General features: G+C 41.5%; 1 protein-coding gene across 3 annotated transcripts; it reads left to right on the forward strand.

Moving 5' to 3' along the window:
* The first annotated feature begins 37,942 nt into the window (after positions 1–37,942).
* GCNT2 (glucosaminyl (N-acetyl) transferase 2 (I blood group)) lies at positions 37,943–120,070 on the forward strand. Of its 3 annotated transcripts, none has more exons than XM_049883568.1 (3): positions 37,943–39,072; positions 106,908–107,000; positions 116,705–120,070. In XM_049883568.1, exons 1-3 carry the CDS (start codon positions 38,154–38,156, stop codon positions 116,893–116,895), a joined length of 1,203 nt encoding a protein of 400 aa, XP_049739525.1. In that variant the 5' UTR covers positions 37,943–38,153; the 3' UTR covers positions 116,896–120,070. The 3 variants fall into 3 exon arrangements, with proteins under 3 accessions (XP_049739525.1, XP_049739514.1, XP_049739534.1); XM_049883557.1 differs by lacking the exon at positions 37,943–39,072 and adding an exon at positions 67,804–69,056; XM_049883577.1 differs by lacking the exons at positions 37,943–39,072; positions 116,705–120,070 and adding exons at positions 67,804–69,056; positions 108,186–108,845.
* Positions 120,071–144,179: the final 24,109 nt, after the last annotated feature.

The raw sequence follows: 144,179 nt of genomic DNA on the forward strand, positions 1-144,179 counted from the left end.
TTGCTTTAGTCCCAGTACATGTAAAAAGGGAATGTGTTGAGTTGCCAGGTGATGAGATCTTGAGAGATGTGACTGTGGGAGGCGGGTGTCTTAGTTTTCTAGTGCTGCTACAACAGAAACACCACAAGTGGGTGGCTTTAACAAACAGAAATTTATCCTCTCACAGCCTAGTAGTCTGGAAGTCCAAATTCAGGGTGCCAACTCCAGGGAAAGGCTTTCTATCTCTGTTGGCTCTAGGGGAAGGCCCTTGTCATCAGTCTTCCTGGTCGAGGATCTTCTCCGCACAAGGACCCTGGGTCCAAAGGATGTGCTATTCTCCTGGCTCTTGTTTCTTGGTGGTATGAGGTCCCCCGTCTCTCTGCTCGCTTCTTTTATATCTCAAAAGAGATTGGCTTTAAACAAAAGCTAATCTTATAGATTGAGTCCTGCATCATTAATATAACTACCGCTAATCCCACCTCATTAACATCATAGGTGTAGGATTTACAACACATAGGAAAATCACATCAGATGGCAAGAATGATGGACAATCATACAATACTGGGAATCATGGACTAGCCAAGTTGATACACATTTTTAGGGGACATATAACAGTGAGGAAGAGCAGATCAGAATGAAGGTGGTCTTGGGAGCTCAGAGTCATATCCTGAGGTCCCTAGGTGGTGCAGAGTTTACACTTGACCACGAAAGGAAGGTTGGCAGGTCAAACTACCCAGCGGGACAGCAGAAGAAAGGCCTATGGAGCAGTTTTGCTCTGTAACACATAGGGTCACCATGAGTCAAAACTGGCTCAACAGCAATAGGCTTGGCTTTTTTTTGCTCATGTCCTGATGATTTGGCTGGGATCTTACTATGTTTGGGGCAGGGAGTTATGTTTCTGTCATGCTCACAGAAGTTCTGAGGTCACTGGGTCTAGGTGCAAACTTGTAGGAGAGGAAGTTTTCAGCTTGAATAATCTCTATTTTCATGTCTGCTAGGAATAACCCACTTTTGTCAACTCATATGAAAAAAAAATAGTGAGTTGGGTCACCTCTGAGTTCATTTCAAGGTGACACATCACTTAGGAAGGTGATAAATGGCCTGACAGTTTTCACCTTTCATATAAATAGATGATCAAGGAAACGTGGCCTTAGTATGGAGGTACGGAGAGTTTTTAACCTAAGAGTGAGTTATCTCTTTGCTATACCTTTGTCTTCCCTCCTTTACGGGTCTCTGGGTTTGTTCTTTGGGCATTCTGTGGTTCGCACCCCATCCTCACTTTCTTCTGCTCCTTCCCCAGCAAAGCTGGACTATCCTTTCCAACTCTCGAGAAGAAAATTCATACCTGTGTCACCTTGGAATTAAATCCGACTTGGGGCACCTAGAAATTTAGTGTCTTCTATGTTTAAGTTACAGAGTAACAGGCTTAGTTGCTGAAAGTTATACAATAACTCAGCGTGACCAAGGACTACTAGAAGATGTTGGCATTTTATTGAGTTTTTGAAAAGATTTTAATTTCTTTACATCAGAAATTTCCTTCATGTGCAGTTTATTGATTTATAAAAATTTTACACAGCCACATAGATTAACTTCAAAAATGATTTGCATGATGATGGTGATGTATATGAACACGTTTGCTTTGTTAATTCGCCACCGGTCTGTCAGTTTGTCATACTGTGGTGGCTTGCATGTTGCTATGATGCTGGAAGCTATGCTGCTGGTTATCTCAAATTTCAGTAGGGTCACCAATGGAGGACAGACAGGTTTTAGTGGTGCTTCTAGACTAAAACAGTCTAAAAAGAAAGGTCTGGAGATCTACTTCCGAAAATGAGCAAATGAAAACCCTATGGATCACAATAGAACATTGTCCAGTAACTATACTGGAAGATGAGCTACTTAGGGCAGAAGTCACTGAAAATACAATGAATGATGCAGTGGCTACAACAGTGGGCCCAAACATAGCAACAATTGTGAGGATAGCACAGAGCCGGGCAACATTTCATTCTGTTATACATAAAGTCCCAATGAGTTGGAGCCAACTCGATGGCACCTAACAACAGCTTTGATAATTATTACACTATCTTCTGGGACCTCTGAGGAATACCCAAGACATGACCCTGTTTTAATATTCAGTTGCCCCTCTCACCAGCAATTCCTTTTTGAAAACCAAAAGGCAGTGTTTCTTCCTGTGGTGACCTACCTTAATTTCATACCGAGGAAGCTGAAAGTGGACTAACGAGAAAAATAAATAAATAAAAGTTAGGCCAAATTGAACTAGAGTCAGTTGTGATTGATTGGAATGCATTTTTGACTTCAGCTGACTACTGTTGAAAAAGAAACAAACCCACTGCTATAGAGTCGATTCTAACTCACAGAAACCCCATAGGGCAGAATGGAACTGCCCCATAGGGCCTGCAAGGAGTGGCTGGTAGATTCAAACTGCCAACCTCTTGGTTAGCAGCTGATCTCTTAACCATTGAGCCACAAGGGTTCCCAGTTGAATGTGGAGCAGGTTACTGAGGAGAGGGTTAAAGGAGTGGTCCAAGGATCTGTTTACAGAGTCAAAGGGAAGGGGCGAGGCTCACAACAGTGGTGGGATTTAGAAGCAGGCCGACCTGGGTTTAATAAAGCCAGGCTGTACCACCTACAGTCTGTGTAAATTTGGACAAGATGAGTAATTTCTCTGAGCTGGGTTCTTCAAATATATACAAGGGATGAAAATATCTCCTTCAATGCTGTTGGGAGGATTAGAGAGGATATGAGTGGTACCTGGCACGTTGTGGTACTTGTGAAATGTCAGAAGAGAGGAGGAACAGATGAGCATCTCAGATGTTGGTTTTTGAAGGTTTAGTGTTACTGTTCTAAAATTCCCATGTGCAACAACAACAGAAAAGAACACTTGGTTTTGAGGACATAAAATATGATTTTCTGCTAAGAGTCCCGGTATGTGGCTAACAGAGTTACCTCAGCCTTAGATCTTCTTAATGACATCATGTGTGGAGCCGCGAGTAACTGGCTTCTCTCTCCTCTTATTAGGAAGTAGCGTTCTGTGACTCGTTTGAAAGCCTCTCACCCTGCCAAGCTTCTGTCACTTTACACTGGTCTGAAGACAGATGGCCTCCATGCCCTTGTTCCGCTCCCTGTCCTGGAATGCCCTTTACCCTTGCTGCTCGTTCTTGTCAGTTTATCTCAGGATCCAGTTAAAATGTCACTCTCTTCTCCCACAAAACGAGTCCCAACAGCCATTTTACTCATATTTCAGTTATAGTGCTTCCCCCCATTGCATCTTAATTATTTGCGTGGGTCCCAGCCCCCCTCTCCCCGGTGCTTATCTCCTCCAACACACCCACCACACACACAGCAATGTGAGAACATGAACTGAATGATTGCTCTGAAGACCTTGAGTTTTCCCTAGCCTCATCCTTTAGGGGGGTTACGGTATAATGTTGAAGGAAGGGGTGAATGAATCGAAGAAAGAATAATGTTCTGCTTGTCTAATAAGATATTTTCAACAAATGAAGGAAATGCTCCTTCAGCTTTGCAGAAAGTTTATCTTGTTATTTTTCAATTTGGATTCAAATTTTAAGCCTTCCAGAAGGGTGGGTGCTCTGCCCCCCCAGCCTGTTTTTCCAAAGGGCAGACGTCTTTTGCCCCCTTGACTAAATCTCTTAGGAACGCTCTTGGGATTGTAGTTAACCTGTGGGAGTGATTAGTTATCTGATTGCTAAAGTCAGCATAAATTACTGTCTTTACGCATTTAGGGACTGGAGTTACACGTTTCAGTTCAGGTTTAGAAAGGTGAAATCAAGGATTAAGGGAATTTGTTTATTAGTAGTTAACGGGGTGGGAGGGAAAGGAAAAGGAAGAGTCGTTGCTTAGTGGGACACTGAGCTTCTGTTAAGGGCAATGGAAAGATTTGGAGAAGGGTAATGGTGATGATTACACAATGTGATAAAGGTAATTAATATCACAGAAGTGTCCATGTAAAAGTGTTAAAATGGCAAATGTTTTGTTATATATATATTTACCACTATAAAAAAAAAAGTGAGGAGGGGAGAGGGAAGAATTGAGGGAATTGCCTAGAGTAATTCTGACCCTGAGAGGCTTTGATTTAAAATATCCAGAAAATGTAGTCCAAGTGACTTTTCTGGCTCCAACTTGAATTCCCTGTGTAATTGCTGTTCCCCAAATAGACCTCTTTGCCTTTATGCCAGTTTTCCCTCTAGGCCTTTTTTTGTCGAGAAATTCTAGTTATCTTAGAGGACCCATCTGAGATATCCTGTGCTCTGTGAAACCTTTGACCCTCCCATGCCCCAGGCAGAGCTAACCTTTCATCCCCTGTGTCCCCAGTATGCTTTACTTATGCCTCACTGATAGCAGTTATCTTCTTGTGTTAGATGTTGTCATTCAAGCATCAATTTGTACCGAGAGAAAGCTGAGTCCTTGAGGGTACAGGACTGCTTTCATCTTTGTGAGCCTCAACCATTCTCTGGTTGGTGTTCAGTTGAATTTGTTGTTATTAGGTGCCACTGAGTCGGCTCCCAACTCATAGCGACCCCATGTACAACAGAATGAAACATTGCCCAGTCCTACACCATCCTCACAATCCTTGCTCTGTTTGAACCTGTTGTTGCAGCCACTGTGTCAATCCATCTTGTTGAGGGTCTTCCTCTTTTTTGCTGACCCTTTACTTTACTAAGCATGATGTCCTTCTCCAGGGACTGATCCCTCCTGATAACATGTCCAAAGTATGCAAGACAAAGTCTCACCACCCCCACTTCCAAGGAGTATTCTGGTTGTACTACTTCCAAAACAAAAAATTGAATTTAATTCATCTTATATTGCTAGTGTGAAGGTCCCTGTGTGGCACAAAGGGTTTATATTTAGCTGCTAACCTAAAAGGTTGGTGATTCAAGCCCACCCAGAGGTTCCTTGAAAGAAAGACCTGGCAATCTGCTTCTGTAAAGATAACAGCCAAGAAAGACTTATACAAAGAAAACTACAAAACACTTCTGCAAGAACCAAAAGAGACCTACATAAGTGGAAAAACATACCTTGCTCATGGATAGGAAAACTTAACATTATTAAAATGTCTATTCTACCAAAAGCAATTCCGATCCAAATTCCAATGATGTTTTTTAATGAGGTGGAGAAACAAATCACCAACTTCATATGGAAGGGTAAGAAGCGCCAGATAAATAAAACATTACTGAAAGAGAAGAGCTCTACCTGATTTTAGAACCTATTGTACCACCACAGTAGTAGCCAAAACAGCCTGGTATTGGTACAACAACAGATACATGGACCAATGGAACAGAATTGAGAATCCAGACATAAATCCATCCACATATGAGCAGTTGATATTTGACAAAGGTCCCAAAGCAGTTAAATGGGGGAAAAGACAGTCTTTTTAACAAATGGTGCTGGCATAGCTGGATATCCATCTGCAAAAAAATGAAACAAGACCCATACCTCACACCATGCACAAAAGCGAGCTCAAAATGGATCAAAGACCTAAACGTAAAATCTAAAACGATAAAGATCATAGAAGAAAAAATAGGGACAATGTTGGGAGCCCTAACACATGGCATAAACAGTATACAAAATATTACTAACAATGCAGAAGAAAAACTAGATAACTCGGAGCTCCTAAAAATCAAACACCTATGCTCATCCAAAGACTTCACCAAAAGAGTGAGAAGATTACCTACACACTGGGAAAAAGTTTTTAGCTATGGCATTTCCAATCAGCGCCTGATCTCTAAAATCTACATGATACTGCAAAAACTCAACTGCAAAAAGACAAATAACCCAATTAAAAAATGGGCAAAAGGTATGAACAAACAGTTCACTAAAGAAGACATTCAGGTAGCTAACAGATACATGAGGAAATACGATCATTAGCCATTAGAGAAATGCAAATCAAAACTACAATGAGATTCCATCTCACTCCAACAAGGCTGACATTAATCCAAAAAACACAAAATAATAAATGTTGGAGAGGCTGTGGAGAGATTGGAACACTTAAGCACTGCTGGTGGGAATGTAAAATGGTGCAACCACTTTGGAAATTGATTTGGTGCTTCCTTAAAAAGCTAAAAATAGAACTACCATACAATCCCGCAATCCCACTCCTTGGAATATACCCTAGAGAAATAAGAGCCTGTACATGAACAGATATATGCACACCCATGTTCACTGCAGCACTGTTTACAATAACAAAAAGATGGAAGCAACCAAGGTGCCCATCAGTGGATGAATAGATAAATAAATTATGGTATAGTCACACAATGGAATACTACACATCGATAAAGAACAGGGATGAATCTGTGAAACATTTCATAACATGGAGGAATCTGGAAGGCATTATGCTGAGTGAAGTTAGTCAGTTGCAAAAGGACAAATATTGTATAAGACCACTATTACAAGAACTCGAGAAATAGTTTAAACAGTGAAGAAAATATTCTTTGATGGTTACAAGGCAAGGAGGGAGAGGGGTATTCACTAATTAGATAGCAGATAAGAACTACTTTAGGTTAAGGGAAAGACAACACACAATACAGGCGAGGTCAGCACAACTGGACTAAATCAAAAACAAAGAAGTTTCCTGAATAAACTGAATGCTTCGAAGGCCAGCATAGCAGGGGGAGGGGTTTGGGGACCATAGTTTCAGGGGACATCTAAGTCAATTGGCATAATAAAATCTGTTAAGAAAACATCCCGCCTTCCACTTTGGAGAGTGGCATCTGGGGTCTTAAAGGCAAGCAAGCGGCCATCTAAGATGCATCAATTGGTCTCAACCCACCTGGACCAAAGGAGAATGAAGAATACCAAGGACACAAGGTAATTATGAGCCCAAGAGACAGAAAGGGCCACATAAACCAGAAACTACATCAGCCTGAGACCAGAAGAACTAGATGGTGCCTGGCTGCAACCGATGACTGCCCCAACAGGCAACACAACAGAGAACCCCTGAGGGAGCAGGAGAACAGTGGAATGCAGACCCCAAATTCTCATAAAAAGACCAGACTTAATGGTCTGATTGAGACTGGAAGGACCCCGGTGGTCATGGCTCCCAGACCTTCTGTTGGCCCAGGACAGCAACCATTCCCAAAGCCAACTCTTCAGACATGGATTGGAGTGGACAATGGGATGGTGAAGGATGCTGGTGAGGAGTAAGCTTCTTGGATCAGGTGGACACTTGAGACTATGTTGGCATCTCCTGCCTGGAGGGGAGATAAGAGGGTAGAGGCAGTTAGAAGCTGGCAGAATGGACACGAATATAGAGAGTGGAGGGAGGGAACGGGCTGTCTCATTAGGGGGAGAGAAATTGGGAGTATGTAGCAAGGTGTATGTAAGTTTTTGTGTGAGAGACTGACTCGATTTATAAACTTTCACTTATAGCACAATAAAAATTAAAAAAAAAAAGATAACAGCCAAGAAAGCGCGATGGAGCTTAGTTCTACTCTGTAACGTGGGGGTTGCTGTGAGTCAGAATTGAATGGACGGCAACGTGTTTGGTTTGTTTTTGGTTTATGTTGCGAGTGTAAGATAAACATGGTGTTGCTTTCGTGCAAATACAGATGTTTTCTACTGTCCAAGTCACTGACAGAGCTTACAGTAGACTGACAGAGTTACAGCTGCCTTTTGAGCCCCAGTTTTAGGCACTGTAAGTCCTTTCCAGAAGGCGTGTAAAGTGCCACCATCACTACTTAATGAGTTTTTACAATGTCAGGCACTGAACTAAGTGCCATTTTTCCTTCTATATTAGCAGCTTCTAAACATATTAGCAGCTTCATGGAGGTATAATTTACGTACACAAAATTGAAGTATAATTTGCATACCATAAAATTCAACCATTTTATTGTGCAGTTCAGTGGTTTTTAGTATATTTGCAGGGTTGTGCAGCCATCGTCACAATGTAAATTGAGAACACTTCTGTCACCCCAAAAAGAAACCTCGCAGCCATTTAGAGTCATTTTCCATTTCTCCAGCCAAGCCCTATGTTGTGTCTCTATGGATTTACCTTTTCTGGATATCTCATATAAACTAAGTCATACAGTAGGTGGTCTTTCCTGTTTGGCTTCTTTCACTTAGCACGTTTTTGAGGTTCATCCATGTGGTAGCATCTATCGGAACTTCATTATTTTTCATTGCTCAATAGTATTCCATTATGTAGACATACCACCTTTTGATTATCTGTTCACCAATTGATGGACATTTGGATTGTTTCCACATTTTGGCTATTGGGAATAATGCTGTTATGAACATTCCTGAAAAAGTCTGTGTGTTTTCATTTCTCCTGGGTACGTACCTAGGAGTGCCATCACTGGGTCATATGGTAACTCTACGTTTAACCATTTGAGGAACTGCCAAACTGGTTTCAAAAGTGTCTGCACCTTTTTGCATCCTCACCAACAGTGTATTAGGGTTTCAGTTTTTCCACATCCTACTGTCTTTTTTTTTTTTTTTTTTTTAGCATTCTAGCAGATGTGAAGTGGTATCTCATTATGGTTTTGATTAACATGTCCCTGATGCCTAATTATGTTGAACATATTTTCAGGTGCTTATTGGCCTTTGTTACATCTTCTTTGGAGAGGATTAAGTACCTTTTTGGAGCACTGGTGGCACAGTCGTTAAGAGCTCAGCTGCTAACTTAAGATTGGCAATTCAAATCTACCAGCTGCTCCTTGGAAACTCTATGGGGCAGTTCTACTCTGTCCTATAGGGTTGCTATAAGTCGGAATCTACTCGACGGCAATGGATTTTTTTTTTTTTTTCCAGAGTGGCTTTTAAGGAGCCCTGGTGGTGCAATAGTTAAGCTCTCAGCTGCTAACTGATAGGCTGGCAGTTCAAACCCACCAGCTACTCCGCAGTAGAAAAGACCTGGCGATCTGCTGCAGTAAAGGTTACAGCCTGGGAAACCCTATGGGGCACCCTTGGCTGTGGTCTCCATTTCTGTGTCTGCATGTTTGTCTATGCTGAGACTTAGAAGGTGGCATGTGTTTTTTTTAACTGAGGCTTCCTTATTCGTCTCTGCTACTTTAAATACTAATCCTTGTGTTTCTGAGCTTGACAAATTTAGGGTAGTGTTTGACGAAGTTTTGCAACCATTTGTTTGTACATGGGGAATACATAAATGTGTTTCTCTCTAGTTTTCTCCTTATTAGGAATGAAAGGATTTCAGATTCCTTTAATCTTTGCAATCCTAGCTAACCTCCTTCTAGCCTTGGTGAAACATCATAACCGTTTTTGTGGATGATAAATCTACTACCCTAATAGAATTTTCCATTCAAATGCTAACCTGTATGTAGCTCTTTTTAGCCCCTCTTGCTATTTAACAGGGGTCAGTCCTGCTCTGTGAAACTCCACAGTGCCTTCAGCCCCATAAACCAGGCCAAAGCTAGGAGTGAGATGTGGTTTAAGGCTCTCCTTACTTTCTAGCTTTGAAGAAATAAAAGGGAAGTTTAAGACAGAAGGGGAAATAAAAAAATCAAGGAAAATGCAAAATAAAATTAATCTCAGCAATAGGTCGCTATTGACGAGGTGTGGGACCAGAGAACCTGGAGTTGTCCTGAAGGTTGCAGGGCCCGGGACAGCCCAATCCTGAGAGCAGCTGGATACAGTTCCATCTTTTTCCAAAGTGTGTGGAGCGACATACTGGAACTGGAACTGTCTCCCATAGTAGCAGTCCCTTCCTTTGCTGCACTTCCCACCCCATATCTGTGCACACTGGGAATGGGTTACAGAATGGCCACATATAGACCTCAGCAATGCATACAGCAGACGAGACCCAGACAGCTGGAGCTCCTCGCCCAGTCTGACCAGAGCAGCCTTGTCCATTTGTTCACCGGGACCAGACAAATAATTGTTTTCAAGATGTGTGAGGGTGTGTACGATTTGTTGAAAAACACATCCTTAATATACCGTCCCACATTTAAAAACTAGATTTCAGACTCTCAAAGGGCAAAGCTTCCATTTGATTCCATAAGGTAGGAAAGAGCTGGAACTGGTAATAGAGCATAGAATCATATTTTAACGCCCTGTGTTAATTCTATGTTTTGTTAGTTGCCGTTGAGTCAGCTCTGACTCATGGAGACCTTATGTGTAACAGAGCAAAACATTGTCCAGTCCTGCACCATTGTCCCGATCACAGAATGGAGCCATTCCCACAGCCTAGGAGATTGTAGCATTAGCACTGTCTTGTTGATGCAGGAAATATAAATTTCCTCTGAAGAAGAAATTCTGTGGAGCGATTGTTTTTTCACGGGGAGAGGGAAAAGGCTGACAGCGATGTTTTATTTGATTAAGTCACTTAAACTGTGTGGAAATGATTATCTCCAATTTGCAGATGAGGCAGCTGACGCTCAAGAAGGACAATTACTCTAGATTTGTTTGACTCCAAATTCAGGATCATTCTAATTCAATATACTACCTTTCAGAAGTTTCTGCCGTTTAAGCAATTTCTTTAATGAAAATAAAGCCAAAAAAAACAAACTTGTTGCCGTCGAGTTGATTCTGACTCATAGCAACCCTCTTCAAAAAATGTTTAGAAGTCTTAATCAGTTTTTAACCTTTTATTTTAAACCATTTCAAACTTACTATACTTATAAGAACAGCATAAGTCACTCTGCTACATCCTTCACCCAGAGTCCCCAACTCATAACATTTTCCCACATCTGCCTTTTCATTTTCTCTCTCTCTCTGCCTCATTCTTTCTCTGTATGTATACTTGCTTATTTCTGCATTTTTCCTGAACTGTTTGTTAGTTGTAGACTGATGCCCTGTTAGCCTCTAGTGTTTCAGAGTGTATTTCCTAACAAAGACATTCTCCTGTGTAATGGCAGTACAACCATTGATACAGTGTTACTATTTAATTCATAGAGGCTATTTAGTAATAATGCTGTCCATAAATTTAGGATCTGATCAAGGACCACTAAGAATAATGCCCTCCATAAATCTGGGATCTGATCAAGGACCACTAAGAATAATGCCCTCCGTAAATCTAGGATCTGATCAAGGACCACTAAGAATAATGCCCTCCATAAATCTAGGATCTGATCAAGGACCACTAAGAATAATGCCCTCCATGAATCTAGGATCTGATCAAAGACCACTAAGAATAATGCCCTCCGTAAATCTAGGATCTGATCAAGGACCGCTAAGAATAATGCCCTCCATAAATCTAGGATCTGATCAAGGACCACTAAGAATAATGCCCTCCATGAATCTAGGATCTGATCAAAGACCACTAAGAATAATGCCCTCCATAAATCTAGGATCTTATCAGAGACCACGTGCTACACACAGTTGTCATATCTTGTTAGTCTCTTCCAATTTGAAACAACTCCTCAGTCTTTGTCTTTTAAGACCTTGTCCTTTTTGAAGAGTTTCCTTATGATTAGATTCAGGTTACTCTTACTTCCTTTACATGTTAACTTGCTTACTTTGGACATGTTATCAGGAGGGTCCAGTCCCTACAGAAGAACATCATACGTGATAAAGTAGAGGGTCAGCGAAAAAGAGGAAGACCCTCAGTGAGATAGACTGACACAGTGGCTGCAACAACAGGCTCAAACATACCTACAATTGTGAAGATGGTGCAGGACCACCAACGGTTTCGTTCTGTTATACATGGGGTTGCTATGAGTCAGAGACGGTTCAGCTGGACTGCACCTAACGACAGTGACAGCAACAAGATTCAGGTTATGCCTTTTGGGCAAAGATACCTCAGGAATAAGACTACGGACGCACGCAATATTGACATGTCCAGACAGTGATGACAACCCTTATCACTTGGTTAAGATAAAAAAAAAAAGTTTTTTTTTTTTTTTAGTGCCTGTCAAATTTCTCCACTGTAAAGTTAATTAACAAGTATTTTCTATTTGTTATTGAGAAATAAGTATTTTGTGGAAAGGCATTGAGACTATTTAGAGATCCTGTTCTTTGCTCCCCAGGATCTTGATGATTCTTGCCTGACTCAGTTTTCCCTGTGATGGTTCTTGCCTGACTCAGTTTTTCCTGTGAAGATTGGCAAATTGTGATTTTTCTAATACCATCTTTTTTCTGTGTTTATTAATTGACACCCCGCTATGAAATAGATCTTTCTCTTCTCGCCATTTGTTTGTCTGTCTGTTTATCTATCTTTATGTTCCTACGATCTTGAATCCCTATTTTACTCAACAGCTTAAAGTCCATTAATATTGTTATGTATTTTGCTTCTCAAATTGTCCCAAACATGACCAGTGGGAGTTTCTTTAAGCTCACTCCTCTTTTTATCAAGTCCCCAACATTGTTTGAGCTCTTCGTTACTCCCTGGCACAGGAGATGTTCCAAGCTATCTCATACTTAACTGGCTCCAATCTTGGAGTCAGTCATTTTCTCCAAAAAGCTGTGGCTCCATTTAATGAAAATGGCATTTAGAAGCCAAGACCTGGGCACTGGAAATCCTCATTGATGCAAGGGTGTAATGACGTACTTCTAGGCACTTTCAGAAGTCCCTGGGAGGTACAAGTGGCTAATGCGCTTGACTGATAACTCAAAGGTTGGAGGTTCAAGTCTACCCAGAGGTGCCTTGGAACAAAGGCCTGGTGATTTACTTCTGAAAAACCAGCCTCTGGAAACCCTGTGGAGCACAGTTCTATTCTGACACACAATGGGGTCGTCACGAGTCAGAGCTGACTTGACAACTGGTAAAACTGGTAGGCCCTTTTAGGGGTCAGAGCTAGGAAAATATATGTCTGTGTTCACCTGTATTCTCAAACACAAACTCACTCTCACTGGCTCATGATCACACATACAAGCACGTCTATATTTCAGTTTTTTAAAATATGTACTAAGGAATTAAAAACCCTGAGTTCACCCTATCCCCAATTCCAATCCAGCACCACAGAATCTGTTTTTTGCATAGTTGTAACTTTGATCTCCAACTGTGAGAAAGCTGGATCCCATTAAACTTGATTTACTCATTTTATTTTCTCAATCCCTCTATGTGTAGCCATTCTCCCCCATAGTCCCCAGCCAAAGTCCCAGCCACAGGGCATGGCCCTACCTCCCACCAATGTAGCCTTGACCTCTGGGAAGGAAGAAGAAGCTCTTGATGGATTTTGTTACCTTTAAAAGCCTTGTTGTGTTGGGAGACAGTTGAGCGGTGGTCCTTGGAGTCTAACTGTAGCTCCAGTGCTGCCTGACTTTGTGACCTTGGGCAACGTGTTGGACTTCTCCGGGTCTCACCTGCTTTCTTTGAAATAGGCATAATAACTGCCTACTTCCAAGGGTTGTTGTGAGCATTAAATGATAACCCACTGCTATCGAGTCAATTCTTGCTTTCTTTGAAATAGGCATAATTGCCTACTTCACAGGGTTGTTGTGAGCATTAAATCATAATCTACATAAAATATTCACCATTATACAAGGTACATTATAAGTATTCTCTCAGTGTTATCTTTTTTATTATTTCAGTCAGGGTCCCAGTAGGAAACAGATGGCACACTCCAATTAAGCTGCTCAAGAAGGGTTTGATAAAGGGGCCACTTTTAAAGGTGTGGGCAGAGTGGACGGGAACTATGAAGGATATTGCAACACACAGGATTTGTGATAATGAAACTTACCATTCTTAAGCCTACAGGGGAGAGTGGTTAGAAAAAGTGTTGTGGACAGGGCCCCTGGAGGGGAACTGTGACTTTGGAACTTTGGTCAAAGGCTGCAGCTCTCCTGCTATAAGCAGCAAGAAAGGAGCTGGGGAGGAAACACTCTGAGCTCTCTCCCTCTTCTCTCTCTCTCTTTTTTTATTGTACATTAGATGAAGGTTTACAGAGCAAAATGGTTTCTCATTAAACAATTAATACACATATTATTTTGTGATATTGGTTGCCCGCCTCACAACATGTCAACACTCTCCACTTCTTGACCTTGGTTCCCCTATATCAGCTTTCCTGTCCCCTCCTGTCTTCTCATCCTTGTCCCTGGGATGGTGTGCCCATTTAGTCTCATTTTGTTTTATGAGCCTGTCTAATCTTTGGCTGAAGGGTGAACCTTGAGAGTGACTTCAGTACTGGCTCTAAGGGTGTCTGGGGGCCATACTCTTGGGGTTTCTCCAGTCTCTGTCAGACCAGTAAGTCTGGTCTTTTTTGTGTGTGTGAATTAGAATTTTGTTCTACTTTTTCTCCAGCTCTGTCCAGGACCCTTTATTGTGATCACTGTCGGAGATGTCAGTGGTGGTAGCCAGGCACCATCTAGTTGTGCTGGACTCAGTCTGGTGGAGGCTGTGGTAGTTGTGGTCCGTTAGTCCTTTGGACTAATGTTTCCCATGTCGCTTTGTTTTTCTTCATTCAACCTTACTCCAGACGGGGTGAGATCAGTGGAGTATCTTAGATGGCCGTTCACAAGCTTTTAAGAAAAAAAAAAAAAAGACCCCAGGCACTAGTCACCAAAGTAGGATGTAGAACATTTTCTTTATAAATGGTGTTCTGCCAATCGAGCTGGATGTTCCCTGAGACCATGGCTCCCAGCCCTCAGCCCAGTAAATTGGTCCAGCCCAGGAAGTTTGGCGTGTCTGTGAAGCTTCAGTGACCTTGCCTGCTCATGTCGTGCGGACTTCTCCAGTATTGTGTACTGTCTTACCCTTCTCTAAAGTTACCACTTATTTATTGTCTAGTTAGTGTTTTTTCCTCCCTACCACTCTGCTCCCTTGTAACCATCAAAGATTGTTTCTTTCTGTGTGTAAACTTTTTCACGAGTTTTTATAATAGTGGTTTCATACGGTATTTGTCTTTTTGTGACTGATTTATTTCGCTCAGCATAATGCCCTCTAGATTCATCCATGTTGTGAGATGCTTCGCAGATTTATCGTTGTTATTTATTGTTGCATAGTATTCCATTGCTTGTAGTTCCATAGTTTGTTTATCCGTTCATCTGTTGATGGGCACTTAGGTTCTTTCCATCTTTTTGTTATTATGAATAATGCTGCAGTGAACATGGGTGTGCATATGTCTATTTGTGTGACAGCTCCTATTTCTCTAGGATATATTCTTAGGAGTGGGATTGCTGGATCATGTGGTATTTTTATTTCTGGCTTTTCAAGGAAGTGTCATTATCCTTTTCCAAAATGATTGTACCATTTTACATTCCCACCAGCAGTGCATAAGAGTTCCAAGCTCCCCACAGCCTCTCCGACATTTTTTATTTTTTTATTTTTTGGATTAGTGCCAGTAATGGTGGGGTGAGATGGTATCTCATTGGAGTTTGAATTTGCATTTCTTAAATGGCTAGTGATTGTGCACATTTTCTCATGCGTCTGTTACCTGCCTGAATGTCTTCTTTGGTGAAGGGTCTGTTCATATCTTTTGCCCCCACCCCTGTTTTTTTTTTTAATTTTTAAAATTTTGCTTTAAGTGTAAGTTTACAGCCGAAGTTAATTTCTCAAAAATTTATACACATATTGTTTTGTGACATTAGTTGCAATCCCCACAATGTGACAGCACACTCCTCATTTCCACCCCAAATCCCCTTTGTCCATTCAACCAGTTCCTGTCCTTTGCTGCCTTCTTATCTAGCTTTTGGACAGAAGCTACCCATTTAGTCTTGTATATCCTGCTTGAACTAAGAAGCACATTCCTCATGTGTATCATTTTTTGTTTTATAGTACTGTCTAATCTTTGTCTGAAGAGTGGGGTTCCGGAATGGTTTTAGTTCTGGGTTAACAGTTCATCTGGGGGCCATAGTTTCAGGGGTTCCTCCAGTATCTTTTAGACCATTAAGTCTGGTCTTTATATGTGAATTTGAGTTCTGTTCTACATTTTTCTCCTGCTCTGCCCAGGTCTCTCTGTTGTGTTCCCTGTCAGGGCAATCATTGGTGGTAGCTGGGTACCATCGAGTTCTTCTGGTCTCAGGCTGGTGGAGTCTTTGGTTCATTTGCCCATTTTTTATTTGGATTATTTGTCTTTTTATTTTAGAGGTGTTAGATTTTCCTATAGATTTTAGAGATTAGAACTTTGTTGGATTTGTCATAGCCAAGAATTTTTTCCCAGTGTGAAGGCTGTTTTTTTACTCTCTTGGTGAAGTCTTTTGATGAGCATAAGTGTTTAAAATTTTTAGAAGATTCCAGTTATCTGGCTTATCTTCTCGTGTTTGTGTATTGTTGGCTATGGTTTGTATCCTATTTATGCCATGTATTAGGTCCTATGAGTCAGAATTGACTCGACGGCAGTGGGTTTGGTTTTTTTTTTTTTAATTAGGTCCTCTGGCATCGACCCTAGTTTTTTTTTTTTTTTCTTCTATGATCTTTATAGTTTTTGGTTTTATATGTCAGTCTTTGATCCATTTTGAATTAGTTTTTGTGTATGGTATGAAGTATGGGCCCTTTTTTTTTTTTTTTTTTTACAGATGGACATTCAGTTTTGCCAGCACAATTTGTTAAAAAGACTGTCTTTTTCCCCATTTAATGGACTTTGGACTTTTGCTGGATATCGGGTGACCATAAAACCAAAAACCAAACCCGTTGCCATTGAGTGGATTCTGAATAGTGACCCTATAGGACAGAGTAGAACTGCCCCATAGAGTTTCCAAGGAACACATGGTGGATTTGAACAGTGGACCCTTTGGTTAGCAACCATAGCACTTAGCCACTATGCCACCAGGGTTTCCATAAGTTAATGGATTTACATCTGGGTTTTGTTCCATTGGTCTATGTGTTTGTCATTGTACCAGTATCAGGCTGTTTCGACTACCATAGCTGTATAGTAGGTTTTGAGATCTGGTAGTGCGAGTTCTCCTACTTTGTTCTTTTTCTTCAGTAATGCTTTACTTATCCAAGGCCTCTTTCCTTTCCATATAAAGTTAATGATTAGTTTTTCCATCTCGTTAAAGAATGCTGTTGGGAACACAATAGAGAACCCCTGAGGGAGCAGGAGAGCAGTGGGATGCAGACCCCAAATTCTCATGAAAAGACCAGACTTAATGGTCTGACTGAGACTAGAAGGACCCCAGTGGTCATGGCCCCCAGACCTTCTATTGGCCCAGGACAGGAAGCATTCCCGAAGCCAACTCTTCAGACATGGATTGGACTGGACAATGGGTTGGAGAGGGATGCTGGTGAAGAGTGAGCTTCTTGGATCAGGTAGACATGAGACTATGTTGGTATCTCCTGCCTGGAGGGGAGATGAGAGGGTAGGGGGGTTAGAAGCTGGCAAAATGGATATGAAAAGAGAGATTGGAGGGAGGGAGTGGGCTGTATCATCAGGGGGAGAGTAATTGGGAGTATATAGCAAGGTGTATGTAAGTTTTTGTGTGAGAGACTGACTTGATTTGTAAACTTTCACTTAAAGCACAATAAAAATTATTTAAAAAAAGAATGCTGTTGGTATTTGGATCAGGATTCATCGTATTTGTAGATTGCTTTGGGTAAAATTGACATTTTCACAATATCAAGTCTACCTATCCATGAGCATGGTATGTTTTTCCATCTATGTAGATCTCTTTTGGTTCCTTGCAGTAGCGTTTGGTAGTTTTCTTTGTATAGGTCTTTTATGTCCATGGTTAGATTTATCCCTAAGTATTTTTTTTTTTTAGGGGCTGTTTATAGTGGTGGAAACCCTAGCGGCATAGTGGTTAAGAGCTATGGCTGCTAACCAAAAGATCGGCAGTTTGGATCCACCAGGAGCTCCTTAGAAACCGTATGGGGCAGTTCTCCTCTGTCCTGTAGGGTCACTGTGAATTGGAATTGACTCGATAGCAACATTTCTTTTTTTTAATACAGTATTTCTTTCCTTTTTGTAGTTCTCTTTATTGGTGTATGGGAATCCAACTGATTTTTGTATGTTTATCTTATTTTCTACTACTCTGCTGAATCTTTCTATTAGTTTCAGTAGTTTTCTTGTGGAGTCCTTTGATTTCTCTGTGTATAGCATCATATTATCCACAAAAAAGTATAGTTTTACTTCTTCCTTACCAATTTGGATGCCCTTTATTTCTTTTTCTTGCCTTATTGCTCTAGCTAGAGCTTCTAGCACAATGTCAGATAGAGCTCTCTCTCTTTCCTCCCTCTAATTGGCAAACCCAACCAGACCCAGAGCTCACTGATATTATTCAGATGGGTCAGCCTTCTTGCAGGAGGGACAAGAGAGTGGAGTGAAACTAAAGGGCCAAATGGAAGCTATTCTGCACAATTGTTCAACTTTCTGGGTAGATTATTGTCTTTGCAAAACTGGTACCTGATTCTGATGGAGTTCTGGTAATAGGGCTTGAGTACTTTCCAGTGTTCGGGATAGACTCAGACCTAGACTTCATGAGAAAGAAAATGTCTGGGTGGGAAATATTATCAGGAGAGCAAGTGTTGTGAGGATTGTGAGAGTTGGGAGTCTAGGAAGAATGAGGTGAAGATTTGAATACCTGGTATTGTTCAAAGTCGACAGAGAGGAAGAAGTACTTTGTGCTTGGCAAATTGTTCTCTGCAGAAAGAGAAGAAATAGGTGTCTTATTCATCTGGTGCTGCCGTAACAGAAATACCACAAGTGAATGGCTTTAACAAAGAGAAATTAATTTTCTCACAGTTTTAGTAGGTTATAAGTCCAAAATCAGGGTGTCAGCTCCAGGGGGAGGCTTTCTCTCTCTGTTGGCTCTGGAGCAAGGTCCTTGTCTTCAATCTTCCCCTGGTCGAGAAGCTTCTCAGGTCCAGGCACCCTGTGTCCAAAGGATGCGCTCTGCTCCTGGTGCTGCTTTCTTGGTGGTATGAGGTCCCCTACTCTCTGCTTGCCTCCCTTTACTTTTATCTCTTGAGAGATAAAATATGGTGCAAGCCACACCCCAGGGAAACTCCCTTTACCTTGGATCAGGGAGGTGACTTGGGTAAGGGTGGTATTATAATCCCACCCTAATCCTCTCAACATAAAATTACAATCACAAAATGGAGGACAACCATACATGGCCTAACCAAGTTGATGCACACATTTTGGGGGGGGGGGCATAATTCAATCCATGACAGTAGGGGTGGCACACAGGTGCATTGTCACTGGAGATCCTTCCAGGTGCTTGTCAATTAGTTCCTAGGCCAGGCCTGGGGAATCCCATTCAGCCTGGGCCAGGTGTACATACGCTGGATCACTCCTTCTGCTTGTGACTGGTCAGAATATCCAGAAATGTGCTCACCTGAAGAGGGAGCTGGAGAGATGGAATTCAGAAGCCCATCATAATATGAGCTTTTAGAAAAAAAAAAATTGCCCAAGAGTGGTCTTCTGAACAACAAAGAAGTGGGAGGGAAAGGAAAAGAAAGTTCACATGCTTCAAGTGTAGGTGCGTTCTCAGTACATGTTTGCTGAGTGATTGAATTTGAAAGACACAAAAGGAGTGTTGGGGAGAAGACTGTGTGTGCCTTACTGGAAACGACACAGCTGCCCTTATTTCTCATTCTTTCTCCATGAGGCAGCTCTGAGCACTGACTCCAAGACATCCCTGGGCCTGCTGGAGAGGGCTTGGCATGGCACAGTGATTAAGAGCTAGGGTTCTGGAAAAAACCTGCTCACATTCAAGTCCCAGGTCAACCTCTCCATGATGAGTGACCTTGGGCAAAGACCGGTGACCTTCTGAGCTTCAGCTTCATCATTGGAAAAATCAGGGGTGATCGTAGTCCCTAAGGTCAGCTGTTAGCTTCATCATTCATGCTTCTTGATACCCTGTTACAGCATTCAGGTCTGCTTGTTAGTGCAGTTGGTGCTCTTCCCCCGTTCCTTCCTTCTATACTCTGGATTACAAGTGCCTTAAGGGCCAGTGCTCAGTTCTATGTGGATGATCAGAATGTGTGTTTGAATTGAGTTAAATTTCAACCTTCTGTTCTGCTAGACACGGCTCACTGGTAGGAAAGAGAAGTGGTTGGGGTCATGGCGGAGGGTGGCCACATTGCTGAAGGCAGGGCTTCCAGCTGATTCCAACTGGTTCGATCATGGCCAAGAAGCAAAACCAGAACAGATCCAAATTTTTACAATTTGGGTGGTCTGAAATGATAACTGGAACAGGAAAAGTCATGGTCGAAGCCCTGGAATAAGAGACTTGGAAGAGGCATAGAAGGCCCTTTCAGGAGCCTAATGCGTGAGATTGGATTACTGCCAAGACTGTGGAGAGTGATACACATTCAAAGCAGTGCAGTTGGCTGCCATCTTTGAGTGAGGCACCACTGTTTCTCACTGTGCTCAAAATCTGACATTCAAGAGATTTGGTTTCTATGCCATGCGTTCACTGCCCTTATTTTCTAATAGGGAGATTAAGTTTCTAGCAAGGCCTTGACCAGTAATTTTTCCCCTTCCAGTTACCTTTTCAGTTCACCCAAATTCCAAACATTTGGACCTGTTCTGGTGTCATTTCCTTGGCCATGACTGAACCAGGAAGAACCAGTTTGAAGCCCTGCCTAAAGATGTGATGTGGGTTCTGTATGTGGTACTGAAGAGTAATTGACCATAAATGATATCCATAAATATTATTTACCCAAAAGGAACTTCTGATCCCCACTTCCTTTGATGACTCCCCTTGAAGAGTTTTTCTGGGAGGACCGTGATTGTATTTATGTATGCATTTATTAGTAACATATTTTTTAACATTGAAAATTGTTACAGATTTTTCATAGATCAGTGTTCAGCCTGATGAATTTTCACAAACTGAGCACACTCATGTCAACCACATCAAGAAACAGAACATGACCAGCACCTCAGTACTACCCTGATGCTCATTAGTTGTTTTTTGTACTTTATATAAATGGAAATATAAAGCCTCTATTGTTTCTGTTTGGCTTTTTTGTTTTGTTTTGGCTCAGCATTATGTTTGCAAGATTCATCTTCTTGGTTACATGCAGTCATATTTTGTTTATTCTCATTGCTGTATAAGCAGTAGCTCTCAATGCAAGGAGATTTGGTCCCCCAGAAAGCACTTGACAATACCTGGAAATGCTTTTGGTTGTCACAACTAGTAGGGTGCTACTGGCATCTTTCGGGTAGAAATCAGGGATGTTGCTAAACCTCCTACAATGCATGGGACAGCCCCCACAGCAAGGAATTATCTAGCACAAAGTACCAATAGTGCTGAGGTTGAGAAACCCTGCTATATCGTAACTGTTGATGGGCACTTGGGTGGTTTTCAGTTTGGGGCTATTATGAATAGCTGCAATGAATATTGTACCATATGTGTAAACATGTACACATTTCTGTTGAGTGAATACCTGGAAATGGAATTGCTGAGTCATAGAGTATGCATATGTTCAGCTTTAGTAGATACTATAAGTTTTCCAAAGTTACACCAATTCCCACTTCCGCCTTCATTGTTTGAAAGTTCGGGTTGTTGCACATCTGCACCAATACTTGATATTTTCTGTCTTTAGCTCATTTATTTTTTTTTTTATCCATTCCCTACACTCTCCTCTCCTTCAGCTTGTGGCACACACTAGATAAGCAATACATCAGTGTTTGTTGTTAAAAATCCCGTTCCATATTTTGTGAAAGATGGAGATTATGCACAGGTGTGGAAGCTGTGTTCTGTAAGTTAATTACTGGTAATTGTGTTGCCAGGTAGAAACCCCGGTTCCACGTAGCACAGCTCATCTCAGGCAATAAATGAGAGACTGAGGTGGGAGAATAGGAAGGCACCTTTATTTTGTTACACAAGGAAAGGAACAGTCAGGGCTACTGCTGCCAAGACTGCTTAGTGAGGGCAGGGAGGGAGGTTACTTTTAAGGGGTTTATAAGTAGGAAGTTACATCAGCAACATTTTTAATCATACCACGTAGGTGCAATGGGGTTTACATATAACTTCATGCATCACGTGTTCAGAAAATGGCTGTTAAACTCCTCCCAGAGGTGGGGAAGTTACTACTTGTGAGGTACTTAATGAGCTAAAAGGTTATCTTGAATGTCAGCATGGCACCTAAACCGATTTCTGCCAATTTCCTCTAGATTGGGGCAGCAGTTAAGGAGAGGGGTACCAGGATTTTAATGTAAAGCTGTGGGGCATGCCAGGCAAGCTGCTTGAGGCAGTGGAGTTTTCCGCAGCCTGGGGGACCTCTGTCTTAAGTAGGGTTTCTCTTATTTGAATAATAGCACAAGCATGTTTCTTTATATTCATGTTCTTCCATTCTTCCTAAGGTTAGAGATTAGCTTTCCTTTGTAAATTTTGCTCCAGGAATCAGATTATCTACCATTTGAGTTCCTGTTTATTATTTTCAAATTCTATAGTATTGTTTATCCCAAAACATTGTCTTTTTCTTACACTATTTATAGGAAAGTAGAGCAACTGAAAGGAGCCCTGATGGTACAGTGCTTAAAGCTATCTGAAAGGTCAGAGGTTCTGCGGGAAAACGTGGAGAAAGTTGTGGCAATCTGCTTCCGTAGAGATTTACAGCCTCAGAAACCATATGCGGTCACTATGAGTCGCTATGGGTTGTTGTTGTTCGATCACGGGAGATCATAGAAGAAAAATCAAGTTTGTTCTCAAAGTTTGGTCCCAGAACCAGCTGCATAAGCATTACCTGGAACCTTGTTAGAAATGCAGATATCATCATCATCATCACTGAGCCCTACTGGGAAGCTACTGATTGAGAATCTCAGGGGTTGGGACCCTGCAGGCTGTATTTTAATAACCCCTCCAGGTAATGAGATGTCAAACTAATCCCTGATCTGGGCTATCCTTATCCCCGAGCTACTAGGAGATTGCTGTCTATAGGCATGAGCTTTAACGTTTTCGTAGTTGAATACTTCCTGTACTGTCTTTTGTAGGTATTTGCTTAGCATCATTCAGGATCCGGAAGTGTTTCAGTGATACCTTTGCCACTTCAAAATCAGGTGCAGATCACTTCAGCGCATGCTGTGGTGACAGGGTCTAGCATGACCAACCTCTGGACCCGCCACTTGGGTCTTTAAGATTCTACATTTTAGGTTTTTCTCCCCCCGCTGAGATGAGAGTTTAAAATAATGCTTTGAGCTCCGTGTTCCAGACAACTTCTTCTGTTGCTAATTAGAGGTATGGTGTAGAAAGAAAAACGATTGGGTCCCAGGAGGAGCATTTTCCCCAGTAAACCCCTTTGGAGGATTCATCAGTTATGGGAGACTTGTTGTTTAGTTAAAAGATGTGCTAAGGAAATGTCTTCTTTCTCCATTTCTTTATCATCATGGCTATCATCAAAAAAAAAAAAAAGAAAAAGAAAACCTCCGTTTATAAACCATCTGCCCACACAGAACAGAACTACTTAATTGGCTGTCCAGAGTGAATTGGATTGCCACCAGGCTCTACTGTCCCCTGAATTACCCTTAGTTCAAGGGAATAAACAAATCCCTGTATTTTATAATTAAGAATGAATTCCTGAGTCATCCGACCTGCTCCAGTAGCGACACAAACACTCAAAAATGCCTTTCCAAAGAAGAGCCATCAGTTGATACAACCTCACCTCGTTTACCTAACATTTTCTGTCCATAAAATTTCCATGCTGCTTCAGCAGACTATCAGAGCCAGTCCTCTCTGGGGCCTTTTTTCTAGTTTTGAACTTCACAAATCTAGTGCTTTCTGCTCAAACCTATATCCCCTCCAGTTCTTCCCCATCTAAAGGATTACAGTTAATTGGAACTACAATAATGAGCCCCAGAGCAATTATGACAATGTAATGAAGTTAAAAAAGAAGTTGGCATAGTGCATGTAATTATACAGAGGAAAAATGCATGAGGCAGTGTGGACAGAAGTCAGTACAGATGTATTCCATTTGTAGTTAGGGGTCTGTGTAGACATAAGCTAGCCCAGAAGAGTATAATGCTAGTAGTTGTTCTTATTAGCTGACCCTGATTCTTGGTGACCCCATGCACAATGGAATAACACCCCACCCAGCCCTGTGCTATTCCCCATGATTGGTCTGGAATTGGACTGTTACGATCCATAGAATTTTCTTTCATTGGCTCATCTTTGGAATTCGATCACTAGGCTTTTCTTCCTAGTCCATCTTATTCTGGAAGCCCCACTGAAACCTGCACAGCATCATAGCAGCACGTAAGCCTTCACTGACAGCCGAGAGGTGGCTACACATCAGCAGGAATGGAACCAGGTCTCCTGCACGGAAGGCAAGAGTTCTCCCACTAATCCCCCAATGCCCGTTCTGTACGGTGTTAGTACTAGTCCTGTAAAACAACACATCCCGGTAACTAGAAGTCTGCTTAAAAGCAAAAATCACAGCAGGCTCTGTTGCAGCCTATAAATAAAGACATTGGGCAAATATGGGTATGGACCCTTTATTTTCCTAGTTGAGAATTGCACTTTCCAAATGCCTAGTTGATTGGGGACCCATTCAGCAAATGCTGAGCACAGTGGGTGCCAGCCCCTGCTCAGGTTGTTGGGGATACTGAGATGAGCAGGAGGCAAAAGTCCCTCCTCTCCCAGAGCTCATTTCCAACTATGACTGGTCCTTAGAGATTGTGGTCACTGAGTGTTTTTATCTACTGCCATGCCAGAGAGGTTCTCACAGCTCTCCCTGGGCAATCTCTCCATACTGAACTTTCCTGCTGTTATGTTCTTGCTCCTCGTAATTCTCCAAATGAAATGGCTGCCCTCTCCTCACAGAGTGTCTATATCTAACCATGTGCAATTGCTTTCTAACCATCCCAGCTACATGGAAACATTTTCCACTCGGAGATGTCTGATCCCTCAACTGGAGTGATCCACAACTTTATTAGTTTCCTGTGACTGCCGTAACAAAGTACCACAAACTGGGTGACGTAAAATAAATTTATTGTCTCACAATTCTGGAAGGTAGAAATCTGAATTCAGGTGTTGGCAGGGTGAGGTTTTTTCCAGGATCCTTCCTCATCTCTTCCAGGTTCTGGTATCCCCAGTTGTTCTTGGTTTGTGGCAGCCTAACTCCAATCTCTGCCTCCAGTTCACGTGACAGTCCTGACTCTGTGTCTCTTCTCTCTTACGGATGGCCGTCACGTTGCACTAGAGCCCACCCTACTCCAATATGACCTCAGATTAAGTGTTTGCATGTGCAAAGATGTCCTTTCCAAATGAGGTCATATTCCCAGGTACTGGGGGTTAAGACTTCAGTATACCTTTTGGGTGACACAGATCAACCCAGAACAATTGCTTCCCCTGTTTTGTCAGCTGTATTGTCAATTATATGCACCTGAATCCTAGTGGAGATATCATCTCCTGCAGACCGTAGGTCTAACCTCACACTTCCTGGATTCCATCCTTGTGCTTATCAGACAAACTTTGTTATAGTTGTTGTTAGTTGCCATCAAGTCAGTGCAGAGTAGAACTGCTCCATAGGATTTTTAAGGCTGTGACCTTTTGGAAGCAGATCACCAGGCCTGTCTTCTGAGGCACCTCTGGGTGAGTTCAAACTGCCAACCTTTTGGCTAGTAGTTGAGCACTTAACCTTTGCATCACCCAGGGATTCCTGAATAAACCTCGTTGTTGTTGTTATGTACTATCAAGTTGATTCCTACTCATAGCAGCCCTATAGGACAGAGTAGAACTGCCCTATAGGGTCTCCTAGGCTGTAATCATTACTGGAGCAGATTGCCAGATCTTTTCTCCCTCAGAGCGGCAGGTGGATTCAAGCCATGGCCTTTGGGTTAGCGGCAGAGCACTTACGTGTTGCACCACCAGGGCCCCTTCAGACAAATCTTATACATACTGAATTTTAGCTACAACGGACCATAGAGAACATCCTTTATAAAGATAAGGCAGGTGGGAGACTGAGATCATGTAATCAGTTAAAGATGGAAAAGTGACAGGAATCCATGTCTCCTGGTTTTTGTACCACACCCTATTATTATGGGAGTTGACAGGCAATCCTTTGATAAACATAAGAAAACACATCTTGCCCAGCGTCCCCCAGAAATTTGATTATTTGGTTAAAAGTTGTGTGTGTGTTTAACATCATATAATCTATCTGATCAATCAACCTGCTTAGAGTTTTTGGTTTGTCAAGAGAAAAGATACTAGTTGCTCCATTCCCAATACCAGTTAAGACTGAATTTCTCCATGGATGCCTGGAACCATCTGCGGTCTGTGGACTCTAGTTATTCATTCATTCATTCTACACACATAAACAGGTAAATCAATGACATAAAGAAGTTAATGCACATACTTCTACCCATTATAAGGTAAGAAGGGTTGAGGGAATGGAAAAATAAGCCTAGACTCTCACTAATTCCCAGTCCTTTAATTCCATAGTGACTTTGGAACTTTAAATCCTCCTGCTTCTGACTTTACTTTAAAAAAGATGAAGAAGTGTCTATTCATATCTTTTTCCCATTTTTTAATTGCGTTATTTGTCTTTTTGCAGTTGAGTTTCTGTAGTATCATGTAGATTTTAGAGATCAGGTGCTGATCAGAAATGTAAAAGCTAAAAACTTTTTCCCAGTCTCTAGGTAGTCTTTTTACTCTTTTGGTGAAGTCTTTGGATGAGCATAGGTGTTTGATTTTTAGGAGCTCCCAGTTATCTAGTTTTTCTTCTACATTCTTTATAATGTTTTGTATACTGTTTATGCCATGTATTAGGGCTCCTAACATTGTCCCTATTTTTTCTTCCATGATCTTTATCATTTTAGATTTTATATTTAGGTCTTTGATCCATTTTGAGTTAGTTTTTGTGCATGCAGTGAGGTATGGGTCTTGTTTCCTTTTTTTGCAGATGGATATCCAGTTATGCCAGCACCATTTGTTAAAAAGACTGTCTTTTCCCCATTTAACTGTTTTGGGGCCTTTGTCAAATATCAACTGCTCATACGTGGATGGATTTATGTCTGGATTCTCAATTCTGTTCCATTGGTCCATGTATCTGTTGTTGTGCCAGTACCAGGCTGTTTCGACTACTGTGGCGGTGTAATAGGTTCTAAATTCAGATAGAGTGAGGCCTCCTACTTTGCTCTTTTTCAGTAATGCCTTATTTATCCGGGCCCTCTTTCCCTTCCATATGAAGTTGGTGATTTGTTTCTCCATCTCATTAAAGAATGTCGTTGGGATTTGGATTGGAATTGCATTAAATGTATAGATTGCTTTTGGTAGAACAGACATTTTTATAATATTAAGTCTTCCTATCCACGAGCAAGGTATGTTCTTCCACTTATGTAAGTCTCTTTTGGTTTCTTGCAGAAGTGTACTGTAGTTTTCTTTGTAAAAGTCTTTTACATCTCTGGTAAGATTTATTCCTAAGTATTTTATCTTTTTGAGGCTACTGTAAATGGCATTGATTTGGTGATTTCCTCTTTGATGTTCTTTTTGTTGGTGTAGAGGCATCCAACTGATTTTTGTATGTTTATCTTGTATCCCGATACTCTGCTGAAGTCTTCTATTAGTTTCAGTAGTTTTCTGGAGGATTCCTTAGGGTTTTCTGTGTATAAGATCATGTCATCTGCAAATAGAGATACTTTTACTTCTTCCTTGCCAATCTGGATGCCCTTTACTTAGCCTAATTGCTCTGGCTAGGACTTCCAGCACAATGTTGAATAAGAGTGGTGATAAAGGGCATCCTTGTCTGGTTCCCGATCTCAGTGGGAATGTTTTCAGGCTCTCTCCATTTAGGGTGATGTTGGCTGTTGGCTTTGTATAGATGCCCTTTATTATGTTGAGGAATTTTCCTTCTATTCCTATTTTGCTGAGAGTTTTTTCATGAATGAGTGTTGAACTTTGTGAAATGCCTTTTCTGCATCAATTGATAAAATCATGTGATTCTTGTCGTTTATTTATGTGGTGGATTACATTAATTGTTTTTCTAATGTTGAACCATCCCTGCATATCTGGTATGAATCCCATATGGGCAAAAGATATGAATAGACACTTCACTAAAGAAGACATGCAGGTAGACATGAGGAAATGGTCACGATCATTAGCCATTAGAGAAATGCAGATCAAAACTACAATGAGATTTCATCTCACTCCAACAAGGCTGGCATTAATACAAAAAACACAAAATAATAAATGTTGGAGAAGCCGTGGAGAGATTGGAACACTTGCGCACTGCTGGTGGGAATGTCAAATAGTACAACCACTTTGGAAATCAATTTGGCGCTTCCTTAAAAAGCTAGAAATACAACTACCATACAATCCAGCAATCCCACTCCTTGGAATATATCCTAGAGAAATAAGAGCCTTTACACGAACAGATATATGCACACCCATGTTTATTGCAACACTGTTTACAACAACAAAAATATGGAAGCAACCAAGGTGCCCATCAACGGATGAATGGATAAATAAATTATGGTATATTCACACAATGGAATACTACGCATCGATAAAGAACAGTGAGGAATCTGTGAAACATTTCATAACATGGAGGAACCTGGAAGGCATTATGCTGAGTGAAATTAGTCAATTGCAAAAGGACGAATATTGTATAAGACCACTATTATAAGAACTTGAGAAATAGTTTGAGAAGAAAACATTCTTTTGTGGTTACGAGAGGGGGAGGGAGGGAGGGTGGGAGAGGTTATTCACTGATTAGTTAGTAGATAAGAACTACTTTAGGTGAAGGGAAAGTCAGCACACAATACAGGGGAGGTCAGCACAATTGGACTAAACCAAAAGCAAAGAAGTTTCCTGAATAAACTGAATACTTCGAAGGCCAGCGTAGCAGGGCCAGGGGTCTGGGGACCATGGTTTCAGGGGACAACTAAGTCAATTGGCATAATAAAATCTATTAAGAAAACATTCTGCATCCCACTTTGAAGAGTGGTATCTGGGGTCTTAAACGCTAGCAAGCAGCCATGTAAGATGCATGAATTGGTCTCAACCCACCTGGACCAAAGGAGAATGAAGAACACCAAGGACACAAGCCGATTACGAGCCCAAGAGACAGAAAGGGCCACATGAACCAATGACTACATCATCCTGAGACCAGAAGAACTAGATGGTGCCCGGCTACAACGGAAAGCAGTGGGATGCAGACCCCAAATTCTCATAAGACCAGACTTAATGGTCTGACTGAGACTAGAAGGACCCCAGTGGTCATGGCCCCCAGACCTTCTGTTGGCCCAGGACAGGAACCATTCCCGAAGCCAACTCTTCAGACATGGACTGGACAGTGGGTTGGAGAGGGATGCTGGTGAGGAGTGAGCTTCTTAGATCAGGTGGACACTTGAGACTATGTTGACATCTCCTTCCTGGAAGGGAGATGAGAGGGTAGAGGGGGTTAGAAGCTGGAAAAATGGACACGAAAAGAGAGAGTGGTCGGAGGAAATGGGCTGTTCATTAGGGGGAGAGTAATTGGGAGTGTGTAGCAAGGTGTATATGGGTTTTTGTGTGAGAGACTGACTTGATTTGTAAACTTGCACTTAAAGCACAAAAAAATTATTTAATAAAAAAAAAAGGTGAAGAAAACCAAATAATGCAGTATCTGATTCTTTGTGAATATCTACAGGGCGAAAGTCTCGTTTGGAGTCTTGAAGCCTTTTCTGGGACACATTGTTCATTAAGACATACCGCCTTCACCTCATGCTTGATTTAAATCTGTTGTTATTATTAGCGTGTATTATGCATTTATGGGCTGACAGGTACTTTATGACCAAGATTTACTTTGCCCTTACCCGTCCTGTAGTTGGTCCGTGTTGCCTGGGAGAACTTCTCCACCTGGAGATTTTGGCAGTGTTCCTCTGCCAACAAGTTGAAGTCCAAGTTTTTTTAGCATAAACATGCAAGGTCTCTTTCAACCTGCCATGGCCTTCCTCTCTAGTTTGACTTAGCCTAAAAACCTGAAACCCATTGCCATCAAGTCGATTCCAGCCTGTAGCAACCCTATAGGACAGAGTAGAGCTGCCCCGCAGAGTATATAAGAGCAGCTGGTGGATTCGAACTGCCGACCTTTTGGCTAGCCAGTAAGCTCTTAACCACTGCGCCACCAGGGCTCCTGACTTAGCCTGGCAAGCAGCAAATTTGCCCTGTGGTACCGCTTTCTTCCAAAGTTCTTCTTTAGGTTTTGCAGAGTCAAACAAGCACCAATTTACCCCTTCACTCAGGAAAAATATTTGTCCAGGAATGGTCTTCTGGGCAACAAAGAAAAGAAGTTGGAGGGAAAGGAAATTTCAGAGTGCTTCAAACCTAGTCTAATTCTCAGAAAATGTACGCTAATTGACTGAATTTGAGAGAAAAGCCTGGAGGTGCTGCGCACATGCAGGACAATCTTTTCCCCCTTTGAATTATTTTTCCATCATCGAGATTCTAAATCCTCTGTCATTTCAGTTAAGGGATGCCCTCTTCATTCTTGGGGCTTTGTTTACATATCTTTACAACTGGAGAAATTCTGAAACAATGTACACAAGATAAAGACTTCTGAATGGAACAAAGGTGGAGCCTTTAAGGCGACCCCAGGGGAAGGTAAACGTGTCTAGCTTGATTAATTGGTGAGTTCTGGAGTCATTGCTTCCATAGTGAGTGACAAGGCCTGGTTGTTAGGCTGGCAGATGTCAGCTTTGTCCTTGTGGTTGAGTGCCAAAGAAAAGTCAGGTAGGGAGGGCTGAGCTGTTCGGTCTCAGTGGCAAAAATCACATGGTATCTGTTCTGGATAAGCAGGTTGTATGACCTATTAGGAAGGAAAGATAACAGGTAACAGCCTTCCTCTAATAGGATAAGCAGCTTTTAAAAAAATTTTGGAAGAGTTTTTAATACCAGCGCCTGAGAGTGGGGGAAGTCAGGCCAAGGACAGTGAAAAGAACAGAGAGGAAAAACAGCTATATATTTCCACACACAAACAATGCAGTTTGAAGTATTGGATGGAATACAGAAGTATTATGAAAGTTCCTAATTTGGCCAGTGTGTATTTCTTAATGTAGTACCAATAGTAATGTCTGTCCCCTAAGTGCCTGTAAATCTGAACCTTTGTGTTATTGGCCACTTGGAAATAATCATGTACACAAACTCAGCTGAAATTTGTTATCCTAATTAAGTTATGGAAACCCTAGTTGCATAGTGGTTAAGAGCTACAGCTGCTAACCAAGAGGTTGAAAGTTCGAATACATAAGGTGCTCCTTGGAAACCGTGCGGGGCAGTTCTACACTGTCCTGTAGGGTCACAATGAGTCAGGATCAACTCGATGGCAATGGGTTTGTTTTTTTGTTTTTTGTAATTAAGTTATATATCTGTGTACCTAACTCTTTGCCAGAGTTAAATTGCAAATGTTTTAATGTTCGTTCTAACCCACAAGGCTTTGTCAATCTAGCTATGAAAAGTACTTCATTGTTTCAAAATAAAGTATTATTGTTAGCTTCTGTACAGTCAGCCCCAACTCATGCTGACCACAAGTACAATGGGATCGGACCATAGGGTTGTGATCCATAGAGATTTTTTTTTAGGTTCCCATTTGACAATTCCACACATTTTGTTCAGTGACATTAGTTACATTTATCACAATCTGTCAACATTAAAAAAAAAGTTTCCACATGTCTAATTAAGTGACATCGATTACTTTCTTTGAGTTGTGCAACCATTCTCACCCTCCTTTTCTGAGTTGTTCCTCCCCCATTAACGTAAATTCACTGACCCCTAATATTTCTAGTTGCTGTTGTCACTTTGATCCCATATAGATAGTTCTTCAAAGAGCATAATGCTCAAGGTTGACCTTTTTTACTAGCTAAGCTAGATTATTGTTTGGTTTTAAAAAGACTTCAGGGGATCTTTTTGATTTAAGGTTTAAAGATTATCTCAGGACAATAGTTTCAGGAGTTCATCTACCCTCCATGGGAGGGATTTCTCCTGGAAGTCTGGATTCCATGAGAATTTGAAATTCTTTTCTGCATTTTCCCCCTGTTCATCAGGATTCTTCTATGGAATCTTTGATCAAAATGTTCAGTAATGATAGCCAGGCACCATCCAGTTCTTCTGGTCTCATGGCAAAGGAGGCAGTTGTTCATGGAGGCAATTAGCCACATATTCCATAAAAAAAAAAAAATCCCCCTCCTATTGCTGACTGTCCTTCTTCCTCTCTTGCTCCAGGTGAATAGAGATCAATTGTTGTGCCTTGGATGGCCACTTGCAAGCTTTTAAGACCCCAGGCACTACACAAGGAACTAGGAAGTAGAACAGAAGCAGTAAACATGTTATTAGGCCAGTTAACTATGATGTCCCATGAAACTACGACCCTAAACCTCCAAACCAAGGAGCAGAATCCCATAAGGTATTTGGTTGTGCATAAGCGGCCTCAGCAGCTACTGTTTTTCTTTTGCCATTGTTGTAAATATATCTATCCCACAATTTTGCCAATTCAACTTTTTACAGGTGTATAACTTATTGACAGCAATTATAATTATCAGCTGTGCAACGCTACCCTTAATGCAATTTTTCATCTAGGTTATCTAGTTTGTTTTCATACAGTTGTTCATAACATTCTGTCATAATTCTCTTTATTTCCTTTGGGTCAGTCGTAATGTCCTCTTTTTCATTTTTAACTTTGGTTATTTACATCTTTCCTGTTCTTTTCTTATTGACAAATTATGTTATAGGGCCCATGAAATGTAAAGATGTAATTAGTGATAACAACAACCCAAGTGGGGGGTGGGGAGAGGAATGGTGTAGATACAGAGTTTCTTGTATGTTACAGAAGTTAAGTTGGTTCCAACTTACCCAAAATGTTATAAATACAAGCTCTTAAATGTAATATTAATGGCAACCACTAAGAAAATGTATTAAAAAATATACAAAAGGAAAGGAGAGAACCAAAAAGGTTTACTACAATAAACCAATAAAACACAAAAGCAAGTAGTACTAAAGGACAAAGACAAAAAAGGTATAACACACACAAAAAACAAAATGGCAGAAGTAAGTCACTTCTTATCAATACTTACAGTGAATGTAAATGGATTAAATGCTCCAATCAAAAGGCAGAGAGTGGCAGAATAGATAAACAAAACATAGCATGATCCAACTATATGCTGTTTACCAAAGACATACCTTAACTCCAGTGACACAAATAGGTTAAAAGTGAAAGAATGGAGAAAAAAAATTCTGTTCAAGATAAACTAGGTAACTGGGAGCTCCTAAAAATTAAACACTTCTGCTCATCAAAAGACTCCACCAAAACAGTAAATCTCTTTTTCCTACAGACTGGGAAAGTTTTGTTTACAGCATATCCGACAAGGGTGTAATCTCTGAAATCTATAGAATGCTTCAACACCTCAACAACAAAAAGAAAACCCAATTACAAAATGGGCGAAGGATATGAAAAGACACTTTACTAAAGAAGACATTCAGGTAGCCAACAGACACATGAGCAAATGCTCACAATCATCAGCCCATAGAGAAATGCAAATCAAAACTACAATATCACAGCTCAGCATTACTGGCACTAATCAAAAAGCAAAACAAAACAGAAAATACCAAATGTTGAAGAGGTTGCAGGTAGATTGGAACTCTTATACTGGTGGGAATGTAAAATGGTACAACCACTAAGGGAAACAATACGGCACCACCTTAAAAAGCTAGAAATAGAAATACCATAGGATCCAGCAATCCCACTCCTAGGACTGTATCCTAGGGAAATAAGAGCTATCATACAAATAGGCATATGCACACTCATACTCATTGCATTATTCACCATAGCAAAAAGATAGAAAAAACCTAAGTGCCCATCAGCAGATGAATGGAAAAACAAATTATCCTACATACACAAAATGGAATTCTACCCAACAATAAATTACCATGATGAATCCTCGAAACATCTTACAACATGGATGAATCTGGAGGGCATTGTGCTGAGTGAAATAAGTCAGTCACAAGAGGGCAAATAATGTATGATAACAGTATTATAAAAACCCAAGAAAAGGTTTACACACAGAAAAAAACGATCTTTGATGTTTACAAGGAGGGAAGGGGTGGGGAGGGAAAATCACTAAGTAGATGGTGGACAAGTGTTAACTTTGGAGAAAAGAAAGACAACACAATATAGGGGAAGTCAGCACAACTTGACCAAGGCAAAGTCATAGAAGCTTCCTAGACACATCTAAACACCTTCAGGGACCGAGTTACTGGGGCTAAGTTCTGGGGACTATGGTCTCAGGGGACACCTGGGTCAATTGGCATAACATTGTTCATAAACAAAGTGTTCTACACCCTCCTCTGGTGAGTAGCATCTGGGGTCTTAAAAGCTTGCGAGCAGTCATCTAAAATACACCTATTGGTCCCGTCACGGTCAGAGCAAAGGATGAAGAAAATCAAAGACACAAGGAAAATACTAGTCCACAGGACTAATGGCCCACGTGAACCACAGCTTCTACCAGCCTAAGCCCAGAAGAACTAGATAGTGCCCGGCTACCACAAGCAACTGCTCTGACAGGAATCACAATAGAAAGTACTGGGTGGAGTAGGAGAAAAACGTAGAACAAAATTCAAATTAAAAAAACAGACCAGACTTACTGGTCTGACAGAGACAGATGAACCCCCAAGACTCTGGCCTCCTGGCACCCTGCTAACTCAGAACTGAAGCCACCTTTCAACCAAAGATAAAAAAAAAAGAGAGATTAGATAGGCCTATTTATAAAACAGTAGCACATATAAGGAACGTGCTTCTTAGTTCAATCAAGTATATGAGACCAAATGGCCAACACATGGCCAAAAGGAACAAGGAAAAGGCAGGAAGGGAGAGGAAAACTAGATGAATGAACACCGAGTACCCAGGGTGGAAAGGGAGAGAGGGTGCCAGCACATTGTGGGGACTGCAACTAATGTAACAAAACAATTTGTGTATAAAATTTTTGGATGAAAACCAATTTGCACTGTAAACTTTAAAACATCATAAAATTAGAAATACATATATTCCATGCAAATAGTAACCAAAAGAGAGCTAGAGTGGCAATCTTAATATCAGACAAAGTAGCCTTTAAGACAAAATCTGTCAGAAAATATAAAGGTGGACATTTTATAGTAATAAAAAGATCAATTAATCAAGAAGATTTAACAATCATAAATATACGTACACCCAACATCAGGGCACCTAAGTGTATAAAGCAAACACTGATAGAACTGAAGAGAGAAATAGTACTACAGTAATAGTTGGAGACTTCAGTACACCACTTTCAATATTGAACAGAACAACTAGAAAGATAAGCAACAAGGAGACAAAGGACCTGAAAGATAGTATAAACCCACTAGACATAACAGACAGATGAGAACACCCCACCCCAAAACAGCAGAATGTGCATTCTACTCCAGTGCACGTGGATCATTCTCCAGGATAGACCACATTTTAGGTCACAAAGCAAGACTTGGTAAATTTAAAAAGAATGAAATCATACAAAGTCTTTGTTCTGACCCCAACAGAGTGAAGCTAGAAATCAATAACAGAAAGCCACCTGAAAAATATACAAACATATGGAAATTAAACAACACACTATTAAACTACCAATGAGTGAAGGGAGAAATCAAAAGAGAAACTACAAGTTTCTTAGAGTCAAATGAAAATGAAAGCACAACATACCAACACTTACTGGATGCAGTGAAGGCAGTGCTCAGAGAGTTACTGGGGCTGAGAGTTACTGAAGAAGAAAGATCTCAAATCAACAGCCTGACTTGACAATTGCAGGAACTAGAAAGAGAAGAGCAAACTAAGCCTAAATTTACCAGAAGAAAGGAAATAATACAGATCAGAGCAGAGATAAATAAAATCAAAAACAGAAAAACAGTAGAGAAAGTCAATAAAAACCAGAAGTTGGTTCTTTGAAAAGATCAATAAAATTATCCATAGGGTTTTCATTGGCTGATTTTCAGAAATAGATCACCAGGCCTTTCTCCCTAGTCTGTCTTAGTCTGGAAGCTTCCCTGAAACCTGTTCAGCATCATAGCAGCAGGCTACCTCCTCTGACAGATAGGTGGTGGCTGCATATGAAGTGCATGGCTGGGAACGGAACGCGGTCTCCCACATACCCATACCCATTACAGTGGACTTACTTCTGACTCATAGCGACCCTATAGGACAGAGTGGAACTGCCCAATAAGGTTTCCAAGGAGCGGCTGGAAGGTGAAAATTCTGCCACTGAACCACCACTACCCTCAAAGTGGGTAATACAGTAACCTAATATTTAAAGGTGTTATTTGGAAAAAGAGAAGCTTGGGGTTGAATTTTTTTTTTTTAATATTATGAACTTTAGGTCATTCTCTTTGCTGTACTCCAGAGAAGATAGTAATAATTAGATTGGCCTGTTTTATCCATATGATGTCTGTTTTCTATTTCCACTTTGCCTAAAAACTCTGGGGTGGATTATATAGAGAGGTTATTTGTGATGGGTCTTAAGGAGGAGAATTTGGTAAGGGAGAGAGAAAAGACCGCACAAACCGGAGGAATGAAAAATGAGAACAATGAAAGTGAGAAGACTGAAAACACCATTGTATCCAGGAAATGAAGTACCGTTCAATTGGCGGTTCCTGTGTTGTGAATCAAAGGGGCGGGGCATAGCTTTGGTTTTCTAACCCATGCTGAAAGCACACTAAGTATACTGCCCTATCAATGGTGTTAATACCAGAGTAGAGACTTTTCAAAGGGAAAGCAAGGAAGCACATTAAAGGACATTATTTCTTCACGGGGTGAGGCCTTGGTTTCCATTGTGAGTTAACATTCACACAGGGTGCAGGTTCTGAGGTGTTAAGTTCAGATAGTGGGGGGTGGGGGAACTGAACAGCAGTTAATAGTTGAATTGGTGTTTAAGAAGTCATCCTAAGAAGAGGAGATTAAATAAAATATATTGATCTATGTTTTATTCAAAAATGAACCTAACTTGTTGCTGTCGAGTCGATCCTGACTCATGGCGACTCTACATGTTTCAGAGTAGAACTGTACCCCATCGGGTTTTCTTGGATGTAATATTTATGGAAGCAGATTGCCAGGCCTTTCCTCCTAGTTACTGTTGGGTGGATTTGAACCGCCAACCTTTAGGTTAGCACTGTTGAGTTGATTCTGACTCGTAGTTGACCACAAACCATTGCCCATTTGGAGGGCAGGCAGGGGCCTTCGTTATTTAAAAACGTTATTGTGTACGGCCAAGTTGCTTCCAACTCATAGCTATGATTCGCTATAAGTATTGAAAAATAGCTAGTGGAAAAGTGAAAGGTCGAAGAGGAGAACTTTAGAAGTAAAAGAGCTTGATCTTCCTTAGACAAATTACTGCTACGTTTGCAAATAGGAATAAACAAGCTACATTTCTCAAGTGGTCAGTAAGAGTTACTGGGCAGACAGACACTTCTCTAGCCTTAGATCATGTTCTCTTTGTAGTTAAAACCTGAATGTCCTTTGTGGGCAGAATTCAAGGTCTTTCCAATGACGCTTTAAGGTCTCATCTAAGTCTGGGATGTAGCTTGGGACTTGTTCATTTGACCACAGCAGTCTGTGACAAACACCACAGCAGATCCCTGAAGTGGGAAGACATGAGCTATCACCTAATTTCAGAGTGATGGGACCAGGAGGCCCTCCCAGCTCGGAGAGCCTGTGAGTGGAGCTCCTGTCTCCTGGGTGGCATGGGGCTGGAAAGCATTACGATGGAGCCAGGATGGATGTGGTTCCCTTTCGTTTTAAATTTTGTCACCTTCATCATGTTCCATTAGAGCAGTATGTTTGAGAATGTAGGCCGTGCTCTGTCCTGTGGACTACTCTGGGCGGGCAGAGGAGACAGGTTGTGGATCTTTGCCAGGCAGCAGGGCGGGGCAGGCAGGGAGAGCAGCGTGAGCAGGAAACAGCTCGCCTGCTGGAACACATCATTTCAGCTTTGGCTTTCACTGTGCTGATTTCTTGAATGGTAGCAACGATGGGGGGAAATTAAAAAAAAGACATTGTGAGAAACTAAATCTGTAGGGGAAAAATAGAGTTCCCGGAGTTTTCGCAACCTATAGGAGAACAGCTAGCAGATGCAGACAGGGAGCCAGAGGGAGGGAGGAAGAGAGGGAGGGAGGGAGGGAGGGAGGGAGAAAAGGCTGGGCTTCGGCAACCTGCTGCTGGGATTTAGACAAAGGAGGTTTGAGAGGCAGAGACCCAGGCAGATCAGCTTCTAGTATCAGCGTGGGAGAGAGAGAGCCAGCAGCTGGGCTCCTGGGATGAAGCGGAATAAACTCACAGCATCTCCTTCAGGGTAGGAATTACTGGAGTATGCACCAAAATAAGAACTTTTTTTTCCCAAAAAGTGAGTCTGGGAAAGGACTTTCAGCTTTCGATGGGTCTTTGACATTTTACTCCTCTTCGAGGCATGCCTTCACTGTTGCGCTCCCTCTTCATAGTTTCTGTCTCTAGTGTCATCCTTTTTATCGTCTTTTATGTATTCAATTTTGGGGGCGATCAAGGCTTCCAGAAGCTAAATGCCTCAGAGACGTGGATGCTGTCTCAAGTCTGCACAGCCTTTATCGAAGGGAAAACATCTTTCCTGTGGAGGAACAAACTCATGATGTCTGAGACATCTTCTTGCAAGGAGTACTTCACCCAAAGCCACTATATCACGGCCCCATTATCTAAAGAGGAAGCAGAATTTCCTTTGGCGTACATCATGGTCATCCACCACAATTTTGATACATTTGCAAGGCTCTTCAGGGCGATTTACATGCCCCAAAATGTCTACTGCATTCACGTGGATGAGAAAGCCACAGTTGAATTTAAAGATGCAGTGGAGCAATTACTGAGCTGCTTCCCAAATGCTTTCCTGGCTTCCAAGATGGAGCCAGTTGTCTATGGGGGCATTTCCAGGCTCCAGGCTGACCTGAACTGCATGAGAGACCTGGCCGCCTCGGTGGTTCCCTGGAAGTACGTGATCAACACCTGTGGGCAAGATTTCCCCCTGAAAACCAACAAGGAGATAGTTCAGTATCTGAAAGGGTTTAAAGGGAAAAATATTACCCCCGGGGTGCTGCCCCCAGCTCATGCGATTGGTCGGACGAAGTATGTCCACCGAGAACACCTGGGCAAAGAGCTTTCCTATGTGATCAGGACGACAGCATTGAAGCCGCCCCCTCCCCATAATCTCACCATTTACTTTGGTTCTGCCTATGTTGCTCTGTCAAGAGAGTTTACCAGCTTTGTTCTCCACGACCCGCGGGCTGTCGATTTGCTCCAGTGGTCCAAAGACACTTTCAGCCCTGATGAACATTTCTGGGTGACGCTCAATAGGATTCCAGGTATGTGAGGTTCCCTATTTCACACCTAGGGGCTGTGCTGTCTTTGGAAGGGCTTTTGTAGATCCAGCCCCTTTGTATTAGAAGTGGCAGATGAAAACTAAAATCCATAGTTCCCACCCTAGTCCTTTTTAAATGCAGGATGACGTCCTTTAGGCGATAGATAGTACAGGTGTTCCAGCACTGCCACGTAAAGCCTTCCATTGGTATCGCCTTACCATTTTTCCTGTCCTTTTGCATACATCATCTTATTTAATCCTTACCACAGTACTTATGTTTGTTCTCAGTCCGTACTAGTGTTCTGTCTTTGCCTGAAATTTGTCAGGCTTGTTCTTCCCTCAGGATCTGTGCCTTGGCCATGCCTCCTGGCTCCCCCCAGACCACTCCCGGCTCCTTCTCATCAGTGGTACCTCAGCTCAGGTGATCTGACCACCCTCCCACCCCCAGTCATCAGTGGGGACATCACCCTGTTTTTCCTTCAGAGACTTTACCTCCACCTGGGATGATCATGTTCACTAATTTGCGTGGGTTTATCCTTGGCTTCTCTGCACTAGCTCCGCGAAGCCAGGGACATTTTCTGTCTTCTTCACTGCTGTATCCTCAGTACTTGGAGCACATAGTAAATGCTCAATAAATACATGTTAGATGAATGAATGACTAGATGGCAGAGCCCGAGGCTTTCCTACAGCACCCCAGCTGTTTCTTCAGTGAGCTGAGAAACATTTGGACTCATGTGTACTGTATTACATGTGTATTACATGTGTAGGTGTTTAAAAAAATATACAAACATTTCACTTTGGACAAACAGAGATTCCAGGAGAAATCTTCTTTCTCACCAAAACTTTTTCACCTTTATGAATTGACCAGATTCATTATTCTTTAAAAACATATAAAACATGATTGGATTTCTTCTGAAGGAAGGAGCCTGCTTTGGACTCAATGAAAAGTACAAAATGGCTCTCTGATGAGCTAGCATTATTACAGCGGGGAGAAGCCATCATTGTTCTGGTTGTTGGGGGGCTGCCAAATTGGAAACGCTGGTAGGTGCTCTCAGGCTGCAGGGCAGGGCCTGCTGGCCGATAAACGTGCCAGCCTCCTCTGGAAAAATCCATGTTCGGGCTCTGAGTCCTAGGGTGACTTGCCTCGTGAATGGGCTGCCCCCGCACTGTGATCCCTTTTGGCTTCTTCCTGCACCCTCTCCCCTACCTTGCGTCTGCCACCACCTCCCACCACCAGCTTCTTGCCACTTAGCAGTTGTTTCCATCACTGTCCTATGACTGGGGACCATTAGCTACTTAGAGTGAGATTTTCATGTTTAAACATCCATTCCCTTTCTGTTTCACTAGTCCCTTAGCATTTGTTTTGTTCTAGCCACGGGGTCCCTTAGGAACTGTACTTAGATGAAGGCATTTTGTAATGTAGCAAAAGTCTGTACTGTCACATTAAAAAAAAAAGAAAGAAAAACATGGGTTACTTTGCCAGAGGGATGATCAGTCTCCCAATGTCAATCAATATAAGGACAAAAGAGTCCTGCACATCCCTTTTTTCTTCGCCCCTCTCCCTTTCCTGCCAGAATCAAATAGACAAGGTGGGAGACAGAGAATATCCAGGTGGGCCTGGGAGCAGAAGCCCTTTTTTGCTGTAGGTTTTCGAGGTAGCATGCTGGCTTCTGCTTCCTCACCAGCAACAGTGTGAACTCAGATGTAAATCAGGTAACCTCTAAAATCCTCACATCTCCCCAGCTACAAAATGAGGAGGCCAAGTAGGAAGCCCCCTTTTGTTCCTATATACACCTTTCCATGCAGAAGGCACAGTGCCCAGAGCCATGTAAAGTGCTAGCATGCAGCTATCAGGAATCTGCAGAGACAGGCAGTGCCCGCTTCATTAGTGAGGCCATCGGCTTCCCTCGCAGCACATTGGAGGTTAGGGTTCCTCTGACCACCTCTCCAGAGAGGAGGGGGAGAGCGGCCCATGTCAGGGGTGAGTGGAGGCCAATTCTGCAAAAGACACTTTTCGGGAAAACATGGCACTTCCTCGGGCTTTGCCTCCTTCCTTTCTTAGACTTTGGGAAGCATCCTGGCTCAGGGAGAAAGCACAGGATATCCTGCTTGTGATGAGTCGGGTGGGTCCTTCCCGAATCAGAAGAGATTTCAAGAAATCAAATCATCAGACACCCCAGCCCCAGCATTTGATATGTCCATCTTCAAAGGCAATGGAAAATTGGGTCACACACTCGAGTGACTCCAGCGGTTTTACACTTGGTCACTCCTTGTGATTTAAGATTGGAGTGTGAATCGGTCCTTTATGACCAGAAAATCTTTAATCATATCAGTTCCTTTATTTTCAATGTCATGTTTTAAGGGGAAAATGTCTTCGGCACATGGAGCATAAACATCTTTTTTTGCAAACCTTAAAGTGCAGAGAGTGCTATTCCTTTTCTCCCTCAAAGTTCTCAATTAAAGTGTTTGTGTTTGAAAGACCCTGAGGAGGCAAATCAGGTTTCCAAAAGCTGATTTGACCAAGAAAGTTATTAATACCCTGTAACTAGATGCTATTAGAAAGCAAAGTGAAAATAGCTTAAAACTGGCGAGACTGAAGAGCTGTTGGTAGTTGCCATCAAGTCGGCTCTGACTCACAGCAACCTTATGTATAACAGAGCAAAACGTTGCCCGGTCCTATGCCATCTCCGAGATCGTTGGTATGTTTCAGTCCATTATTGTGGCTATCGTGTCAGTCCATCTCATTGAGCATTTTTCCCATTTTTGCTGACCGAACACGATGTCGTTTTCTTGCGATTGATCTTTCCTGATGACCTGTCCAAAGTAAGCAAGCAGAAGTTTCACCATCCTTGCTTCTAAGGAACATTCTGGTTGTATTTCTTCTAAGACTGATTTGTTCCTTCTTCTGGCAGTCCATGGTACATTCCGTATTCTTCGCCAACACCACAATTTAAACACATCAATTATTCTTCTGTCTTCCTTTTTCATTGTTCAGTTTGTTCAGTTTTCACATGCGTATGGGGTGATTGAAAAGACCATGGCTTGGTTCAGGGGCACTTTAGTCATCAAAGTGACATCTTTGCATTTTAAAACTTTAAAGAGGCCCTTCCTCTGCTGCAAATCACATATTTTCACATTTTTTTTTTCTTTTCCATTGTCTTTCTGTTGAGAGACTCGCTCTCTCTTTTGGTTTTCAACCACTAGGCATTTCCCACACAGCTTTAGGGATATGCCAGGAATAGGACCTTGGGGCCCCAGTCTCACACTCTGCTTCAGGGAAATCTAGACAGGGTGGCTGTCGTTCTGTCGTACGTGAACCGTGTACAGGAAGTGACAACAACAGGCTACACGGCCCTCTCCCTTCTGGCTGAACTCTCGGAGGAAACCCCCCAGGATCATGAACTTCTCTTCCTAACCTCCCAGAGCACCAGGCTCTGATAGCAGTAGAGAAGCCTCAATTCCAGTGCACACTTACATTTTCTGCCTCTTCAGATCTTTGTCATTATTGTTCTATGCTACCTTTCCATCACCTGTCTCTGTTTGTTGACCTGGGGTGGCTTGCTTGTTGCTATGATGCTGGAAGCTATCCCACCAGTATTGCAAATACCAGCAGAGTTACTCATGGTAGACAGGTTTCAGTGGAGCTTTCAGACTAGACAGACTGGTTATCTACTTCTGAAAATTAGCCAGTGAAAACCCTATGGATCGCAACAAAGTAGTGTCCAACTCGCTTGTTTGGACATGTCATCAGGAGAGATCATTCACTGGAGGACATCATGTTTGGTGAAGTAGAGAGCCAGCGAGGATGAGGGAGACCCCCGGGGAGATGGATTACCATAAAATCCGCAGCATGGACTGGACCATGCCTGTGACCTCGAGGATGACACAGAACCTGGCAACGTTTTGTTCTGTTGTACGCAAGGTTACCGTGAGTCGGAGTGGACTAGATGGCAGCTACGCATCTGTATATGCTACCTTAAGACAAGCCCATTTTCTCTAGTTCCTCTAGCAAGTCAGGTAACATTTCCATTTACCTACCTGCCCCCAGGGCAGAGTGCCAGAAGCCATTCAGCCTGGTCTAGTTTTTTCCTGTCCCTTCCCCCTGTAATCTGTCCTCCTATCGCTGTTCAGGGCTGGGCCCATCTCCAGTAAAAAAGCAGAGTTGCTGCATGCTTTCTCTTTAACTACTTTTCTTTCCTTTCACTGCGTAAATTCGTTCTTTTCCATCTTTGCTCTTGTGTTACTCTGACCTCTCTCACGCCATAAGAATGTTTTCATTTGCCTCTCTTCCTTTTTCCATTTTTTGTGTGTATGTATATATATACCTTGGCCTCAGAAGTAACCACATAATCCATTTCCTCATTTGTCACTTCTAGAAATAGTGTGTTTCCTGCTTAGCTTTACTTTGTGTTTTTAACTGTGACTTTTATTTATACGTGCACATTCTTTGGGGGGAGTGTCATGACTAGGTTGCAAGTGACAGACACTCACCTCAAAGCAGCTTAAACAAACACCAGAACTTACTGAGATGTTTAAGGGGGGCTCCAAACATAGCTGAATCCAATGCTGAAATGGTGCATTCAGGATCTTTCTTGTCAGGTCTTCTCTGTGGGGAGACCCACCATCCCAGTTTGCCTGGATCTGAGGGGCTCTCAGGGTCCAGGACATTCAGAGCTAAAATCAGGAAGTGTCCACGCAAACCAGGACATGTGGTCATCTTATCTCCCGTCCTCCCTCTGTGTTGGCTTCATTCAGGCAAGTTCACCCCACATGGCGTCAGAGATGGCCACAAGTAGCTCCAGGTTTACCTGGTACTGACAGGTGGTACTCCTTGTGGGAAAAAGAAAGCTTTTTCTTGATAGTTCTAGCAAAAGTTCACAGGGGCCCTCAGATTAGTCCAAATTCTCATCCCTAAACAAGTCAGGGGAATGGAGTATGCTGACCAGCCTTGCTCGGGTCACTTCCCCACCCCGGAGCTATGGGCTGGGGCTGGCCATGGTAGACAGTAGACAGTGGCTCTTTGGAGGGATGCTGGGCAGACAAATGCACACATCCACTGCTGCCCTGCAGGCGGTGTTGTTAATGAGCATTTCCACGTGATAGTAGAGTTCTATATATAGGGCTTTGGAACCTTGGTGGCCCAGTGGTTAAGAGCTCGGCTGCTAACCAAAAGGTAGGCTGTTCGAATCCATCAACTGCTCGTTGGAAGCCCTATGGGACAGTTCTACTCTGTCCTGTATAGTCACTGTGGGTCATAATTGACTCAATGGGAACAGGTTTTGGTTTTTTTTCTTTTTCATGTAGAGCTTTGATGTTCTACATATATTATTAATATTCTATATATTTTTTGATGGTGGTAAAAATAATTATAATATGTGGTATATAAATATATAATATATACAATAAATATATAATATATACAATAGATATATAAAATTATATATAACTATGTGTATATATTCCAACTCATAGCGACCCTGGAGGACAGAGTAGAGCTGCCCCATAGGGTTCCCAAGGAGTGCCTGGTGGATTCGAACTGCCAGCCTTTTGGTTAGCAACCATAGCTCTTAACTACTACGCCACCAGGGTTTCCAATTACATATAACTGTATATAAAATCATGTATAGATAACTAAACATTTGCTAATTCAACAATTTTCACATGTATGATTAAGTGATATTGATTATGTTCATCACACTGTGCAACCATCACCACTATCCTTTTCCAAATTATTCCACCACCATTAACAGAAGCTCTCTGACCCCTAAGCAATGACTCCCTGTCTTCTTCTTCCTCCCACCCCTAGTAGCCACTAATAAGCTTTGGTCTCTGTAAATCCCAAAACCCCACTGCTGTTGATTTCAACTCCTAGTCGTATCCCATAGGCTTTCCAAGGCTGTAAATCTCTACAAAAGCAGACTGCCACATATTTCTCTCAAGGACCCACCAGTGGTTTCAAACCACTGACCTTTTGGTTAGCGGTTGATCATTTTAACCACTGCGTAACCAGGGCTTCTTTGGTCTCTATACACTGGCCTATTTCATATAAGTGGAATCACATAATATTTGTCCTTTTGTGACTGACTTATTTCATTAAGCATATTTTCAAGGTTCATCTATGTTGTGACATGCATGAGGACTTCATTTCTCTTTATAGCCAAGTAATAAATATTTCTCTGAACATATATATAGTAATACCTGCAAAAGCCGGAACCTGTGTAAGGTGGAAACCAGTCAGAGAAGGAAAACTCAAATATTTTCCACTAACAGAGAGCGATAGAAAAGTGGTGACTGCAGCCTGTCAAAGGTGGAAAACATGCGAGACCTGGAAGAACAAGGCAGTCCTGTGGTGTTCCGGCTCTCACAGGTTTCACTGTACCGTATTTTGTTTGTCCATTCATCTGTCGGTGGACATTTCAGTTGTTTTCACCTTTTGGCTATTGTGAGTAGTGCTGCAATGAACATTTGTGTACAGGTTTCTGCTTGCATTCCTGCTTTCTATTCTATACATCTTTAACGTTCTGTCTGTAAGAGTTTAACCACGTAAGCAACTTTAATTTGGAGAATGCTAATTAAATGACTTTTCTCAATAAGTGTATCCCTTTTCCCTCATAAAATCACTTAAAAAATTAGAATGTTACCTTATTATAGTTGGACACCATTTAGTTTGCAAAAGGATCTTTTATGCATTATCTCCTTTCATTCTTATAAGAACTCCATAAGAGGCTACTGTTGTTCCAGTTTTGCAGATGAGAAGATTTAAGACACAGAAAGGTTAAGTGTCTTGCCCAAAGACAAATATTGTATATACCCATAACCATTTGCCATCGAGTCGATTCCAACTCATAGCAACCTCTAGGACAGAGTAAAACTGCCCCATACAGTTTCCAAGGAGCGGCTGATGGCTTTGAACTGCTGACCTTTTGGCTAGCAGCCTAACTCTTAACCACTGAGCCACCAGGGCTCCTCTGTATGCACATACCTAGCAAGAAATAAGAATAAAAAGAAACGTGTTCAGAAGATAAAATTTAGCTAATTCTGTCTTATTAATTATTAAACGTCCAAAATAAGTATGTAATTAGACTCACCCGTGAATTTTCTCCCTCATTCCTATTTCATCCTAACATTTAGCCCACATCCCTGAAACTCTGTGCTCTTTCATGTGAGCAGAAGGCACAGGGAGATGAGGGGAATGGATATTCCCTGACTCTGCCATGGGTCTGCATGATCTCACTGGAACCTTCCCAGGAATCCTTTACAGGTGCAAAGATGGGGTCAGAGGCTTTGAGTAAGTTGTCCTGCTCCAAAGGCAGGAAGCACAATAAAAGAGGGTTGTGATCCCCATCTCTTAACCTGCTAGTGAAGGAGGGATCCTGCCCTGAGAGTACAAGATGTCTGAGTACCAGGCTGATGAAACTGGCAGGGTTGATTAGTCACATATACTCACAGCCTGGGGAAGGAGGACACGCAGGGCCACACGAGGTTGCACTTGGAAACGCAGGTAACTTTGAAGGAGGAGGGGAACACTATCTGTACTTGCAGTTTTGCAAAAAAAGATGTTTACACTAGCTACTGTTATTATTATTATGATTATATTCTTCCTCTACTAAATGGATATTCATGCAAAAACTCTCTTGTACAACCAGAATGCTCCTTAGAAGCAAGGATGGCGAGACCACGTCTCACATACTTCCGACATGTTATTAGGAGGGACCAGTCCCTGGAGAAGGACATCATGCTTGGTAAAACAGAGGGTCAGCAATGAGAGAGATTGACACAGTGGCTGCAACAATGGGCTCAAGCATAGCAACAATTGTGAGGATGGCGCAGGACTGGGCAGTGTTTCCTTCTGTGGTGCATAGGGTCGCAATTAGTTGGAACCGACTCGACAGCACCTAACAACAACAGCATGCAAAAATATGTACTGAGAACCTAGGCACTGTGCTAGGTATTGGGATATAGTCATGAGTAAGACAAATAAAGTCCCCACCCTCATGGAGTATATATTCTAGAAGAGGGAGACAGAAAGACAAATAAGCAAAATAACGACATTATGGCAAGTGCTGTGAAGGAATTACACAGGTTGATATAGAAGAGACCTACTTTGGGTGGATGGGTAGGGGAAGGCTTTTTGATGAAGATTGCACGTGAACTTTACCCTAAAAGTGAGAGAGCCAGCCACACACTGGGGGGAGGGCATCTAGGCAAAGGTTCTGAGGTGAGAGCTCAGTTATGTTCTAGAAGCAGAAAAGAAGCCAGCGTGGCTGTGGTCTGGGGAGCTGGGGCAAGAGCAGATTGTGGTACAAGGTAGGTGAGGCCGGAGCTCGACAGGGCCCTGTAAGGCCATAGTAAGAAGGCGGAGTCTTACTTTAAAAGTCAAGAGAGTGCAAACAACTGAAATGTCTGCCAGGGGCTGAATGGATAAAGAAAATGTGCTACATACATGCAGTGGAAGGCCACTCAGTCATAAGGAGAAACGAAGTCATGATGCCTGCCACAACATGAAAAATCCTTGAAAACATTATGCTGAATGAAATAGTTGCAAAAGGACAAAAACTGTATGATCTCACTTATATGAAGTAAGCGAATACATGGAAACCAAAGCTTATTAGTGATTACCGGGGTGGGAAAAAGGGGGAATGAGGGAGCTTTTGTTAGGGGCATTGAGATTATGTTAACGATGGAAAGATTCAGAAAAGCGTGGTGACAATGGTTGCAGAACATAAAGAACGTATCAATGTCACTGAATTATACATGTAGAAATTGTTGAATTGGCGAATGTATTATTGTGTATATTTTTACCGAAATAAATGTCACAGGAAGCCATTGCTTGTAGCCAGGGGAGAGACAGGACCCCAGGGCATCCAGTTCACAGGGCTCTTGGAGAGTGTATGGGAGTGGCTAGCACTCTGCATAGTGCCGGATGCAGGGTAAACTTCCCATGAACTTTATCAGGCCTCCTCTATTCCTGGTGTTGTAATTCATCCCTCTTCATGTCTCCGCTACAAGAGTGTAAATTTTTTTCTAACTAGTTTCCCTGACTCCATTCCTGGCCTGCTTTAATCCATCCTCTACAGTGAAAAAATGACCTAAATAAAATGTACCTCTGATCATGGGATCATGACCAGAAACCATCTATGGATCCCATCACCTACAGCATGAAGTCCTAGCCCCCTCACTGGGCACAGGGAGCCCGTCACAATCTGGTCCCCATTGGCCTTTGCAGCACCTTCTCTAGCAATGCCCGCATCACATAGTGCACTCTAGCTCTTCCAGACTACTTGTGGGCCCCGAATATGCCACTTCTAGGCTTCCTACCATGAGACGGGACAGCCCTTCCACCAGGATGCCCTGAGATGCTGTTCCTCTGTCCTCGCTCATGTGACTGGCACGTGCTTTTTCTCTAAGATTCAGCCTTAGAGTTCCATTCCCTCAAAAGCTGTTTCCTAATTCCTGTTCCTGCAGACTCCTGAAGCATGTTGTACTGTTGTGAGTCTCACCATCCTGGGTTTTATTTGTGTTCCTTCCTAGTGGCCTTTTGGAGCCCTGGTGGTGTGATGGTTAAGAGATTGGCTGCTAACCAAAAGGTCAGCAGTTTGAATCCACCAGTTGCTCCTTGGAAACCCTATGGGGCAGCACTACTCTGTCCTATAGGGTCACTATGAGTCAGAATTGACTCGATGGTAATGGTTTGGTTTCAGTATTGGGCTTCTAGGCTGAGCTTCAGGGCAGCAACTACACCTGCTTATTTTTGTTTTCATATACCTAGCACAGCCATCCTCAATACCATGGAGTCCCAGCTTACATTTGTTTAATTTATACAAAGTCAGCTGTACACACACACACATACACACACACAGTATGTAAGTTGAAATGGTGCCAGCCGTTCTACCCTACTCTCTGTTCCATGTAATGAGCTTGTGGTCCAGAGGGAGAGCTAGGGTCCCGCTGTTCCCATGGCAGGTCTTGATTCCCATGGCTGGCCAGTGTTAAAGATCCATTGTGCATCTATCTCATAACATAGCTCCTCAACTCAAGCCAGCTTCCTCATCTGGTGCTCGTTAGAAGCAACAACCATGTGGGCCAAGATTAAAGGGAAAGTTGGCTTGTTGGAATTATGGAGAGACCACATGCCATGTTAAGGATTTTAGAGGGAAAGCACATTTAAATTGGCACATTCCCAAAGATTTTTCCAGAAGAATGTTGACAGTATGTTGTTTCTCTTTACACACTGACTCTATAACCTCCCCTCTGTGTAGGATATATACCTACTCTAAGCATTTGTTGAATTTCTTGAACAGCTAGTAAATGGCAAAGCCAGGGCACAGATTCAGATTTTTATGCTTTGAAGCCAGAGCTCTGCCCCCTATTCACAATGCAATGTATAGAATCATTCTTTTCTAAAAGCCACTTTACTTAGATAGGCAGATGGGGTGAACATGGTAGGAAGAGATAATTATCGAAGACCGAAGCCAGCAGTGGGAAGCTATGACTTCAACATTGTGCAAAGGCTAGTGCCAAATGTGTTAAAGGTCATTGCTTTTATAATCTGAGAAATTTTCAGTAAAATGAATAATTTTCTTTTCATATTCCTGGTTACTGACTCTTGAATTGAGACTTCGATAACAGTTGAGCTTTCCAGCCACTGTTCTCAGTAGAACTCAGAGTTAGGTAAGTTTTATGTTTCTTTTCCAGCCTCAGCCTTTGGGTTGGAATGGTTTCAGAAACCATCCCCTGAATTCGTTCCTTAGTTTACTTTTTGACTCTCACTGTTCTCTCTCCCTTGGTGACCTCATCTATGTCTGCAGCCCCCCATCCTCTCTGTATGGATGATTGTAAAGGTACGTCGTGCACCCCAGGCCCTCTTCCGCATTTCTGTCTTCTACTGGGTAGCTTGTCCCAGAGCTTCCATCAGCACCTGCTAACATGCTTTCCCTTCCATCTCCCTAGATCAGTTGCTTTCTAGTTGATTCCAACTCATGGCGACCCCATGCGTTCCACAGAACCACTCCGTAGGGTTTTCAGTAACTGGTTTTTGAGTTGTAGATTGCCAGGCCTCTCTCCCAAGATGCTGCTGAGTGACTTGAACTTCCAGTATTTCAGTTAGCATCGAGCGTGTTAATGTTTGCACCACCCAGGGACTCCCTCCCTGTTGCCCCCAGACCCACTTCTCCACAGCCTTGGTTAATGGCTCTGCCATTCTTCATGTTGCCCAGTGTCTTAGTTTCTTAGTTTGCTAGTGCTGCTGTAACAGAAATACTCCAAGTGGGTGACTTGAAAGAACAGAAATTAATTTTCTCACAGTTTAGTAGGCTAGGAGTCCAAATTCAGGGCACTAGCTTTAGAGGAAAGCTGTCTCTCTCTGTTAACTCTGAGGGAAGACCCTTGTCTTTTTCAACATCCCTAAGCCCAGCGTTTCTCGGTTACTTGGCGACCTTCACACGGCATCTATCTTCCCATTTGTGCTTCCTGGCTTCTGTGTCTGTGTTGCTGTTGTGTGCCATACTCACAGCGAACCTACAGGACAGAGTAGAACTGTCCCATAGGGTTTCCTAGGCAGTAATCTTTACGGCAGCAGATCACCAGGTGTTTTCTCCTGTGGAGCGACTGGTTGTTTCAAACTGCCGACTTTTCTATTAACAGCTGAGCACTTTAACCATTGCACTACCAGAGCACAATGCTGCCCCTTATATCACGCAGCAGTGATTAGGTTTAGGACACACCCTACACTAATAGGAGCTCATCAACATTACAAAGAAAACCCTGTTTTCAAATAGAATTACATCCACATGTATAGGGGTTAGGATTTCAACACATAATTTGGGGGAACACAAGTCAGTCTATAACACCCAACTTGTTCCTCTTCTGGGCCCTCCAGTCTAATCAGTACATTCTGTGCATTTTGTCTCTGATGGGTTTCTGGTGGGTACCACCAGCGTGTTCCCATCACTACAGCTCTAATCCCAGCACATGGTGCCCTCAAGTAGATTGTTGTTAGGCCCATCCAAGTGTCTCCCTGTCCCAAGTCTCCATCTTCAAACTCTTGACACATTTTTCTTCTTAAGGCATGGCTCTGAGAATAACATTTTTCAGGCCCAAATCTTCGGTGGGTATCAACAGCTTCTTTTTTTTTTTTTTAATAATTTGTTTTCTTTTTCTCTTTATTGTTCTTGAAAATGCGCACAGCAAGAAAGAACATACACTAAATCAACAGTTTCTACGTGTACAATTTGGTGACATTGATTACATACTTCAAGTTGTGGTATCATTCTCATTCACCTATCAGAGTTATTCCTCCACCATCAACGTGAACTGACTGCCGCCTAAGTTTTTTCTCTAACCTTTGGAGTTGCTGTTGTCACTTTGATCCTGTATAGATAGTTCATTAAAAGAGCTTAATGCTCAAGGCAGACATTCATTACTAGTTAAGCTAAACTATTGTTTGGTTTTGAGAAGACTTCAGGGGATGTTTTTGGTTTAAATCTCAGGGCAGTAGTTTCAGGGGTTCATCCACCCTCCATGGCACCAGAAAGTAGGGAGTTCATGAGAATTTGAAATTCTCTTCTGCATTTTCCCCCCTTTGATCAGGATTCTTCTATAGAATCTTTGATCAAAATATTCAGTGATGGTAGCCAGAAACCATCCAGTTCTTCTGGTCTTGTGACAAATTGTTCATGGAAACAATTAGTCACACATTCCATATCCTTCTCCTATTCCTGACTCTCCTTCATGCTCTGTTGCTCCAGGTGATCGACATTCTTGTTTTCCCCTTTCCTTATCTGGAAAGATACAGAATTCATAGGTGATTGCAAAGGCCCCAAACTTGCAACATTTAGGCCTGGAGGAGAATGATGATAATCTAGAACAGGGACGAACAAACTATAGCCCACAGGCTAAATTTGACCTATTTTTGTACTGCCCCTGAGCAATACAAAAATTTTCTAAATGTTGAAAAAGTGACATGTGGAAATTATACAAAACTTAAACGTTATTGTCCACAAATAAAACTTTTTGGAACACAGCAAAATTCAAACTGCTGACCTTTTGGTGAGCAGCCTAGCTCTTAACCACTGTGCCACCGGGGCTTCCCCTCTTCAACAGCTTACTGAATTCAGTTTAAATAGCTCAACATGGTACGCAAAGCCCTGTGTGGTGTTACTTCGACCACATCTCCCATTGATGCTCTCTCCAAAAGCGACACTCCAGGCAAACTGTACACCTTGTATTCCTGCAATTTGCACTTTTTTTCACGCTACTCCATCTGCTAGGGCCGTTTGCCTCCATCTCTCCTATTTAAATCATGGCCTTAATAGGTCTGCGTTCAATGGCTTGTCATTTAGGAAGCCTTTCTTATTTTTCCTCCCTCAATTTTACACCTTTGTAGACATTTACTAGAACTCCTTTATGCCCTGGTGGTGCAGTGGTTAAGCACTCAGCTGCTAACCAAAAGTTCGGCAGTTTGAACCCACCAGCGACTCCTTGGGAGAAAGATGTGGCAATCTGTTTCTGTAAAGATTACAGCCTTGGAAACTCTGTGGGGCAGTTCTGCTCTGTCATATAGGGTCGCTATGGGTCAGAATCAACTCGACAGCGGTGGGTTTCAGCAACAGCTGGAAGTATTGGAGGATAAAGCTGCAATCTTTATTAAGTTACCTGAAGATGCCCAGATCACAGTCATGGATTTAGCTTTAAGCCATGATGTAGGTATTTCTGTCTTCTAGATATTTCCTATTTCATTTCCTCATTAGCCATCTCCTTTCTTAGCCCCTATGCTCCTTCACTGAAAATCTGCGATCCTGTCCTCACTCCAAGTCAGAGCCCCTTCTCTGAGTTCTTTATGGTTCTAAAGAACGAAAGACCTTGCCTCCCGCTGTAGACTCCAGATCCTCTCCTGAGTCCCATTCTAAAACTGCCCCCCCAACCCCTGAAATCCTAGCTATGTGTCATCTCCTGGAGAGGTGAACACTTCTCCCTTTTCTCCGCCCAGCACCTTGGACTGTCTGAGGTCACTGCCCTCAGCCCCACTTCCAAGTCGTCTTGACTTGTCTCTGGTCAGTTATTTACTTGCTTTTGGACTTTCCTCTGCAATTACTCATTCTAAGTCAAGCATCCCAAGTTCAGTTTTTCTGTAAAAACAACTTCCCCTTTATTCTATGCAGCATCTAAAATAATCACAGCATTTAGAGTGGAAAGGGGCCTTAGAGAGCGTCCAGTTCCAATTCTGCACTTTTACAAATTTGGAAATTGAGAGCCAGACAATCAATGGCTTGTTGATTGAGCTGCTCAGTAAAATGAGTTCCCATTTTCTTACATCCTTGCCCATTTGTTACAAATCATATGATAAGAACTCCCATTTGTAAGAACCCACATTTTTCTATTAAGCCCAGCCCATATGGAAAGAAGCTCTCAAGTCACATGTGGTTTGGAGGGAGGGGATTTTCAATACAGTTAACAATCTAATAAGTTATTATCCCTTTAGGTTCTCCCATCGTTATTTAGGTTGTTGCTAAACTTTCTTATATCCGCTGGGGAACAGATGTGTATTTATTATGATAGAAAAGCATTCTTTTGGGTTTACTGAAAAAGACACCCCCAGAATGTAATCTTTGTGCCCAGGCCTCAGTGGTTCAGGGGTCTGTGGGGAAGGAACATGTAGAGTTTTAACCCCTACAGTTTGCACACTGCGTGATGATCTGCATGTGCCCCTTCCCCCTCAAGTCAACGATGTGAACATTTCTTGTCTTTCCACCTGTTTACGTACCGAATATCCACCAATCAGTAAGACCTTCCTGCAGCCATTCTGCATCAGGCAGTGAGTGGGACTATTGGTGACCAGGTGACCAATTTGTCCTGGCTTGCCTAGCACTTTCCCAGTTTAGCACTTGTCACGGGTTGAATTATGTCCCCCACAAAGTGTGTGTATCAATTTGGCTGGGCCATGATTCCCGGTATTGTGTGATTTTTCTGTATGTTGTAAATCCTGCCTCTACTATGTTTATGAGGGAGTATGGGCAGCAGTTGTGTTAGTGAGGTGGGACTCAACCTACAAGATTGGATTGTGTCCTCAGGCAATCTCTTGAGATGTAAAAGTGAGGGGTAAGCAGAGAGACAGGAGGGCCTCATACCAACAAGAAAGCAGTGCTGGGAGCAGAGCATGTCCTTTGGACTTGGGTTCCCTGGCCAGAGAAGCTACTAGTCTGGGGGAAGATTGATAAGAAAGCCGACAGAGAGAGAAATCCTTCCCCTGGAGCTGACACCCCGAATTTGGACTTCTAGCCTACTTTACTGTGACAAGATAAACTTCTCTTTGTTAAAGCCATCCACTTGTGGTATTTCTGTTATAGCAGCACTAGACAACTAAGAGATCTCGCACTGGAAGTCCCATGGCCTGGGAAATCCCTCAGCCCTAAGCAAACTGGTCACCCTGTCCCCACCCCACCCCCCTTCACGATCACCTTTGTAACACCCAAGGCATTTTAGGATTGAGAATTTAACCAGTTGCCATTGAGTCTATTCCAATTCATGGTGACCCCATTTGTGTCAAAGTAGAACTGGGCTCCACAGGGTTTTCTTTCTTTTTTAAATGGGAAATAATTAGAACTTTATTTCTGTCTGAACTAATGAATATCTTTTTTTCATTGTTGTAAAATAACATATTTATAACACAGCATTTGCCAGTTCAACATTTTTCAGGTGTACCATTTAGAGAAATCAGTTACATTAATCATGTCGTGCATCCATCATCTGTCGTTGGCAACTTTCCCTTTATCCATAGGGTTTCCAGTGGCTGATTTTTTGCAAGCAGATCACCAGGCCTTTCTTCTGAGGTGCCTCAGGGCATACTCAGACCACCAACTTTTCAGTTAGCAGCCGGCACATTAACTGCTTGTACCGCCCAGAGACTCCAATTTCAGAATCAGGGGCCTTGATGTTTATTTATTTGTACAGAACTCACTCATCATTCAACTGAAAAAAAATCAAAGCACTCAGTAATGTAGGTTAGAACCCACTGAAGACACATTGAAGCATTGTGATCAGAAATACAGTATCAGCCCTGAAGGCCCTAACCATGGTAGACTAGGCCTGGCCTGCTCTGTTTGTAAGTTTTTCTGTTGTTTTTGAGGAGAGACTACAGGGGTTACAGATATCATCTAAAAGGATGAGTTGCTAAGTTTGAGGTTTCAATTGAAAACCACTTTAACCAGTGGGAGAAACAAATGTAAACGTTTTCTTCAATTAATTACATACACAGGGCACATCTTAGAGACAAATTTGCTCCCGTTTGAATTACTCGGAAAGCAGAGAAAAAGCCTGCTTTGCAGGATTGATCCCAGCCCTTGCTTCACTATGTCCCATCCTTTGTCAGTGCTGTTTACCCCTAACAAGCAGCAGGTTCTGTGAGAAAGAAGCTAGCTTCACAGTGGGTTAAATAAACTAGGAAACCAGTCAAGAATGTAACAGGGCTCTTAGAATTAGAAGTTGGAGGAAACCACCGCCTATCTCTATTTTAAGACTGTTTTGTTTCCATTTATTTGGAAAGGACCAGAAGATAAAAGGGGGAGGGCAGCTTCAAAGTACAGATCTCCGACTGCAGCTGGACTGTAAATGTTGCTTCTTGGTAGAAATAGCCCCTTGCAACTTCAATGCAATGTTCAAAAATATGCAGCAAGAGGGTTGGTGTGAGCAGCAATTTGGGAGGTAGTTGGTATGAGAAGGCTACCCAAAGAATTTCCAGATTTTCCAACGTGCAAGAGCCTTGGACATACAAGGTCCTCACATGAATTTGCAATCTTCTTTCTCAGAGGAGACCTTTGGAATCAGAGAAAAGTTGCATAGAAAGGCAATAACTAGTTACCTATTCTGTTCCTGAATAAGGAAGACCGAAGAATTGATGCCTTTGAATTGTGGTGTTGGCGAAGAATATTGAATATACTGTGGACCACCAAAAGAACGAACAAATCTGTCTTGGAAGAAATTCAACCAGAATACTCCTTAGAAGCAAGGATGGCGAGACAACATCTCACATACTTTGGACATGTTGTCAGGAGGGATCAGTCTCTAGAGAAGGGCATCATGCTTGGTAAAGTAGAGGGTCAGCGGAAAAGAGGAAGACCCTCAACAAGATAGATGGGCGCAGTGGCTGCAGCAGTGGGCTCAAACAGAAAAACTATTGTGAGGACGGCGTAGGACCGGGCAGTGTTTCATTCTGTTCTGACCCTCTGTCGACATAGGGTCACTTTGAGTCAGAACTGACTTGACGGCACCTAACAGCAACAACATTCTGTTCCTTGTAATTTAACAGAGTACAGCCAAAAATAAAATTTTCATTTGTGGGGTTTTTTTTTGCTTGGGCAATTAGAGTTAATGACTGGGCAGTTACCTCAGCTGGGAAAGACATTTGCTACCCCAAGGTGGATGCCAGGAAAGGAGAACAAAGCATGTGACCCTGAAAGAATGTGTTAATCTGGGCTATCTCACGCAAGCAGTTTGCTCTTGACTAAAGATTGGTAATTCAAACCCATCCAGCATCACCACAGAAGGAAAGCCTTCTGGTCTGCTTCCGTAAAGATTACAGCCACGAGAACCCTACGGAGCAGTTCTACTCTCTTAACAAACACATGGGGTCACCACGAGTCGGAGTTGACAGCAGTGGGTTTGGTATGGTTTTTGGAGTAGAAGTGGGTAGGATGGGGGTTGCGGAGAAGATACTGGTTTGTACGAAGGACACACCCCCAAACAAAAGGCTTCTTAGCCAGATTGACTTTGCATTGCTGGGAAGACCAGTGATACCAAGAAACTTTCTCAGGGTGACATAGTAAATGGCAGAGCCAGGATTCAAACCCAAGTCTTTAGGTCCAAAGCCTGTGGTCTTAAGCGCTGTGCTGCATATTGATGTCTATCATGAGCTTTCCGCAGGGTGCTCTGGCAGCCTGGCTTTCTGAAGTGGTAACCATATCAGATGCAGTTTGGAAGAGCTGGCTCAAGAGGTTGCAATTGGGAAAGCAGGAAGTAGGGGTGTTCCCCTACTCTGGGGTAGGGAAGAGGGCAGAAAGGCCAACACTGTCTATCATAATGAGTGACCTTGAGGGACTTTGAGACCTTTAAAGTGACAGAATGACCCCTCCCACACAGCTATTCTGCTTCACTAAGTATACCTAGAAAGGTGGAAAGAGTGCTTAGGATCCTATAGGAGCTGAGTTTGGCAGGAAAGAGATGTTTTCAGATTTGTTGAGTACTTATTGTGTGGAAGGCATTGTTCTGAACTCTTATTGTTGTTAGGTGCCATAGAGTTGATTCTGACTCATAGTGACCCTGTGCACAACAGAACAAAACACTGTCCAGTCCTGTGCCATCCTCACAATTGTTGCTATGCTTGAGCCCATTGTTGCAGCCACTGTGTCAGTCCATCTCATTGAGGGTCTTTCTCTTTTTCAATGACCCTCTACTTTACCAAGCATGATGTCCTTCTCCAGGGATTGATCCCTCCTCATAACATGTCTAAAGTATGTGAGATGAAGTCTTGCCATCCTTGCTTCTAGGGAGCATTCTGGTTGTACTTCTTCCAATACAGATTTCTTCATTCTTTTGGTTTTTCATGGTATATTCAATATTCTTCACCAACACCACAATTCAAAGGTGTCAATTCTTCTTCTGTCTTCCTTATTCATAAACCAGCTTTCGAATGCATATGAGGCTATTGAAAACACCATGGCTTGGGTCAGGCGCACCTTAGTCCTCAAGGTGACATCTTTGCTTTTCCATACTTTAAAGAGGTCTTTAGCAACCAATTTGCCCAATACAATGTGTCTTTTGATTTCTTGACTGCTGCTTCCAGGGGTGTTGATTGTGGATCCAAGTAAAATGAAATCCTTGACATCCTCAATCTTTTCTCTGTTTATCATGATGTTGCTTTTTTTTTGGTCCAGTTGTGAGGATTTTTGTTTTCTTTATGTTGAGATGTAATCCATGCTGAAGGCTGTGGTCTTTGATCTTCATCAGTAAGTGCTTCAAGTCCTCCTCACTTTCAGCAAGCAAGGTTGTGTCATCTGCATAATGCAGGTTGTTAATGAGTCTTCCTCCAATCCTGATGCCCCATTTTTCTTCATATAGTCTAGTTTCTCGGATTATTTGCTCAGAGTACAGATTGAATAGGTATGGTGAAAGGATACAACCATGATGCACACCTTTTCTGACTTTAAGCATGCGGTATCCCCTTGTTCCATTCAAGCGACTGACTCTTGGTCTATGTAGAGATTCCTCATGAGCACAATTAAGTGTTCTGGAATTCCCATTCTCAGCAACATTATCCATAATTTGCTATTATCCATTGTCATGGATTGAGTTATGTCCCCCCAAAAATGTGTGTATCAGCTTGGTTAGGCCATGATGCCCAGTATTGTGTGGTTGTCCTCCATTTTGTGGTTGCAATTTTATGTTGAAAGGATTAGGGTAGGATTGTAATACCACCCTTACTCAGGTCACCTCCCTGATCCAAGGTAAAGGGAGTTTCCCTGGGGCGTGGCCTCTACCACCTTTTATCTCTCAAGAGATAAAACACATGGAGTCACCACAAGTTGGAGTTGACTCGACAGCAGCGAGTTTGGTTTGGTTTTTGGAATAGGGGTGAGTAGGATAGAGGGATAGGGTGGGTAGGATCAAGATATAAAAGGAAAGAGAGGCAAGCAGAGAGTTGGGGACCTCATACCACCAAGAAAGCAGCACCAGAAGCAAAGTGGATCCTTTGGACCTGGGGTCCCTGCGCCTAAGAAGCTCTTTGACCAGGTGAAGATTGAGAACAAGGACCTTCCTCCAGAGCCAGCAAAAAGAGAAAGCCTTCCCCTGGAGCTGACACCCTGAATTTGGACTTGTAACCTGCTAGACTATGAGAGAATAAATTTCTCTTTGTTAAAGCCATCCACTTGTGGTATTTCTGTTATGGCAGTACTAGATGACTAAGATATCCATAGTCGAATGCCTTAGCATAGTCAATAAAACAAAGGTAAACATCCTCTGGTATTCTCTGCTTTCAGCCAGGATCCATCTGGTATCAGCAATGATATCCCTGGTTCTAAGTCTCTTCTAAATCTGGCTTGAATTTCTGGCAGTTCCCTGTCAATATACTGCTGCAGCCGCTTTTGAATCATCTTCAGTAAAATTTTGCTTGCGTGTGATATTAATGATATTGTTCTATAATTTCTGCATTCAGTTGGATCACCTATCTTGGGAATAGGCATAAATATGAATCTCTTCCAGTCTGTTGGCCAGGTAGCTGTCTTCCAAATTTCTTGGTGTGAACCTATTTTAAACACCTTAAGAATCCTGTGAGGTCACTGCTCTTAATATGTCCATTGTATAGAAAGAGAGAAGAAGCTGAGGCATAGAACTGGTCCTGCAGCCTGCCATAACCAGAGCATTTGACACTGTCCCAGAAGATCTGGGTTAGGCAAGAAAATTTCATATGCTCTAGGCCCCGTTCACCTCTGCAGAAATGAAGGTCAGTGGCCCCAGGATATTGTATATGCATGTGCTTTCACATACGCCATGGCATTTAGTCCTCACGACCCTTGAGGTAATTTTCACTACCTCCATTTTACTGAAAGGCAAACTGAGGCCAAGAGTGCAAATGACTTGTCCAAGCTCTTTATAGCTTCACTGCTTTGCATTACAACCCAAATAATACATGTAAAGGGGTTTCGTATGGGCAACATTTTTTTAAATATATTTTATTTTGTTGTTGTTGAGAATATACACAGCAAAACATACACCAATTCAACACTTTCTACATGTACAACTCACGGACGTTGATTACATTCTTCAAGTTGTGCAACTGTTCTCACCCTCCATTTCTGAGTTGTTCTCCCATGAACGTAAACTCACTGCCCCTGAGGCTCCTATCTAATCTTTCTAGTTGCTGTTGTCATTTTGATCCCATATAGATAGTTCTTAAAAGAGCATAATGCTCAAGGCAGACATTTTTTATTAGTTAGGCTAGATTATTGTTTTGGTTTTAAGAAAACTTCAGGGGATATTTTTGGTTTAAGGTTTAAAGATTACATCAGGGCAATACTTTCAGGGGTTTATCCACCCCGCCCCCCCATGGCTCCAGAAAGTAGGGAGTTCAATGAAAATTTGAAATTCTGTTTTGCATTTTCCCCCTTTTGATCAGGAATTGTCTATAGAATCTTTGATCAAAATATTCAATACTGGTAGCCAGGCACAATTGAGTTCTTCTCTCAAAGGAGGAAGTTGTTCATGGAGACAATTAGCCACACATTCCACATTCTCCTTCTGTTCTTGACTTTCCTTCTTCCTCTGTTGCTCGAAGTGATCAACATTCTTATTTTCCCCTGTTTTACCCTTTCCTTATCTTGGAAGATACAGAATTTATAGGTGATGGTAAAGACTCCAAAATTGCAAAATTTAGGCCTGGAGGAAAATGATAATAATCTAGAATGGAGAACAGCAAACTACAGGCCATGGGCTAAATTTGGCTTATATTTGTACTGCCCCTGAACTAAGAATGGTTTTACATTTTTAAATGTTGAAAAAAAAAATCAAAAGGAAACCATTTTGTGACATGTGGAAATTATATGAAATCCAAATTTTATTGTCCACAAATAAAGCTTTATTAGAACACAGCCATGCACATTCATGTACATATAGTTATGGCTGCTTTCACACTACAGTAGCTGAGTTGAGTAGTTGTGAAAGAGACCGTGTGGCCCACAAAGCCTAAGATATTAACAATCTGGCCTTTTACAGAAAAAGTTTGCTGAGATCTCTTGTAGAATCATATGGTAAACATCTGATCTTGCATTTTTGAGGAAAAAGTTTGGTCATAATTGTGACTTTTCTAGATAATTGAAGTTTACCCTTCTGTGTACAAAACTGTTAACTAAAAAACCATTTTGGATAACCAAACCAAACTAAACCCGTTGTCACTGAGTCAATTTCAATTCATGGTGACCTTATAGGATAGAGTAGAACTGCCCCATGGCATTTCCAAGGAGTGCCTGGTGGATTTGAACTGCTGATCTTTTGGTTAACAGCCGAGTTCTTAACCACTGTGCCACTACGGCTCCCTATTTTGGATAAACGTTTCAAAAATGTCTTTTTAAACAGAATATGCAGAATACATGTATAGGTATAAGATACATATTAATACATTTCCATTTCATTAAATGTTTGCGTTTGGCCTGGGTTTGCCCAGTGTTTGCACTGGTCTTCATAGACATTAGCTAATTTGATCATCTAAATACTAGAGATGTTGGCCTTGTAAAGTAATAAGATGGGCATTTGGCTATGTGATACTGATGACTAGTACACTGAATGGTTTCACAAACTGTTCTGCTTTTGGAGTTTTTCTTGAACTTTATTCTAAAAACTAGTTGCCCTGGAGTTGACTCCAGCTCATGGTGACCCCATGTATGCCAGAGTAGAGCTGTGCTTCACCGGGCTTTCGATAGTTAATTTTTCGGAAGCAGGTCATCAGGCCTTTCTTCTGAGATGCCTCTAGATGGACTAAAATCTCCAACCTTTAGGTTAGCAGCTGAGCGCATTAGCCAATTGTACACCCAGGGACTCCCTTGCTGACAATTAAGAAAAAACAAACTTGCCGTTGAGTCGATTCCAACTTATGGTGACCCCATATGTTAGAGTAGAACTGCTCCCTAGGGTTTTCTTGGCTGTAATCTTTGTGGAAGTAGATAGTCAGGCCTTTCTTCCATGGCTCTGCCGGGTGGGGTCAAATTGCCAACCTTTAGGTTAATGGCTCAGCAACAACCGTTTGTGCCACCCAGGGACCCTTTGCTGACAATAGGGCATCTGAATCTACCAGTTCTAATTTGTGACTTGTCTGCTTTGTTCAAAGAACTTTCGTTATGATTGTGTCTAAACTAAGAGTTAATAGGCTAAGTCTCCTTGGGTTCAAGGTACATGAGCTTTGATGCTTAAACCAGAGATGACAACAGGCACCCCAGCAGCCTACGTGTGTGTGTTTTAAAGTTTGTTAAGTTGGTAGTATTTAAAAAGTGAGGAAATTTCCAATAAAACTCAGATTTCCCACTTTTCTTAAAACATGGCAGAGCTGGTGGCACTTGGCCCATGGTCTGGCGGTACACTAATTGCAGGCATTGAGAGGCGGCTGCTTACTTTAGGTGGGCATGGCTCAGCACCGTCCCCACCCTCCCTCTATGTCCAGGATGCATTAGTTGGTTGCCATTTGTGAACTCTCTAGCCCTGTGTTCCTACCTTGCCTCCACTTGCTTCAAGTACTTACCTTACCTGCCAATTCACAATGGAGTGTGTGAACCCAGCCTACCGTGTGTGATCATTCATTTGGTTGCTTAGAGATCTTTTGTGTTTACTTTTTCTCTCCTTTTTTTAATTGTGCTTTAGGTGAAAGTTTACAGTTCAAGTTAATTTCTTATATAAAAATTTATACACATATTATTATGTGACAGTAGTTGCAGTCCCTATAGTTGCATACTCCCCCTTTCCACCAAGGATTTCTTGTGTCCATACAACCAGTTCTTGTCCCTTCCTTCCTTCTCATCCTGCCTCCGGACAGGAGCCGCCCATTTGGTCTTGTGTATGTGCTTGAACTAAGAAGCATAGTCTTCACGAGTATTATTTTATGTTTTATAAGCCAGTCTAATCTTTGTCCGAAGAATTGGCTTCAGGAATGGTTTCAGTTCTGGGTTAACAGAGAGTCGGGGGCCATGGCCTCAGGGGTTCCTCCAGTCTCAGTCAGACCGTTAAGTCTGGTCTTTTTACAGAATTTGAGTCTTGCTGTATGTGTTTACTTTCTGTATCTCACTTATGTCCAAATAGTTTAAGGCTGCCAGACTGAGACAACTGAAGCCATAGACAGGAAACAGCATGGTATGACCTTGGGGGAGATGAGAGCATGTACCAAAAGCATTGCCTTGCGCCACATGAAAAATGTAATCAGTGTCATGAATTGTAAACCTGGAAGCTGTTACATTGGTGTATGGTTTGGTGTGTATATTTTCACCCCTACAAAAAAAAGAAAAAAGCATTGTCTTGATTCAATAGCTAGTAATTACGCAGAAAGACGTACTCTGGTGTGATGGAAAAATAAAAGGCCTTGGGGGGAAGTCAGACCCAGATTCAAATCCATCCGCTGACCAGCATTCATTCTCCTTTGTTAAACCAGCTGTGGTAGAAGCACAGCTCATGTAAGCATGAAGCCCATGGGAAATTGGCCGCTACAGATTAGTAAGTAAGCACAAGTAAGCCCATGCTTACCTTGCTTACTGGGTAATCCATCCCTGTCAGGGACTGTAAATTTGAAAAGAGGCTTTGATTCTGTAGGAAAGTGTCGTGGGGTTGGGAGAGAGACAGATGCTAGCCATACCTAGAAACAGAATCTTTGATGTGGTGAAAAAATGTAAAATTACAGATGATCTGGTGAGCAAGGTAAACACAGTGCTTACCTTGCCCATTGGATAATCCGCCCCAGCATGTAAGGTGGATGAGAGCTAAGTCACTTGGAGGGGGAAGATCCTGCCATGTTCTCAGAGGCCCCCAGACAGCCCTGCCCTCTGTTTTGCTGTTTGCACTGATCCGATTACGTGCTGTTAGCTGTACTCTTTGTGCTATCCCTTGTTTATGTCTGTAAAGGTCATCCCGGGGCAGAGACAGCCAGGGAGTGACACAAAAATGTCCACTCAATGACAGTTTTCACTGTGTTAAGCCACCGAGAGTGAACAGAGCAGAAAGAATGTCCTGGCTGGAAGTTACTAGCTTGTGGTTGTTGTTAGGTGCCCTCCAGTCAGTTCAGAGTCATGGCCACCCTATGTACAACAGAATGAAACACTGCCCAGTCCTGCATCATTCTCACAATTCTGGCTATGTGTGAGCCCGTTGTTGTAGCCACTGTATCAATCCATCTCGCTGAGGGTCTTCCTCTTTTTCGCTGGCCCCTGGCTCGTTCTCCAGGGACTGGTCTCTCCTAATAGCAAGTCCCAAGTATGTGAGATGAAGCTTCGCCATCATCCCTTCTAAGGAGCATTCTGGTTGTCCTTCTTCCAAGACAGATTTGTTCGTTCTTTCTGAAAGTCTGTGGTATCTTCAATATTCTTCACCAACACCATAATTCAAAGGCCTCAATTCTACTTCAGTCTTCCTTATTCATTGTCCAGCTTTCGCATGCATATGAGATGACTGAAAATACCTGGCTTCAGTCAGGCATGCCTTAGTCCTCAAGGTGATAATATTTGCTTATTTTGAAAGGTGTTTTGCAACAGATTTGCCCAATGTGATGCATTGTTTGATTTTTTGACTGCTACTGCCATGGGTGTTGATTGTAGTTAACAGCTCAGCCCGCCTAGTTATTTGTGAAGAAAATGCCTGTTCCGTTACCTCAGATACCCAGCAAAACAAACCTACTGCTGGGCCTGCCATTAAATTAAGAAGGTATTACGTTCTAATCTCAGTTGCTGCATCTAAATCACTATAAATAAGTCAAGACAGACTATAGAACTTTTTTTTTTTGGAGACTGCTCTTTTGACCTAAAAATGATGTTACAGCTTCCCAACTTGCAATCTGCTTAGACTAAATCACAGTGAAAGACTGTATGAGTTTGCTTTGCAGTGACCATCTGCCAGAGCTCCCTGGTGTAGGATCAGGGTTTAAGGCAAAGAGAGAAAAAAAAAAAAAAAAAAACTGAACCTGCAATGAAAGCCTTCTACCTCCCCTCCCCTTCCTACTTTTCCCTCCTTGCTCTGCTAAAGTGCTGCCAAAGATATGTTTTGCACAAAAAGGTGTGGCTCTAGTAAGAAAGAAGGGGACGTGAAGCCATCAAGATGGACTATTTCCATGTTCCCTTCACAGTCACACTTCTGCTATATATTTTCTTCCGGGGTGAAGCAGGGGCAGCCATGGGGAAAGAAAACAGTAGAATTTAACCTCTGGGAATAAATCATGGGGATAAATCAACCCATTTGAAAGACTTGAAAAGGTAAATTTTTTTATCCTGAAAACAGAAATCAAAATTTAGAAGAGGTCAGGGGTCAGAAGTGTTGGATATTTTTCAAAGACAAACCTAAATAATAACAACAATAATTGTTGTTGTTGTTAGCTGCCATAGAGTTGGCTCTGACAATAGAAAGAAAGGCTGCCCAGCCCCATGCCATCCTCATGATTGCTGGCATATTGAGCCCATTGTTGCCTTCCATCCATCCTGGGGGGCTTATCTTCAGGGCTATAGTGGATAATATTCTGCTATCACCCATAGGGTTTTCACTGGCTAATTTTCAAATGTAGCTTGCCACATCTTTTTTCCTAGTGTGTCTTAGTCTGGAAACTCTACTGGTGATCCTGCTGGTATTTGAAACACCGTGGCATAGCTTCTAGCATCATAGCAACACTCAAGCCACCACAGTACGACAGACTGACAGATGGGTGTTGGAATAACAGAAAGAGCAAATTCTTATTGAACATATACCAAACCCAAACCTACTGCCATTGAGTTGATTCCAACTCATAGTGACCCCAGAGGGTTTCCAAGGCTGTAAACCTTTAAGGAGGCAGACTGGCACATCTTTCTCCAGAGGAGTGGCTGGTGGGTTCCAACTGCCGACCTTTGGGTTAGCTGCCAAGCGCTTTAACCACTGAACCACCAGGGCATATACTAGGTGCTTATTGAACACATACTAGGTGCCTTGTTCTGTGCTAAGCCCTTCATATGCGTTATCTCATTTACTTTTACAATGTGAAGTAGGAGCCTCTGATTTCCATTCCACAGATGAAAAACCTGGTGCTTAGAGAGGCTAAGTAACTTTACCTTGGTCACACAGCTGGTTGCTGACAGAGCTGGGGTTTGAAGCCAAGTATATGGGGAGTCCTGGTGGTACAGTGGTTACTAGCTATTTCTATCATTCCACTTGGAAACATTATGGGGCATTTCTCCTCTGTCCTGTAGGGTCGCTAAAAGTCAGAATTGACTCAACCCCAAAGTGTTTGGTATAGGATCACTGTAGGGTTGCTCTGAGTCGAAATTGACTTGAAGACAGTAGGTTTGGTTTTTGGTTTATGGTTAGGTATTTGGCTGCTAACCGAATGGTTGGTGGTTTGAACCCACCAATGGCTCTGCAGGAGAAAAAACTGGGCAATCTTCTCCCGTAAAGTCACAGACTAGGAAACCCTACGGGGCAGTTCTACTCTGTCCTATAGGGTTGCTATGAGTCGGAATGGACTTGACATCACACAACAACAAACTGGCTCCAGCAGTAGTCAATCATTTAACCATTTCTTTCACCCGGGACTCCTGGACTTAAAAGGAAAGCGGTAGAATTAGGCTCTGGCTCCTATCCAGTTGAGCGGCTTTGGGAAATGTATTTTTATTGGCCTCAGTTTCCTCATCCTGATCTCTAAAACCTCTTCCAGCTCTTTGGGTCTATCTCCAAATCAATATCCATCACCTCCATGCGGCTGTTAGCACTCATTAGTACAGTGAACTATAGGAAAATAGAGAGTGGTGTGGAATAGGGAGGGGCAGGGAGACTGCTTTAGACACTGCCTGTTTTCCTAACAGGGGCAGCTGTGCCAGTTGTCCTGTTGTGCCCAGGCAGGAAGGATGACTGGGCGACAACGGGAAGAAGCTGGGAGCGGGCCACTTTTAGCACACCTTGTGTGGGTGCTTCCCTCCACCTTTTGGTTGGACCAGTTACCCTCCCCCAGAAGTCTCCTTCCCACCTGTCTCAACCCCGAAGTCACTCCTGTTGAGAGCTGGAGGTGCCTGGTACAGGTGCACTGTGAAAAACCCTATTAGTAATGTGACCAGACCTGCTGGGCTCCTCCTGGCTCCCCTGAACTGCACTGACTGACACTTCCAGGAATTCTGCCTGCAGCAGCCCTGAAGCTTTTGTTCTTCTTCTGTGTAAGGAAGCGGGGGAGGGGGCCAGGTGGGGAGGAGAAAGAAAATCCTTTGAGTTCTGTGAAAAGACTTGTAATGCCCTCAAACCTGAAGATATCGGACAATGCACATCAGGCTTTTGAAGGGGCCCAGTGGCTTGTCACTCCCCGTATTGGAGATAATACATTGTCAACAGCTCACGTTATCTGACCCTCGCGGCGTGAAATGGGAACCAGCCTCGCCCTCCGGAACAATATCGCATTTCTCTCCTGCGCGCACAGGAAGGTGTATTTATTTCATGATATGTCATCAACAGGACCCTTGATGTTAAAAAGCACTCCCAGGCGCTTTCGGTCCCCCATGCCGTCCTCGAAAGGGTGTCATTTTTAGTACCCGCTTCCCAGTCTGCAGCGCGGCCAGAGTCCGTCTGGTTTAATTCTGCAAACACCTACCTCACCAACAAAAATTTTTTGGCCTCTGGATGATCTATTTAGGCGGGCTGCAAGGGCATTTCTTCCTGCGTCAGTACGTGACCAGACGATAGAGCTAACACTGAGACAAAAAAGAGATGACCCAGAAACAGGAAGAGAAATTGACCCGGGGAGCAGATGTTCTCAAGGCTGCGGTTCCCAGAGACGGTTAGCAGGTTATGGCGCCCACAAGAAGAGGGAGAACCACTTGTTCTGCAAGGCTGCATGCAGGGGGGAAGCGCGAGCAGAGAAAGGAGATCGACGGTTTGAGAGCGCGGCGAGGGGGTGGGGGTAGGGGTGAAGCAAGAGGAAGTCGGCCCGGGTGAAAAGGGCTCCTCGTCTGTCCATTCGTAACGTAATCTGTTCACATCAGCCAATGGCGTTTCGTATGCAAACGATGAGGGCCGGGCCGCCGGGCCGAGCGGAGCTGCGCGACTGCTCACCCCGCAGCAGGGATTCGGCAGCCAGGGACCCAGGACCGGGGCGTGTTAGCGAAGCATCGCACCTCCAGCCGGCGCTGGAGAGGATGGACCAGACACTGAAACCGAGAGTAACTGAGGACTGAAGGAGTCGGGAAGAGCCCGCCTTCTAGAAGCTGTCAGAATTCGAGACTGGCGGGAGAGGTACTTTCAACCTCTGACACTCGTGGCTTCGGGGACTGGTCATTTCTGAATCCCCAAAGAGAGATTCCATCCCCAAGGAAGTGAAAAGAATGAACTTTTGGAGGTATTACCTTTTTGCTTTTACAGTGTTCGGCGTGGTAATTTTTGTGATAGTGTACAATAGCCAATTAAGCCTGCCAAAAAGGTACGAGAAGCTGAATATTTCTGGCGAAAGGTATTTTAGAACACAAGCTTGTGATTCCGCCTTAGTAGAGAAGTCCACCTTTTTGTGGGGAAAGCCATTAGCATCACCACTGGGAAGTGTCCCTTGCAAGGAGTACCTGACCCACAGCCACTATATCACAAGTTCCCTGTCTGAAGAAGAAGCTGCGTTCCCCTTGGCATATGTCATGGTCATCCATAAGGACTTCGATACTTTCGAGAGGCTCTTTAGGGCTGTCTATATGCCCCAAAATGTCTACTGCGTTCATGTGGATGAGAAGGCCCGGGCTGAATTTAAGGAATCGGTGGGGCAATTGCTGAGTTGCTTCCAGAATGCTTTTATTGCTTCAAAGATTGAGCCTGTGGTCTATGCGGGAATATCCAGGCTTCAGGCCGACCTGAACTGCATGAGAGACCTGGCCGCCTCCGAGGTTCCCTGGAAGTACGTGATCAACACCTGTGGGCAAGATTTCCCCCTGAAAACCAACAAGGAGATAGTTCAGTATCTGAAAGGGTTTAAAGGGAAAAATATTACCCCAGGGGTGCTGCCTCCTGATCATGCAATTAAGCGGACTAAGTATGTCTACCGAGAGCGTATAGGCAAGGGTGGTTCTTTTGTGCAAAAGACTAATATTTTGAAAACCTCACCTCCACATCAGATGACCATCTACTTTGGCACTGCCTACGTAGCCCTGACCAGAGAGTTTGTCAATTTTGTCTTTCATGACCAACGGGCCATTGATCTACTACAGTGGTCTAAAGATACCTATAGTCCGGATGAACATTTCTGGGTGACACTCAATAGAATTCCAGGTAAATACTCGTTTCCATTCCCATTTCTTCTTATCGATAGAGATTGAGTTTGCTAGCATTCTCTTCCTCTGGAGAACTGATGCATTTGCAATCATTTGGGAAAAAAAATTTTTTGTTTTTTTTCAATGCTTAGAAAATGATTAGCTTGACTGTTTTTTTTTTTTTTTTCGCTTTATGTTTAGTGCCAGCTCTGTTGTCTATAAATCTGTGAGATACAGTGATGTAAAAAGTACCCAGAGCTGTGATAACAAGCTATGGCAAAACTACCTTTGCTTGTGAATCCCATAGTTACCGTCTTTCAGCTTAGTCTTTTGAATGATCGCTTTTCGTAGTTTTTAATAAGCACAGCTAAAACATAATGAAACCGATGTTTTCAATAAGTCTTCTGAAAAGAGTCGTGTTTCTTTCAGAGGATTGTTAGGCACGATTTCATTGATGCTGTCACTGCCCGGCGTTGGTGGAGCTGTTATGGGGGGAGGTGGGGTGCGTGGGAGGCTGTTTTTAGAATCTTTGGAAGCTCTTTGGACCTTGAGAGATTCTCACTGCCTTAAATGTCTTTAGTCTAAAATCTGAACGAGCATTCAGGTCTCCTCAACTTGGTTCAACAAATCTAGTCTGATATTTTATTACAGTGAGTTGAAATATATATGTATAAAGAGATTCTGGCTGGAATCGATCCAAAGTGAACTCTCAATCTTTAAATCACAAATTTTTAGTAGAAATTGCAGTTTGCGCACTCCTGTCTTTCTATACCATGAAGTCTTTTCAATTGTTTATGATAATTTAGAAAGGGGTCCAAGGCATACCAGGCACCTGATGGCAGAAAACAGCCCTAAATTCCCTCTTTGATTCAGGTCTGGGTTTCTTTTCTCAAAATTCTGTTTCCCAGAATTTCTCACACAGGGAATACCTTTGTGACCTGTGACACCTTTTCCTGGCAATGTCCTCATACACATTTCCACTCTTGCACCAGCATGGCTGGGTGTGTTGGCCAGTGTCGGAGTACTTCCTATCTGTCTGCTCTACTCGAAATAACTCCCTGCTCCTAAGTGTAGTGTCGTTGGCACATATGAGTGCTGTTTGAAGCTACCTTCATATCTGAAAGTTGACTCACAGCAGTAAGTCATATTTAAAACCAAAAAAACCAAACCAGTTGCTGTGGAGTTGATCATGATTCATGGAGACACCATGGGTGTCAGAGTAGAACGCACATGTGCTCCTTAGGGTCTTTAATAGTGGTTGATTTTTCAGAAGTAGCTCGCCAGGCTTTTCTTCTAAGGTGGCTCTTGGTGGATTCAAACCACCAACCTTTCGGTTAGCAGGCAAGCACATTAACCGTTTGCAGCACCCAGGGACATTGTCATGTACAGATGAAGAAAATGAGGCTTAGAGAGACTGAAGTAGCACACTTCTGGTCACACTGCTTGTTCAAGGCAAAGCTAGCATCTGAACCTAGATTTGTGTGACCCAAAGTTTGAGCTACTTCTCTTGCACCAGGAGAAGAAGGAATAATCATTTCTTCCATTTGAGCTGGAAATAAGGTCAACAAGGGCATGGCAAGAGAGAGAGAAGGAAAGGAAAAGAATGAGTTTGCTGAGTTTAGCAGAGCGACTGTGCTAGCTAGAGTCAGGGTGAGATGACTTTGCTGGAATTGGCCCCACCACCGGGCTCAGGCTTCTGTGCCAGTACCGTTGTCTCCTTGAAAAGGCTTTAGTCTGGTTCATCCTTCTTGGGCCAGAGGAAATGGCAAGTGTCCAGTGAGAGTTCTCAGTGAGGCTGGGAAAGGGGAAGCAAAGAGCTGGAGCCTTTCAACCTAACCTTTGTCAGAATAATGCAAGAAAATGAAGGGTCCTGAGGACTTCGTCTTCACACAGAATAGGAAAGACATTTTTTAAAAAATAGTAGAGTACTCTGATGTTTATATTTTCAACAACCAACAAGTATTTATTAAGCCCACGCTGTACTAGGGGAAACCCTGGTGGTGTAGTGGCTAAGTGCTACGGCTGCGAACCAAAGGGTCGGCAGTTCAGATCCACCAGGCACTCCTTGGAAACTCTATGGGGCAGTTCTGCTCTGCCCTGTAGGGTAGCTATGAGTCGGAATCAACTCGACGGCACAGGGTTTGGTTTGGGTGACTGTACTAGGCACTGGTCTGTGTACTTTGTACGCTATCCTGTGTACAAAAAGCCTTCATGGCATTGAAATTTCAGGATTTAAGTGGCTGAGTGTTAAGTTTTGGTGATTGTTTAGTAAGAGTATAATGGGGCTAATTTTTTCCCCATCCTAATTCCTCAAAAAAATTATTTTTCCTGAAAGACCTCTTCATCAAATATCCCTCTCTGGGAGGTTTTTTTTTTTTTTTTTTAAGTTCACCACAAAAATACATAGAAAAAGACAAGGGAAAATGGTCCTTATTTGGTGCACCATATTGTCTGTAAATGAGAAACAAAACACGTGACCTTCAGATGGGCTGGTAGATGGAAAGGTACATAGCCTGAGGTTCTCATGTAGTGGCTTCTCATTATCTTGAGGGTGAGGTTTAAGCTCTTCATGAGGCCTGCATGGCCCTCCATAACCTGACCGCTGCCCATTTCTCTATCCTCATTTCATTTTTACTCAGTGCCACAGACTTTCTGTTCCAACAGCTGCTTGAATTTCCCTAGATATGTGTAGGAAAAAATTTCACCTAATTTTTTCTTTTCAGTAATATCACGTTTGAGATCTCCTTCCTACCCTTTCTAGCTAACTAACTCCTACTCATATACTTTATAGCCCACCTGAGATGTCACCCCCTGGAAGCCTTCTCTGATAACCCCCTTTCCAGGTAATTAGGTGCTCCAACTCTGGGTTTTCCTCCAGTGCCCAGTGCCACTGCCACCAGCATTGAATCACAATTAACTGTTACATGAATGTCTTCTCTACTCTTTCTGCTTGTGTTTGAGCTCCTAAAGGGGGGAAGTGTGATATTCATTTTTGTAGGCCTCTCTGTGTGCCTGATTTAAAGCTATGTAGAGTGCTGGCTGGAGCCCTGGTGGTACAGTGGTTAAGAGCTCACCTGGTAACCAAGGTTTGCAGTTGAATACCAGCCACTTCTTGGAAACCCTACGGGGCAGTTCTACTTCGTATTAAAGGGCTACTATGAGTTGGAATCAACTTGATGGCAAAGGGTTTGGTTTGGTTTGGTTTTTTTTAGAGTGTTGAATAAGGAGCCCTGGTGGCACAATGGTTAAGTCCTCTGCTGCTAATGGGAAAGTCGAAGGTTGGAACCCACCAGTTGCTTTATGGAAGAAAAGACTTGGTGATCTGCTCCTGAAAGGTTACAGCCTAGGAAACCCTAAGGGGCAGTTCTAGTCTGTCCTACAGGGTTGCTATGAGTCAATTGTCTCTATGACACACAACAACCCGGAGTGTTGAAAGGGAGTGGATTGGACCTGGGGAGAGCAGGATGGTGCTGGATCGTTATCAGAAGATGGGAGGAAAGAAAAAAAGTGTCTCGTCCCTGGGGTGGGAGGTGATTTTTGATAGTAAAGATCAGAGAAACAACAGGTTGAGACATTGCTTGGAGGTATAACTCCACAGGAGCCAGAACAATAAAATGAAATCAGTAAAGGGAAGGGAGGCCTTGTAGGATTAACAGGCACCGGAGTTCCAGTTGGAATGTTAATGGGACAGAGCCCTTCCCTAGAAAATCTGCTTCCAGGCAGCCAACCAGGGCCCATCATGCTGGTGGGGCACCTGATGCCAGGAGAAAGCCCTGGCAGCAGATTGGGAAGCCTCCAGTTAGTTTCAGCCTTACTTGCACCTGGCTTGAGTTTCTCCCACAATTTGGCACCTGTTCAAACCTGCTGTTAGTCCCATTCCTGGGCTTCTTCTAGTGGGCTGAGTCTGACTTAATGAGTCTCAAGTGCTCCTTACTTTCTGGCTTGGGGAAAAAAAAAAAAGGCTATAAGGAAATGAAAGGTTAAGAAAAGACAACAATAGCAAGAAACCAAAAACAGTTCTCCAGGTGTAGCCCTCAACAAATGTAAATACTAAGCTACTTAGAAGGTATGTGTTCTTGATAGAAAGGTTACCAGGACCTTAAAGCTGGGTGTGGCTAGACCAGTCTCAGTCTTTTTCCAAGTATGCGTTGTGTTCTGGGTACCTAGGCCTGAATTTAGAATTCAGGTTCTGGAACTACGAAGGACATATTCAGTCATGCCAATTATACCTATGACTGAGATTTATAAGCCTTGATAGACTGATAGAATCCTGTCTTAATGAGCATTCGGGTTTGCAATAAAGCTTCTTTATGTGGCCAGAGGACAGTCCACAGGGCATTTGTTTGGTCAGTGTGAAGATAACAACTTGAGGTTGAAGGTGACATTTCATAAAGCAGATGTTTCCATGTGTTCTGACCATGTAACAGTTTTAAAAATTATGCAATTTTTATAGGTATATAATATTTTTATAGGTGAAAGATAATATTAAATACACATAGTGAATTTAGACATGATCTTCAAAATATTGTATTAGTGATTTGGGCCTGCTAAGCTGGTTTTATTTATCTCTTTGATAAAGGGTTCTAGGATCTTTTCAGACCAGTGATTTGGGTAGGGCCAGAGAGCAAGATTGATCATCTGCAATGTGCCCCGGCTTTGAGGCCCTAGACTGACAAGTTTGCATCATAAGGGACTGAGCTCCTGGTAGAAAAACTTTAGATAGGCTATAGAGTAATTTACATAATTAAATGACACTGAAGTGATAGTCATTCCAAGAGTCATTTATGATGCTTGTGCTGTTGGCTGTGCTGTTATATTTGAGGTCATCTTTATCAGTAGGGAATCTGAACTCAAATGTTTTTTGCCTCCTACCCCTCCCTGCAAACAGAGCCCTAGTGGCACAGTGGTTAAGAGCTACAGCTGCTAACCAAAAGGTCGGCAGTTCAAATCTACCAGCCGCTGCTTGGAAACCCTGTGGGGCAGTTCTGCTCTGTCCTATAGGGTTGCTGTGAGTCAGCATTGACTCGATGGCAATGTTTTGTTTTTTTGGTTTACCCCTGAAAATGAATGCAATGCTAGAAGCACTCACTCATCTATGCCAAGAAATTTGGAAGACCGACTGACTAGAGGAGATCCATATTTGTGCCCATTCCAAAGAAAGGTGATCCAACAGAATGTGGAAATTATCTAACAATATCATTAATATCACACACAAGTAAAATGTATTACTCATTGCATTGGGCAAATCTGCTGCAAAAGACCTCTTTAATGTGCTAAAAAGCAAAGATGTCACTTTGAGACTAAGGTATGCCTGACCCAAGCCATGGTTTGTTTTTTTTTTAATAATTTTTATTGTGTTTTAAGTGAAAGTTTACAAATCAAGTCAGTCTCTCACACAAAAACCCATATACACCTTGCTACACACTCCCAATTACTCTCCCCCTAGTGAGACAGTCTGCTCTCTCCCTCCACTCTCTCTTTTCGTGCCCTTTTCGTCAGCTTCTAACCCCCTCCACCCTCTCATCTCCCCTCCTGGCAGGAGATGCCAACATAGTCTCAAGTGTCCACCTGATCCAAGAAGCTCACTCCTCACCAGCATCCCTCTCCAACCCATTGTCCAGTCCAATCCACGTCTGAAGAGTTAGCTTCGGGAATGGTTCCTGTCCTGGGCCAACAGAAGGTCTGGGGGCCATGACCACCGGGGTCCTTCTAGTCTCAGTCAGACCATTAAGTCCGGACTTATGAGAATTTGGGGTGTGCATCCCACTGCTCTCCTGCTCCCTCAATCAGGGGTTCTCTGTTGTGTTCCCTGTCAGGGGTGTCATCAGTTGTAGCCGGGCACCGTCTAGTTCTTCTGATCTCCGGATGATGTAGTCACTGGTTCATGTGGCCCTTTCTGTCTCTTGGGCTCGTAATCACCTTGTGTCCTTGGTGTTCTTCATTCTCCTTTGATCTAGGTGGGTTGAGACCAATTGATGCATCTTAGATTGCTGCTTGCTAGCGTTTAAGACCCCAGATGCCATTCTTGGAAGTGGGATGCAGAATGTTTTCTTAATAGATTTTATTATGCCAGTTGACTTAGATGTCCCCTGAAACCATGGTCCCCAGACCCCTGCCCCTGCTGCACTAAGCCATGGTATTTTTAATTGCCTCATATACATGGGAAAGCTGGACAGTGAATAAGGAAGACCAGAGAAGAATTGATGCCTTTGAATTATGGTGTTGGCGAAGAATATTGAATATACTATGGACTGCCAGAAGAATAAACATATCTGTCTTGGAAGAAGTACAGCCAGAATGCTCCTTAGAAGCAAGGATGGCAAGACTGCTTGTTACATACTTTGGACATTTTATCAGGAGGGACAGTCTCTGGAGAAGGACATCATGATAAAGTAGAGGGTCAGCGAAAAAGAGGAAGACCGTCAATGAGATGGACTGACACAGTGGCTGTAACAATAGGCTCAAGCAGAACAACGATTGTGAGGATGGAACAGGACTGGGCAATGTTTCCTTCTGTTGTACATAGGGATTGCTATAAGTCAGAACCTCCACGGCACCTAACAACAACCACAACAACCCCTGCAAAGGAAATAACTGGGAAACACTCCTCTTAGTTTTCAATTTCTAATCTCTAGAATACCGTTATGTAAGATAAGAAAAACTGGATTAAAGCATATATGAATATGCAGTGAAGTATATAAATACAATTACCATTGATAAATGTCCACCATGTTGAATTTGCGTGAATTTAATTCCAGGACACAGAGTTAGTATAGTACCACTTTAGAACTGGCAAAACAATTTTCCAGCTCCCATTGGACCTCCCATCACTGTCTACCAATTCATGTAAGGCAAGCTTTTTTCGGAAGAGGAATTGCCTTTTTTTTTTTTAAAACAAAAACATTGTATTGAATTTCAATGTCTCTTTAAAACAATAAAATGTTAATTGTATATCAAAGCTGTAATATATAATCAATATCTATATTATCTCTTTAACGTAAATATCTCTACTCTGTACACCGTAAAAGAATCTCCTTCCATCCCCCTTTGAATCTACATGATACTTTGAAAAGGGCTTTGGAGCCAGACAAACATGGCTTTAAGTGCTGGCTCCTAGTACTTGCTAACTATGTGATAGTAGCCTTAGTTTCCTCATCTGTGATGGTAGGGCTAATAAGTAAAAAAAAGTAGTACTTTAAAAAAAAAAATTGCCATCAAGTTGATTGCAACTGATAGTGACCCTATAAGACACAGTAGAACTGCACCATAGGGTTTGCAAGGAGCACCTGGTGGATTCGAACTGCTGACCTTTTAGTTAGCAGTCATAGTAGCTCTTAACTGCTAAACCACCAGGGTTTCCAAGTAGTACTTAGTCCACAGAAAAGTTAGGAGTGTTAAATAAGAAAATGTTTACAGTGCAGTGGCCCTCAGAATCACCTGGAAGACTTGTTAAAACAGACCACTAGGTCTCACTGCCAGGGTTTCTGATTCAGCAAGTCTGGATGGAGTAGGCCTGAGAGTTTGACTTTCTAACAAGTTCCCAGTTGCTGCTGATGCTTGGGCCTGGAGACCACACTTTGAGAACTGTTGACATAGACTACCTTTTACAGACACCAGCATGTTGTAGATTTGTAGCCAGTGTTGGTTCTGTTCATTTCTATCTAGAGACTCTCCTTGATGGAGAAAAAAGGAAGCCACCAGTAAAAATAAAGTGAGTTTATTTAAGGGAAAGCTTTATGTCCCTGTTAGTTCAGGTGTTGATTGTATATGGCAGACTTCATGAAAGCAGTGTGCAGATGACTGATGCTTGGAGTGAGATAGACCTGATGATGAATTTTGGTTTTGACCCTATTAACTTTGTGACCTTGGGTAACCCGAACCTCAAATTCCTCATCTGTACAGTCACACTAATGGTGACTACTAAGGTTGTTTTGAGAATTAAATGAAAGCGTTGGTTTAAACTGAGAAGGTAAATGTTTATCCATTTATTAATATGAATATATATTAAGAAAACCTAAACATGGCCTAGTATTCTTATACTAATGAAATTCTCAGAGTGTTAAATAAAATGAATTTAAATTTCTTTTCATTACGACAAGATGTCTACACCATGGCTCCCTAACTACAAAGCTAGATATAGATACACCCAACAAGAAACAGGAGGAAATAAAGAAAAATGTAACCCATTTGACATATTGAAATGGATACTTATTCCTTTTCATTTTGGTTTCCATTATGTTATTTGTGTGACAATTTTTTTAAACTATGAAACACCCTCACTCAGTCCTCACAATAACACTGTCTCAGTCATCTGGTGCTGCTATAACAGAAATGCCACAAATGGGTGACTTTAGCAAATAGAATTTATTCCCACAGTTTAGGAGGCCAGAAGCCCAAATTCAGGGTGCTGGCTCTAGGGGAAGGCCTTCTTTCTCTGTTGGCTCTGGAGGAAGGTCCCCGTCACTCTGAGCTTCTGCTCCTGGGCTATCTTCATGTGGCTCGACATCTTTTTTCTCCATCTCTGCTTCTTTCTCTTATTTAATGTTTTTTATATCTCACTACAGATTTTTTACAGATTGACTTAAAACACACCCTACACTAATCCTGTTCATTAACATAACAAAGAAAACCTGTTCCCAAATGGGATTATAGCCACAGGCGTAGAAGGTAGTTTTTACAACATGTATTTTGGGAGAACACTGTCCAACTCATAGCAAACACTGTGAAGTATATATTTCTCCATTAGAAGAACATTTCCTTAAAAACATGAGGGACATGAAGTGTCTTCAGTGCTCCATTTTTTTTTTTTTTTTAGAGTTATTGTGGTAAAATTTGCCATAGTGACCATTTTTTTAAAAATATGATATTTTATTGTGTTTTCAGCGGAGGTTCACATAGCTGCTTAGCCCATTCAACAACTTCTACACCAGTTGTTCGGTGACACTGGTTTACATTCTCCACAGTGTATGAACATTCTCAGTATTCTGTTCTGGTTGTTTCATTTTCATTCATATAGTTTCTCTGCCGACATTCTCATCTTTGTTTTATAGTAATTTTTAACCTTTTGGTCTCTTGTAGATGATTTTTTACAGGAGCACAGTACTCATGGGAGAAAATCTTTATTTTGTGAGCTGTCTTAGTTATCTAGCGCTGCTATTATAACAGAAATCCCACAAGTGGATGGCTTTAACAAAGAGAAATTTATCCTCTCACAGTCTAGGAGGCTAGAAGTCTGAATTCAAGGTGCCAGCTCCAGGGGAAAGCTTTCTCTCTGTCAGCTCTGGCGGAAGGTCATTGTCATCAATCTTCCCCCATCAAGAAGCTTCTCACCTCGGGGACCCTGGATCTAAAGGTCTAGCTATTCTCCTGGCTCTTGTTTCTTGGTGGTAGGAGATCCCCCTATCTCTCTGTTTGCTTCTCTCTTTTATAGCTCAAAAGAGATTGATTTGAGACACAACCCAATCTTGTAGATTGAATCCTGCCTCATTAACATAACTACCTCTAATCCTGTCTCATTAACATCATAGAGGGAGGATTTACAACACAAAGGAAAATCGTATCAAATGACAAAATGGTAGACAATCACACAGTACTGGGAATCATGGCCTAGTCAAGTTGACACACATTTTGGGGGGACACAATGCATAACATGAGCCAATCTGTTATTTAGCTGAAAGGTGATCTACAGGAGTAGTTTCAGCTCAAAGTTTAAAGCGTTATCTCAGGACAGTAGTCTCAGGTAGTCCTCCAGTCTCAACCAGCCCAGTAAGTCTGTTTGTTTGGTTTAGGAATTTGAGGTTCTGTTCCACATTTTTCTCCGATTTTGGAAGAGTCCATCTATTGTGGCTTTGATCAAAATGGTCGGTAGTGGTAGCTGGGCACCATCTATTTCTTTGGGTCATCCTAACCATTTTTAAGGGTATAATTCAATGACATTAATGACATTCACAATGTTTGACAACCCTCACCATTATCCGTTTGCAATTTTTTTTATACCCCAGATATTCAGTACTCATTAAATAGTAACTCCCCATTTCCCCCTCTTCCCAGCCCCTGGTAACCACTAATCTACTTTCTGTCTGTATGAATTTGAGATATTCTGCACATTTGGTATAAGTGGGTTCATACAATATTTGTCTTTTTGGGTCTGACTTATTTCACTTAGCGTAATATTTTCAAGGGCCATCCATGTCATGACATGTATCAGAACTTCATTTCTCTTTATGGCTGAATGATCTTCCATTGTACGGCTATACCACACTTTGTTTATTCATCTGGTGATGGACACTTGAGTTGTTTCCACCTTTTAGCTATTGTAAATAATGCTGAAATGAACATTGATTACAGTGCTCTATTTTTAAGATCACATCACATGAACGGAGCAGGAATTGGATGTCATAAAAAAAAAAAAAAGGTAGGCTTATTTTCTTAAACTCTGCCATGTTCCTGGAAGGATTAAATATGGCTGTTTAGAACATAATATAATTTCTCAAAAAAGGAAGTCAACACAGTAAAAACTTGAAAGAAATGAGTTTCACAGTCATTTTATACAGGTTTTTGCTAGCCTAGCCACATCCTTCCCGTTTCGGGCATGTAACTTCGTCAGTGTTTAAAATAAATGTCTTAGTTACACGCAACAGTATGAAGAAATAGTACAATAATCCTTCTTGTATCCATCAGCCAGTTTCAACAACCATCAACACATTACACAAATTCAAAGCAAGAAAACATTGAGTTGACTCTGTAGTTCTCACAAATGAGTTCCTTTCTCATTGCAAAGGAGATGCAAAATTCCGTTATTCCAGCCTGAGTTTCTCTTCATGTTCCATGATAACAATTTGTTGAAAAGTGAAAATATTTTCATCCAGCTTAAACTTTTAGGATACACTTTACCAACCAGACTGGGTATTTTTCTTCTTTTTCTTTTTTTAATTGACAAAGCGAAATCTACAAGCTCAAGCTCTTTAAGTATTAGGAGCAAGAGAACTCTGCTTGTTAAGATTTCTATTGTCTTGGCCTTTTGTTTTCTGCGGTTTAGTGGTAGAATTATCACCTTCGCTGTGGGAGATCCAGGTTCGATTCCCGGCCAATGTACCTCAGGCGTGGTTACCACCCATCTGTCAGTGGAGACTTGTGTGTTGCTATGATGCTGAACAGGTTTCAATGAGCATTCAAACTAAGAAAGACTAGGAAGAAAGGCCTGATAACCAGCTTATGAAAATCAGCCAATGAAAATCCTGTGGATCACAGTGGTCCTATCCAGTTGTACATGGAGTCACCATGAGGGCAAGGGCAACTGTACTGCAGTTAGCAACAATCATTACCAAGCATAGTGGATGGGTTAGTGGGATGGGCTGTGCCTTCTGCAGTGTTTAGTGATACTCTTTTTTCACTAGATGGAGAGGAACACCTCTTCTCTCTGTACTGAATATTCTGCTTCCTCTGTTAATTCAAAATAAGGACGAATTGACAGGCTTACTATTTTATGCTTGAGTATGGAATTAACATGAAGCTGTTTCACCCTCTGCTGTATCTTAATCTGTTTTCCATTATCACATGTTACCAGGGAGCCTGCTCTATTGGATTCAATCTTCTAGTTTAATTTTTCATGCCTAATTTAATTTGAGATGTTCCCGCAGAGCTTGGTTATCAAGCTTCGTTGCTTTGCATGAGGTTTCTCTGATCTTGCAGAGTGATGTGAAGGAAAGAATATGGACTTTGGAGTAGGAAAGATATATTTTGAATCCTAGGCTTGTCACTTAACAGCTTGTCCAACACCGAACAAACTACTTAAGCAATGTCAGCCTCAGTTAACTTTGGTTTTAGCACCTAAGAAAAAATTTGAGGGTGCTTGAGAATTTATTAAAAAGTAAGAGTTGTACACTGGGCAGTTTTGATTCAACTTCACCAAAAGATATATGTATATATCTGGAGGGTAATGAGTCTCACAGCAGTGACTATGACATGCTGATCTTTGTTTTCAAAGATGTTTGCAAAAGAGCTGGAAGAATCCCTGTGGCTCTAAGGGTATTGGTTTTGGATGACCCAAAGTGATTGGAACAGTAGCTTTGTGGTTTTAAACACGTCACACTGCACAGCTAAGAAGAGTATAGTACTGAGCAAATAGACAATAAGTATTATGAAACAAGTGTGATTGTTTTCTTTTTTGTTTTTAAAGTGCTTTAAACTCCAGGCAGTGTAAGAAGGCTAATGACCTAGATAGGCACACTACAAAATGGTTTTCCAGGCTCTAGCCTTGTCATCAGTTAGCTTTTTGACCTCAGGCCTTGGTTTCCTCCTCTGTAAAATGAAGAAATTAGGCTAGGTGACCTCCAAAAAAGAGGTTCCCACGTTATTTTGCTTAACTCACATTATATGGTTAAGCACTGGATTACTAACCGAAATAAGGCCTGGCAACCATCTTCCAAAAAGCCACAGCCTTGACAACCCTATGGAGTGCAGTTCTATGCTGCACACTTGGGGTCACCATGAGTCAGAATTGACCTGAAGGCAACTAACACACCGAATAGCTCTAAAGCCTATAGCACCACTCCTGGCACACAGAATAAGGTGGCCAGTGAATGTGGTTGTGGTGGGGGTGTCTTTAAGTGGGAGATACCGGAAGGAGTAGAAACGAAGAATGGCTACTTCAAAAATGACAAAGTGGTTTTATGAAGGGGAATGGAAGTTGTAGGACTAATGAGTGCTGGGGACATTCTCATCATTTAAGATTAGAGAAACCCAGACTCAGAACACAAAGTGATTTGTCCAGGTTACATGATTTAGCAGCTGAACTGGGTCACAATGATGGGACTTCCAAGTCTTAATATGATAGTCTTTATATAATCAGTACTTCTCATAGTTTCCCCTGAAATGCCCTAGATATTGGAGCAAAAAAATAGGAACAGTATTTTGGTATTTATGTGGTAAACTGCTGAAAGATTGGTTTTAATGATAGAACTCTAAAAAGTATCCAGAGTTCATTTAAAAAAGATAGTGAAGTAAAATGCTTAATATTTTTCAAATGAAAAATTCTATAGGTGTAGTACAAAATAAGTACTTTTAAATTTATCAATGTTTTTAATTTATAGATGTTTCATGAAGGAGATCTAATCTGTTACACATTGTTGTTGAATTTGAAGCAGCTTCTTTCGAAAAAAAAAATTTTATTTATATACAGTAGAATTCACTTTTTTTGGTGCCCAGTTCCATGTGTTTTGACAAACACACAGTCATGCATTCACAACCGCAATCAAGACCAATTCCTGACCTATTGTTGTTGTAATTGTTGTTAATTGCCATTGAGTTGGCTCCAACTCATGGCAACCTCACATACAACAGGGCAAAACATTGCCTGGTCCTGCGCCATCTTCACGATCATTGTATGCTCGACTCCATTGTTGTAGACACTGTGTATTTTGAGTGCCTTCCAACTCAGGGGCCTCATCTTTCAGGACTATACTGGACAATAGTCTATTGTGATTCATAGAGTTTTCATTGGCTGATTTTTAGAAGTAGATCACCAGGCCTTTCCTCCTAGTCTGTCTTAGTCTGGAAGCTCTGCTGAAACCTGTCCATCATGGGGGGACCCTGCTGGTATTTGAAATACCGGTGGCATAGCTTCCAGCATCACAGCCACACACAAGCCACCACAGTATGAGAAATGGGCAGACGGGTGGTGGCAAATAACTGTTACACAAATAAAAACGCCAGTATTCAAGTGCTTAAAAGTAAAGCTCTTTATGCCTAAAAACTGGATACTGAAAACTGTTATGGCAGTCACTGCAGTGACCCCGGGCAGAGAAGATGGGCTTGGGGAAGGACCTGAAGGGGCCAACATTTATTTGAAGGCTTTATTTTACAAATTTATGTAAATTTTGCCCTCTTGTCCACTTTATATCTTCTGTAAACTTTTTATTGAAATATACCTACAGAAAACCACACCTCTCAGCATTGTACAGATGGCCGAATTTTCACACTGAACTCGCCTGTATCACCAGCATGAGAAACTGTGTTACCGGGACCCCAGCAGCCCTTGTCTGCTCCCTTCCGGTGACGTCCAAGAGTAACAACTATCTGACACCATAAATCAGTTTTGCATGTTTTTGTGCCACTGTGTAACTTTTTGAGGGCATTGGTGGTTCCATGGTAAAATTCTCGCCTTCTATGTGAGAGACCTGGGTTCAGCTCCTGGCCAATGCCCCTCATGTGCAGCTACCACCCGTCTGTCAGTGTAAGCTTCCCTGTTGCTATGATGCTGAACAAGTTTTCCATACTAAGATGGACTAAGAAGAAAGGCCTGGTGATCTGAAAATCAGCCAGTGAAAAACCCTATGGAAATGGAACACAAAGGTCCAATTTGCAACCGATCACAGAGATGGCACAGGAAGGCAGTGTTTCATTCAGTTGTGCATGGAGTCGCCATGGGTCAAGGCAACTGAGTGGCAGCTAACAATTGCAACATACAACTTTTTATAGTAACCTATTGCTTTTCAACCAAATGTTGAGGTTAGATACATATTTCAGGAAGAGGTGCTAGATTTACTGGCTTCCTGTATTTCTGAGAACTGTTTTCATACTCCATGGGGTTTACCAATATATGCCAGCTACATTGAGAGGCTGTTTCTCCCATGTTTCTTCTATTTTTGTAAGATCATTTAGGTATATCATATTTACATAAAAAGAGTGCCAACAGAAGAACTGCTTCTGCTACTGTATGTAAAAGATTTGGCTCGCTATAGATAGACTTAGCTCCCAGAATTAGCAAACTGGTAACCTGGTACAGGCAGTAGTACAGGCAACAACAGATGGAATTTCCCACTGACCTTTGACTCCTTTTGCCAGTTTTGGGTTGTGTAAATAGGGGGTTGAAATGAGACAACAGCCCTAAGCAAGAGTGATTTTTTTATTTGACTGCTTTTACATAGGCTTGGAGAGAAGGTTTTACAGCTATTGAATGAATTCTTGATTTACATCCAACTGGGTGTGGCCTGGTACCTTGTTTTGAAGGTGAAGAAGGCACTATGTGCAGAAAAAAAACGCGAGATGAAAATTTGTCTAATGGAGTCGTTAAGAACTTTTCTCCAGGCAACAAACAAAACAGTATAGGGCACGCTGTGCTCTATTGATTTCAATAAGGGACGACCCTGCCCTGACATCCATTTCCCTGTAATAGTGTGAAAGGGGAAATCAATGCTGTAAATATTTTTATTTTAAAAAGTCACGTAAAACCTAGGACATGTCATGTGAAACTGAAAATATTTATTTCAGGGGAAGGAGCCAAGATGGTGGACTAGTCAGACACACCATACCATTCCTCTACAGGAAAGACTCACGAAACCAAGTGAAACAGAGGCAGATGACAATCTAAGAATGCTGAACATCAGAAAAGAAGGATAAAGAATTGAATTGAACACTGACTGCAAGAAAAAATTGAACTAACGCAGTGAAAGAGGAGTGAAATGGAGTGGAGGGGCTGTGCCAGCTGCCCCAGTTCAGTATGGTCTTCTTGAGAAAAAGCTAGCAGTGAACCTGGATGAGGAAAACAGAAAGATAATTTCATGGCATGCCCATAAGAGACACAGAAACTATATAACACACGTGGAGAAAAGCAAACTGAGCAGATCATGATCCGAATCTAAGGGAGGAAAACAAACAAACAACTTGTTGCCTTTAAGTCAATTTCAACTCATAGCAACCCTATAGGATTGAATAGAACTACCCCATAGGGTTTCTAAGGCTATAAATCTTTATGGAAGCAGACTGCCACATCTTTCTCCTGCAGAGCAGCTGGTTGGTTTGAACCGCCAACCTTTTGGTTAGCAACCAAGCACTTTAACCACTGCGCCACAGGGTCCCTTAAAACACACAAAGAAAGGCAAGATTCCAGGGATTCTACTGTCCACAAGGCAGGGAGTGAGCCAGGATCCAGCGTCAGGTATGCTCACAATTGGCAGTTGCTAATGCACGTGAGGTGGTAGAACAGCAGAGTGTCAGCAGGACATCCCCCATCCAGCTGGACCCCAGGCAGTAGCCCCCTCCTTGCAAGTGGTTGGGGCAGGTCCCAACTGCTGGCTGCAGCTAATGGGAAGTATCTGGGTACCCATGTCTGCTAGCTGAAAGAGCACAAGCCCCTCCCCACACCATCCTGATCAGAAGTGGTGGAGTGTCCCATACCCCAGCAACCCTGCCATACTAGAGTCCAAAACATGAGTCCTGCTTCCCCCCAACCCAGCCTGGTCCACCACCCCCATCCACCTGAAGAGTGGTAGTAAGCACGTTCCCAAGCACCCATGTGCCTGCCTCCCACAACTCCCATCCCAACTTGGTGAGCAGCAGCAACTATGTGACCATGCATATGCTCCCTGCCACCCACTCACCCCCAGCTGGAGAGTGGTGGCCACCATGTGACCATACATATGCCCATCTCCCACCCACTCCAACCCTCCTTCAACCAGCGAACTGCAGTGACTGCATTACCGTGCATGCACCCAATTGCCACCCACTCCCCCACTGAATTGATGAGTGGCAGCAACTGCATCACACCCACTCCCTACCACCCAACCTCAGCTCAGTGGGCATCGGTGACTGTGTGACTGAGAGTGCATCCACCCTCCAACTACTCACTCCCCCCCAAACAAGTGAGTGGCAGTGATCATGTGCCCACACATGCACCTGCCTGCCACTTACACCCTCCCCCAAGGAGCAGAGGCAACCACATGACCATGAATGCGCCCACCCACCACCCATCCCCCTCAAACGCGGCAAGCAGTGGTAACTGCGTGGCCAAGTACGCACCCAACCACCACATACTCCTTCCACCCAGACAGCAGTGACGATCATGCCCCCTGCTCTCCCAACACACCTGCCCCACCATCCACTTGGATAGTAACCCACCCTCTCCTGCACCACAGGATTAATGACAGTAGTCGGCCAATGCCCACCCAGCCTGCCCTGAGCTGCCCCATGCTGCTGGCAAATAGAGACCCACCATCACACTCCCACCTGCTGTCACACCCACCCAGAAACAGGTGATGAGAACCCCAGTGCTGCCAGACTAGTGACCAGAGTAGCACGCTTGCCCCACCTGCCTGGAAACATCAAAACGAAACAAGAAATCAGGACTAAGCAAACAAACATACAATAAATATATAAATATAACCTTAATTCCTTGGGGACAACAGACAATATCAAATCACACAAAGATGTAGGACAAGATGGCTCAAACAAGTGACCAAAATAAAGGGCCAGAAAACCTTCCTGAGGAAGAAATGGTAATGGAACTACCTGATAAAAAATTCAGAAGACTTAGATATAGGATCCTCCAAGAGATCAAAGAAAACACAGACAAAATCAAGGAAAGCACAGACAAAACTCTAGGAGAGTATAAGGGTATAGGAGAGTATAAGAACAAAATGACAAAATAAATATACAATTAGAAACATAAACACAAACAGCAACTAAAATCCAGAGGATTAAAAATAAAATCTCAGAAGTAGATAACTCAATGGAAGTAGAATTCAATCAATGGAAGACAGAATTAGTGAAATAGAGAACAAATCCCTTGAAATGAATTTGTTTGAGGAACATTCACAAGAAAGAATGAAAAAAGTCTAAGAGCTATGTGAGACACTATTAATAGGAATAACTTACATGTGATTGGAATTCCAGAAAAGGAGGACAAAAAAAAAGCACAGAGAAAAATTTTGAAGACTTGCTGGCAGAAAGCTTCCCTAATATGAAAGATGAGAAGATATCCATCCAAGAAGCTCAATGAACCCCGTGCAGGATAGAATCCCAAAAGAAAATCACCAAGACATATCATAATCAAACTTTCCAAAACCAAAAGTAAAGAATCCTGAGAACAGCTCAGGAAACATGAATCATCACCTACTAAGGGGATCCAATAAAGCTAAGCTCTGATTTCTTGGCAGAAACCATGCAGGCAAGAAGGCAATAGGATGGCATATATAAAACCCTGAAAGAAAAAAAAACTGCCAACCAAGAATTATATGTCTAGGAAAATGGTCTCTCAAATACAATGGCAAAACTAGGGCATTTCCAGAAATACAGAAATTTGTAAAAATCAGACAAACCTTATAAGAAATCTTAAATGGAGTCCTTCAGACAGAGAACCAACAACATCAGACAACAACCTGAGATTAAGACAGATGTTAATATTACCCAGCTATCAACCAAGACAAAGAATTCTCAAAAATAAAATAAAGCTACAAGACTGAAAACAGGGAACCAGATATGGCAATCTGTAAATGATGACAACTTCAGAATAAAAAGGGTGGATAAATAGTATAGCTGGAGAATTTCCATATATAGAGGAAGTCAAGGAAATACCAAGATATAACACACTGTTTTAAACTTTAGGAAGATAAAGGTAAATTTCAGGGTAACTACAAAGAAAATCAATAAACCTACTCACCAAAAAAAAAAAAGAAGAAAACATAAAGATACACAAACACAAAATCAGCAACAATGAAGGAAATCAAAAGAAAATCCATAAACAAAAATAACTTAAATCAGAAAAGTAGGCAGAACAAAGAAACTGTGAACACCACAAAATAAAGCATAACAAAATAACAGCAGTAAATTCATACCTGTTGATAACCACGCTGAACGTAAATGGGTTAAAAGCACCAGTCAAGAGACAGAGAGTAACAAAATGGATTAAAAAAAAAAATGACGCATCAATATGTTGCCTATAAGAGACACACATTAGACACAAGATAAAAAATAAGCTAAAAATCAAAGGACGGAAAAAATGTATCAGGCAAATGGTAACCAAAAAAGAGTATGAGTGACATAGTAATTTCTGACAAAATAGACTTTAAAGCAAAATGCAACATAAGAGACAAAGAAGGGCATTATATAATGATTAAAGTGTCAGTTCAAGAGGACATAACCATAATAAAAATTTATACACCCAATGACAAAGCTCCAAAATAGATGTAATAAACTCTAAAAAAATTGAATTAAGAAATAGACAATTTCACAGTAATAACAGGGCAGTTTAGCATACCACTTTTCAGGAAGGACAGAACAACTAGAAAGAAACTCAACAAAGATACAGAAGATGTAAACAATCACAATCAAGCGAATTGACCTCATAGACATCTGTACAACACTCCACCCAGCAGCAGCACAGTACAAATTTTTCTCCAGCTCACATGGATCATTCTCCAGAATAGACCATATAGTAGGCCTGGAAGCAAGCCTCGATAAATTAAAAAATATCAAAATAATACAGAGCATCTTCTCAGATCACAAGGCTATAAAATTAGAAACCAACAACAGGAAGAAAAAGAAAAAATCAAATACATGGAAACTGAATAACACCTTGCTTAAAAACCTCTGGGTAACAGAAGAAATTAAAAATGAAATAAAAAAATTCTTAGAATCAAATAAGAATGAAAGTACAAAATATCAAAACCTTTGGAACACAGCAAAAGCAGTGCTCCAAAGTCAATTTTTAGCAATAAACACACACATCAAAAAAGAAGAAAAGGCCAGAATAAATACCTTAACCCTACAGGTCAAACAAATAGAAAAAGAACAGCAAAGGAAGCCCACAACCGCCAGAAGAAAGGAAATAATATAGATTAGAGCAGAAATAAACAAATTAGAAAACAGAAAAATTAGAACCAACAAGGCTAGAAGTTGGTTCTTTGAAAAGATTAATAAAATTGATAAACCACTGGCCAAATTGACAAAAGAAAAGGAAAAGATGCAAATAACCCAAATAAGAAATGAGATGGGTGACATTACAACAGATCCAACTGAAATAAAAAGGATCATAACAGAATATTATGAAAAATTATACTCCAGCACATTTGAAAACCTGGAAAAAATGGATGAATTTCTAGAAACACACTACTTACCAAAACTAACACAAACTAAGTAGAAAATCTGAACAGATACATAATGAAAGAAGAAAATGAAGAGGTCGTGAGAATAACTCCCAACAACAACCACCAAACAAGCCCTGGCTCAGACAGCTTCTCTGGAGAATTCTCCCAGTCAGAGAAGAGTTGACGCCAATACTACTCAAGCTATTCCAGAACATAGGAAAGAAAGGAATACTTCGTAACTTATTCTATGAAGCCAGCATAATCCTACCAAAACCAGGCAAAGCCACCACTAAAAAAGAAAAGTGTAGACCATGTTGTTGTTGTTGTTAGGTGCCGTCAAGTCGGTTCCAACTGATAGGGACCCTATGCACAACAGAACGAAACACTGCCCGGTCCTGCGCCATCCTTACAGTCGTTGTTACGCTTGAGCTCATTGTTGCAGCCACTGTGTCAATCCACCTCGTTGAGGGTCTTCCTCTTTTCTGCTGACCCTGTACTCTGCCAAGCATGATGTCCTTCTCCAGGGACTGATCTCTCCTGACAACATGTCCAAAGTATGTAAGACGAAGTCTCGCCATCCTTGCGTCTAAGGAGCATTCTGGCCGCACTTCTTCCAAGACAGATTTGTGCGTTCTTTTGGCAGTCCATGGTATATTCAATGTTCTTCGCCAGCACCGCAATTCAAAGGCGACAACTCTTCTTCAGTCTTCCTTATTCATTGTCCAGCTTTCACATGCATATGATGTGATTGAAAATACTATGGCTTGGCTCAGGCGCACCTTAGTCTTCAGGGTGACATCTTTGCTCTTCAACACTTTGAAGAGGTCCTTTGCAGCAGATTTGCCCAATGCAATGCGTCCTTTGATTTCTTGACTGCTGCCTCCATGGGTGTTGATTGTGGATCCAAGTAAAATGAAATCCTTGACAACTTCAATCTTTTCTCCATTTATCATGATGTTGCTCATTGGTCCAGTTGTGAGGATTTTCGTTTTTCTTTATGTTGAGATGTAATCCATACTGAAGGCTGTGGTCTTTGATCTTCATTAGTAACTGCTTCAAGTCCTCTTCACTTTCAGCAAGCAAGGTTGTGTCATCTGCGTAACGCAGGTTGTTAATTAGTCATCTTCCAATCTTGATGCCCCATTCTTCTTCATATAGTCCAGCTTCTCATATTATTTGTTCAGCATACGGGTTGAATAGGTATGGTGAAAGAATACAACCCTGGTGCACACCTTTCCTGACTTGAAACCAATCAGTATCCCCTTGTTCTGTCTGAACAACTGCCTCTTGATCTATGTAAAGGTTCCTCATGAGCACAATTAAGTGTTCTGGAATTCCCATTCTTCGCAGTGTTATCCATAGTTTGTTATGATCCACACAGTCAAATGCCTTTGCATAGTCCATAAAACACAGGTAAACATCCTTCTGGTATTCTCTGCTTCCAGCCAGGCTTCATCTGACATCAGCAATGATATCCCTGGTTCCATGTCCTCTTCTGAAACCGGCCTGAATTTCTGGCAGTTCCCTGTCGATATACTGCTGCAACCATTTTTGAATGATCTTCAGCAAAATTTTGATATTAATGATATTGTTCTATAATTTCCACATTCTGTTGGATCACCTTTCTTGGGAATAGGCATAAATATGGATCTCTTCCAGTCAGTTGGCCAGGAAGCTGTCTTCCATATTTCTTGGCATAGACAAGTGAGCAATAGTGAAGGATTCCATGGGGAAATATTAAACGATGCAGGAAGCATCAAAAGAAGATGGAAGGAATACACAGAGTCATTATACCAAAAAGAATTAGTCAGTGTAGGCCATATCCCTCATGAATATAGATGCTACAATTCTCAACAAAATTCTAGCCAATAGAATAGAACAACATATCAGAAAAATAAAACATCGTGACCAAGTGGGATTCCTACCAGGCATTAAAGGATGGTTCAACATTAAAATAGCAATCAACATAATCCAGCACATAAATAAAACAAAGAATAAGAATTGCATAATCATCTCAATTGATGCAGAAAAGGCATTTGGTAAAGTCCAACAGCCATTGTTGATAAAAACTCTCAGCAAAATAGGAATGAAACGGAAATTCCTCAATATAATTAAGGTCACGTATACCAAACTAACAGCCAACATTATTTTCAACTGAGAGAAATTGAAAGCATTCCCTTTGAGAATGGGAACAAGACAAGGATGCCCTTTATTTCCACTCTTATTCAATATTGTACTAGAAGTCCTTACTAGAGCAATTATGCTAGAAGGGGAAATAAAAAGAGCACACCAATTAGTAAGAAAGAAATAAAACTATCTCTATTCACAGATGATCGTACACATAGACAATCCCAGAGACTTCACAGGAAAGCTACTGGAACTAATAGAAGAATTCAGCACAGTGACAGGGTACAAGATCAACATACAAAAATCAGTTAGATTCCTATTTTTCTTCCATGATCTTTATAGTTTTAGGTTTGACGTTTAGGTCTTTGATCCATTTTGAGTTAGTTTTTGTGTATGGTGTGAGGTATGGATCTTGTTTCATTTTTTTGCAAATGGATATCCAGTTTTGTCAACACCACTTATCTTTTTGAGGGTTATTGTAAATGGTATTGATAAAATACTTAGGAATAAATCTAACTAGAGATGTGAAAGACTTATATAAAAAAACATGCAAAACACTACTGCAAGAAACCAAAAGAGGCCTACATAAATGGAAAAACATACCATGCTCATGGATAGGAAGACTTAACATTGTGAAGATGTCAATACTACCCAAGGCAGTCTACAAATATAATGCAATCTCAATCCAAATTCCAACATCGTTCTTTAATGGGATGGAAAAATTAATCAGCAACTTTATATGGAAAGCCCTGGATAAGCAAAGCATTCTTTAAGGAGAACAAAGTAGGAGGCGTCACACTCTCCAATCTCAGTACCTACATTACAGACATGGTAGTCAAAACAGCCTGGTACTTGTGCAACGGCAGACACATGGATGAATGGAACAGAATTGAGAACCCAGAAATAAATCCATCCACTTATGGACAGCTGATCTTTGACAAAGGACCAAAGTCCATTAAATGAGAAAGAGATAGTCTCTTTAACAAATGGTATCTTTGTACAAAAGGTACAAAAGAATAAAAGGCAAGGAAGGTAAATACCATAACATATACAACCCTGCAACAACAGTAATGACAGTTTATGAGTGGACACATAGATATATGTATGCTGAATAGGTATGGGAGAGCATATGGGAGTACACCCACATGCATGTATAGGTTTGGCTGTGGACATTTCTACATACATGTTTGTAGGTGCTGCATGTATACTCATATACAACAGAGCACAGAGGGGGCACAGTCATGGATACAACCTAGACATAACCAAATACCTTGAGGGACTGAATTACTGGACTTGATAGCAAAGGACTATAATCCCAGGGGACATCTAGTCAGTTGGCATAACATACTTCATAAAGAAAAATGTTCTACATCCTATTTTGATGAGTAGCCTCTGGGGCCTTAAAAGCTTGCCAGCAGCAATCTAAAATACAATTATTGGTCTCTTTCCTTCCGGAGCAAAGGGGAGTGAAGAAAACCAAAGGCTCAAGGAAACAATTAGTCCAAAGGACTAATGGACTGCAGGAACCACAACCTCCACCAGCCTGAGACCAGAAGAACTGATGGTGCCCAGCTACCACCACCGAGCGCTCTGACCGGGATCACAATAGAAGGTCTCAGTCAGAAAGGGGGAAAAAATGTACAACAAATTTCAAGTTCATAAAAAAAGACCAGATTTGTTGGTCTGAGAGAGACTGGAGGAACCCCTGAGTCTACAGCCATTAGACACCCTTCTAACTTGGAACTGAACCCATTCCTGAGATTACCTTTCAGCCAAATAATAGGCCTATAAATCAACAATAACATCCATGAGGAAAGTGCTCCTTAGAACCGTCATTTACATGACACCAAAAGGACAACTATGCCCAAAAGCAAAGACAGAAGGCAGGAAGGGGGAGGAAAACCAGACAAATGGGAATGGGAACTCACTGTGGTAATGGGGAGAGTGCTGACACACTGTGGGGATTGCAACCTATGTCACAGAACAATTTATGTATAAACTATTGACTGGGGAACGAATTTACTCTGTAAACCTTCACCTAAAGCACAATAAAAAATAATTAAAAATTGAAAAATATCTAATTCAGGCTGTGAACAAAACAACTAAAGTCGATCACAGGAATAAAATACTATTTAATATTCATGTGCTACAAGTAAAATAATAATAGAATCTTCTGAGTTTCTGAAAAGCAATAAGAAATCCTAAGCAAATAGTTTTTTTGAACCGATAAACCCATTAAAGTGGTAAACGTGCACAAGTGATGCCTGAACACACTTAATTTAAGGAAACTCAGCACCTTTATCTTAAGGGTAAGATCACTTGTAAAGGTTACTTACAATGTATGCTCAGTATAGATTAGTCAACTAGTTCATAGCTATGTTGTAGACTTAAAGTAACGTGTTGTTATCACTTGCCATCCCTTGAGCTCCGACTCCTGGCAACCCCATGTACAATGGAACATGTTGCCTGCCTGGTACTGTGCCGTTTTTATGATCATAGCTGTGTCCGTGTCCATTTTTTTGCAGCCACTGTATTTTGAGTCCCTTCCAGCCTAGGCCTGTTTTCCAGGACAATATTGGACAATATTCCATTGTGATCCACAGGGTTTTCATGGGCTCATTTTTGGAAGTAGGTCACCAGGCGTTTCCTTCTAGTCCATCTTAGTCTGGAAGCTCCACTGCATCACTGCAACACACAAGCCTCCACGGACTTGTGGGTGGTGGCTGTGCAGGAGGTGCACTGGGTGGGAACCCAACCCCGGCCTCTTGTGTAAAAGGCGACAATTCTACTGCTGAACCACTGATGTCACCTTATCTGCAATAATAATTATAGCTAATTATTTATTTAATAAAATGGATATTTGATGATAAGTAAACTTTCACAGCACACGTTGTATACCAAGAAGAGCTTGGCTGCTAACTAACAGGTCAGCAGCTTGAACCCACCAGCCCCTTCTCCTCTGTCCTATAGGGCCACTATGAGTCAGAATCAACTCAATGACAACGGGTTTTTTTTTAACTGTTCAAAGTGCTGTACATATATGATGTACTTTACGACAATTCCATGAAGTAGGTTCAGTTTTTACCCTAATTTACAAATAAGGAAACTGAGGAACAGAGAGATTAAGTAACCTGGCAATCGTCTCCCAGCTGGTAGTTTGCAGAGCAAGGACTTGAACCCAGGCAATTTTGTTTCAGAGTCTCCTCTTAACTGCTATCAAAAAACAAATAAACCAAACCCGTTGCCATTGAGTTAATTCAGACTCACGGTGACCCCATGTGTTACCGAGTAGAACTGTTCCATAGGGTTTTTTTGGCTGTAATCTTTACGTAAGCTGATTGCCAGGCCTTTCTTCTTCAGAGCTGCTGGGTGAGTGCAAACCACCAACCTTTCGGTTAGTAGCTGAGTGCGAACTTCTTGTGTCACCTAGGGACCTTAATATTGCCTCCCCTGTTTCAAACCTTTCCCACAAATTCCAATGGGTTGGAGTGCTGAGTCAAAGGATATGCACTTTTTTAAGGAATTCTGATAGAGTATTGTATTGCTTTTCCCACAGCTGTACCAAGTTAGACTCCCACTTGTAGGTTTGGGAGCTGCATTCTGTTATCTTCCACTGGGTGGTACCTTTTTTAAATCATCACCAGTTTGATAAGTACATAAAAAGGAGAGACACCTCAGGGTTTTAACTTTAGTTCCTAGCAAGATTGAGCACATTTTCTTGTATTAGACATTTGCATAAGGTCTCTGGTGGTGCAAATGGTTTGTGCCCCACTGCTAACCTAGAGGTTGGCGGTTCGAACCCACCCAGTGAGACCACCAAAGAAAAGATCTGGCAATCTGCTTCCCTGGAGATGACAGCTAAAGAAGCCCTATGGAGCAGCTCTACTCTTAACACATGGGTTGCCATGAGTCAGAATGGACTAGATGGCAACTAAGAACAACATATTTGCATAAGCCATGGCATAGAAATCTACATGAAAATGGAAGACCAATTCAAGACTTCCCAGGAGCATGGTGGAACAGCTATGTTTGCGTGGACAGTGATGCCAGCTACACGCCTAGGGGGCAGACAGGTAACATAGGTGAGGGAAGAGCCATGGGGTGAGGATGGCAGGAGGGCTCCTGGGCTGCCTAAAGCTCCAGTGAATTGTTGTCACAGCTGCTGGCAGACCAAACATCCATATGCAATCTTCTGTTTTTTAAATGTTGGCTCTATTCCATCCCACCTCTGTGGAGATCAAACTAAACAGATCTACTGATCTGACGTGGCTTATAGGCTGCCAGTCTGCTGATCTGAATCTGGGCCCTGGTCTGCCTTTTGGTATTTTTCTGGTCAGGATGTGACCTATAGCAGCAAACAGATGGGTCCAGCCAAGGCTAGCTGGGGCAGGCTGCTTGATTAGTGACAATCAGAAGTGACAGCTTAGAGACAAGCTTTTGAGGGAGGAGGTAAGCGTTAAGGTGGGTCCAGGGGGAGCAAAAGCAGCAATGTAAATTGAGAACTGGAGTAAGGAGTCAGAATTAAGTAGGGGTGGAATGGGAGCCAGCAGGAGTGGGGTAGGATGGTTGCACATCTGACGTTTGCTTTGATTTGCTAGAGGGTGAGTGGTCACTGCACAGTGGGCTGCCTGAAGAACAGAAACAGGGTGGACCATTCAAAGTCTCCCCCAACCCCCATATTGCTGTTTGTGAAAAGACCTATCTGGTGATGTTGCCAATGAAGTGGGGCCGACTGGAGGCAGAGAGACCAGTTTGTATGCAGTTAAAATAGTTTTATTGAGAGATGGAGTCCCTGGGTAATGCAAACAGTTCATGCACTTGGCTGCTAACTGAAAGGTTGGAGGTTCAAGTCTACCCAGAGGCACCTTGGAAGAAAGGCCTGGCAAGCTGCTTCTGAAAACTCAGCCATTGAAGACCCAATGGAGCACAGCTCTACTCTGACACACATGGGGTTACCATGAGTTGGAATCAACTTGAGGGCAATTGATTTTGTTGAGAGATGTTGAGCCCCTGAGGAGGGCAGTGACTGCAAAGAAAGAATGGAATGCATTTGGCAGCACTGATGTAGTGGTTAAGAGCTCAGCTGCTAACCAAAAGGTTGGCAGTTCAAATCCACCAGCCGCTCCTTGGAAATCCTATAAGGCAGTTCTCTTCTGTCCTGTAGGGTAGCTGTGAGTCAGAATCGACTCAACAGCAACGGGTTTGGTTTTTTTAGTTATTATAAATCAGATAACACTTGAAGATGGGGCTCGTATACAGCACAAAACTTCAGCAGTCATAGCTGGAAGTGAATTCGGGTTAATCATGAGGGTGAAGGATTTTGAGAAATGCCGTGCTTTCCTGGAGGAAAGAAGGGAAGGGCTATCAGGTTAAGCCCTGGGAGTAGTGAATCCAGCGGTCTTCTCTGTCTCAGGAAGACACGCCACAATTAAAAGAATGTTTGACAAGAGTGAAAGGTGATAAACAGCCAGAGAAATGTAGCCCTTGGGCCAATGGATCAAGGTCAGCATTTAGGTCGGGATTCTAACAAAATCTGAACTTCTGTAGGCCAAGGGTTGCCCATATTTCTAAACATTCCCCTAAATTTTTCTGTTCTTCACCAGAAGGCTGTCCAAGACACTGTTGAGTGAAGGCATTCAGGCTGCTACTAAAAATACCCAACAGATTCACTAGGTTGAAAGCCCCAGGAACATCTTATTCATGACTTTGTCCCCAGCATCTATTCTGGAACCCAGGAGGCATGCAAGAATCATTTGAATAAATGAATAAATTATCTTGAAACAAAGTTGACAAGCTATTTAGCACACCCATCAAAAACCAAGGAAACCAAACCTGTTGCCATTGAGTTGATTCTGACTTATTGTGGCCCTATAGGACAGAGTAGAACTATCCTATAGGGTTTTCTTGGCTAAAATCTTTATGGAAGCAGACTGCCACATCCTTCTCCCATGGAGAGGCTTGTGGGCTTGAACTGCTGACCTTCCTGTTAGCAGCTGAGTGCTTAACCACTGCACCACCAGGGCTCCTTAGCATATCCATAAACTCTTGAATAATTCACTTAAACTTCCTAGACTCTACACAGTTGGTAATGAAGTGGAAAATATTAGAAATTTCTAAAAGCCCTTCAATTCTAAAATTCTGGTTCCTGCTGCTTCCTTTCCATCTTGTCTTTTCTAACCATGGAATAGTTTGCAGTTATCAGAGGTGAATGCAAGGTTGTCACTTCTAGGATGCTAAGCCATTATCTCGGGGACTTCAGAGGGCTAGAAGACATCCACATGAAAAATAGGATCTCTTAATAAGTGTCATACCCTAGAAATCCTAAGTGGTTATTGAGCCAGTGGTAGAAGAAAACTAAAGTATATATTTTTTATTTCTAGAACTGACTGAAATTAACAATCAGAAAAAGCAGCTACAAGCTATTTAACTCTACCCTGTTATTAAGTAATTTTCTATTTTTTTATTGTTAAAGATAGCAATGACGGTTTCGTGTAACTTTTTCTCTTCTGTCAAATTATATTTTTAGGCTATTCACAAGCACAATTACTGAATCAACAAAGCAAATAAGAGTCAGACGCATAAAAATAAACTTTTAAAAATACAAAAGCAATATAATAATATTAAAATTTTATAAATAAAGAAAAAACATGTATTTCCATCTCATTTCACATGCAAATAGTTGTACATGGTTTTATTAATACATGTACATTACTACCGGTAGTAGTATAATTTCATATTTTGCCTTTTTACAATTTATTTCATATTCTGTTCATATTTACTCCTATTTCGTATTCTGGGATATGTACTTTTTTTTTTAACTTTAGATCAATGGTTCTCAACCAGGGTGCTGTTGTCCCTCAGGGGGACATTTGGCGATGTCTGGAGATATTTTTGAGTGTCACAACTTGGGGGCAGGGATTGCTACTGGCATTTAGTGGGTAGAAGCCAGGGGTGCTGCTAAACATCCTACGGTACACACCACAGCCCCCAACAACTGAGAATTATCCCACCCGAAATTTCTACAGTGCCAAGACTGAAAAACTCTGCCTTAGAGTATAGTTTAAAAAAAAAAGCATTCTCTTCCATAGCCACATTGTCCCTGTGATTTTCAATTTTTTTTTGAGGGATTAATTTTTTTCAACCATTTATTGAGTAGTTGTGTGAGCCAGGCACTATGCTAAGCACAGTACCTGCTTATCATTCGACACTAACAAAACCCTGTGGAGTTCTAAAGATTAGTACACTACCTCATGAAGTCTTTGTTCAAGCAAGGTCCTAAAATTATTAATAGCAGAGACAGGGATTTGAACTCCTATCTGAGTCCCTGGGTAGTGCACATGGTTAGGCTGCTAACCAAAATGTTGGTGGTCAGATCCACCCAGAGGAGCCTCAGAAGAAAGGCCTGGCAGTCTACTTCCAAAAAATCAGCCATTGAAAATCCCATGGAGCACAGCTCTACTCTGACCCACATGGGGTCACCTTCAGTCAGAACTGACGTAAGAGCAACTGGTTTTCTATGTGACTTCAAAGCCTGTGCTGTTAATCATTATGTGTAAATGATGTCAGAATGAACATCTTCGTGTACAGATCTTCACATTTTTTTGTTGTTGTTGTCATTTTTTTAATTTATTTTGCAACCGTGGGTTTAAAGGGTCAAAGAGAATTAGCAGCTACTGTGGCTTTTTCTGCATGTTTCCAAATTGATTTACCAAAGGGTTGTACCAGTTTACAGCACCACCATTAAATTGTGAGAAACCCTTTTCAATATACTCTTCATCGGTGGTGACTATTTGACATTTAAAAACAAAATTCTTTGTTTATTTAATAAATGAAAAAGTACATATCTGAGCTTAACTAGCAAGCAGTTCCTGGAATTTGTTACCATATATAGTTAGGTCTCACAGAATGAGGACCAAACTGAGAACAATAGGAAAAAAAGCCAAGTCATAATAAAGCTTGCATTGCATTTCAACAAATCCTATTCATTTATTTAACAAACATAGTTATTTGACTAAAACAGGCTGAGTCCCAAGGAAAACATCCCTGGTTATTCTGTAAACTTTATCTCAGATCTTTTGTTTACATAAGCCTGTGACGAACAAATGAGAGAATTGAATTCTATACTTAAAAATGTTTTCTCTGATAATATTAGCAATTTCTTTCTTTTTTTTTTTTTGCCGCATCCTAGAAATAATGAAAAATAGGCCATTTCTATGATCCTACTCATGCCCGTATAACCCGTCACTCCCTCCTAGAACCCTGAAATAATAATAACAGCACCAATAATACTAAATCATCTAGTTCAGTATTCTTCAAATAGTAGTTGTAGCCCATTAGTGGATCCAGAAATCACTTTCATGCATTGTGACCAGAATTTTGAAGACTAGATTAGATTAGTCTAAAACAGAACAGAAAATAAACATGTGGAATGCATATAGTAAGCCTAAGTATTGTTTCATGAAGCTTTTGTGTGCTTTATGTACGTGTGTGTGTGTGTGTGTACTGGATCATGGTGTAAAATCATTTTCCTGTGGTTGTAGTCTAAGAGTTGAAAGGTACTGATCTAGTCCAACTACTCCATTTGAAAGGTGAAGTTCAAAGAAGTTGAATGACACCCCAGAATGCACAGCTGGTTAATGACAAAGCTGGAATGAGAGCTAAATTCCCTATTCCCTAGGGCGGTGTCTTTTCCATCTGAGGGCTCTGATCCAAGGCTAGTCTCTGGGAGAAAAACAGGAAACAGAGCTGGACTTAGTAGAGGTTTTTAGGGAGTAGAAGGAAACCTGGATAGTGACGAAAGTGCTAGGGTTGGTAGCTTTTACCTAGGCCAGGAGCCTGGTGGCACCATGGTTAAGAGCTCAGCTGCTAACCAAAAGGTTGGCAATTTGAATTCACCAGCTGCTCCTTCGAAACCCTATGGGGCAGTTCTACTCTGTCCCATGGGGTCACTATGAGTCTGAATTGACTTGACGACAATAATTTTTTGACTAAACAATGGGTACGCTTAGGCTATCCAATCTTTTACTTGCCATTATCTCCTTAAAGTAATAACCAAGCGATGCCTATAAGGTATTCAAATGGAGCTCTCATAACAAGTCTTGTGGAGTGGTTTATGTCCTCTCTAAGCCAGTTGTACCAAGCAGGATAGATGAGGTGAGTGGATGGTTGATAACCACCATCACGATTGCTACAGAACAAACTGAAATGGATCAGCCCTTGCTAGGAGGGTAGAAGAAACACTTTCAACAGTAAGGCATTGTTGCACGTGAAATTACTGTGGCCTCCTAGGAAACCAAAGTAGCAGCCAGGCCCACCTGACTCACACAGAGGCTGAGCACCCTCACCATCAGCTCTGAAGGCTGAGATGTTGGGGCCACCTTTGTTTGCTGCACTCACTCATTCCTTGAATATTTATCAAGCATCTCTTGTGGGCCAACGGTGTGCAATTGAAGGCCCTCTGCTCAGGACACTTTTCCCTATAATAGGTGGGCTGTTGTTTTCAAGGAGATGATGTGAGAGATCTATTAAAATGAGCCCACCACCAGTAGATCAGCGTATCATACTGTGGGGGCTTGTGTGTTGCTATGATGCTGGAAACTATGCCACCAGTATTTCAAATACCAGCAGGGTCAGCTGTGGTAGACAGGTTTCAATGGAGCTTCCAGACTAAGACAGAATAGGAAGAAATGCCTGGAGATCTACTTCTGAAAATTAGCCAATGAAAGCTTATGGTTCACAACAGAATATTGCCCAATATAATGCTGGAAGGTGTGCCCCCTAGGTTGGAAAGCACTCAGAATACGCAGTGGTCACAACAACAGACTGAAGCATGGAGATGATGCAGAACTGGGCAACGTTTTGTTCTGTTGTACACGGGGTCTCCATGAGTTAGAGCAGACTCTACGGCAACTGACAAAAATGCATGTATTTCCAGGAGTGGGGATAAGTTGCTTAAATTAACCAAAGAGTCGAAGTAAAGGTATAGTACCAAACTCTGCCATAAAAGCAGAGTCTAAGTAAAGGTGGCAGAGTAGTACCAAACTCTGCCATAAAAGCAGATTTTGAGAGAAACTAGGAGAGTAAGGAGCCCTGGTATCACAGTAGTTAAGCACTGGGGTGCTAACCAAAAGGCTGGCGGTTCGAACCCACCTGCCACTCCGTAGGAGAAGACACCTGGTGATCTGCTATGCTCCCATAAAGATTACAGCCTAGGAAACCCTATGGGGCAGTTGTACTCTGTCCTATAGGGTCGTTAGGAGTCAGAATCAATTCAATAGCACTTAACAACAACAACCACAGAAGAGTAAGTAAGAAGCTAACCTAGAAACCTAAAGACGGTTGAAGGAAGGGACTTCAAGGACAGGAGAGGAGAAAAAAAAAAAAAAGGCGGCTGGAGCTGCCCAGGACAAGCTGTGTCCTTGTCACAGCCTTGCTCATAGCCCAGAGCTTCTCTAACCTGACTGCACAGGAGTCCCCTGGCCTTTTGAGGAGATCCAGATTCTGGGGCGGGAGGTCTGGAGTGGGGCCTGAGAGTCTGCATTTCTGACACACTCACAGGTGTTACGTATGCCCCCAGACCAGGAACTGCACTTGGAATGTGGGCCTGTGCACATTAAGTGGTGAAGAGCTCAGCTGTTAACCAGAAGGCTGGCAGTTCGAATCCACCAGGCATTCCCTGGAAACCCTATGGGGCACTTCCACTCTGTCCTACAGGGTCACTATGAGTCGGAATCTACTCAACAGCAACCGATATGCCCATTCCTGCAGGCATTTCTGTGCCGCAGCGTTGCTTACAAAAAGCACAAAGTAGAATTCAACTTTATCTATATTTGCCTCTTTCCTGTCCTGCTTTTAAATGCAATTTTTAATATTTAAACATAGGCATATTTGAGACCCATCATCAAAGTACAGAAGCTGAAGTTTGGGATTTCATTAGCAGGAGGTTAATAGACACATATATTTATTTTAAAGAAGGAGGGCTATTAATTATAAGTGACAAGACTCTTATCTCTAGCATACTGAAATGTGTTTCTGAGTAAGAATCAGTTTGTGATGATCCATCTTAATGGGGATAAAAGAGAAGGAAAACTATCTTGTCGTTTTAAAAACATAATCACTTAAAGGAGGTTGAAATTTTTTGCCATGGAAATATTTTATTCAAACTTTTCCGATGCCGTTAATCAAAATGATTGCTGTTAGTTGCTGTTGAGGTGTAATCTCATAAAAATCACATACACATCAGCTACTTTTGTTGACATAAATAAATACACCAATTATCTCTTTGCTTTCCATTCTCCCCCCCGCCCAGTCTGTTTAACCAAGGTGAGTTTTATTCTAAATTCTTTTAAAATATGTACTAAAACAAGACAAAACGAGAAAGCTTCTTTTCAGATAGACGGCACTAAAATAATTTTTTAAGTACTAAAATGCAAATTACAACAACAGGAGGTAGTATTGATTAATAAATATTGTTTTTCTTGAATGCTGTTAACATTTATAAGCAAATTTTTCAAGCAGAGTTTCCTTGCCAGCAAGAAAAGAAGAACCTTGCCCTACAGAGGGCCCTGCGGGGTAAAGACCCATGCTATTTACAGAAAAGACAAAATTTAATTTTAGTTGAGAGACCTTGGTACAATTCTTTATTTAGATCATTATGTAATTATCATGTGGCATCAGGGCAAAAGAAAAGAGCATTTTTCTTCTGAAAATATGCATGTTTTTTATTAACATTTTTAAGAAAAGTTATTTTAGGGGAGGTGGGGCAAAGATGGCAGAATAGCCAGATGCTTCTGACGATCCCTCTTACAACAAAGACCCGAAAAATCAAGTGAAATGATTACATTTATGACAAGCTAGAAGCCCTGAACATCAAAGGCAAAGTTAGAAAATGGACTAAGTGGCAGGGGAGAGTGAGACCGTTCAGAAGCAGAGAGGAGTTACCGGACCTGAATTGCAGGGAGCCCTCAGGCACTGTTCCCAGAGTGGTGGTGGTGGGCTGGTACTAGCGTTGGGCTGCAGTTTTCTCAGGGAGAAGCAGCCAGCCATACAGCCTATTCACACATCCAGAACCAGAGAAGAACGGTGCTCTTGGCAAAAGCTAAGTACTTGCATATATTTTACCACGCCCCCTGTCCCTAAGCCAGCTTCAGTGGCTGTTGATTTCCCTGGGCCTGAGATAGGCCCATTTGAGTGCCCTGAGCCATGCTCCTGGACTTGGAGAAGGAAAAATTTATAACAGGGGGAAAAGATAATTTGCCAGCTCCACCAACCTGGGGGGCTCAGGACAGAAGCAGCTCCTGTCCAGACACAAATGGTCCATGGACTTTGAATACCTTTTTCCCCTGCGTGGACCTGTGTGGGCCTATTCCAGTAGAATAGGCCCTTGCTGGCAGACTGTGACTGATTAAGCTGTGTGGTGGAGAGGTGGACATTTGATATTTGACATGGCAAAGCCTATTAAACAGGGTCCTCACCTACCCACATCAGAGGCCTAAGGACTGGTGGCTCATCTCAGGTCACCCACCCACCTGTGACAGGGGTCCAAGGATAACTGGTACCTCCCAGTCCTTACAAGCAAAAGCATTGAGTGCCCATGGTCTGTCTGTAGAACCCACCCACCTGTATGCTCTAGGGAAGAGGGACACGCTTTCCTCAGTGATACTGGGGGGACAGTTCTCAGCCCCCTGCCTTGTTCAGAGTGCGACCCGCTGCTGCAACCAGATACCGGTACCTACACCAAACACCCCTGTTCCTCTAAGACTGTAGGACAGAGCCTGTACCACACACTGGATGACCAGCTACCTGGACACCTGAGCTGAGTCCACACAAGAAAAGTGAATGGACTCATAAGCTCACATACCTGATAACAGCTCCAGCCATCTGGTGACAGGACGTCAGAGCCCCAAACTTGAAAATAATCAAGCTAGCTCACTCAAGCAACCCATTTATTTGAGCATAACAAAACAAAGGAAACATAAAATAAACTAATACAATAACTTACAGATGGCTCGGAGACAACAGACAATATCAAGCCACATAAAGAAACAGACCATGATTACTTCAACAAGCTCTCAAAACAGAGACTCAAAGGATCTTCTGGATGAAGATGCTTTCCTGGAATTACTAGATGCAGAATTCAAAAGATTAATATATAGAACCCTTCAAGACATCAGGAAGATCAGGCAATATGCAGAACAAGCCAAAGTACGCACAGATAAAACAGTTGAAGAAATTAAAAAGGTTCTTTAAGAACATAATGAAAAATTTAATAAGCTTCAAGAATCCATAGAGAGACACCAATCAGAAATTCAGTAGATTAACAATAAAATTACAGAATTAGACAACTCAATAGAAAGTCAGAGGAGCAGAATCAAGCAAGTGGAAGGCAGAATGGGGGACCTTGAAGATAAAGCACTTGGCACCAACATATTTGAAGAAAAATCAGATAAAAGAATTAAAAGAAAAAGAAAAAACCTTAAGAATTATGTGGGACTCTATCAAGAGAAATAACGTACGAGTGATTGCACTACCAGAACAGGGAGGGATAACAGAAAATACAGAGAGAATTGTTGAAGATTTGTTGGCAGAAAACTTCCCTGATGTCTTGAAAGATGAGAAGATATCAATCTAAGATGTTCATCAAACTCCACATAAGGTAAATTTTAAAAGAAAGTCACCAAGACATATTATAATCAAACTTGTCAAAACCAAAGATAAAGAGATAATTTTAAGAGCAGCTAGGGATAAACAAAAAGTCACCTACAAAGGACAGTCAATAAGAATAAGCTTGGACTACTCGGCAGAAATCATGCAGGCAAGAAGGCAATGGGATGACTTATATAAAGTTTTGAAGAAAAGTTATTTTAAATGCCTAATCCAATTAAGCTTTTCAAGTCTTGATTTTGCTTAATTTTTTTCTTATTAAAAATTATCTCATCCATCATCTTAGGTAATTTTTTTTCATTAGTGTGTGTATTAGTTTTAAAATTGCTGTTATAACAAATTACCACAAACTTAACAACCTAACACAAGTATATTATCTTACAGGAGGTCTCACTGAGCTAAAATCAAGGCATCCGCAGGGCTCTGGGTAGGAATGGTTTCCTTGCCTTTTCCAGCTTCTAGAGGCTACCCACATTCCTTGGCTTATGGCCCCTTCCTCTCTCTTCAAAGCCAGCAACAGCAGCTTGCATCCTTCTCACGCCACTCTGACCTCCTCTTCTGCCTTCCTCTTCCACTCTTAAGGATTCCTGTGATTAGATAGCTTCCCCCCATAATTCAGGATGACCTCCCTATTTTAAGGTCAGCTGATTAGCACCCTTAACTCCCTTTTGCCATGTAATGTATTCACAGATTCCAGAGATTAAGATGTGTACATCTTTGGGGGATGCCAGTATTCTGCCTACCACAGTATGTCTTACTGATATTTAAGAGGAATCTTCTGAGAAAAGACCAGAGAAATTTGGGTAGAGATATCATTTGTATAGTGCCATTACATCAAAATTATGTCCAGATTGCATTGTCACTGGTGAAAATGCTGCAGTTATTATGAAGCAAAGTATTCCTCTTTTGGTTGCATTTAAATTGATTCCCATATGATCTTTTTCCAGTAATGATTTTTGTATATTTAGATTATCATCTTGGGATATAACTACCCTATATGATTAATGGGCTCATCAATCTCTGTGGCCTATCCAGAAATTCAGTGAAATGGAGAAGGTTATTTGAGATAGCTTAGCACAGTGCTCTCAAACAGGATGAGTTTGCTCCTCCAGGGGATGTTGGGCAACATCTGGAGACATCTTTGATTGTCAGAACTTGGGAGCAGGGTACTACTGGCATTTCGTGAACAGAGGCAAGGATGCTGCTAAACATCCTACAATCACAGGACAGCCCCCACCATAAAGAATTTTCCAGCCCAGTGTCAACAGTGTCAAGGTTGAGAAGCTCTGGCTTAGCAAGATGCAACCTCAAGGCTTTTTTTTTTTTTTTTTTAAGAAAAGGCAACTTTTTAGGTTTCTAAGGTGAATTAGATAATGGGTAAGGAACTAAAATTTTCATCAAAAAACTGGAGGAAACAGAAGATGGATGTATCAGTGCATACCAATCCTTATAGGAAAAATTCAATGCTCAAGAAATGTTCTTGGACCAGAAAGTTCATCATCTCCAATAGGGTGATGAGGAATCAGGTCTTATTTATCTCTACCCCCAGTGCCCAGCACAGTGCTTGGCAATATTAGATTCTCAACAAGTGTTTCAACAAGAAGGGTAGTTTATTAAAGGATTTATTTATGTATGTTTATGTTATGTATACAGTGTATACAGTAAGTGAACAAGCCATTTAAAAAAAATTTTTTTATATATACGTAGTGTTGCAACATCACATAAGAAGAGACATCTTGGATTTACTTTGACCATTAGCACTAAGGACATAGATGTTTAATCAAGGAAGCCGTTTTTCTGAGCTCTCTCTTTAAGATAGAAATCATAGGTTATTAGAAGATTGCACATGCCTCTTAGCACCACATCCTGGAAAGTGCTAAAAATTTTTAATTTTGTGATTAAAAGTAAACTCAACCAAAGTTCACTGGGGTATAGACTGGAAAGCCCCAACTTTCTCAGCTCTGTTATGGTTTCACACTCTGGTATTTCTTAGGCTCTATGAAAAATCAACAAATTCTTTTTACTGGTGGCAAGGCTAGGCCTATGCCTACCAAGCATTCATACCAGCCTTTGAGGTCTTGCACCTGTGATGAAAAACCTGACATGAAGAGAATGTACTGCAAAAAAATAAGCATGACTTGGGGGCCTACTTGATGAAGCTGGTACCTTTCTCTCTCTGTTCTCAATTCTGCTTTTTTCTTTTTTTATCACCTTTGCAGATGTCCCTGGCTCCATGCCCAATGCATCTTGGATGGGCAACCTCAGAGCTGTGAAGTGGATTGACATGGAAGATAAGCACGGGGGTTGCCACGGTGAGCATTCCTTTCAGGCTTTTAGGCTTCCGTGCTAGTTGGTGTTAAGAAGAAGGTAGTTGTGGAATACAGGGGTACTGAAGGAGAAAGAACTACTGGTATATTTAGATTGGTCTGTTCATTTTTAAGTAGAGAAGCCAGAGGCACAGTGTTTGTGGTCCTTGAAAAGGGATAAGAAATGCTGCCATGTTCTCACCATGCCCCTCACGTCAGCCTCCACTCCCTCCAGAGGCAGCTCGCTCTACCACAATAGCATTTTCAGGTGGCTTGGAAAGCTTGGGCTGTTTGCCACAGCACTTGTGATGGTAGGTGATACTAATGAGGTTTCTCCTCCAAATGGACAAGAACTAGAAACCGTAGGAAGTTTTCATTTCTATAGACCCTTACGGAGAAGGATTTTTGTCAGTCCTGGTATGGTTTCTTCCTTTTATTTTAATAGTTTTTTTTATTGTGGTAAATGTATATGAGGAGTCCCTGGATGGCGCAAACGGTTAAGCGCTCAACTACTATTTGAAAGATTGGCAGTTGGAATGCACCCAGAGGCGCCTCTAGAAGCTCTGACATACTTTCCATTTAGGCTATTGCCTGGTATATCGTGGGCATGCAGTAAGTACTTATTCAGAGAATGCGGGAATAAGTGAATGAATGGATAAGTGAATATGGAATTTGAGTCTTCTCTCCCTGTGATAACAAGACCTTGCCTTCACTTCTCCTCGCAGTCTATGGCTTCACTCATCAGTTCATCTTCCCTACACCTAACATTTCAGGTGAAAACTACATTGCTGCATCTCTACAGATCTCCATTACACCCAACCTCTTCCTCATCTCTCTCTTGCTTTCCACTGTAGAGGACAACCCTGTTGCATCACTGTACAGAAATTCTAATCTGTTCTCAAGCATCTTCCTATCTTCACCTTCATCAGTCTACCTGTTGCCTCAGAGGACCACATGTGCTACCTGCCCATATTCCCATCACAGCCTGTCCTTGGAGAGGGAGGAGATGGAGACAGAGAGGAGATCCCTTTGCTCTTTGATCTCCTGGGTCTTTAGGAAACTGACCATCACCATCAGTCATGTTCTGAATATGTGGGATATACTATCATCTCCAGATCCTTCCACCAACCACTATCACCTTCTTGGACCACCTCAGTCATACTGTGAGTTGCTTGTCTGCCTCCTTTCCAGCTGTAACACTTGAGGACTCCAACATCCACAACTGGAACCCATGTGATGTCATTACCTTGCAGTTCTATCCCTCTCCCACTACAGAAGCCCTGTTCTACTGTGCCTCAGTCACCCTCAGGTAGGGCCATACCCCGAGGTCCTTGTTGTTACCTTTATCCTGACCCTATCTCAATAGAGAAGGTGTCAACTAGTTTGGCTTGTAGTGTTGTAGGCTTTTATCATCACATTACAGGTAGGGACCATGAGGGTAGGTCCTAACTCAGTGTACAAGCTTAGGCAGCCCAACCCTCTCTGGTAAGTGTCTCTTTTTTTTCTCTTAATGCTTGTTATACCAATGAACATCTGAAAGCCCCATATGATTCAGGGCATAAGAATTGTCTAGTCCCAAAAACTACTATTTTGGGAAAAGAAAAAGGCATAATCCCAAGAAGATGAAACATTAAGATTACATGCCAAACCAATGACTCAGTAGTACAATCTGGTCCTTTTTCCATTGTCTCTGCGTAATAGGACTTGTTCCAAGACTATTTCTGTACTCCTTTTATATGTGCCCCCTGCCAAAAAAAATCACCAAACTTGTTGTGGACTCAATTCTGACTCATAGTATCCCTGTAGGACAGAATAGAACTGCTCCATAGGGTTTCCAAGGCTGTAATTTTTACAGAAACCAACTGCCACATCTTTCTTCCGCTGAGCAACTGGTGGGTTCAAACCACTGACCTTTCAGTTAGCAGATGAGTGCTTAGCTGCTGCACCACCAGGGTTCCTATCTCCTTTCTAAGCCCTCTCAACACGCAGAATCACGGAGTACCATTCTAGTTCTGTGGTCTTGAATTTGGAGCTCCCATGTCTGAGTATAATCTCTTTGTTACCTCTAACTAGTTTTCTTCACCAATTTGCATACTATATAGTTTACTGTCTTTCTTCCCAGAATACAACAGAAACTCCAAGAGGCCTGGGATTTTTTTTTTTTTTTTTTACCAGTTTGTTCATTTCTATATCCTTAGCATTTAAAACATGTTTTTTGTTTTGTTTTAATTTGTTCGTTCTTTAAATTGGGGTTACCAGGAGTTCAACTTTTCAGAGTCCTCCTTTTGCTAGTTCTCTTCTAAGGACTCCTTGTCTAGACCGTATAGTGTAGTCAGCCACCTCCACCCTCTTATTACCAACATTTTAGGTTCCCTCGCCATTTGGGTCCTACAAGGCTGATTCCTAAGTGTAATCATTGCCACCAGCTGCTTTTCTCCATTTGTATTTTCTTAGGCCGGATGTTGCTGGAGAATGTTAAAGAACTGTCCTAGATGCATCCGCTGTAGAACCAGTTGTCAGCTTTGGCTCATGGAGGTCCCACGTATGTCAGAGTAGAACTGTGCTCCACAGGACTTTCAGTGGCTGATTTTTTGGAAGTAGATCACCAGGCTTTTCTTCTGAGGCACCTCTGGGTGGACTTGGATCTCCGACTTTTCGGTTAGCAGCTGAGCGTGTTAATCATTTGCACCACCCACTGACTCCTGGTGAACTGCTAGTCAACTTCAGCAAGGCCCTGTTTTCTACCTTCTTATCGTTTTATTTCCCTTATCATTTTCCTGGTGCCCTTCCCAGGGTACACCTTTGCAGTTTTTTACTCACCTTGAAGCTCTCAAACTTGTGCTAAATCAATTTTTTCACTCTCTAAAGATAATTATTTCAACTTTAGGAAGAACTTACAGGACATTTGCAAGACTCCCTTACCAGTTGCCTAGTCACCGTCTCCCTTCCCTCTGTCTTAGAGTATTTTTGTTCCCTCCTGTTTCTGGAAGAAAAGCTGTCCATCCACCTCTGTGGTCTCGATTATCTGTGGGCTCCCCTAAATTATCCTCTGGCACGCCCGCATTTTCAGCCTCTCCCTGTCTGCTTTGCCTTCCCTCTGCAAGCATGTACATAGTGCCTCCATCCTGAAGGTCAAGTTGTCTATAAACTTTTTACCTGGTCCAGACTGAAATGCTTCTTTCCTGCTGATGTGAATTTTCTTGAGGATACACATGATGGCCAGGCTGTTGCTTCTCTCGCCACCCAGTTATTCTTTCCTTTCCTCCGTCCTGGCTTCTTTCCCTGTTGTTCTCACTACGTGCTTCCTCTCACCCACACTGAGTTAGTAATCACCAAGTGCCACCTGGCTCTAGACCAGTGTCTCTTCCTACCCGTCCACATGGCCATTCACTTCCAATAAGCACTGCAGTGTTTGTTTGCTTGTGTGTTTGGCTTGGTGCAGCCATCACCACTATTTATTTCCAAAACTTTTTCATCATCCCAAACAGAAACTGTGTATACCCTAAGCATTAACTCTTCATCCCCCCACCTGTAACCTCTAATCTACTTCCTGTTTGTATGCATTCCAGATAGCTATTCCAGATATTCCATATAAATGGGTTCACATAATATTTGTCTTTTCATATCTGCTTTCTTTCACTCGGCATAACATTCTCCATGTTCATCCATGTTATAGCATATGTCAGAACTTTATTTCTCTTTATGGCTGAATAATAGTCCCTTGTATAGAAATACCACGTTGTGTTTATCCATTCATCAGTTGATGGACTTGTGGGTTGTTTCCACCTTTTAGCTATTGTGAATAGTACTGCAGTGAACACTGTTGTACAAATATCTGTTTGAGTCCCTGCTTATATGTCTTTTGAGTGTATGCCAGGGTGTAGAATTGCTGGGTCATATGGTAATTCTATATTTAACTAAATCTTTTGGGTATATGCCCAGGAGTAGAACTGCTGGGTCATATGACTATTCTATATTTAACATTTTGAGAAACCTCCAGACTGGTTTCCACAGCAGCTGCATCACTCCTGTTTAATTTTTCTCTCTCTAGACAAAATAAATCTATATAATTGTCTGAGTCATATATAAATAATTAATGTAACAATTTAATACAGTGTAAGCTAATAATATAAATAAAATATAATTGTTTCTTCAGACAATTTTTATGCCCATTTCACATCTAAGATATTACTGCTGTCTCTTCACTGATTTCTAATATACTCTGTGAAATAAATCTTGCTGAAATCAATTTCATTATTTTATTCTACCATTCAAAAATTGTTAAGGACTCTCCACAGGCCTTTAAAAGACCAAATCCTTTAGTCAGCTACTTCAGCCAACTGGTACTTATTCTACTATATGCCAAGCAGAACATGTAAAAAATAGGTCCCACTTCCTGTTATTCTGTTTCTAACCTATGCCCTAACAAAATGACCTATTCTAGCAGAAAATCTCCATTTCTACAATTTTTGCAGAGAGACTGCCCCAGCCAAAGCCACCATCCAGCCCCCTGATCCTTCCTAATTCTATCCATCCACTAACCTCTATAGTTCTACTCATCCTTCTCCATCCTTTTATTCAAAAACTAATAATTCAACCCCTTTGGGAATTCTAGAACGCTTAATTCTGCTCATGAGGAACCTTTACATAGATCAAGAGATAATCGTTTGAACAGAATGAAGGGATACTGTGTGGTTTAAAGTTAGAAAAGGTGTGCATCAGGGTTGTATCCTTTCACCATAACTATTCCATCTGTATGCTGAACAAATAATCCGAGAAGCTGGACTATATGAAGAAGAACAGGGCATCAGAATTGGAGGAAGACTCATTTACAACCTGTGGTATGCAGTTGACACAACCTTGCTTGCCGAAAGCTAAGAGGCCTTCAAGCATTTACTGATGAAGATCAAAGACCACAGCCTTCAGTATGGATTATACCTCGATATAAAGAAAACAAAAATCCTCACAACTGGACCCATACATCACGGTAAATGGAGAAAAGATTGAAGTTGTCAAGGATTTCATTTTACTTGAATCCACAATCAACAAACCTGGAAGCACTAGTCAAGAAATCAAAAGACGCATTGCATTGGGCAAATTGGCTGCAAAAGACCTCTTTAAAGTGTTGAAAAGTAAAGATGTCACCTTGAAGACTATGGTGCACCTGACCCAAGCCATGGTGTTTTCAATTGCCTTCTATGCATGTGAAAGCTGGACCATGAATAAGGAAGACTGAAGAAGAACTGACGCCTTTTATTTGTGGTGTTGGAGAAGAATATTGAATATACCATGGACTGCCAAAAGAATGAACAAATCTGTCTTGGAAGGAGTACAGGAATGCTGTTTAGAAGCAAGGATGGTGAGACTACATCTCAGATACTTTGGACATGTTGGAGGTGGGATCAGTCCCTGGAGAAGGACATCGTGCTTGGTAAAGTAGAGGGTCACCAGAAAAGAGGAAGACCCTCAGTGAGGCAGACTGACACAGTGGCTGCAATAACGGGCTTAAGCATAACAACAATTGTGGGGATGGTACAGGGTCGGGCAGTGTTTCATTCTGTTGTATATAGGGTTGCTGTGTGTCAGAACTGACTCAGTGGCACCTAACAACAAAGTTAATTGAACCCTTAAGATTTACCAGGCACTGTTTCAGGTGCAGGAGTCCCTGGATGGTGCAAACACTTAACGCGCTTGGCTGCTAACCAAAAGGTCAAAAGTTCAAGTCTACCCAGAGGCATCTCTGAAGAAAGGCCTGGCAGTCTCCTTCAGAAAAATCAGCCATGGAAAACCCTATGGAGCACAGCTCTGCTCTGAGACATGTGGAGTCTCCATGAGTCAGTCAACTCAATGGCAACTGGTACCATTAATACTAGAGAGCAAATAAAACTGATGATGTAAGAAATTGTAACTTGCAAACAATTGTAAACTCCGTCTTCTAAAAACAAAATAACTCACATTAGGGCACAAAGAAATGAAGAAAATGGCCTGAAATCTCAGCCCTCCTGGTGCAAATAGCCTAGTCTGAGGAGACAGACAATAAATAATTGTCCAGGAAGAGAGACAGTAAACAATTTTTTTTTTCCGTTCTTGGCACTGATGTGTATCCATTGGTAAACAAACAAACAAAAACCAAACCCATTGATGTCAAGTTGATTCCAACTCACAGCAACATTATAGGACAGAGTAGAACTGCCCCATATGGTTTCCAAGGAGTGGCTGATGGATTCGAACTGCTGACCTTTGGTTAGCAATTGTAGCTCTTAACCACTTTGCCACCAGGGCTCCATTGATAGCAACCCTATAGGTCAGAGTAGAACTGCCCCATAGCATTTCCAAGGAGTGGCTGGGGGATTCGTAAGTGCCAAAAAATTTTTTAAAAAAGCGAACCAGGGAAGGGGGGGCAGGAGGGTAGGGAGAACTTCACTGAGAAGGTGGCCTTAGAGCTGTGGCCTGAGGTCTTGTGGGAGGGGGCCCTGAGGATGTCTGGTAGAAGGCTGTCAGGGGAGAAACAGGCAATGCAGATTTTCAGGTAGAGCATGCCTGGTGTGCTCGGGACTAGCAGGGAGGACAGCATGGCCAAAGAAGATGAGGAAGGGCTTGAGTGGGAGAAGGTAACTCCACCAGCATAACGAGAGGCCGAACTTTGAGGAGTCTTGGGTGCCACTGCTAGGATGTTGCATTTTTCTGCATGTGAGATAAGAAGCCATTACAACATTTTCAACAGAGGAGACCTGTTCTATTTACATTTTAAAACAATCACTGTGGCTGTTCTGCTGAGCATATACCAAGAGGGCAAAGGTAGAAGCAGGGGAGACCAGTTACTACTGTAATAATTCAGACAGGAAGATGCCAGTAGCTGGGATCAGGATGGTAGTACTGGAGGTAGTGAAAAGCGGTTAAACTGTGTAAATATTTTGAAGGTTGAGCTGGCAGAATTTGCCGATAAATTGGATGTGGGGTGTGAAAGAAAGGAGAGAAATGCCTGGGGCCCTGAAGAATAGAATTTGCCTGACCCAAGCCATGTGACATAGATTGAATTGTGTCCCAAAAATATATGTCAACTTGGCTAGGCCAGGATTCCCAGTATTGTGTGATTGTCTACCATTTTGTCATCTGATGTGATTTTCCTGTGTGTTGTAAATTCTACCTCTGTGATGTTAATGAGACAGGATTAAAGGCAGTTATGTTAATGAGGCAGGATTCAATCTACAAGATAAGGTTGTGTCTTAAGCCAATCTCTCTTGAGATACAAAAGAAAGAAGTGAGCAGAGAGACATGGGGACTTCATACTGCCAAGAAAGCAGCACTGGAAGCATAGCACGTCCTTTGGACCCAGGGTCCCTGTGCTGGAAAGCTCCTACACCAGGGGAAGATTGATGACAAGGACCTTCCCCCGGAACCAACAGAGAGAGAAAGCTTCCCCTATAGATGACACCCCGAATTTGGACTTCTAGTCTCCTAAGCTGTGAGAGAATAAATTTCTGTTTGCTAAAGCCACCCACTTGTAGTATTTCTGTTATAGCAGCAGTAGATAACTAAGACACCATGGTATTTTCAGTCACCTCATATGTATACAAGAGTTGGACAATGAATAAGGAAGACCGAAGAATTGATGTATTTGAATTATGGTGATGAAGAATATTGAATAATATCATGGACTGCCAGAAGAAAGAACAAATCTGTCTTGAAAGAAATACAGCCAAAATACTCCTTAAAAGAGAGGGTGGAGAGACTTCATCTCGTGTAATTTGGACATATTATCAGGAGGGACTAGTCCCTGGAGAAAGGCATCATGCTTGGTAAAGTAGAGGATCAGCAAAAAAGAGGAAGACCCTCAGCGAGATGGACTGCCATGGTGGCTGCAACAAAGCGCTCAAACGAAGCAATGATTGTGTGGATGGCGCAGGACTGGGCACTGTTTTGTTCTGTTGTACGTAGGGTTGCTATGAGTCTGAACTGACTCAACAGCATCTAACAAAGACAACAACAATGAGGAAGAAGACTTGGAGAGGAGCAGGTCTGTGCCAAGAGGATTTAAGGGGTCCAGTCCTGGCGCATTAAACCTGTGAGGTCTGTTACACATCTAAGAGAAGGAATAACATAGGCAGTTAGAGAAACTAGACCGGAGTTCAGGGAAGAAACCCAGGCTGGTGATATAGAGCTTTCCCTGCCCAATGCAACCCATGAAGACCTCTCCTATCTGTTTACTTCTAGAACTTCTCATCTATAACTCTCATTTGATAACACACAAATTGCCTTGTGACCTATTATATTATTGCCTCGTATTATTTGTCTCTTTTTTTTTTCCCCGAATGTATACTCGTACCTGTGAGGTAAAGAATTTAACTTTATGAAAGAATTTGGTCTTTGGTTCCTGAGAGAGAACCTCTAAAACCTTGGAATTTCCCCAGTGATTGAAGTGTCCTTGATGAGTTCTCCAGACCACACCAGATGGTTTATGCTAATGAGGTGCCTCTTGGGCAGGGGCTGAGCAGATCAGAAAGACCCACCAGTTGATATCGACCTGATCTTGGGGGAGGAGGCTGAAGGTTGAGTTCAATCAATTATTACCACATAATTATTGTTGTTAGTTGCTGCCAAGTTGATTCTGACTTATGGCAACCTCAGGTATGCAGAGTAGAATTGCTCTGTAAGGTTTTCAAGGCTGCGTTGTGACCTTTTGGAAGCAGATTGCCAGGCTTGCCTTCTGGGGAGCCTCTGGGTGGGTTTGCACCGCCAACCTTTTGTCTGGTAGTGCTCCACTCAAGGACTCCCCCACATAATTAGAGCCCCATAAAGGCTCTGGATACAGAAACTACATGGGCTTCCTAGTTGGTGAAGGACCTTAATGCACGTGGGAGGGTAGCATGTGCCTTTATGGGTCATGGAAGATCAGACCTTGCCCTATGGTAGTCTCTTCATTTGTATCCTTTTTGCTATAGTGAAACTGTAATCATAAGTATAAGGAACGCTGGTGGCACAGTGGTTAAGCACTTGACTGTAAGTGAGAAGTCGCTGCTTCAAACCCACCAGCCACTCCACAGGAGAAGGATGTGGCAATCTGCTTCTGTAAAGATTACAGCCTTGGAAACCCTATGCCTATGGGGCAGTTCTTCTGTGTCCTATAGGGTCACTATGAGTTGGAATTGACTTGACGGCAATGGGTTTTCATCATAAGTGTAGTGAACTTTCCTGAATTCTGTGAGTCAGAATTCAAACCCAAGAGAACAGTAGGAGCCAGGAAGTCAAAAGTGAGGGGGGCCTGGGCACCCCTGTGCTTGTGGCTGGCCTCTGTATTCTTGGGCAGACTTGGCCATCTGGAGGAATGTGCTCTTTGACTTGTGAGGTCTAACCTAGCCTCAGTTGGTTAGGGTCAGAGGAGGAAGTACAGAATCTGCAGTTAGGAACCGAATTGAACGGATTTGAATTAGAATATAATAGATCATATTGATCAACGCACTTGTCAGAGGAGTGAGAAGTAGATTACATTTTATTGCATTGATCCTTACCGTACTCCTTGTCTTCCTAAATAGAGTTTCACTTCCTTGTGGGCTGGACTACACGATCATATTTCCTCTGAATCGTGTCGCACTCAGCACGGTTCTCGCTTCTTGGAAGTCATGGCAATAACTACTTTTCTGCAAGTTCGCTACCCTTGGCTTTCGAAAGCTAGCATGTTTTGACTGTGTTTTCTGTTCTCTTCTTTGCAGGCCACTATGTACATGGCATTTGTATCTATGGAAACGGTGACTTAAAGTGGCTGATTAACTCGCCAAGCCTGTTTGCTAATAAGTTTGAGCTGAACACGTACCCTCTGACTGTGGAATGCCTAGAACTGAGGCTTCGAGAGAGAACCCTAAATCAGAGTGAAATTGCAATACATCCTAGCTGGTATTTTTGATCTGCTGCAACTCAAGACTCCAGGGACAGCCCAGTTGGAAGAAGAGCCTCTCCTTGTGAGGGACTTTTGCCTTGGTTGTGTGAACAGCTTCAGGACCATGGTGATGGCTTCAGGACTTGGCTGCATCATTATACTTTCAAACGTCCACTGTAGGCTATGAAATAAGCAAACGCAATGGCTGGTTAGAGTGGTCTTGGCTCTTTGGCCATGCAGGCGGTTTCTTGACACACACCTCCCCCTTAGGCGATGGTGATGATCATACAAGTCTCACTGTCCTCAGAACTTTGCACCAGATAGTCATCGTATATAAATGTTCTAATGAAAGGAAAATTATTTCAGGTAATGCTATTTAAAAAAATAAGAACTGAATTTCTATGAAGAAGGAATCTTTAATAACTTATCACACCATGATACACAGACACCACTCCCCTTTGCTCAGCCACACATAGGCATAGGAACAGCTCTCTAAGTACTTACTGATCTCCTTTCTGTGCCCAGTGGTACATCTAGTGACCATGAACCTTTTCAGCCTCTGGGGTTTATTGGGAAGATGCAGCACCACTGACACTGTGTGCGGCCACCCAGCTGGGGCCTTTATGACTGTTTGAAACAGAAGAAATGGTCGTGGGCTGCAATTTACTGTTTTAATGGTATTGTACGAGGTGTCTGAATTTTTGGTAGGAAAAATAGAAATTTTGAAAATTTTAATTGTTACAATATGTACCAATTGACCCCAGTGGGGACTTGGTATGTACCATTAAACACTTAGGGTAGGCTTGTGGGAGGGGACAAGAAAACAAATATCCATACTAGCTACCAAAACTTCAGACACACTCAATGATTCGACATGCTTCCATTAATGAAAACACAGGGTATCAACAAAAAATTCAAAGCAGAAAATTGTTGGGTCACCAAAGGATTAAATCTTGAGCCACTAGGATTGAGAACTGAGTTTGTTCCTGAGTTTGAACTCTAGTGTCTTCAGTTCACCTGTGTCTGTTGTTGTTGTTGGTTGCCATCAAGTCAATTCCAACTCACGACAACCTCATGTGTGCAGAGTAGAATTGCTCCAGAGAGTTTTTAAGGCAGATCCTTTCGGAAGAAGATCACCAGGACTGTCTTCCAAGGCACCTCTGGATGGGTACAAACAGCCAACCTTTCAGCTAGAAATGAAGCGCTTAACTGCACCTACGTCTAAAGTTGTGAATTAAAAAAAAAAAGTTACCATCGAGTTAATTCCGACTCATAGCGACCCTATAGGACAGAGTAGAACTGCCCCATAGGGCTTCCACAGAGTGGCTGGTGGATTCAAACTGCCAACCTTTCCGTTAGCAGCCGAGCTCTTTAACCACTGCACCACCAGGGCTCTAACTCATGGCGAGTTGTGTATATAATAGTATAAAGTTATCAACAAAAGATAGCATGTGCTTTAAGACACAAATCATTGCCTGCTTGCTTCAGTAAAAGGACCTCTAGGAAATAGAACATTTCTCTGTAATATACCAGAGTATGCTCTGATGCCTTTTCCATCATTTCCCATTGAGAACTGAAAGGCCCATGCAGAAATTAAGATATTCATAGAAAGAGGTGCTACTGCATGGACACATGTGCTCCTACACACTGGGGCAGGCATTGAGTCTCAAGTCTCCAACGCCTCAGAATGCATGCTTTCCTCTGCCGTGACCTCCTTATCACCAAGATAATCTTATTTGCACAATGGAGACGGACTCTATCCAGCAAGGCTTTTAACTAACCATAGTATTCTCTGAATAGCTTTACAGTGCCTGGTGCTGATAGAAGGAGCCCTGGTGGCACAGCGGTTAAATGTTCAGCTGCGAATCAAAAGGTCAGTGGTTCGAACCCACCAGGCTCTGTGGGAGAAAATGTGGCAATCTGCTTCCGTAAAGATTTACAGCTTTGGAAACCCTGTGGGGCAGTTCCACTCTGCCCTGTAGGGTCACCATGAGTTGGAATTCAGTCGATTGCAATGGGTTTCGTTTTGGTTTTGGGTGCTGATAGAAGTGCCTGAATTTCTACCAGCTTTCAAATGTAGGTGAGCATCTCCATCACTTAGCCTTTGGCATTAGTCCATTCGTTCAGGTGGCATGCATTTGGTACATATTTCGTGAGTGTTTGTTATGTGTCAGACATGTGCTGAGGCAAGTAAGACAAAAGGATCGTCCCTCAAAAATCTTGAATTCATGCCAATATTGAAAAGCCTGCTCTCGAGAATCTCACAGAGTGGTTGTATTTTAAGACATTCATATGTCATAAACATGATCATGGTATCAGTGTGTACATTGTGATATCAGCCCAAGGAGAACGAAAGAGAGAAGGAAGGGAAGAGACAGAAGCTATTGTATTCTAGGCATTGTGGTAAGCCCTTAATAGGTCTTATTTCATTCCAACCTCACAACAATCTTGTGAGATTCCCATCATTACCCCCATTTTTCGGATGAAGTAGCTGAGGCTTAGAGAGATTAGTAAGCATTAGGAAATAAATTTCACTGCCTGAGAATTGGAATTCTCCTCCTGGTCTTCTCAGTTCATTTCCTGGGGTGGAATTTTGAGAGAAGGTGGAATGAAGCCATATTTAGTATTCCAGAGAATGAAGGATTTGAGCATGGTCTCAGTGTTCATACTGAGAAAAAGTCCTGTCACCTCAGAGAAATGTGAAGTCTAGTTTCTTCTAATGCAATAAGTTCCTAAATATTTATTTATTCTAACAAAACCGTTACTACAACTAATAATACATTTAATTAACACGATTTTTTTCTATAATTGTACCTGTTGAATGTTAATCATATTTAAAGGGAATGACTTTGAAGTAAAGCATTTTTTTTTCATGCTTCTGAAAAAAATGGAACTCTATCGGGTGGTAAAAAATTGAGATAAATTCACCCAGGGTTGATAGGGATGTAAAAATTCTTTTCAACTTATTTAAATGACAACACATGAAAAGAAGAAATGTTTTACACTGGATCTTTCTCGTGTAGAATGAGAAATCTTTCTGGAATATTTAGCTTCAATACATGTTAGTTGCTGGTCATTTCTCCTATGTCTTCATAGGTAAACAGGTTAAGGTTGGGAGAGTGTAGCGTTTGGCTAGTGGATTTTGGCTAGCCAGGGGGGCATGCTTTGAGACTACTGTATCAGTTTTTGTTTTCAATGATGTTCCATGTTTTGTTTTCATGGAAATAAATTAATATATTGATTTCCACTTTTGGGAATACTGTTTATTTTTATTTGTTGGTTGGGTAAAGGATGTGTTTAACAAGGCAATTCTCCTAGCATTAAAAAAAATATATATATATATACACACACATACACGCATGCTTGCATACCTCTCTAAAAACACCACCCACAGGACAATAATTAATTTTTCCCTTTGTGGACGTTGGGGGAGATGATTGGGAAGGATAGAGAAGAAAATATAATGGAAGATCGGTTTCATTTTAATTGGCTACAACTATTTTAAAATGCGAGGCAAGAATAAGTTATCTTTCTATATTCACCTGTTTTATTTATTCATTTTTTAAATCAAGAGTTAGCTGAGGAAAAAGATTCATGTTACTATTACCATAATTAATATCAAATGCCAAAGTTTTTGATAGTTTGCTAAGTTTGTTAAACAAATATTGCCTCTAAGAGACATGACAAAAGATAAAAATATTAAGGAAAATTGCTCATTTAAAGGACATCCTAAATACTTTCTTTTTAATGAAAAAATCTTAAAACTAAAATGAAAAAACATTTCAAATTCAAACATTTTCCCTAATACAATCTTTAAATGGGGGAAGAACAATTTAGAAAAGGAAGGTAAGAATGGTTGCACAACCTATTAACATAAACTCACTGCCCCCTAAGGTTCTTATCTAAACCTGCGAGTTTCTGTTGTCACTTTGATCCCATACAGATAGATCTTAAAAGAGCATAATGCTCAAGGCAGACATTCTTTACTAGTTAAGCTAAACTATTTTTTTTGGTTTTAAGAAGACGACAGTGGATATTTTCAGTTTAAAGAAAGACAATGAAAGGTGATTAATTATCAGTTAAAAACTAAGCATGATATGGGAATTCCCTGTACTATCTTTACAATTTTTCTTTAAGTTTAAAAAAAAGAAATTTTTTTTTTATTGTACTTTAGATGAAGGTTTACAGAGCAAGCTAGTTTCTCATTAAACATTTAATACACATGTTGTTTTGTGACATTTGTTGCCAACCCCACGACATGTTAACACTCTCCCTTCTCGACCCTGGGTTCCGTATTACCAGCTTTCCTGTCCCCTCCTGCCTTCTCATCCTTGCCCTAGGCTGGTGTGCCCTTTTAGTCTCTTTTTGTTTTATGGGCCTGTCTGATCTTTTGCCGAAGAGTGAACCTCAGGAGTGACTTCAGTACTGAGCTAAAAGGATGTGTGGGGGTCATACTCTGGATTTCTCCAGTTTCTGTCAGACCAGTAAGTCTGGTCTTTTTGTGTGTGAGTTAGAATTTTGTTCTACATTTTTGTCCAGCTCTGTCTGGGACCTTCTATTATGATCCTTATCAGAGCAGTCCATGGTGGTAGCCATCTGGTATCTTTGCAATTTTTCTCTAAACAATTCTAAAAACTAAATCTTAAAAAAAAAAAAAAAGTATAAGAGCCAGAAGGCCTCCTTGACTGCATATAAAGACACTCTTCTCACAGCAACTGTTACTCTGGTAAGAATGGTTTTTTCCATCCCTGTCAGAACAGTTTGCATGCACTTTGAATAGACAACATTATACATTTGCAGTCTTGCCCCAGGGCTATGTTAACATTCACAGCTGTCATAATATAGTTCAGAGACACCTAGACCATTTGTTCATTCAGCAGGAAATCATACTGGTTAACTCTATCAATGACAAAGGAGACCTGTTGGTGCAGTTAAAGTGCTCGGCTGCTAACCCAGAGGTCGGTGGTTCAAACCCATCAACCGCTCCACAGGAGAAAGATATGGCAGTTGGCTTCTTTAAAGATCCCTATGGGGCATTTCTACTCTGTCCTATCGGGTCACTATGACTCGACAGCAATGGGTTTTTATATCAATGACATCATACTAATTAGATTGGATGAGAAGAAATGGCTAGCACTTTGGAGGACTTCATAAGACACATGAGCTTCAGAGGTGGGAGATAAACCCTGTGAAGATTCAGTGTTCTAGGACATGATAGAACACCTCCAAATAAAGGGCATATTATTAAAGTTGGACCATGAAGAAGGAAGTACAATGCCTGATGTTGTTGTTGTTAGGTGCCATCAAGCCAGTTCTGACTCATACCGACCCTATGCACAACAGAACGAAACACTGTCTGGTCCTGTGCCATCCTCACAATCATTGTTATGCTTGACCCCACTGCTGCAGCCACTGTGTCAATCCACCTCGTTGACGGTCTTCCTCTTTTCCGCTGACCCTGTACTTTGCCAAGCATGATGTCCTTCTCCAGGGACTGATCCCTCCTGACAACATGTCCAAAGTGTTTAAGACGCAGTCTCGCCATCCTTGCTTCTAAGGCGCATTCCAGTTGTACTTCTTCCAAGACAGATTTATTTGTTCTTCTGGCAGTCCATGGTATATTCAATATTCTTCACCAACACCACAATTCAAAGGCATTAATTCTTCGGTCTTCCCTATTCATTGTCCAGCTTTCACATGCATATGATGCGATTGAAAATACCATGGCTTGGGTCAGGCGCACCTCAGTCTTCAAGGTGACATCTTTGCTCTTCAACACCTTAAAGAGGTCCTTTGCAGCAGATTTACCCAATGCAATAAGTCTTTTGATTTCTTGACTGCTGCTTCCATGGCTGTTGATTGTGGATCCAAGTAAAATGAAATCCTTGACAACTTCAATCTTTTCTCCGTTTATTATGATGTTGCTCATTGGTCCAGTTGTGAGGACTTTTGTTTTCTTTACGCTGAGGTGCAATCCCTACTGAAGGCTGTGGTCTTTGATCTTCATTAGCAAGTGCTTCAAGTCCTCTTCACTTTCAGCAAGCAAGGTTGTGTCATCTGCATAACACAGGTTGTTAATGAGTCTTCCTCCAATCCTGATGCCCCGTTCTTCTTCATATAGTCCAGCTTCTCGAAATTATTTGTTCAGCATACAGATTGAATAGGTATGGTGAAAGAATACAACCCTGGTGCACACCTTTCCTGACTTTAAACCACTCAGTATCCCCTTGTTCTGTCCAAACAACTGCCTCTTGATCTATGTAAAGGTTCCTCATGAGCACAATTAAGTGTTCTGGAATTCCCATTCTTCGCAAGGTTATCCATAATTTGTTATAATCCACCCAGTCGAATGCCTTTGCATAGTCAATAAAACACAGGTAAACATCCTTCTGGTATTCTCTGCTTTCAGCCAGGATCCATATGACATCAGCAATGATATCCCTGGTTCCACATTCTCTTCTGAAACTGGCCTGAATTTCTGGCAGTTCCCTGTCGATATACTGCTACAGCCGTTTTTGAGTGATCTTCAGCAAAATTTTGCTTTTGTGTGATATTAATGATATTGTTCTATAATTTCCTCATTCGGTTGGATTACCTTTCTTGGGAATAGGCATAAATATGGATCTCTTCCAGTCAGTTGGCCAGGAAGCTGTTCAATATTTCTTGGCATAGACGAGTGAGCACCTCCAGTACTGCATCTGTTTGTTGAAACATTTCATTTAATAGTCCATCAATTCCTGGAGCCTTGTTTTTCGCCAATGCCTTCAGAGCAGCTTGGACTTCTTCCTTCAGTACCTTCAATTCCTGATCATATGCTACCTCTTGAAATGGTTGAACATCGACTAATTCTTTTTGGTATAATGACTCTGTGTATTCCTTCCATCTTCTTTTGATCCTTCCTGCATCATTTAATATTTTCCCCATGGAATTCTTCACTATTGCAACTCGAGGCTTGAATTTTTTCTTCAGTTCTTGCAGCTTGAGAAGCGCTGAGTGTGTTCTTCCCTTTTGGTTTTCCATCTCCAGCTCTTTGCACATGCCATTATAATACTTTACTTTGTCTTCTCGAGCCACCCTTTGAAATCTTCTGTTCAGTTCTTTCACTTCATCAATTCTTCCTTTTGCTTTAGGTGCTTGACGTTCGAGAGCAAGTTTCAGAGTCTCCTCTGATATCCATCTTGGTCTTTTCTTACTTTCCTGTCTTTTCAATGACCTCTTGCCTGATAGGCTTCTTCAGATTCTGGAGGTAGCACATTCCACACCTGCTTTAGCCCATTTGTTGTTGCCATTAGCTACTAAAGCCAGATCTGTGACGATCCCATGCACGAGACTGGAACATTGTGATTCATAGGATTTTTTCAGAAGTAGATCTCCAGGCTTTTCTTTCTTAGTCTGGAAGCTCCTCTGAAACCTGTTCAGCATCATGTTTTTGTAAGGTGCTGTCTAGTCAATTTTCAACTCATAGCAACCCCATGTTACAGAGTAGAACTGCCCCATAGGGTTTTCTTGACTTTAATCTTTAAGGAAGCAGATCACACGTTCTTTCTCTCATGGAGCTGCTCAGCAGGCTCAAACCACCAGCCTTTCAGTTAGCAGCCGAGTGCTTAACCATCGTGTCACCAGGGCTCCTTGTTCAGCACAAACCACCACTGACAGACTAGTGATGGCTGCACTTGAGGTGCATTGGCAGGGAATTGAACCTGAATTTCCCACCTAGGAGGTGAGAATTCTACCACTGAACCACCATTGCCCTCGTTAAGCCATATACCAAGGAACATTAAAGGCTTCCAGATTAGAGTGAGGCCCAGATGCAGCAAATCCAGGCTGCAGAGCAAGCTTCCCTGCATGCCATTTGCACATTGCAAATTAGTAGACCTATGCTATTAGAAATACCAGTGGTAGGAAAAGATGTGGCGTGGAATTTATGGCAAGCTCCGAAGAGAGAATCACCACATAGGCCCCTGGGGTTCTGGAGTAAGACCGTGCCATCTATGGTGGTAAATTATATATACGCCTTTAGGAAAACAGCTCTTGGAGTACCACTGAGCCCTGGTAATGATGGAGCACCTGACCATGGAGCATTAAGTGACCGTGAGCTAGATTCTTCTATGTCCTCCAAGTCGGAAGGATGGGTGGGCCAAGCAGCAGTGCATTTTATGATAGAAGTGACATATCTAGAAATGGGCATGAGCAGAGCCAGGGGACACACATAAGCAGCACCAGCAGTGACCCAGACCCCCATGTTACCTACCCCAATAGCCACAGCCCCACTCTCTCAGCTCCAAATACGGCTGCCTGGGGTGGGGAGGGGAAGGTTCTTTTATGACAACTGATGGAAGAGGGGAAAGCTGAGATGGGTATATGGATGGGCCAGAGCAATATATGGATACACACACACACACTGCCGCCGAATCGATTCCGACTCATAGCGACCCTATAGGCCAGAGCAGAACTGCCCCATAGAGTTTCCAAGGAGCGCCTGGCAGATGTGAACTGCGGACTCTTTGGTTAGCAGCGGTAGCACTTAACCACTACACCGCCAGGATTTCCCAATATATGGATACAAGTTGAAAATGGACAATTACTGCACTACAGCTCAAGATGGCTTGAAAGATAGCAGCCTAAGAGACGGCCTCTCCCAAGCCTACTTCCTTTGCACTGTCAACCTGCCCAGGTGGGACTATAGAAGGGCCCAATGCCCTCAGCACTAACTTGGGCCAAGCCTGAAAGGCCACCGTAGCTTATGAATTCCCTGTGGGGTTGACAGAGGCCTTAACTGTGGTTGCGTCACAGCTCTGCTCCTCTGTCAATCCTATTCCTTCTTTTCCCATTAGGGCTGATCCTAGGTATGATCCCCAATTAACTTCCCGCATGTAAGTCGCCATTTTAGAGCCTGATTTCTGAAAAACCTTACCTGTAACACCTTCCCCACCCAAAGATGATACAAAAATGTCACCTATATTATCTTCCATAATTCTTCCTCCGTGTTTAACTTTTTACTGTTTACAGCATTTATAACTTATTTTGTTTTATGGCTTAAGGTAGGGCTTCAAGTTTTTACCCCCAATTATCCCAATACCACTTTTCCCCCACTGATTTGAAATGCTAACATTACTATGTATGAAATGTTCATATATTCCTGGGTCTTTTTTTGGACTCTATTTTGTTCCATTAATATTTGTTCTATTCAGGTGCTAATACCACATTTAAAAAATTACTATAGGTCTCTAGTATGTGGCAGGGTGAAGACACACTGTTCTTTTGTTGTTGTTGTTATTTTTGCTCATTTACATTTAAACAAATGTTAGAAGCAGCTTATCAAATTCCTTGAAAAATCCTGTAGGAATTTTGGTGGAATTTGCATAGAATTCATATTGATTCATTTTCAAGTAATTATATCTTTATAACACTGAACTACTAATATGTCTATTTGGGCCCTCTTTTTAATTTTTTTAAAAATTGTGGTAAGAATATACATAACAAAACATTGGCCAACTCAACAATTTCTACATGTATAATTCAGTGACATTGATTACAGTCTTCATGCTGTGAAACCATTATCACTATCCTTTTCTGACTTATTCCATCACCATTAACACAAACTCAGTGCCCTATTTGGGTCCTCTTTTATGTCCTTCACTAACACAGTTTTATTATGTAGGTCTTACACATGTCATGTTTATTCCCATGTATTTTATAGGATTTTTTTTTTTTTGGCCTATTGTGAATGGAATTATTTAAAATTACGTTGTCTATTTTACTGTCGATAGTGTAAAGGAAAGCAATTGTTTTGGATACTGTATGTGACCATCTTATTGAACTTTTTTTATTCTTTCTAATAGTTTTTCAATATATCACCTTACATTTTCTGGTACTTAACTATAAATAACGGCTTACCTCTTCTTTCTCCATATTAATCATATTTCTTTTTCTTATTTCCTTCTATTGGCTGAAATTTGCAATATAATTTTAAAAGGTAGCAGTGACAAAAGCTATCTTGTGTTTAAAGGGCATGTTTAACTGTTGTGTGTGATATTTGAGGTTTGATGTAGGTTTCTAGTAGATAGCCTCTACTAAGGATCAGAATACCAGAAAATAAATACAAATATAAAACAGAAACCTATCATGACTCTAATATATTTTTTTTTAATTTCAGCTGTTATTTCCTTTTTTTTAATAATATTTTATTGTTTTTCAGATGAAAGTTTACATAGCAAATTAGGTTCCCTTTTAACAATTTCTATACAAATTGTTCCATGCCATTGGTTATAACTTTTACGTTGTGTCAGCACTCTCATTACATCCATTCTGTTTGTTCTTTTTCCATTGATCTACTTTCCCTTCCCCTCCTTGCCTTCTCATCCTTGCTTTCGGGTAAATGTCGACTCTTTGGTCCCATACAGTTCATTGCTTAAGGGAACACGTTACTCATGGCTGATACTGTTTACTTCATAAGCCAATCTATTATTTGGCTGAAAGGTGACCCGCAGAAATAGCTTCAATTCCATGTTTAAAGGTTATCTTAGGAATATAGTCTTTGGAGTTCCTCTAGAATCTATTGGTCCAGCAGGTCTGGCCTTTTTTTAGGAATTTTAGTTTGTTTTACATTTTTCTTCCATTCTCTCCAGGACCTTCTATTATGTTCCTGGTCAGAGTGGTCCATAGTGGTAGCTGGGCACCATCTATTTCTTCTGGTGTCAGGTTAGGAGAGGCTGTGGTTCGTGTAGGCTAGTAGTCCCATGGAATTTTTTCTTCTTTAAGCCTTTGGTTTCCTTCATTCTCTTTCACTCCATATGAGTAGAGGCCAATAGTTGTATCTTAGATGGCAACTTGCAAGCTTTTAAGACCCCAGGCGCTACTCACTTAACTAGGATACAGAACATTATCTTTGTGAACTATGTTATGCCAACTGACTACGTTGTCCCCTAAGACTATGGTCACAACCCAGTAAACCAATCCCGTGAGCTGCTTGGCTACGTCTAGGAAGCCTCCATCACTATGCCGCCTATGTGGTTTGTTATATATGTGGATATATATGCAGCACATAAAAATGTGTATATACATATGCCTACAGATACACCTATACATGCTCATGCATTTACTGGGATATGCCTTTCTACATACATCTACGCATTCATGTCTACCTGCATAACCACACAAGTTTTTTTTTGTTTTTGTTTTTACTGTTGTTGCAAAATTGTATATGTTATAGCATTTACCGAGATTGTCCCTTTTTCTTGTGTACTTCTTAGTGTCTTTATTTACCTTAGGCACGTTGTGCTGACTTCACTCGTATTTGGTCTTGCCTTTCACATCACCAAAAGTAACAAGTGCCTACTAAGTAGAAAGTGATTCCCCTCCTTCCCCAACCCTGGTAACCACAAAGAACTTTGCTTTCCATTTGTATATCTATTCTTGACTTTTTATAATACTAAAACCGTACAGTATTTGTTTTGGGGGGATTGACTTATTTCACTCAGCATAACGTCATCCAGATTCATCCATGTCGTAGGATGTTTCGAGGACTCCTCATTCTTTATAGTTGCATAGTATTCCATTGTATATATGTACTAAAGTTTGTTTATCCATTCATCCGTGGATGGGCACTTAGGTTATTTCTATCTTTTTGCTATCATGAATAATGCTGCAATGAATATAAGTCTATTCGCATCACTGCTCTTATATCTCTAGGGTATATACCTAGGAGTGGAATTGCTGGATCATAAGATATTTATATTTCTAGCTTTTTGAGGAAGTTCCATACTGTTTTCTGTAGTGTTTGTACCATTTTACAATCCCACAAGCAGTGTATAAGAGTTCCAATCCCCTCACAACTTTACCAGTATTTGTTGTTTTCAGGGTTTTTTTTTTTTTTTTATCATTGCCATTTTTGTAGGGTAAGATGGTATCTTATTATAGTTTTGATTGCCTCTTTCTAATGGCTAACGATCATGAGCATCTTTTCATGTATTTGTTGGCCACCCGAATATTCTCTTTGTTGAAGCCTCAGTTGGTGCCCTTTGCCCATTTTTTGATTGTATTGTTCCTCTTTTTGTGACTGAGTTGTTAATGTTTTCTATATATTTTAGGGATTAGACCCTTATCAGATATGTCTTTGCCAAAGATTTTTTTCCCAGTCTGTAGGTTCTTTTCTTACTGTCTTGGTAGAGTCTTTTGATGAGCGTAAGTACTTAATCTTTAGGAGATCCCAGTTTATCCCTAATTTATCTTCTGTCATTTGTGCATTTTTTAGTTTTGTTTGATATGCTATTTATGCGAAAGTTTACATCCACTAGTTTTTACCCTATGTTATCCTCCAGGAACTTTATAATGCTAGCTTTAACTTTTAGGTCTTTGAGCCATTTTGAGTTACTTTTTGTGCATGGTATGAGAAATGGATCCTGATTCATTTTTCTGTGTATGTTTATCCGTTTTGCCAGCACTATTTATTAAAGAGACTGTTTCTTCCCCATTGAGTGGACTTCATCCCTTTGTTGAAGATCAGCCGCCCATAGATAGGTGAGTTCTCAGTTCTAGTCCATTGGTCTGTGTGTGTGATTGTACCAGTACCAGGGTGTTTTGATTACTGTAGCTGTGTAGTAAGTTTTGAGACTGGGAAGTGTGAGGCCTCCTACTTTGTTCTTCTTCAATATTCCATTAGCTATTCAGGGCCACTTTACTTTCTGTATAAAGTTGGAGATTTATTAGTTTTTCATTTCATTAAAGAATATTGTTGGTACAGATACATACCAATGGAACAGAATTGAGAATCCAGACATAAATCCATCCACATATGAGCAGCTGATATTTGACAAAGGCCCAAAGTCAGTTAAATGGGGAAAAGACAGTCTCTTTAACAAATGGTGTTGACATAACTGGATATCCATCTGCAAAAAAATGAAACAATACCCATACCTCACCCCATGCACAAAAACTAACTCAAAATGGATCAAACACCTAAATATAAAATCTAAAATGATAAAGATCATGGAAGAAAAAATAGGGACAATGTTAGGAGCCCTAATACATGGCATAAACAGTATACAAAACATTACTAACAATGCACAAACACCAGAAGAGAAACTAGATAACTGAGAGCTCCTAAAAATCAAACACCTATACTCATCCAGAGACTTCACCAAATGAGTAAAAAGATTACCTACAGACTGAGAAAAAGGTTTTAGCTATGACATTTCCAGTCAGCATCTGATCTCTAAAATCTACATGATACTGCAAAAACTCAACAACGAAAAGATAAATAACCCAATTAAAAATGGGCAAAGGATATGAACAGGCATTTTACCAAAGAAGACATTCAGGCAGCTAACAGATACATGAGGAAATGTTCACGATCATTAGCCATTAGAGAAATGCAAATCAAAACTACAGTGAGATACTATCTCACCCCAACAAGGCTGGCATTAGTCCAAAAAACACAAAATAATAAATGTTGGAGAAGTTGTGGAGAGACTGGAACACTTATACAGTGACGGTGGGAATGTAAAATGGAACAAACACTTTGGAAATCGATTTGGTGCTTCCTTAAAAATCTAGAAATAGAACTACCATATGCTCCAGCAATCCCACTCCTTGGAATATATCCTAGAGAAATAAGAGCCTTTACACAAACAGATATATGCACACCCATGTTCATTGCAACACTGTGTACAATAGCAAAAAATGGAAGCAACCAAGGTGCCCATCAATGGATGAATGGATAAATCATGGTATATTCACACAATGGAATACTACGCATTGATAAAGAACAGTGATGAATCCGTGAAACATTTCATAACATGGAGGAATCTGGAAGGCATTATGCTAAGTGAAATTAGCCAGTAGCAAAAATATTGTATGAGACCACTATTATAAGAACTCAAGAAAAAGCTTAAACAGAGAAGAAAATATTCTTTGATGGTTACAACAGTGGTGGGGGGGGTGGGAGAGAGGTATTCACTAATTAGATAGTAGACAAGAACTATTTTAGTTGAAGAGAAAGACAACACATAGTACAGGAGAGGTCAGCACAACTGGACTAAACCAAAAGCAAAGAAGTTCCTGAATAAACTGAATGTTTCGAAGGCCAGAGTAGCAGGGGCGGGGGTCTGGGGATTATAGTTTCAGGGGACATCTAGGTCAATTGGCGTAATAAAATCTATTAAGAAAGCATTCTGCATCCCACTTTGGTGCTCTGTCATTGAGTGCGTATTTATTACGGTTATGTCCTCTTGGTGGATTGACACTTTAATCATTATAATATGTCCTTCCTGGTCTCTTATAATGGATTTTTACTTAAAGTCTATTTTATCAGAGATTTATTATTGCCACTCCTGCTGTCTTTTGGTTACTGTTTGCTTCATAATTTCTTTTTCATCCTTTGATTTTTGACCTATTTATGTCTTCGTGTGTTTGGTGTGTCTTTTGTAGGCACCATATTGAGGGTCATTTTTTTTTTTACCCATTCTGTCACTCTCTTTCTCTTGACGTGCATTTAAACCGTTTACACTCAGTGTGATTATTGCTAGGTATGAATTTACTGCTGCCATTTTGTTATGTTTTGTGCGTGTATGTGTGTTTGGTGTTAATGGTTTCTTTGTTCCGCTTAATTTTCTGTGATGAGTTCTTTTGGATTTTCTTTTTACTTCCTTCGTTGTTGTAGATTTTGTGTTTGCTGAGTCTTTTTTTATTTTCTTCTTTTTTTTTTTTTTCCTGAGTACCAAAAAACAAAACCAAACCCAGTGCCATCGAGTCGATTCTGACTCATAGCAACCCTATAGGACAGAGTAGAACTGCCCCATAGAGTTTCCAAGGAGCACCTGGCAGATTCGAACTGCTGGTATCTTGGTTAGCAGCCGTAGCACTTTACCACTACACCACTAGGGTTTCCTGAGTAAAAAAGTTTCCTGAGTAGATTTATTAATTTTCTTTGTGGTTACTCTTAAAATTTACCTTTATCTTCCTAATTTATAACAGACAGCTATATCTTTTTTTTTTTTTTTTTTACAATCCTGGAGACAGTGATTCATTTTTAAGAGTACAAGGGGACAAACATGGTTTAATTTAGAAAATGCATGACTTGGGTTTTTGATTATATTCTTTTCCTATTGTACTTTAGATGAAGGTTTACAGAGAAAATTAGTTTCTTATTGAACAATTAATATACATATTGTTTTGTGACATTGGTTGCCAACCCTAGGACATGTCAACACTCTCCCCTTCTCAACCTTGGGTTCCCCGTTACCAGCTTTCCTGTCCCCTCCTAACAGTCTGTTATATCTTGATATCACCTTGACTTCCTCTCTATCTGGAAGTTCTATAACTACACCATTTTTCCCCCTTTTTGTGCTGAAGTTGTTGTCATTTACAAACTGACATCTCTGTTTCTCTGTTTTCAGTTTTGCAGCTTTATTTTGCTTTTGAGAATTCTTTATCTGCGTTGGTACCTGGGTGTCTTCATCTCAGGTTGTCTGATGTTGGTTCTCTGTTTAAAGGATTCCCTTTAATATTTCTTGTAAGGTTAGTCTGATTTTCACAAATTCCCTTAATTTCTGTTTATCTGAGAATGTCCTAGTTTCAACATCATATTTGAAAGACAATTTTGCTGGACATATGATTCTTGGTCGGTGATTCTTTTCTTTCGGGGTTTTATATATGTCATCCCATTGCCTTCTTGCCTGCATGGTTTCTACAGAGAAATCAGAGTTGAGTCTTATTGGTGCCCCTTTGTAGGTGATACTTCAGTTTTCACAAGCTGCTGTTAGAATTCTTTGTCTTCGGTTTAGCCACGTGTGATTATAATATGTCTCGGTGACTTTCTTTTGTGGTCTATCCTGTATAGAGCTCACTGAGTTTCTTGGATGGAAATCTTCTGTCGTCTTTCATGATAGTAGGGAAGTTTTCTGCCAATAAGTCTACAATTCTCTCTGTTTTTTTTTTTTTTCCTTCTGTTCTGGAGTTCCTTATGAATAAATTATTCATTTTCATAGGATCCCGCATAACTCTTACGCTTTCTTCATTTTCTTTATTCTTTTTTCTGATTGTTTCTCAAACAAATTAGTATTCAAAGGATTTCTCCTCTATTTTGCTGATTCTTTCTTCCAGTTGATTCAATTTTACTTTTATGTCTCTTTATTGAGTTATCTATTTCTGATATTTTATTGTTAATCTTTTGAATTTCTAGTTGTTGTTTTTGTATGGTTTCTAATTGTCTGTTTATTTTGTCATTTTGTTCTTGTATTGCTTTCCTGAATTCTAAGGTTTTGTGTGTGTTCCCCTTGATCTCTTTGAGGATGCTAGTATACGTCTTTTGAATTCCTTGCGAGGTAGTTTTATTACCATTTCTTCCTTAGGCAGGTTTTCTGCCTCTTTATTTTGCTCATTTGTTTGAGTGATCTTATCCTGTTTCTTTGTATGATTTGTTGGTGTCTGATGTCTCCAAGGAGTCAGCACAATGGCTAAGAGCTCAGTTCAAATACACCAACTGCTTCTTAGAAACCCTATGGGGCAGTTCTACTCTGTCCTATGGGTCCTATGAGTCGGCATCAACTTGACAGCAATGAGTTTCGTTTTAGGTGGGGAGTTGCTGTCTCAAGGTAATAAGTTTGGTGCTAGCAGTTAGTGCATCCTCTGGAGGTCAGGGCAGGATGTCTCCATATCTATGGTGAGGGAGTGCTACCTAAATGGAAGGGGTAGGCCCACTGTGCATGCATGAGTTATTGCCTCATTTGGTGGTGAGGTATCAAGAAGTTTCAGTGCAAGTGCAGACAGCCTGCAGGAACTGTTTGGGTGTTTAATGTGTGCTGTTGCCACCAGGTGGACGTTAGAAGAGGGCATTAGGATCTCCTGCTTGCCATTTGGCAGAGGTGTACCTGGCACCTGTGAGGATGTGACTGGTGTTGCTTTGAGATGATGTGTCTGTCCAGCTGGTCACCTCAGTGTGGGTGCAGGGAGCATTCTCACTGGTGGCTGGGCTGGGTGCCGTGTGTGCACACTGCTAGTTGCCGGGTGATTGGGGGTTGGGTGGCACAGGAACTGGCACCACTGGTGGCTGGGTGGGCAGGGTAGTGCAGGAGTGGCTGGAGCTAGTGAGCATGAGCCTTAGGTTGCAGGTCTGACAGCATATGAGCATGTCCTGTTGACTGTAGGTGGACATGGCTGTGCAGGGTTGGGCTGGGGTGGGTACAAACCTCCAGTCGCAGGTCTGAGGGTGTGGGAGCACTTGCTCTGTGGATCACCCAGTAAGGGGGTGGGGGGCTCACAGCTGGTCACCAGGAGGGTAGAGGGAGGGAAGGAGCATGTTCCCCAAGTCTCTGGCATTGGTGCTTGGGGACTCCCAGCAAAGTGAAGCTGGTGATCAGGACCTGGCCCCAACCAAATATGAGGAGGGGGTGCTGTCCAGAGTCCAGTTGGGTGGGGAATCCCTAGCCACCACTTCAAGGATCCTTCACTCTGCCAGCGCCAGCTGCCCAAAAGTTCAGGGACCACTTCTGGTGAGTAGTTCTGTCCTTATTTTCTGGCTCCCTCCCTGGATGTGGTTGTCTGGATCCCTAGGGCTCTCTCCCTCCTTAGATCCAGTTCATGTTCTGCTCACTTTCCTTCAGTCCAAGTTTGTCCACACAGTATCTCTGTCTCCTATTGGGGATTCCGTGAAGTTGCCTTTTTGTACTCCCCTCCCAGGGATGCCGCTTTCTTTGTCTCAAGATGGCAAAGCTGCACAGGGCCAGCTAGTCGGGCACCTATATTCTGTAAGTCTCCTCATTTGCTATTTTCCTTCAGTTTCTCCTTCCCCTTTGGTGATCTAATTCTTCATCCTTCCATTTTCTGTTCTGGGTTCCTAGATTGTCATCTGTATCCGTTTCACTTGGTTTCTCAGTTCTTTGCTGCAGGGTGATCACAAGGTGTGTGTGACTAAACCACCATCTTGGGCCGTCCTGCCATTTCTTTTTTGTTGGCTGATGGGTGATTTTAGATTTTGGTTTTTTTTTTTTTTTGGGCACATGTTACTTCAAAAAATGAGGGAAGAAGGTTACTTTCATCAATCTTTTATTAACTAGAAGCCCATATACTCGTCTATTTTGAGTGGGACACTGGAGCAGAAGTCCCTCTGAATAGACTAAGCAAACAGCTGGAGTTGAGAAGGACTAAAGCCTGAGCTTGAAGGCTCCTACAGTAACTACTCTCTCTTCTGGTCAGGATGGGTTAGGGAGTAAGGGATCAAGCCGATAGTAAAGACACTGGTTGACAACCTTCTCCTGGGGACAAAATCTGACCTTGGAACTAATTGTGATACCTCTGAGATAAGGCAGGTAGAAGGCAAAACTGGCCACCATATTCAACTTTCCCTGAGGAATACCTACAAATTCTCAAATGAGTGGGTATCCATGGTGGTCACCAGAAGATTAACCTTGGCAAGCCCTGTTTATGAGCCCAGGAAGCTTGACCTACATCTGGGGGAGTATGCTGGGGTTGTGTTAGATGGGTGGGCCCAGCAAGTACAGTCCAATCCAAAAATAAAGTGTCTGAGAAAGGAAGACAAAAATCATGAACTGAAGGCCAGTCCCAAATGTCAACCTGTAGAAGTGAATCTGAGGCATAATGTGATGAAGATCTGAGGAAATTGGCAAAAACAGGTTAAAAAGATTAGTGCAAGGTCAGTTAAAGAATTATTTCAAGTTCAGGCCATTGGTTATAAACAAGCCAAAAATGTAGGGTTTTAGAAGACTTTTCCAGAAAAAAAATATTTATTTATTGTGCTTTAGATGAAGGTTTACTGATCAAACTAGCTTCTCATTAAACAGTTAGTACACGTATTGTTTTATGACATTGGTTAACAACCCCAAGACATGTCAACACTCTCCTTCTCACCTTTTGGTTCCCTATTACCAGTTTTCCTGTTCCCTCCTGGCTTCTAGTCTTTGCCCTAAGGCTGGTGTTCCCATTTAGTCTCATTTTGTTTTATGGGTCTGTCCAATCTTTGGCTGAAGGGTGAACCTCAGGACTGAGTTTGTTACTGAGCTGAACGGGGGTCTGGGAGTCATGCTCTGAGGGTTTCTTCAGTCTCTGTCAGGCCAGCAAGTCTGATCTTTCTTTTTGAGTTAGAATTTTGTTCCACATTTTTCTCCAGCTCTATCTGGCACACTCTATAAAAAGAACTTTCTATTTCGAAATAATTTTAGACTTACAGAAAAGTTACAAAAACAGCTCAGAGTTCTCATAGACCCTTCATCCAGCTTCTCCTAATGTTGACATTCTATATAACCAAAGTTTAATTATCAAAACTAGTTTTGTTTTGTTTTCAGTTGTGCACTGGCTACGTGTGGAGAGTTGGGATCAGCTTACTTACCTTTGCACAGGACAGATGGACAAAGTGTGCCTTATTACCATGTAGGGCCCTCACACTAGACCAAATGAGGGAAAATCAGTTGTTATTGAGTTGATTTCAACTCATGGTGACCCCATGTGTATCAGAGTAGAATTGTGCTCCATAGGGTTTTCAATGAGTGATTTTTTGGAAGTAGATTTTGGTTAGCAGCTGAACATGTTAACCATTTACACCAACAAGGGACTCCAATGAGGGCAACGGGTCAGTCTAAAGTGATTTTTTCTGATAAGCACTGTACTGTGGGAAGGAAAATTCTCTACATTCTCTATTCCAGACTACAGAAATGAGACAGAAAGCATGAGAGAAACAAGCAGGTCTACAGTCTTATCACCAAAAAGATGAGGGAAGAAAACAGATGTACAGTGGTAAAAACGTGTCTTGCAGTTTACAGTGGTTGGAAAACCCTGATTCAGGTTCATTTTCACAGGATTTGCTAGGTAGATTCAATGGGTCATGAACAGCTAGAAGGGAAAGCACGACTACTGCTATGTCTACAAATTTAAACTCTGGTGCTTAACACCTTTGGTGATTTCCTTCCACATACCTCTGAGCAGGTGAGGCATGGTAATTCCATGATTAGCATGCACCTAGTGGCTTTTACAGAGAACCCATCAGGAAGTGTTCAAATTAGATCTTCCAATCGCATGGCTGTTTATCAGAGATGCCCAGTGGAAGAGGAAAGGTTTAAAGAGTAACCACAGTAATACCATGAGAATTTTTGGGGATAACAGTTACAGAAAGAAACAGAGTAGTTTTCTAGAATTGTGTGACTTAAATACAATATAAACTCGGAAAGAAATATTTGAAAGTGTGGGAAATTACTAAAACACTGATGTTGGAGTGGATACCATAGATGGAAAGACTGTGTGACCGAGCACATTTTCTTTGGAATGGCGGGAATCTGGGCAAATGTTATTTGAAATACTTCTGCAAATATAAAATGGGGGTCAGTAAATATTGTTGTGTTTTTGTAGAATTTAGAGCACGAAGATTTCATTTATAATACTTAAGATTAATATGTTTATGTATTTAACAAATAAACGGTGCCAGTTTCAGGTGATAGCTGCACAGCTATGTATTAAGACTGGCAGATCCTTTATATGGTGGTTAAAAATGAAACCAAACTTGTTGCTGTTCAGTCAATTCTGACTCATGGTGAACCTATAGGACAGAGTAGAACCGCCCCATAGAGTTTTCAAGGAGTGACTGGTGGATTCAAACTGCCAACCTTTTGGTTAGCTGCCAAGCTCTTACCCACTGCACCACCAGGGCTCCTTATATGGTAGTTGGAGGGACAGAAAAATTACAAAATACACCAACAAACAAGATAATTTTAGACAGTGATTAAATGCTGTCGAGGGGAAAAAGACAGGATGAAGTGATACAGAACAACAGATGTAAAGGGAGAGAGGGGAGTCTTTTAGATAAGGTAGTCAGGGGAAGCCTCTCTGCAGAAGAAGCATTTTGAGACTATAGTTTTCTTATTTGCAGGTGATAAGAAAGGTTGTCACTGAACTTTAGGACTTACCTTTCCCAGTGTATTCATTGGCTATTTTTAATATTTAGCCAGTCAAGGGCTCCTTGCAGAAAAAGCTGATTCCAGAGCTAGGGCAGGGAAAGTATAAAATAATCTTGGAAACTCTTGTTACACCAGAAAATAGAGAAGTGCTCAAATAATGATGAGAACATATCAAATGGAGACAGGAGGCACCGGGAAGGGGCTCCCACTGGTGGAATCCGGGACATTTTGAGCATCAAAATAAATAGTGATGTAGTAGGTTAAAAATCCCAAACCCGGTGCCGTCGAGTCGATTCCGACTTGATGTAATAGGTTATAACCCACTAAATAAAATAAAATAAGAACCCAACAATGCATACATGCATACATACATACATACATATATAATGCATAAATGAAAAAGAAGGGGAAATTCTTACATTAAAAGCATAACAAATATAGAAGGAATGATGGAGTTAGAAAATCATCAATGATTGTTAGAAACTACTGAGTGAAAGTTATAGGAGGAATAGGATATTTACATAGTCTCAAAATACTTCCCTATAGATTATTTGTTAATTATAAGCACGAAGTAGTGACTTTACAGTAGAGAAGCCTGGGGACCACTACCTTAACCAAGTGATCAAAGTTATATCACCAACGTTGGGATACATCAACATCATGTGTTTCCGGATAGGAAGTATTGAGAAGGACATAACATCGAGTGGTATTTCTACCAAAAATGCATAAACTGGATGTAATCATAAGGAAACATCAAACGAACCCAAATTGATCAACATTCTACAAAGTAACTGGCCCGTACTCTTCAGATATATCAAAATCAAGAAAGACTGGGGAATTGTTCTAGATTAAACAGACTTAAATGACAATCAAATGCAATACATGATCCTGGATTTGGTCCTGAACTGGCGGGCAGGAGGGGGAAGGGACAGGTAAAGAAAAGCTATAAAGAACATTACTTGGATGATACGAAAAATTGCACACAGACTATGGATTAGATAATACTCAACGGCTCAACGGCAGTGGGTTATTGTGTCAATGTTAAATTTCTTGATTACATAAGACAATGTTTTTGTTTTCAGGAAGACCAAAGTGTTTAGGGATGAGAGACCATGGTGACTCCAAAATACTTTCAAATTGTTCAAAAATGTACACATGCACACACACAGAGAATGGTAAAGCAAATAGAGGATAATACAAACAATTGATAGATGTTGGTAAGTGGTATAAGGGAGTTCCTTATATTTCTATTTCCATTTTTCTATAAATTTGAAAATATATCAAAAAGTTACCAAACAACAAAACCTGAAAACCTCAGCTGATCAAGCTTCTTCATCTGGTGGTATGACCCAAGCCATCATTCCTGAAGGATCTCGAACCTAAGATAAGAAGGAACTGAGCTTCTATTAACTTACACCACTTGATATGGCAGTACCAGAAGCCAATTTCCAAGCATAATCTTCTACGCCTTTTAAGTGTAGCAGCAACCCTATTTAACCTTCATAGTCGGTGCTTATCACTGTAGGCAACACCATGATCATCCTTCTTGCTTGTTATCTTAGCATCATAAAAAGTACAAAATAGCTAGGTATGATTCTTGGTAACCATTGCAAGTAGAATCTTTTTTATATCTCCCAGTAGAACAAACTTTTATCAGACAAAATAATTAACTGCAATCAGCAGAAACTGATTCTGGCTGGTTTAAACAGAAAGGAATTTATTAAAAGATAAGGGAATAGATTTTGGTTTTTTTTAAGTAATAATGGACTAAACAGTAAAACCACCTCTAAACAATTAGAAAAGCTGGATTAAGTATTAAAAAGTTCTTCCTGACAGCATCAAAGAGTTAGCAAGAGGAACAGCAAGGAAAACAAAAAATCAATTCCATGAAAACTGCATAACACCTTACGTAAAAACAACTGGGTAATAGAAGAAATCAAAGAGGAAATTTAAAATTCCTAGAATTCACTGAGACTAAAACACATCATACCAAAACCTTTGGGACACAGCAAAGGCAGTGGTCAGAGGTCAATTTATAGCAATAAATGCACACATCAAAAAAGAAGAATGAGCCAAAATCAAAATGTTAGTCCTATAACTCAAACAAATAGAAAGAGAACAGCAAAGAAGCCCATAGCCACAAAAAGAAAGGAAATAATAAAGATTATAATAATAATAATAAATAAAGCAGAAATAAATGAAACAGAGATCAGAAAAACAGCAGAAAGAATCAACAAGGCCAAAAGTTAGATTTTTAAAAAGATCAACACAACAAACAATTGGCCAAAGTGACAGAAAAAAAACAGGAGAGGAAGCAAATAGCCCACATAAGAAATGAGACGGGGGGCATTATAAAGATGCGACTGAAATAGAAAAGACCATAATAGAATATTATGAAAACCTGTATTCCAACAAATATGAGGACCTAGAGGAAATGGACAAATATCCACCTAAACTAACACAAACTGAGATAGAAAATCTGAACAGACCCACAACAAGAGAAGAGATTGAAGAGGTAATAATAATAAAAAAAAAAAAAACTCCTAACAAAAGCAACAAAAAAAGCACTGGCCCAGATGGTTTCGCTGGAGAAATCTACCAAACATTCAGAGAAGAGCTTGCACCTTACTGCTCTAACTATTTCAGAATATAGAAAAGGAAGGGATACTCCCAAATTAATTCTATGAAGCCAGCATAACCCTGATACCAAAGCCAGGCAAAGACACCACAAAAAAAGAAAATTACACACCAGTATCTCTTATGAATATAGATGCAAAAGTTCTCAACAAAATTCTAACCAATAAAATTCAGCATCGTATAAAAAAATACTACACTGCAACCAAGTGGGATTCATACCAAGTATGCAAGGTTGGTTCAACATTAGAAAATCGACCAACATGATCCACCACATAAACAGAACAAAAGAAAAGAATCATATGATCACCTCAATCGACACAGAAAAGACATTCAATAAAGTCCAACACCTACCTTTGCTAAAAACTCTCAATAAATAGGAATAGAAGGGAAATTCCCCAACATAATAAAGGGTATCTATATTAAACCAACAGCCAACATCATTCTCAGTGGAGACAGGCTGAGAGCATCCCCACTGAGAATGGGAACAAGACAAGGATGCCTTTTATCACCGCTCCTATTTAACATTGTGCTGGAAGTCCTAGCTAGAGCAATAAGGCAAGAAAAAGAAATAAAGAGCACCCGAATTGGAAAGGCAGAAGTAAAACTATCCCTATTCACAGATGATATGCTCCTATACATAAAAAAAATAGAGAGCCCCAAAAATTCCACAGGAAAACTACTGGAATTAATAGAAAGATTCAGCAGAATAGCAGGATACAAGATCAACATACAAAAATCGGTTGGATTCCTATATGCCAAGGAGAACTTTGAAAAGGAAATCAGAAAAACAATACCATGTATAATAAAAAAAAAAAAAAAAAAAAATTTTATTATACCATGTATAATAGCCCCTAAAAAATAAAATACTTACAAATAAACCTAACAAGGGATGTAAAACACCTATACAAAGAAAACTACAAAACACTATTTCAATAAACCAAGAGACCTACATAAGTGGAAAAACATACCATGCTCATGGACAGGAAGACCCAACATTGTGAAAATGTGAATTCTACCCAAAGTGGTCTATAGATATAATGCAATCCCAATTCAAACACCAACAGCATCCTCTAACGAGATGGAAAAACTGAGCACCAACTTTATATAGAAAGGAAAGAGGTGCCGGATAAGCCAAGCGTTACTGAAGGAAAAGAACAAAGCAGGAGACCTCAAACTAATGATCTCAGAACCTACTATACAGCCAAAAACAGCCTGGTGCTGGTACAACGACAGACACATAGACCAATGGAACAGAATCAAGACCCCAGACTTAAATCCATCCACTTTTGGTCAGCTGATCTTTGACAAAGGGCATTACATGGGGAAAAGACAGTCTTTTTAACAAATGGTGCTAGCAAAACTGAATATCCATCTGTAAAAAAATGAAACAGGATCCATACCTCACACCATATACACAAAAACTAACTCAAAATGGATCAAAGACCTAAATATAAAATCTAAAACGATAAAGACCATGAAAGAAAAAATAGGAGCAATGCTAGGGGCCCTAATACATGGTATAAATTCCATACAAACCACAACTAACAATGTACAAACACCAGAAGATAAACTAGATAACTGGGAGCTCCTAAAAATCAAACACTTATGCCCATCAAAAGACTTCACCAAAAGAGTGAAAAGAAAACCTGCAGACTGGGAAATTATTTTTGGCTATGACATATCCAACAATGGTCTAATCTCTAAAATCTATAGAATACTTCAACACCCCAATAACAAAAAGACAACTCAATTTTAAAAATGGGCAAAGGATATTAACAGACACTTCACCACAGAGGTCATTCAGGCAGCTAACAGACACATGAGGAAATGCTCATGATCATTAGCCATTAGAGAAAAGAAAATCAAAACTACAATGAGATACCATCTGCGGTGCAATGGATTACTTCATGTGGCCCTTCTAGCCATGGTCTTTGTGACACACACAATGATTGAGTGGGATTATACAAATAAGGTATATGGAATTTGTGATGGTTGGGATTATGTGTCAACTTGGCTAGGCCATGATTTCCAATATTGTATGGTTGTCCTCCATTTTAAGTGTTATGGATCCTGAACTCTACATGTTGATGAGGCAGGATTGGTGTGGGGTATGTCTTGCGTCCTTGGGTCACAGCCTTGCAGGGGGGTGTGACTCAAGTCCCACCCTTACTCAAGTTAAGCCCTTCCTTAGGGTGTGGCCAGCATCTAAGGTATATGTGTAGATGCCCTGGTGGGGCTCTCTCTCTCTGCATCTGGATCCTGAGTCCAGTTAGTGACCAGTTGACCTCCATCTGGTTCTTGGGACTTGAGCCAGAGGCCTGCCATCTGATCTGATGATTCTGGGATTCGCTGGCCCATCATCTGATCTGATTCACTAGCTTTCACAGCCTTGTGAGCCAGCAGCCTGTAATCTGAACTGTCAGTTTGGGTTCATCAGCCCCCGCAGCCACATGGGTTAGGAGAAGCCTCCCCTGACCCACAGATATGGGACTTACCAGCTTTTACAACCACATGAGCCATTTCCTTGATACAGTTCGTGAGCTCTGTGAGACATTGCAGTGAATTATGGAACCCAAAGACAGGAGGGAGAGTACTGAGGGGAGGAGGAGTAGTTGATGTTAGAGATGATGGAATGGTATAGCAGTTTGGAAAAGTTGGACATTTGGGACATCTTTAACCTTCACCTCATAAGAACCAGCTTTGTGCTGACCCTTATAAAAGAAATTATCTGTTTACCATCTCACCTTGACATTACTGGCATGAACCAAAAAAAAAAAAAAACCTCAGAAAATAAAAATGTTGGAGAAGTTGCAGGGACATTGGAACTCTTATGTACTGCTGGTGGGAATGTGTAATGGTACAACCACTATGAAAAACGATATGGTGCCTTCTTTAAAAAACTAGGAATAGAAATACCATAGGATCCAGCAATCCCACTCCTAGGAATATATCCTAGAGAAATAAGAGCCATACCGCAAATAGACATATGCACACCCGGGTTCATTGCAGCATTGTTCTCAATAGCAAAAAGATGGAAACAACCTAAATTCCCATCACAGATGAATGGAAAAACGAATACATACACACAATGGAATACCACACAATGATAAAGAACGACAATGAACCCATGAAACACCTCACGTGAATGAATCTAGAGAGCATTATGTGGAGTGAAATAAGTCAATTACAAGAGGACAATTACTGTATGAGACCACTATCATGAAAAACCAAAGAAAAGGTTTACACACAGAAAAAACCAAAAACAATCTTTGATGGTCACAAGGAGGGAAGAGGTGGGGAGGGGAAATCACTAACTAGATAGTGGACAAGTGTTAACTTTGGAGAAAGGAAAGACAAAGCACAATGTATGGGAAGTCAGCACAACTTGACCAAGATAAAGTCATGGAAACTTCCTAGACACATCCAAACACCTTGAGGGACCGAGTTACTGGGGCTGAGGGCTGGGGACAATGGTCTTGGGGGACATCTACATCAATTGGCATAACAGCTCATAAAGAAAATGGCCTACATCTTACTTTGATGAGTAACATCTGGGGTCTTAAAACTTGAGAGTGGGCATCTACAATACATCAATTGGTCTCATCACATTTTTGGAGCAAAGGAGAATGAAGAAAACTAAAGACATAAGGAAAATATCAGTTCAAAGGAACCACAGCCTCTACCAGCCTGAGCCAGCAGAACTAGATAGTGCCTGGCTACCACTACTGACTGCTCTGACAGGGATCACAGTAAAGGGTTCCAGACAGAGCAAAC

The sequence above is a fragment of the Elephas maximus genome, chromosome 1 (assembly GCF_024166365.1).
Source record: "Elephas maximus indicus isolate mEleMax1 chromosome 1, mEleMax1 primary haplotype, whole genome shotgun sequence".
Lineage (NCBI taxonomy): Eukaryota > Metazoa > Chordata > Mammalia > Proboscidea > Elephantidae > Elephas > Elephas maximus.

Coding starts and splice junctions, on each gene's coding strand:
- GCNT2 (XM_049883557.1), top strand. CDS start 68,132: ATGAACTTTTGGAGGTATTACCTTTTTGCTTTTACAGTGTTCGGCGTG. Junction 69,057..106,907: donor GACACTCAATAGAATTCCAG/GTAAATACTCGT, acceptor TCACCTTTGCAG/ATGTCCCTGGCTCCATGCCC. Junction 107,001..116,704: donor TAAGCACGGGGGTTGCCACG/GTGAGCATTCCT, acceptor TCTTCTTTGCAG/GCCACTATGTACATGGCATT.